Source organism: Heterodontus francisci, chromosome 27 (assembly GCF_036365525.1).
Source record: "Heterodontus francisci isolate sHetFra1 chromosome 27, sHetFra1.hap1, whole genome shotgun sequence".
NCBI lineage: Eukaryota > Metazoa > Chordata > Chondrichthyes > Heterodontiformes > Heterodontidae > Heterodontus > Heterodontus francisci.
This window is the reverse complement of record NC_090397.1, coordinates 24,414,834-24,536,729: the sequence shown is the minus strand read 5'-3', so window position 1 is coordinate 24,536,729 and position 121,896 is coordinate 24,414,834. Positions and strand designations below refer to the sequence as shown.

General features: G+C 43.6%; 1 long non-coding RNA gene across 1 annotated transcript; it reads left to right on the top strand.

The window, feature by feature from the left end:
- The first annotated feature begins 1,483 nt into the window (after window positions 1-1,483).
- LOC137384986 (uncharacterized) lies at window positions 1,484-97,628 on the top strand. The gene is made up of 4 exons (XR_010977713.1): window positions 1,484-1,560; window positions 7,881-8,017; window positions 89,089-89,157; window positions 97,560-97,628. It is a non-coding gene; the product is annotated as an uncharacterized lncRNA (long non-coding RNA).
- The last annotated feature ends 24,268 nt before the right edge of the window (window positions 97,629-121,896 follow it).

Here is a 121,896-nt window from a genome sequence, read left to right as displayed (position 1 = left end):
GGTGCCATCTTTGACATGCATTATCAAACTGTGACTTCTATGTCAATGTTCAGGTGGTTGTGAAAGGTCTGATGGCACAATTCCAAATAGAACATGAAATACTCCTGGTATCCTGGCCAACACTCCCCTCTCACCACAACTACCAAACACATATTTGGGCCAGTTTTTTGAATATGCAGAACAAAATGGTGATGTGCCTACAATTTCCCAATATGTGCTCTCAATCGCCGAGACTGTCTGCTGGAAACATACATTTGGAAAATTAAACTTACTAACTGGTCATTCATCTGAACTGATGATTCTGGAACCTTTCTATGTGCAAATTCACTGTAATGTTTTCCTACATAATACTGCAGTTCAAAACTAAGTAAAAGGATTTATTAATGTGCAGTTATTTCCCACCAGTCTAACTACGGCTTTCAGTTGGATCCCCATTCGATCATTACCTTATTTCTAATTGTATTGGCCTTTTATTTGACACTTTCACTGGAGAAATCTACCTTGTTTTCCCTAACAGCACTGTGGGTGTACCTACACCACATGGACTGCAGCAGTTCAAGAAGGCAGCTCACCACAACCTCCTTGGGGGCAATTAGGGATGGACAATAAATGTTGGCTTTGCCAGTGATGCTCACGTCCCATGAATGAATAAAAAAAGCATTCAAAGTAACATATTCTTATAGGTTAAATGATCAAATCATGTACTCCATTATTAGTCTACCCTTGGTAGAAATTTAATTTTGAGCATTGAGGCTAATCAGTAAGAAATGAAATTTTAGTCATGTCTCCCCACTGGCCTTTTGTTACCTGAAACTGGCTTGTATATTGGCCATCAATATCTCTGATATGTATAATTTAACAGCATTTGGCACTTACATTTTTCATACAACATTGAAAAGCCTGCATTTCTAAAATTGAACATACCAGACAATAGAAGAGATAACTATTGCAATGAGTCTTCTAAAATCAAGTGATATAGAATGATATGGATCACGTTTTGCTCCTTGTCATTCATATATTAATCAGGGCACAAGCATTACCAAGGCCAGGCAATATTTTTACAATTGTTAATTGGAGAAGATAAATTTAAAGTAAATTATTAATTTTTCTCATTGTTGAAAATTAGCACCCCTGACACAGAGCTTTGCAGGATGGGAATTCAGATTAGACATTCAGATTCAGAGGTCAGTGCATCTGATTGGCGGCTCACTGGCTTTTGCGGTTGCTGATTTTTATGGATTGTGCACAGTATTAATCAGGCACATTGACCTCCATCCTGAATTCTTGATCTGTGATCAGAGGCATTGATTCATAACAGTTATTTTCCAAGATACTTTAAGAAAGAAATGAGAATCAAATACAAATTATTAAGTGTAATTGAGCAGAAGAAGATTCATTCTTGTATCTCATGCTTTCTATTTTTCCCAAATTTCAGGTAACATGGACAAAAAGGAACCGTGAATTTAAGATCCGCAGCCTGAGTGAACATTATCTCACTCCGGAATGATAAGAGAAGTTCGTATTGGAGATCAGTTGACCACAGAAAGCAACTGTTATCAGGTAATGCATGAGGGCTAAATAAATTGACACTTAACCACTGGGTTTGTGTTACTGGGATGTTCCTAGAATAATGGATTGCATTACTGCAAAATTAACAAGAATCAGGACCAACAGAGTCCATGTCCTTTCAGGAGAGTAACTTTGGCATATACTCAAGATTGTCTATGTTAAAGTATTTTCACTGCTGTAGGAGGGAATTAGATTTGCTTATATTATCAGGCAAACTAATTTTTGTCAGGAAAATATTCCATCAGTTTTATTCTCGCTATACCTTCTCCACTTTTGAGAGTGTCGCCTGAAGCACTCTGCAGGGTTGATAATATGGAGCTGGGCAATGCCACTGGTGCTAGGGCTGTTCAGGTGCTCTGAGAGCCTGTGCAAGAATGAGTGGACCTCTGATAAACAATAAGCAAGCAGGAATGGTGAGAGTGTTGCGGGTGAGCGACACTCCAAATTTCAGGTGCCAGCAGTTAAGGTATGCTAGGTGGCTGTGGATGGATTTTCTGTTGTGTGGAGAGTGGCAAAGGGAATGAGGACAAGGATAGTGAGCATGGCACCAGGAAGGGGATTTTATATTTTTAATATTGATGCATCTGCTTTAGCAGCCAAATGCATTTGTTGCAGCGAGAGAGAGAGAGAGCTACTTGGATGCTCCAATCACATCATTGAGAGGAACTGCAACTCATATATTTTTGGATGAGGGTAATTTCATTGAAATTGTTCATTGGAATTTTTAAAAGGCACTAAACAAAATTCCTCAGTTAAGTTGATTGAAAAAGCTCAAAGAATAGTTGATGGATTGAGGAATACTTTGGTAAAAGCAGAGTGTTGATCTCTGGTCATAGGAGCAAAGTACACAAGATTGGAACAAAATTCGAACAAGGTTAGAGAAAAAACAGTAATATTGTAAGAATAAAGTTCAACCGTTTAGTGTCCTTAAAATAAAGGACAAACAGGCAATGTGAAGGAAATCCATGAATGAATAATCAGACATGGACTGTGTTGGGCCGAATGGCCTTTTCTCACTCCACAATTTGTCATGTTCTTATCTAAAAATGCACCATTCCATGTAATGTGTTTGTTCATTCAGACATGACCAGATCACAAAGAAAGAAAAATTCCCATTGCTATAAAAACGCTGCGCAGTTCAGTTTTTTTCTAAACCACAATTCTTCATCTGCTGCACTAACAGCCAAGCACAAGTGTCTACTGAAAAATAGGAGAACTTAACATATAGACCCGAACAAAACACACTCTGTGACATCCATAGCAAACCTCATGCTTTCAGCAGAAGGTGTAATTAGGTGGCTGACAGCCCATTGCTGAGGAAACTATCAAACCTAGTAATACAGTGCATGTCATTAGATTGAGATAAATTATTCCTGTTTTTATGAAGAGATAATTAACACATTCTGAGGCTTTTGTTAAGTGACTGTGGACGTTAACTGGTACACAGAACAGGACAAAGGGAACCACTTTACTGAAATCATTGTTTGCAACTGAGCCTGCGTGTTGATGTGAGGAATTCAATTCCCATTATTCAAATGTAAACTTGTTTTATTTGTATTTATGAATACTTATTATGAAACCAGCTTGTGTGATATTATTATAAAAAATTAATAGACAATTCTTCCGCATGCTATTTTAATGGAGGGTGTAAACCAAATCAATAGATTAATGCTGAAATATCGGACAAACAAATTTCACACAAACAAGTTAACATTTCAGCCCTATTGTTTACAGTTAGTTGAGGACAGTGAATACAGAAAGAAGGAATTTGTATAGCCTTAGGATGTCTCAAAGCACTTTTCAGCCAATGAGGCACTTTTAAAGTGCTGTCACTGTTATAAGAAATGTGGCAGCTAATTTGCACACAGGAAGATTCCACAAACAGTACTGCGAAAATGACCAGATAATTTGTTTTAAGTGATGCTGATTGAGGGACAAATATTGGGCAGGAGAACCCTCCTATTCGCTTTTGAAATAGTGGCACTAAATTTTTTCTTAACATTCACATATATGGGCAGGCCAAGCCTTTGTTTAACATCTCATCTGAAAGTTGGCACTTCTGACAGTACTGACGTTTGAGCTGATATAATGTGCTGAAGCCTCTGGAGTGGCACATGTAGCCATGACCTTCTAACTCAGTGGAGAGTTATTCACACAGATCCAAGGCTGACCCTATCACTGATTTTACAATGACAGTGTATCTGGAAACATAAGTGTAAAAACTTCTGTGAGTTCACATGTTTGATACTGAGTGGGATAGAATAATTAATGTTCAAACAATACTTTCAGATTAACCAGGGCAGCAGAGGACACAGAGTACTATTGTGAAGGGGAATTTAGAATAGACGTCAGGAAGTATCTCTTTACAGAGAGGGTGATCAACCTGTGGAACAGGTTGCCAGGGCCAGTGGTTGGAACCTGGATGCTGGACTTATTTAAGCATCAACTAAATTCTAAAATTGGACATATTGGCCTTTATATTCTTAAAGGATAGAATCAAACATGATTGGGGATGGTTCTTCTGCAGACTGAGTCTTGTGAAATCATAAAGACATTCTTAGAAATGTATTTATGTTTTTGCTATGCAATAACATTGTTGAAGCCCTTTGTTTTAGCTCTCAAACTGATCCTGCAGCATGTTAAAACTGACAAGACAGTTTGGCTTTGCAATTGAAACTCGGCACAATTGTCGGCTGTTTTGGCGATACCCCCGCCAATGTTATTTCAGGAGTCTGCTGGATTTTGGGGGCCATGAGAAAGATTGTCAGACTCCAGTTAAAAATCATCTGGGAGAGCCAAGGGATCCCTGAATACTTTGCAATCCGGGTGACACTGCATTGCTGTCACATTCTTTACAGTGTTAAGCCCAAGATACGTGAGACTACCTGCCCCAGGGAGTCTTAAGTGCTTCTCTTCACAGTCAGATTAGGTTCCGACTTTGGATTAATACGGCAACTTTAGCATCATTGTGAAATGGAAACTATTTCACAACAATGCTTATGCTGTAGTGTAAATGCACCTTTAGAAATGGTTTTGTTTAAAACAATTGTTTGCAATTCAAGCCAAAAGGAAAACTGTCAAGTCAAATGGTGACTGATCAATGACCACAGTGAATCAACTGGTCGTAGAATCATACAATCATATAGAACAGAGGAGGTAATTTGGCTCATTGTACCTGTACTGGCTCCTTGAAAGAACCATCTAATTAGTCCCTCTCCCACACTGCACCCCGCCCCCCCCCTCCCCCGTCTCTTTCCCCATAGCCCTGCAGATTTCTTATTTTCAAGTATAGTGTTGCTGCTGTCACTGATAACTTGAGATATGTGTTGGCTGGTAAACTGACGGTGTGTACCAATGTAACAATCAGTGATTTTAATCTTGAAACATCAGTCCCGAATCATTACAGCTGGCACATGGAGGAATTCATTGTCTAAAAATTGATATAAGATATTAAATTGAGAGTTACTGTTTCTGTAAGTTGCTGTTTTATTCCTGCGTGTGGTAGGGGTGTAGGCCCATGCAGTCGAATGTAAATCCCATAATTAAGGTAGAGTAGAAGATGCCCTATTCCGTATTTGCCATAATCAGCTTAATGCTAACAGTGTTGCTTGAAGTACCACTGACATCTCTCACCTTTAATGACCCAAATATGTGTCAGTTGTTCCATCACAGAATCATAGTTGATATATTTTACGATGTTTCCTTAATTGGCTGGATCAAGGGAAACATTATGCTCATCAAAACCTATTACTATTTTAGATTTTAAATTGCATCACGATTGCACTGTACAATTGTTTCATCTGCTTTGCTGAGTTGGTGACACTCTTCTCTCTCAGTCAGAATGTTGTGGATTGAAGTCACACTCCAGGAATTGAATGCATAATCGAGGCTGACACTTCAGTGCGGTACTGAGGGAGTACTGCTTTGTCAAAGGTGCCGTTTTGGGATGCAAGATTAACCTGTGACCTCCATCTTGATGTTCCATAAAGAACATGGAGTTCTCCCGGTATCCTGGCCAAAGTTCCTCTCTCACCACGACTATTAAGAGCATATTAGGGCCTGGGGATGCACCTGCAGTTTCCCAATATACACTCCGAGCGGGCGAGGCTTCATGCTGTGAACACATGTTTGGAAATTCAGCCTGACTGGTTGATCTTATCTACTGATTGTGGAACTTTTCTATGTGCAAATTGGAGCCATGTTTGCATATGTAATACAACTGACTGCAGTTCAACACTAATGAATTGGTTGTGTCATGCTAGGCCCCCACCTGCCAAGAATGAGACACATCAATTTTGTCATGAACATTAATTTTTAACTGTTGTTGGAGTGAGGAAATAACTTGTTAAACAGATCAGCCATGGCTGGAAAAAAACATTTACATGCTAACAGACATTGAAGGTGAGGAAGTGCATTCCAGGGCCTGCTAAGGAGGATACAATCCACAAGGGCCAGGACTAGTTAGACCAGCTGGTCACATGACTAACTGGCTGTTCCAAGGTTTTATTTTAAACTAGCCACCGAGAGTTTGAACTCAAAGAATGTTTACTCCTGGACTGAGAAGATCTCTCTCCTGTCTGCTCCCATCTCTTTCTCGCAAGCCTCTGAATCCACTGAAGACACGTGAACCCCAAGAGAGAAAAGTCTCCTACAGTGAAAAAGGTTTAAGTAAAATACTGGGCCCCAATGAAAAGCAAGATCTACCTACAATCAAGGACTCTACAGTGAGCTCGAAGATCTGTAATGAAAAATCCTCTTCAGAGATTGCCTCAAGCTTCTGCACTTTATTTTTTTCTTCTACTCTTTTCTGTCTCTATTTGCATGTGTGTATCGCATATGCATGCTAGCGTGGGAGCGTCGTGTATCCGTAGTCGTCAACCGAATTGGTGTTTAAGTTTAATAAATTTCAACTTTTCTTCTTTAAACCTAAGAAAACTTGTTTGTGCTGGTTTCTTTGTCTTATAATTAAAAAGTGGTGAACAAAGATTCACCAAGGGGGTGCTTAAAACCTAGTGTGTTTAAAAATGAAAGCCGGTTACAGTAAGACCAGGTGAAGGCTGAGAGGGACCCCTAGACATCTTTCTCGCCTGGTTGTAACAGTTGTGACACATTTTGGAAATCTTGTAGATTTAATAATTCTTTCCTATCTAGCCTAAGTACAGTTTTCAATTCAATGCCCCTTTCGATAATTGATTTTAATTCCAATTTATTGGTCTTTTATTCTGATACCTTCATTGGAGAAATTTACCTTGCCTTGCATGCATTCAAAGTAGCATTCTTATAGGTTAAATGATCAAATAACTTCACTATTTGTCTACACTTGGTGGAAATTTAATTGAGGATTGAGGCTAATCAGTAAGAAATGAAATTTTAGCCATGTCTCCCCACTGGCCTTTTGCTACCTGAAACTTGCTTGTTATTGGCCATCAACATTTCTGATATGTATAATTTAACAGCATTTGGCATCTGCCCATTTTTAATACATCATTGAGAAGCCTGCATTTCTGAAATTGAACTTACCAGACTATGGAAGGGCCAACTATTGCATTGAGTCTTCCAAAAATTAAGTGATAAGGAACAAGTTTTGCCCCTGTTTTGTTCATGGTCACTTGTATGTTAATCAGAAGCACAAGTATAAACAAGACCGGCAAATATTAGAATCATAGAATGGTCACAGCACACAAGGAGTCCATTGGGCCCGTCATGTCTATAGCAACTGTCTGCAGGAGCAACTCACCTAATCCCACTCCACTGCCTTTTCCCCATAGCCCTGCCAATTTCATCTCTTCAGAAAGTTATCCAGTTCTCTGCTGAAGGTCTTGATTGAATCTGCCTCCACCACACTCTCAGGCAGTACATTCCAGATCCTAACAACTCGCTGCATAAAAAAGGTTTTCTTCATGTCGCTGTTGCTTCTTTTGCCAATTGTTGTCCTCTGGTTCTGGATCCTTCGGCCAATGGGAACAGTTTTTCCCGATCTGCTGTGTCCAGACTCCTCATGATTTTGAACAATAGTTAATGAGAAGACTATTTAAAGTCAATTATTAATATTTTACCATATTGCTGGAAATTAGCATTTCTAGCACAGAGCTTTGTATGATGGGAGCTTGGGCACATTGATCTCCAGGCCCTGAATTCCTGGTCTGTGATCATGCCGTGGACTGTTCTATACTGGAGGCACTAATTGATAGTATTTATTTTCCAAGCTATTTTAGGAAAGAAATGAGAACCAAGTACAAATTATTACTTAGAAGTGGGAAGAGGAAGATTCATTAGTATATTTTACAGTTTGTAATTTTCCTGAATTTCAGGTACCATGGACAATTAGGAAGAGAAAAAGGACCGTGAATCGAAGATCCATAGACTTACTGAACACCATCTGAACCCTGGAACGATAAGAGAAGTTCTTACTGGAGATCACTTTACCACAAAAAGCCACTGTCATCAGGTAATGCAAGAGGGTGAAATGATTTGACACTTAACAATGGGGTTTGTGATACTGGGATGCTCCTAGAACAATGGATTTCACTCCTGCAAAATTAACAAGAATCAGGGCTACAGGGAAGGTCACCTTAGGGAGAGTGAATTTGCTGTATATTCAATACAGTAAGTATTTTCAAGTATTTTCATTGCTGTAGAAGAGAATTAGATTTGACTATGTTATCAGGCAAACGGATCATGTATTGTAAGTGTAATACATTTGTGGAAGTTTTTGTTGGGGAAATTTTTCATCCATTTTGTTCTCAATCTGCATATAACTTCGCCACTTTGGAGGCTGTTATCCAATGTACTCTGCAGGGTTGATAATACGGAGCTGAGAAATGCTGTGCTCCACGGCTATTCACATGCTCTAGAGCCTATGCAAGAATGAACTGACCTCAGTCGATAATGTGATAAACATGGCACACCAGGCAGGAATAAGAAGCATTGTTGCAGGTGAGAATAATGGTGGTGGTGGTGAGCTGGCTCCTAAACTTCAGGTATTCGCACTCACTGTGTTCTGGCTGCTTTTGGAGTGTTGGGCAGATTTTCTGGTGTGTGGAGAAGGGCATAGGATCAGGGGAGAAGGCTGCAGGTGAGCGAAGCATTGGGCAGAGGATTTTGCACTTCATAAATATGGGCCTCTGCTTCAGCAACCATTCCAAATGTGTTTTGTTCCATTATAGAGAAGTGCTGGGGTGTGCCAGTCACATTCTTGAGGGAACCCCCAACTAACATGTTTTTGGATGAGGCTAATTGAATTGACAAATATACTTGAATTTTCTAAAGGACTTTGGCAAACTCGTCATGCAAGGCTTGTATGGTAACTCACAGAATAGTTGAAAAATTGGCTAAATGGATTGTGAACTGCTTTGGCTAAAGAAGGATGTGGATGATTGAACACAGGTACAACATATACAATATTCCTGGGGAAGGATAGAGAAAAAAAGAGTAATATTGTAAGAACAACATTCAACTGTTTAGTGTCAAAATAGGATATCAACAGATGGTGTGAAGGAAATCCATGAAAAAATAATCAGATATAGTCTCTGGATGGAGTGGGCTGAATGGCCTTTTTCCATTCCAGAATTTTTCATGTTTTTATCTAAACATAGAACATTTCATGTAGTGTATTGGTTACATGATCAGATGACAAAGAAGGAAAAAGTGCTGCACAATTCAGTGTAAAAAAAACACAATTCTTCATCTGCTGCACTAACAGCCAAGCACAAGTGTCTACTAAAAAACAGGAAAGCTTAACATATAGAACCAAACAAAACGCACTCTGTGACATCCATAGCAAACCTCCTGCTTTCAGCAGAAGGTGTAATTAGATGGCTGACAGCACATCACTGAGTAAACTTGCAAGCCCAGCAATACAGTGCATGTCACTAGATCAAGATAAACTATCCCTGTTTTTATGAAGAGGTAATTAACACATTCTGAGGCTTTTGTTAAGTGACTGTGGGTATTACTAGGACACAAACAATACAGGACAAAGGGAGTCACTTTACTTAAAATACTGTTTGCCACCGAACCTGTATGTTGATGCCAAGAATTCAGTGCAATAGGACTGGGAAGGAAAATCCTCATTATTCAAACATTCATTTGTTTTATTTGTTCTTATAGATACTTATTGTGAAATCAACTTTGTGTCAAACACCTTAATACAAAATTCTTTTGTGTGCTATTTTAAGGAGGTTTTAGAACAAATCAATAGATTAATGTCTCAGTAAAAATATTGGACAAAGAAATTTCACAAAAACAAGTCGATTTTTCAGTTCCATTCTTTACAGTTGGATTAGCACAGGACAGCACAGGACAGACATGCATTCCCATAATGAAAGAAGGGCGGCACAGTGGCGCAGTGGTTAGCACTGCAGCCTCACAGCTCCAGGGACCCAGGTTCGATTCTGGGTACTGCCTGTGTGGAGTTTGCAAGTTCTCCCTGTGTCTGCGTGGGTTTTCTCCGGGTGCTCCGGTTTCCTCCCACAAGCCAAAAGATTTGCAGGTTGGTAGGTAAATTGACCATTATAAATTGTCACTAGTATAGGTAGGTGGTAGGGAAATATAGGGACAGGTGGGGATGTTTGGTAGGAATATGGGATTAGTGTAGGATTAGTATAAATGGGTGGTTGATGGTCGGCACAGACTTGGTGGGCCGAAGGGCCTGTTTCAGTGCTGTATCTCTAATCTAATCTAAACTTGCACAACCTCAGGACATTGTAATGCTCTTTACAGCTAATGAAGTACTTTTGAGTTTTTCTTCAGCTGGTGAGACCATGAACATGCACTTTACCTACAAACATGAGCAAACCATGCAATCATTGGGACATGACCAAAGTGCCCAGCAAAGTCTGGGAGTTACTGTAAAGACGTCAAGCTGCCGCATCTGCACTGTAGACCATCACTGGCTGGTCCAGTTGCTGCTGTAATGAAGGAAGCGTGACAGCCAATTTGCACACAGCAAGGTCCAACTAACAGCAATGGGATAAATGACTAGTGTTACGACCAAGTGAGAAGGGGTCTAGGGGGTTCCCTCTCAGCATTTGCCTGGTTTAACCCTAACAGGGTTTAATTTGAAAGCACCATGTTTTTAGCTCCCCCCTCAGTGAATCCTTGTTCACTGCTCCAATTGTAAGGCAAAGAAATCAAATAGGTTTCCTTAGATTTAAACAAGAAAGATAGAAGTTTATTCATCTTAAACTCGAAACTGGTTAACGACTATGAATATGCGATGCGACCACGCTAGCATGCATATGCGATAAACACAAACGCAGTTCGAGACAGAAAAGGTAGAAGGAATAAAGGGGAAAAGTTTGGGGCAATATCTGGTAGTTACAGTCCTTTTAAGTTCGATGTGGAATCTTTGGTTGCCGATAAGTCTTGCAATTCGTTGGGGCCCAGTTCACGCTTCAACTTGTTCCAATGTAGGAATCTTTTCTCTCTTGAAGTTTATGTGTCTTCCGTGGGTCCGGTGGCTTGGGAGAAAGCGAGAGAGAGAGGCTTCCTTGTTACAGCTTCCGTTGCACACTGCCTTCTGAATTCAATGTCCTGTGGCTAGTTCAAAATCCTAGACCAGCCAGTTAGTCATCTGACCAGCTGGTTTAACCAGTCCTGGCTCTGTGGATTGTATCATCTTAGCAGGGCCTGGAATGCGCTTCCTTACACCTTCAATGTCTGGTGATCAAAATCCATTTGGGTTAATTGGAGCAGGGAATAGCCCTTTGTCTCCACAAGCAGAATCCCTTAGTGAGGGAGGCCACCTACTGAAATGTATCAAACTGTGTGTGGAAAGACTGGCTAAAACCAGTTTGATCTAGAGACCAGCAAAGCATGCTCTGAAGGAAGGATCCCTCTCTCTTAGCAGAAAAACAACATTAATCCACAGGCTGTGTTTTGCCTGGAGAGGAAAAAAAGCCCTGGAAAAGAAATCATTGTATTGTTGGAGGTGGTAAATTCCTTTTTACTTTCAAACTCTAAGAAGTTTCTGCTTTAGGAGTGACTCTCTGTTGCCTGTTTGTGTTTGCTGGAATTCTCACTAAAGTTTCTACTGAAGGATTACCAATTTTTAAAATCCAAATAGACCTATTTCTATACTCCTTGTTGAAAGAACTGTGTGACGCCTGCTGCAACTAAAGTGCTTTGAATACCTATCCATTAAAAGCTATTCATCGAATTCCCCTTGGGACATCGAGTGGCATCTGACTGTTCGGCTCTGGGACACCTTACCAAACTGGGAACATAACCAACAAAGACTGACAACTGAGTGATTTATTTATTCCTAAGAAACAACTCTAATTTTATTGAAACCACTTGACCATTGGTTTTTGAATGTATGTGTGTGTGTATGAAGGTTAAGATAAAAAAGAAGTTAAAAGGTCTTTTAGACATAGGTTTATCTCAATAGTGTTTAAGATTTGGTTTATTAATAAATAGTTAATTTGTTATTGTTTAAAGATACCTGGTTTGGTCTGGTTTATTCTGGGGGGTAATAAAGTGTTTAATTTGGCTAATTTCCGGTAGGTGGGAAAACTTTAATAATATGCTATGACCTGTGGAGTAATGGGACTGAATTGACAGTCCATTGCTCCCACCTCTGTCGTAACACAACTCACTAACAGAAACTTCCAGAGTGGTTGTGTCTGTCTTGGTGTCCTCCCAGGATGAAAATATCTGCTGGTGATAGTCACTGTATGAATCAGTAATACAAAGTGCTGTGAGGTGCTGGAGATAGTGTGGACATGGATTTCTGGGATCTCTTCCTCCTAGACCAAGGGAAGTATCAAAGTCCTGGACAGCCAGAGGATAAATGGAAGTGCATATGTTCGTAGCAGGATGTTCCTTCAAACAGAATGCATCAGGTTATTAGGGGAGGTATTGTGTGGTAATGTAAAATGAGTGTTGGGGAATTGGCACCTTATACATCTCTTCCGATATTTATTTCCAAAGACATCCCAGTAGTATTTGAAGGATTAGGTTGAGGTCTCATGACGTGCATCCATTTAGCAGGCTCATGGTCCATCTGGGGCACATTACCTGCCCCCCCCACCCCACCACACCAATAAAAAGTGAGAAAGTCTGCACAAAAACATATAGGCTTGTGGGGATTGGGGAGTGGGAGGAATGGTTGGCAGAACCTTATGCTTAGGGAAGGGGAGAGAAGCTGGGGAGGGGATGCACAAGATTTCCTTGCAGAGCTCTGAGGAGCAATCCTGCTCCCCCTGGTCCACAAGGAAGCTCAATATATTTAAAATGTACTTTTCTCTGCCTCATCTGACCTTTTTGACTCCTCTATGACAGCAGGTTTGTCTGGGAGGCTCATCATGGCCTTTTGTAAAAATTGTGTGACAAAAACCACACCTGCCAAAAGGAGACATATTAATTTCGTCATATAGAACATTATTTTTGAACTGTTACTGGACTTGAAATAACTTGTTTAAAAAGACCACAACAGTGGCTTCACATTTGCATTCGACAAGAAAGTTGCCTGAAGAAGACAATGGGAGTGCTTCCCTGGTTCAATTAACCTGATGGATTTTGATCAAGAGACGTTGAATGTACAAGCCAGCATTCCACCCCTGCACTGAGAGTGTTCTGTAAGCTTGGGGGAAATCCATAAACCTCGCCGAAGAGGTTGTCTCAAATAAGGAGTTGTCACATGACTAACCTGCTGGCCAATTGGAGTTAATTGAATTGTGTTCACATAACAGTTTGGGAAGAGACTGCAATTTGAAGGCAAAAGAGAAGGAAGGTCCCTCCCAGTCTCTCTCTCTCTCTCTCTCTCTCTCTCTATCTCTATCTCTCTCTCTCTCTCTCTCTCTCTCTCAAGCAAAGCTCCAGGGACCCACGAAAGTAACTTAAGTCCCAAGACTGAAGATCAGCAAACAAATTTGAAAGTGTGCACTGGGCCCCAATGAGAACTGCAAGTCTTAACTTCAATCAAAGACTTTATACCCAACTCAAGACCAGTAACTGAACTCCAGCTATTACCTCAAACCTTTCCCCTTCTTTCTCCTCCTCTGTCTCTATTTCATCTTTGGCCTCCTTGCCTCTGGAGACAATGGGTAAACGCCTGCAGGTGGTCAGTGGTTTGTGGAGCAGCGCCTGGAGTGGCTATAAAGGCCAATACTAGAGTGACAGACTCTTCCACAGCTGCTGCAGATAAAATTGTTTGTCAGGGCTGTTTCGCAGTTGTCTCTCCCCTTGCGCTTCTGTCTTTTTTCCTGCCAACTGCTAAGTCTCTTCGACTCGTCACACTTTAGCCCCGCCTTCATGGCTGTCCGCCAGCTCTGGCGATCGCTGGCAACTGACTCCCACGACTTGTGATCAATGTCACAGGACTTCATGTCGCGTTTGCAGACGTCTTTAAAGCGGAGACATGGACAGCCGGTAGGTCTGATACCAGTGGCGAGCTCGCTGTACAATGTGTCCTTGGGGATCCTGCCATCTTCCATGCGGCTCACATGGCCAAGCCATCTCAAGCGCCGCTGACTCAGTAGGGTGTATAAGCTGGGGATGTTGGCCGCCTCGAGGACTTCTGTTTTGGAGATACGGTGCTGCCACCTGATGCCAAGGATTCTCCGGAGGCAGCGAAGATGGAATGAATTGAGACGTCGCTCTTGGCTGACATACGTTGTCCAGGCCTCGCTGCCGTAGAGCAATGTACTGAGGACACAGGCTTGATACACTTGGACTTTTGTGTTCCGTGTCAGTGCGCCATTTTCCCACTCTTGGCCAGTCTTGACATAGCAGTGGAAGTCTTTCCCATGTGTTTGTTGATTTCTGCTTCGAGAGACAGGTTACTGGTGATAGTTGAGCCTAGGTAGGTGAACTCTTGAACCACTTCCAGAGCGTGGTCGCCGATATTGATGGATGGAGCATTACTGACGTCCTGTCCCATGATGTTCGTTTTCTTGAGGTTGATGGTTAGGCCAAATTCGTTGCAGGCAGCCGCAAACCTGTCGATGAGATTCTGCAGACACTCTTCATTGTGAGATGTTAATGCAGCATCGTCAGCAAAGAGAGGTTCCCTGCATGTGTGTTTATCACGTATGCATGCTAGCCTGTCGCGTTGCATATTTTTAGTCATTTTAACTGAATTAGAGTTTTCAGGTTAATAAACTTACACCTTTCTTGTTTAAATCTGAGAAAACCTGTCTTGGTGATTTCTTTGCTATTACAATTAGAGAGCAGTGAGCAAGGACTGAGTGGGAAGCTAAAACACAGTGTTTTAAAAATTAAACCCTGTTATGGCCAAACCAAGAAAAGGCAGAGAGGGAACACCTGGACCCCTTCCTCACCTGGTTGTAGCAGAAATTTTTGGGCTAGCATCCTGGATTGGACCCACAGACAAATGAGAAATTAGAAGTGGGAAGTCAAATTGATCCCAATCAAAAAGAGTAAAGATTTCAACACAGGTTTTCTTGTAGTTGTGTGTGTTGGAATACTAACATGCCTGTGAGTGAAGCCAGTAACTCCCCAAGCCAGGGTGAAGTAACTTGGGATAAGTTAAAAGCGCTCACTATGAAGGAGTTGTGAAATATGGCTTGGCAGTGTGGGATCACTTTCCGTGCCAAGGCTTGGAAATTGGAGCTCCTAAGACTACTGGCCAACCATTTTTTCCTCGAACCTGAAGAATCAGAAACAGGGTTAGAAATAGACTCCAACAGGGTATTGTTAGCAAAGATACAATTGGAACAAAGGAAACTTGAATTAGAAGACAGGGAAAAATAGAGAAAGGGAGAGACAGGAGAAAGAAAAAGAGAGCGATGAGAGAGAGAAAGAAAGACAGGAGAGAGAGAAAGAAAGAATCTTCCGGAAGGAACACGAGGAAGGAGAGCTGAGGCGGCTTGAGTTATCTAGGGGGCGACATAGTAACCCCAGTGAAAGCATGACTAATATGGAGAATAGTAATGCGGGGCTGTGTACAAAATTGTTAAAAATTTTCCCAATTGATTCCAAAATTCAATGAGGGAGACGTGGAAGCATTTTTTGTATCTTTTGAAAAGCTTGCAAGGCAGTTAAAAGTGGCCGGCTGAGACCTGGACTCTTCTGCTGCAAAGTAAACTCTCAGGAAAAGCCCACGAGGTTTATACCCTGTTGCCAGAAAAGAGTTCAGCCAATTATGAACTGACAAAAAATGCTATCCTCGGGGCATATGAGCTAGTACTGGAAGCCTACTGCCAGAAGTTTTGAACCCTCACGAAACAGACTGAACAAATTTACTTGGAGTTTGAGAGAAGTAAGCAGCTGGCTTTTGACCAGTGGTTGAGGGCTCTCAAAGTGCAGCCCAGCTATGAAAACTTCAAAGAGGTAATTCTGCTGGAGGAATTTAAAAACTCTCTCCCACTCTCCATAAAGACTCATATAGAGGAACAAAAAGTTCATAGAGCAAGGCAAGCCACAGTTCTGGCTAATGAGTTTGCTCTAATATACAAGTCGGTTCCCCAGGGGAAAACCTTTCCAAGTCACACCCACAAATCCGAAAAGGATAAAGAATGGGAAGGTGATAGAAGCCCAAGCAGACCTGGGAGAGAGAGAAAAGCAGGAGACACAGGGGGCCCTCCAGCCAAAAAGGAAGGTGCTGTAATTAGGAGGGAGACCAGGAGACCTGTGTGCTTCCATTGTAATAAAGCAGGTCATCTAAGAGCTGACTGCTGTAAACTACAAGGAAAACCTATAGGGTTAATCAGGGCACACCCGCTCAGTGAAGGAGAAAGGACCCTGATGGAAAGCATGGCTGAACAAGCTGTGGCTTTAAATGCAGCAGTAGTAAGGCCCATAAAACCTACTGCTGTAGGTGGAGGAAAATTTAATAGGACTCCTGAAGGTTATCAGGATTTTGTATCTGAAGGGAGAGTAACCCCATATCCCTTGAGTGGAGAAAGCAAGCCCATAGTAATCCTCGGGGACACAGGGACCACTAGATCCCTTTTATTGGGAAAGGCCTGACCTTTCCCCCAGAGAGGGCAGTAAATACCAGAATGGTGGTGAATGATATTGGAGGGCAGTGTATCTCTGTACCTTTACACTGGGTGCACTTGGAGTGCGACCTAGTTTCGGGACCGGTGGCCGTAGGGATTGTCCCTAGTTTACCTCTGGACAGGATTGACCTGTTCCGAGGTAATGATCTGGCGGGGGCGAAGGTGGTAGCTTCCCCAGTAGTGAAAGAGAGACCGAAGGAGGTCAGAGAGACAGGGCAGTGGAAGGAGACGGTCCCCTGCAGTTCCTGTACATGTGTAGTGAATCGTGCCATGATCAAACCATCTCCCCCAGAGGAGACTGACTTGGCACTGCAGGCAGATGACCATGAGGTCTGTCTGTCTGAAACTTTCTTTGGAAATCCAGGGAATAGATTAAATGGATCTTCTCTAGTTGAGGCTCAGCGAGCTGACCCAGTACTGAGAGAGTAAGCACAGGCTGCCCAGTCTGAAACTGAAGCAGAGGGAGTCCCTGACTTAAGAATGGGGTACTGATGAGGAAGTGAAGTTCTCCTCACAGACCTGAGGACAAAGAGTGGACTGTGGCTCACTAGTTAGTGGTGCCACAGAGATACCGGAGAAAAATATTAAGAATGGCCCATGAGATTACAATGACTGTACATGTTGGTATACGAAAAACCAAAGCCCGCTTAACACAGCAGTTTGATTGGTCAAAGCTCCACAAAAATGTCGTGGAGTACTGTAGGAGTTGCCACATGTCCCAGTTTGAGGGAAAACCCCAGCCTGCAGTGAAATCTGCGCCCCTAATTCCTGTATCGGCTTTTGGGAAATCCTCCAGCAGCAGGCTGGTGAATTGTAAGGGACCACTGCCGTGAACAAAAGGGGACAGGCAGACACGGGGCTGGTGAAAAGTTAGAGAGGAAAGGAGAAAAAGGGAGAAAGAAGACAGGCTAAATGAGATCTGAGCAGATTCGCAAATGAAAACCCCTACTGTCCGATCAGCCAATCCCAAAATGTTCAAAAAATTAGACCGCACATCCTCCTATGTAAATGCAGACACTAGAATCACCCCACCAGAGTGGCTAGCAGCATTTACAGGCACCTGCAGAGACAAAGAAAGTCCTCAAGAGGGAAGAGAAACCGTGAGGGTGATCCCTCATCTATTCGAAGTGCCGCAGGGAAGTGCAGTAGAATTTGGACAAATACCTGCAAGCAGGAATGACCCAAAGGACAAAGGGAAGATTAGCAAAGAATCCACCCCCACAATCAGGAGAAAAGTGAACTAACCATAGCCTAAGGTGAAAAGCCCTTGCATGACTCATCAAAGCACTGAAAGAGAGGTCAGAGTGGATCTGCGCCCACTGCCAACTCTCATGAGCAGAACTCCAAACCAGGGCTAATTAAATCTAACCCTCCCGCTGCAGACCTCAACAGAAACAATGGCACGCTAGGCAGTCATGGAAATATGAAAACTAAGGGATCCCCAAAAATCACAAATTTATTGGGACCCCCCATCCCCAATGTATTGCAGGCTGATAGTGAAGAAACTTCAAACCCCTTTGGGCAACACATAACAATCTCAGACCCACTTCAAGGGAAACGGGGCAGTTTAAAACATCACTGCTACAAAGGAAAGACGCTGTAACAATTTTAAGATTATTGAATGAATGAGAGAAATGCATGTGTGTTTTCTTGTTCTTTCTCTTCTCACTATTTTTATAATGAAATGGTCTCCTGATATCGCATTTCATTCCACTGGATGTGGAGGTGTGATCAAAACCACACCTGCCAAAATGAGACATATTAATTGCATCATATAGAACATTATTTTTGAACTGTTACTGAACTTGAAACAACTTGTTTAAAAAGACCACAACAGTGGCTGAAAACATGGCTGCACATTTGCATTCTAAAAGATAGTTGTCTGAATAAGACAATGGGAGTGCCTCCCTGATTCAATTAGCCAGGTGGATTTTGATCAAGAGACATTGAATGTGTACAAGCCAGCATTCCACCTCTGCACTAAGAGTGTCTAGTAAGCTTGGGGGGAATCCACAAACCTCGCCGAAGAGTTATCTCAAATAAGGAGTTGTCACGTGACTAACCTGCTGGCCAACTTGGAGTTAATTGAATTGTGCTCACAGAGCAGTTTGGGAAGAGACTGCAATTTGAAGGTAAAAGAGAAGGAAGGTCCCTCCCTGTCTCTTTCTCTCTCTCTCAAGCAAAGCTCCAGAGACCCATGAAAGTAATTTACGCCTTGAGACTGAAGATCAGCAGTTTGAAAGTGTGCACTGGACCCCAGCAAGAACTGCGAGTCTTAACTTCAATCAAAGACTTTACATTCAGCTCAAGACCAGTAACTGAACTCCAGCTATAACTTCAGACCTTACTCCTTCTTTCTCCTGCTCTGTCTCTATTTGCATGTGTGGTTGTGTTGCATATTTTTAGTCGTTCTAACTGAATTCGAGTTTTAAGGTTAACAAACTTACACCTTTCTTATTTAAATCTGAGAAAACCTGTCTGGTTGATTTATTTTCCATTACAATTAGAGAGCAGTGAGCAAGGACTCACTGAGAGGGAAGCTTAAAACAGTGTTTTAAAAATTAAACCCTGTTACGGCCAAACCAGGAAAAGACTGAGAGGGAACCCCTAGACCCCTTTCTCACCTGGTCATAACAATTGTAATTGGTCCCCAATAACATGATTGGAGCAGGGACCTAGCTACCTTTCCATTAGTATCCAAACTCGTCTGCTGAAAAAGCAGGTTAGCATTCCAACACAGGGGAAAGCAGCGGGTTTGCACTACCTACATTTCTGTGGCTATTTTAACTTCCTGCTCACACAGTCTCCCACAGGAAATGTACCCAGGTACGCTTTCCCTCTGTGCCTCCTCTGATTCCATTCCAATACCTCTTTTTAGTCCCATGACACCTGTATTCCATTATCCTGCCCAGCTCTCCTCCTATGCCAGATAATCCCCTGGCGCCTGGAACTGTGCACCTACTCAAGCAAGACCAGCTGTGCCCCTGCAGCTGAATGCCTAAGCTGCACTGGTAACATTATCAGTTCCTACATGTTTTGTGCCTAGCGTTACGAGACTTGAATGTTAAAGTTATCTGCTTGTTGGAGAGGAACTCCATATGAATTTGTGTTTGGTATACAAATTTTTTTTTTACTGTTTTTAATTTCCTTCAGTTATACTTCTGTCAGATGGCTTGTCATTGTACATTACACAAACAGTGTACACCAGCGAACGTATTAGTTTACGCAGAAGCAGAATGAAGTGCAGCCCATCTGCATAGGCTTTCCTTCCTTGATAATGAAGTGGATAAATGCATAGTAATTCAACCCTGAGCATTGTGACGTAGGGAGATATCAGGCAAGCCTTGCAGTCAGCAGAAATAAATCCCACCAGAGATCAAATTACAAGCAATCAACAAGCATTTATTATTTGGGCCATATTTATTTCAAAAAGAGAATTAACAGAAAGGCACAGATGTATTAAGTTATTTAAATTATCTTCCTATTTGTAAATATTTCAGTAGTCGTGTATTGCATTTCTGGCTGAGTATCTAGAACATAAAATGGCTTGTATGTTGCAGGTCTCGCAATTATTATCACTTGCTTTCAGCTTTGTTGTAATTGCCTTGCTTGGCTGACACTGGTAGATTCTTTCAATTTTATTAATTTTCTTTGCAAATGTCATTTTTTTCTCTTAAATATTTTCCCTCACCCCTGTAATTTTGAATTTAAAATCAGGTACACATACACCCCTACGTGTCTTGATTCTTGCTCATCTCACTTGATCCCCAGCTTCAGAGACTCCCACCACTGATCCCCTCAAGGTGACTACAATACTAAGAACAATGGATTTGTTTGGAGGAAATACAATGGCTGCCGATGTGCGGGAGCTGAATTAACCATTAGTAATTTTTAATCCCACATGCTTCAGTGATTTTGTTTTTCCGACTGTGTTTATTCATTAATTCAGCTTTTCCGCACTTCAAAACTCCCCAAAGCTATTACCTTAAATGATGTCACCAGCACTCACTGTTTAAACAAATATATTCAAAACAAACCTACATTTATAGAGTAAGGTTTAAAAAAGGAAGAGGTAAGTACTGACAATGGGATTCCTCTTTAAAGTGAAAATAACTCAGATTTGTGACCTATGAAACACAAGTGAGACCTCTGTGTTTCACCATTAAACATTCAGTGAGAACATTTAGGAAGCAAAATGTACATGAATCAGGCATGGCACTTACTCACCAGGGCATGTGTGATGATATTTCACTGTGCATAAAGGATTCTGGACAGCTGTCAGGAAGTAACAGGACAGTAATCCCATTGATGAGTTCCAAAGGCATCATAAACTTTGAGAATGAAGTAGATTGCTGTCCTAATAACAGCCATCTGGTACTGTCTCTGGTACTGTGAGGATGGAAATGCTCGGACTTAATATTTTTTGTTTCTATCAGGTATTCCAACTCTGTCTATTTGTAATTGTCTAACCAACAATTATCTCCCCTTTCTAATTGGTTATTTTCTACTTTTGTTATTGATGATTCATATTACACAATTTTTGTTTCCCATTTCTAGTTTCTCCCTAATCGTATATCAGTTAAGGAATTCTTCACAATGCCATAACAGTTTCACACCCGTTCCACTATGTACCCCAAACGTAGAACTTAATCGCATAATAGACATGTAAAAATTTACAATAAATTGCAAATTCACCCACTAACTTGGGTTGAATCAAGCCCTCTCCTTCCACGAGTAGCACAAATCTCTGAACAGCCTCATCGTTGAGCGTACCGTCACCACTATATTTCTTGATCCCCACCAAACCGACCTCCTACCCATACTTGGGGGCCTTCAATACTAAATTCCAGTCCTGATCCACATCATATTCCATTGGATATCTCTCAAGGAGACGACATTATTCTGGAGACAGCACATGACTGGGCTCCAGAATGAAACTCATTTTACATGAAAAAAATTGGCCCAAGCATCACTTAAGATAATGGGACATTGCTCACCACTGTTTCCAGTTCTTAATATTAATTTTATATTTTGATAGTGCTTGTTTTGAAACTTTAAAAAAAAGCATTTATATTGGAGAATGAACTGTTGATATTTTCACGATGAGCAGATGGTACACGTAATGCACATTTCTATTGGAGATCCAACTGAATGCACCATCTTAGACCACCATGCAGTTTAAGCATTGCATGCGGTTGGCTATCCCATCACGCAGTAAACAAATGTTGATCCCAGTATCATCAATATGCATCATTTCAGACCTGGTAACACCAACACCTCTGATTTCTGATGTGTTGATGCCCATATAGCAACAACAACAACAATTTGTATTTCTGTAGCATCTTTAATGTAATAAAACTTCCCAAGGTCCTTCATAGGAGCATTAGAAAGTAAAATTTAATACCGAGCTGCGTAAGGAGATATAATGGCAGATGACCAAAAGCTTGGTCAAAGGGGTAGGTTTTAAGGAGTGTCTTAAAGGAAGAAAGAAGTAGAGAGGCAGAGAGGTGTAGGGAGGGAATTCCAGAGCTTAGAGCCTGGCAGCTGAATTGGGGGAAATTTCTGCTCATCCAATACTGGATGTTGGATGAGCAGTCTGATAAATTAGAAAACAGTGGAGGAGTTGAGAGAGGTGGTAGTGAGGGAGAGCTGGGTGTCATCAGCATACGTGTGAAAACTAACATTGTGTCATTGGATGATGTCATTGACAGGCAGCTAGTAGATGGGAAATGGGAGGGGGCCAAGGATAGATCTTGGGGGACACCTGAGATAACGGTGCGGGAGCAGGAAGAGAAGCCATTTCAGTGATTCTCTGGCTATGATTAGATAGATAAGAATGGAACCAGGCAAGTGCAGTCCCATCCAGCTGCAAGATAGTGGAGAGATGTTGGAGAAGGATGTTGTAGTCAACTGTGTCAAAGGCTACAGAGAGGCTGAGAAGGACAAGGAGAGATAGTTTACCTTTGTCACAATTGCTTTGGGTGTCATTTGTAACTTTGATAACAGCCGTTTCAGTATTGGAAACCTGATTGGGAGGATTGAAGCATGGAGCTGCAGGAAAGATGGGCAGGATTTGGGAGACTGCATGTTCAAGGGCTTGGAGAGAAAACGGAGGTTGGAGGTGGGGTGGTAGTTTACAAGGACGGTGGGATCAAGGGTTTTTTTTTAGGAGAGGGGAGATGATGGCAGATTTGAAGGAGAAAGGGACAGAATATGAAGAGAAGGAACCATTAACAATATCGGGTAACATGGGAACCAGGAGGGGTAGTTGGGTAGTCGGTAGTTTAGTGGGAATAGGGTCAAGGGAGCAGGAGGTGGCTCTATTGGACAAGATGAGCTCAGAGCGGGCATGAGGGGAGATAGGAGAGAAACTAGAGAATGATGTGAGTTCAGGGCTAGGGTGGGGGGAGCTTTGGAGGAAGTTTGGCCCGGTGGGCTAGGGAAAAGGAGGGAAGTGGCAGAGGCAGCTGATCGGATGGTCTCAATGTTAGTGCCAAGGAAGTCCATCAGCTCCTCGCACTTGTTGGAGGTAAGGGTGGAGGAGATAGGAGAGAATAGAAGCTGGGAGTTATCTTTGCATTCCAAGATAATTGTGCAATAGTGAGTAATTTTGGCAGAGGAGTGTAGGACCCAGTAGTGTTTTATGTGGTCCAGCAAGATCTGGCGGTGATTGGCTAAACCAGTTATCCATCATATCTGTTCACGTCTGCATTTCTTGAACTTAAGGGAGCGGAGTTGAGGGTCGTTCTGGGAGAGTGGTCGGGGTAAGAGAGAGTAATGGCTTTAGTGGGGACTATGACATCAAAGGTCGAAGTGAGAATGTAGTTGAACAAATCAGTAGCTGCAGAAATGTTGTGGTGAACAGAGGGCCAAAGGCTAGAGAGGATTTTGAAAGTGCAGTTGTAAGTAAATTCAAGATGAGCTTTTTTTCCAGGGGTGAACACAAAAGGAAGCAAGGTTGGGATGAGGAAGGGGGACGTGGCTGGAGAGTGATACAAGGAAATGATCAGAGATGGTCTTATCTATGATCATTACAATGGGAACAGTGAGGCCACATATGATGACAAGGTCAAGGGGGTGGCCATGAATCTGGGTTAGGAAGTTGTTACGACCAGGTGCGAAAGGTGTTTTGGGGTCTGTTACTTTCTTCATCGGATCTTATTGTAACAGGGTTTAATTTTAAACACACTGTGTTTTGAACTCCCCTTTTGTGAATCCTTGTTCACAACTTTCCAATTATAAGGCAAAGAAATGAACACAAACAGACTATCTTTGGTTTAAAGAAGAAAGATGAAATTTATAAAACCTTAAACTTAAACTCGAATACGGTTAACACCTATGGATAAATGACGCGCCCACGCTAACATGCACACGCAATACACACATGCAAATAGGGACAGAAAAGAGCAGAAGAAAAGATAAGTAGAACAGTTTGAGGCAATATCTTGTTACTGTTTCTCGAGCTCGCTGTAATCCTTGATTGAAGATATGGTCTTGTGTTTCGTTGGGGCCCAGTATTCTTCGTAAACCTTGTTCACGTAGGAGATTTTGCTCTCTCTGAGTTTATGTGTCTTCAATGGCTTCAGTTCCCTGAGAGATGAGCAGGCAGGAGAGGAGAGGTCTTCTCAAACCAGGAGCTTTCTGCCCTCAAGTACTGCTTTCTCCAATTTAAAACTCTCCGTTCCAAACTCTGCAACAGCCAGTTAGTCTTGTGACTAAAACTGGTCTGACCACTTCTGTGTATTGGGGAAGCAACTACTGGGGTCCCATTGTTTCAACATTCTTCCAGTCAGGACTTGCAATTTTACGTTTTTGCTCATGTGGCAAAATAATGTGTGCCTCAGCATTGGCAGGTGGGGGGTTTGCCTGACAAAGTTTACATGGAGTTAGACCTTAACGGATGACAAGGATGACAAAGTCTATGGGCTCTGACAATATCCCAGCTACAGTCCTGAAGACTTGAGCTCCAGAACTATCTGCATCCCTAGCCAAGCAGTTCCAGTACAGCTACACTGGCATCTACCCAACAATATGGAAGATTGCCCTAGTATATTCTGTCCACAGAAAGCAGAGCAAATTCAATCGAGCCAATTACTGCCCATCAGTCTACTGTGAATCATGAGCAAATCGGTGGAAGATGTCATTGACAGTACTACCAAGTGGCATTTACACGGCAGTAACCTTGTCGCCGATGCTCAGTTTGGATTCTGCCAGGGACACTCAGCTCCAGACCTCATTACAGTCTTAGTCCAAACATGGACAAAGGAGCTGAATTCCAAGTGAGATGACAGTGACTTCCCTTGACATCAAGGCAGCATTTGACCGAGTGTAGTATCAAGGAGCCCTAGCAAAATTGAAGTCAATGGGAATCGAGAGAAAACTCTGCACTGGTTGGAGTCATAAGAAACACAAAGGAAGTTGCCTATGCTCATTGGTGGTCAATCATCTCGGTTCCAAGACATTGCTGCAGGAGTTCCTCAGAGTAGAGTCCTCAGCCTAACCATCTTCAGCTGCTTCATCAATGACCTTTCATCCATCATAAGGTCTGAAGTGGGATGTTTGCTGATGATTGCACAGTGCTCAGTACTATTTGTGACTCCCCAGATATTGAAGCAGTCCGTGCCCGCATGCAGTAAGATCTGGACAACATTTAGGCTTGGCTGATAAGTGGCAAGTAATGTTTGCCCCACACAAGTGCCAGACAATGACCACCTCCAACAAGAGAGAATCTAACCATCTGCCCTTGATGTTCAATGGTATCTCCATCACTGAATCCCCCACCATCAACATCCTACGGGTTGCCATTGGCTAGAAACTTAACTGGGCCAGCCATATAGATATTGTGGCTACAAAGGCAGGTCAGAACCTGGGAATTCTGTGGCACATAACTCACCTCCTGACTCTCCGAAGGCTGTCCAACACCTACCTACAAGGCACCAAGTCAGGAGTGTAATGGAATACTCTCCACTTGCTTGGATGAGTGCAGCTCCAACAGCACTTAAGAAGCTTGACACTATCCAGGACAAAGCAGCTCACTTGAAAGACACCCCATCCACCACCTTAAACATTCACTCCCTCTGTCACTGATGCACAGTGGCAGTAGTGCAGGTGCAGTGAATCAACCCACCAAGCCTCCTTCGACAGCACCTTTCAAACCTATGACCTCTACCACTTAGAAGAACAACGGCAAAACAACACCACCACCTGGAAGAGCCCCTCCAAGTCACACTGTCCTGACTTAGAACGATATCGCCACTCCTTCACTATTGCTGGGTCAAAAACCTTGACCTCCCTTCCCAGCAGCACTGTGGGTGTACCTACCCCACATGGACTGCAGTGGTTCAAGAAGGTGCTCAACACCAGCTTCTCAGAGAAATTAGGAATGGGCAGCAAATGCTGGCCTTGCCAGTGACTATCACATCCCAGGAATGAATAAAAAGAAAGAGGGAGTGAATTCAGGAAAGAGCATCATGAGTGCAGCATGGAAGCAAGTAATCTTTGTTACACTATTTTGATCCAATATTTTATGTTTTAAGCAATATTATAATTTAATTGACTGACAGCATGCTCAGGGGCTGAATGGCCTACTCCTGTGCCTAATATTCCTGTATTCCTATGAGTCTCAGGCCATAAGAGTAGTGTGCTCCATGCTGTTTGCCATTAACCATCACCAAGTGTTGTCCAGGTAAGTTTAGATTGCTTGGAGGAAGGGGAGTTTTTTCCAGTGGTAAAGATGTTTGGCAGCATCTCTAAGTGGTTAACCCCCAGAACCAGTATTGTGTGAAACCCAATTGCAGCACGATTTTGCATGCAGAAGAGCAGCAAGAATTTATCAGATTGTTAGTGAACTAACAGGACTGAGTGAGAGTGAATGATACCAAAGCAGCTCATACGTTAGAGTCACCACCACCAGCAGCAACACATTCAGTTTGGGCAGCAGGCAGTCCTGACCAATGAACCACAGAAGTTACTGCTTAAATTGTTAGTCTGTAGTGGGGATGAAGAGACGGTGAACATGTACTTGAAGAACTGTTGAACCAGTTGCCAGTAATGACCTGGAACGTGACTTTTGTAACTGTGGGACTAGAGGCTGAAGACTGAGGAGGTTGTGTCTTAACGTCCAGTCATGACAAGGTGGGCTTGTGTTGGTGGAAAGGTGTATTTTATGTTCGACTTCCTCCTATTTCTCATCTATATGCTGCCCCTCAGTGAAATAATCTGAAACCACATCAGTTTCCACATGTACAATAATTACACCTGGCTCTACCTCATCTTGACCTCCTTAAGACTTGCTTTTTTGACCTAGGTTTTGGTCACCTGTCCTAATTTTTCCTTCTTTGGCTCAGTGTCAATTTTTGGCTGATTGTGCTCCTGCGAAATGCCGTGGGACATTTTAATATGTTAAAGGTACTATATAAATGCTAATTGTAGTTGTGTTAGTGGAAGGGATACCAGTTGAGTGTTGTTGGGGTGTTGTTGGTTTATTGGAGGGGGTATCTGTTTGGTTGGGGAGCACCCATGCAAGACAGTGGCAGGAAAGGGGTAAATTGAGGCAGTGATAGTCATGATGGGGAGAGGTCCAGATCAGCCACTGTGTTGGGCTCCAGTTGCAGTGAGAGGTGATAGTATCACTGACCTATAGACACAACTTTAACAGATTCAAGGCAAGTGAAAGCACCACAGCACCACCTATTGTGGAGATAAAGGTCAGCACTGTGCCACACTGCCACCTGCCTGGAGTGCTGGAGGGTTTCATCAGAGGTAAGTAAAAATGGGCAAAATTAATTATGACGGAAAAAAGGTTATAATGTGATAAAAAGCATGACAGAAATAGGAATGGCAACAATGTGCTATAGCAAGTAAGTGTGACATTTGCAGGAAGTGGCTGCATATATGAGACTTAATATATTACAAGCAGATCTTCTGCAGTATTACTTATGATGAATTGGAAGATATGCTGCATTGTATAACTGTGATGGAAGAAGTATTACAGGAAATAAGTGTGACAGTTCCAGAGATTGCACACTGAATGAAAACCTATTAATACATTCTAGACAGATAAGGAAGAGACAAATTGGGAAAATGACAGCTTTTATCAGTGAAAGAAACATTCTGGTACCCCAGGTATGAAAACAACAGTGAATTGGCAGTTGAACTACACAGTACCCTTCTGGTGTTTTCATGATTTCCAGTCCATATCGACAATGCTATAACAGTTTCCATTGCATCTTGGAATAATTACGAATACTGGAAAGTTTGCTTTGGCATATCTTAACAATCGTGTACCACAATATTAGCTTAGTATCACATCTATGCTGGCAGTGCTTCTAGTTAGACTGACAAGTACCATTGGATATTCTTAACTCAGGACTATTAATTTCTTATTTACTTTGTAATTTGGTGTATTTCTGTTTAAAGAAAAAACGTCTATTTAGTTTGGGACATGAGCTGGATTTCTCTGTTTGAAATTACAATACTGTGGATTGTGCTGAACAGCTAATGTCTGACTAAGAAAGTTTCTCTAAATTTCTACTAGCCATAATCTTCATAGCTGGATTTGAAATCAAGTCTGAGCTCCAAATTTATTCACAAGCTCATCTATTATAAATCTCCTCTTCCAGGGTTCCTGAACCATGCAGGTTGACTTAGTTTTTGAAGCTACTTTCTAAAATGATACTGAAAGCACACAAAAAATTATTTTTGATGGGACTTGTAAATAATTATGACACTTTGTTGCTGTATATTTTATAGTCACTGTGTATTACTATGTTCATAGTATGTTCCTCTGTCATAGATAAAGATGTGACTTGTGGACATTGTGTGTGGGTGTGTAGCTGTGTATGCCTGTAGGTGTGTGTGAATGTGTAGGTGGGTATGCGTAGGTGTGTGGGTGCATGTGTAAGTGTGTGCAGATATATGTGTGCATGTGCAGATGTGTGTAAGTGGGTGCGTGTAGGTGTATGTGTGTAAGTGTGTAGTTATGAGTGGATGTATGTGCAAGTATGTGTATAGGTACCTATATATGCAGATGTGTGTATGTAAATGTGTGCATGTGGGTAGATGTAGGTATATATACATAAGAACATAAGAAATAAGTGCAGGAGTAGACCAAACGAACAGTCAAGTCTGCTCTGCCATTCAATACAATCATGGCTGATCCTCTGCCTCAATCCATTTTTTCACTAGCCTCCCCATATCCCTTGATTCCCTGAGAGACCAAACATCTGTCACAGTCTTAACAATGCTCAATGATGGAGCATCCACAACCCTCTAGAATATGAATTCCAAAGATTTACAACCCTTAGAATGAAAACATTTCTTCTCACCTCAGTCCTAAATGATTGACCCCTTATCCTGAGACTGTTCCCCTGTGTTCCAGATTCCCCAGCCAGGGGAAATAACCTCTCAGTGTCTACCCTGTCAAGCCCCTTCAGAATCTTGTACGTTTCAATGAGATCACCTCTCATTCTTCTATAGGCCCAATTTACTCAGCCTTTCATCATTAGACAACTCATTCCAAAAACCAATCTACTGAACCTTTGCTGTGCTGCCTCCAGTACAAGTATATCCTTCCTTAAATATGGAGACCAAAACTGTGCACAGTCCTCCATGTATGGTCTCACCAAAACTCTACACAATTGTAGCAAGAGTTCCTTATTTTAGTATTCCAGACATGAATTCAAATCCTATCATATTAACTAGGGAATTTAAAGGCAATTAATTAGGTTTTGCATCAGCTGTGACTCAGTGGGTAGCAGTCTTGCCTCTGAGTCAGAAAGTTGTGGGTTCAAGTCCACACAATATGTGGGGTGTCACTCCCACTACAGGACTGAGGGAGTGCTGCTCTGTTGAAAGTGCTGTTTTTCATTAGCTGATGATACAAGGACAAGGAGATGTAGATTTAAGGTTTTGGGTGAGAGATACAGGGTGGATATGAGGAAAAACTTTTTTATGCAGCAAGTGGTTCTGACCTGGAATTAACTGTCTATGAGGGTGGTGGAAGCGGAGACATTCAGTGATTTCAAAAGGAAATTGGATAGGCACTTGAGGTAAATAAACTTGCAGAGCTACGAGGATAGAGCGGGGGAGTGGGACTGACTGGATGGCTCTACAGAGAGTCGGCATGGACTTGATGAGCCGAATGGCCTCTTTCTATGTCATAATGACTAAATGACTCTGTGAGTACACGCAAGTCTCTTTCTCTTCATCAATATTTAGAAGTTTCACGCCTTTAAAAAATATTCTGTTTTCTATTCTTACTACCAAAATGAATAACCTCACATTTCCCCTCATTACACTCCATCTGCCACCTTGTTGCTCACTGACTTAACCTGCCTATATCTTTTTACAGCCACTCTGTATCCTCCTCACTGCTTACATTCCCACCTAGCTTTGTATTGTCAGAAAACCTGGATACATTACTCTTGGTCACTGTGTCTAAGTCATTAATATAGATTGTAAATAGTTGAAGCCCCAGCACTGATCCTTGCAGCACACCACTAGTTACAGCCTGCCAACTTGAAAATGCACTGTTTATTCCTACTCTCTGCTTCCTGTCCATTCACCAATTCTCTGTCCCTTCTAATATATTATCTCCAACTCCTTCTTCTTATCTTGCATATTAACCTTTTGTGTGGCACCTTATGTATGTAGGTGTGTAGGTATGTGTGAGTGTATGTGCAAGTATATTTGTATAGTTACGTGTATATCTGCAGGCGTATGTACATGTAGGTGTGTGTGCTTGTGTGTGTGTGTGTAAATGCATGTGTGCTGGTGTATGTTAATCTGTGTATGTTTTCTGGCTATGGTGTGCTGGTGCATGTATGCTGGTCTGTGTATGGGTACTGAGAGTGTGTGTGTTAGGTTTGTATGTGTTTACCTTAAAGAAGAGAAGCACTGAAGTGACTCCCAAAATGGCTTTTGAACATGTTCATCCATTTTATTTTGCCAATAACCCATGAAAGTTGTAATAAAAATAAAGGTATGAATTTCTGTCAGATTTCTTCTACTCATGCCCCATTGATTCAGAGGAAGAGCCCTGGAATCCCTTGAAAATGACAAAAGCCATTTACACTGTATCTCCAGGATTTTTGTGGTTCTTCCACTGAGGTTATAGTGAATGGGTGAGAGAACCTGACAGGAATTCGCCCTCCAAATTTCTAACATAATAAATCTATGAAAGGATAAATAGTGCCAGTAAATCATTAAACTTACCCATACAATTACTTTCTCTAAATTTGAAATCTCTCCCACAGTGATTCCCTCCAGGGATTGCCCATCATACAATCCCTGAGACTTGAGTTAATAAGGCTTCCCACAGCTATCACTATGCCAACTATCTACTACTCTTCATAATTTGACTAAATATAGAATACTACAATTCCTCAAGTACCCCAGAGTCCTGTGGTGCAAGCATCGTGTGATCACAACTCCCAGAATTTAATTAAGTCTGCCTCCCTTCTGATTAATAAGGAATAGTACCATATTTTGGAGTGGGATGAATATAACATGTCAAGGTTTTTTTAATGAAAGATAGCAAGACTGGCATTTACAGAACATGCTAATACTTGCGGTTTATAATTCTATCCTCCCCACCCCACAGACACAATGACAACACCAAGATTTTGACAGTAACTATGTCCAATCCCTGTCCACTCCAACTGCTTCAATTTGGGCCTCATACCACGTTGCATCTCTGGTTTTGCTCAGGTCTAGTGTCCCAGTCCATCTGTGGAACTATAAATATTTGCAGCACAGAAGGAGGCCATTTGGCCCATCGTATATGTTCCATTTCTTTGCTAGAGCAATTCAAAAGCTATCCTACTGCATTGCTGTCTCCCATAGCGATTAACAGGAGAGGGTTTGGAGCACAGGAAGTGGGCAAGGCAATTAAGTGGAGAATATAACCTGAGGATAGGGAACAGAGCAGTTTGTTACGACTTCAGTGAGACAGTTAATGTTAAAATACGAGATATAAACTCCCAGACTAATTTAAAGAATTACACAAGATTTCACATTTTAAGACTTATTATAACTAAACTAAAAGAAATCCCCGTTAAGTAAATAGTACTTTGTAAGTAGCTGATACCCCAAATTACAAAAAAAAAGTGGTTTGTTTACTTAATAAAATACTTGGAAACGCATGCCACACTTATACGTTACACAGTCCTCTTTGATGGCAAAATATTTGAGTTAAAAGTCCCAAATCCTCCCAGTTGCGATGGGTTGGATATCCCAGACCTTTTCAAAATCAGTGTCATCTTTGCTCACTTCTCCGAGCATTTTTTACCTGGATGTCTGTGAATAAGGCAATTCCTGGTGATCCTGTTGGGCTTTTACTCCTCCGTGAACTTCAACTTTCAAAACAGGTTCCAGTTTTCGCAGGCCTTTGCTGTATCAGGCTTCCGAGAGCAGGTGCTCCCTCTCTGCATCTTAAGGCTCCCACCACTGCTTGTCTTCCTTACAGCCTTCTCTGAGGCTGCAACCGCTGTGTTCTCTTCTTACACCCTGCCTGCCTTCCGAAAATCTGTGCCTGATACTGTGCCAAGTGATCTCTTCTGGTGTCTTCCACCAGTGCAGACATCCACCCAATGAAATCCTCTCCCTCCATGGTCCCAGAAGAACATTATGGAACTGAAGAAGCACTGTCACATCTTATAAGAGCACTAGTGCAGATACTCTCACCTCGGTGGGTCCTGGCGCATTTAAATAGAGTGGGATAAATAGGGTGGCACTGGGTGAGGATAACAGCATTAGTGGGCATGTAGGGGTGATAGAGGCAGCAGTGGGCAGTTCCCTTAGAAGAAGGGAGGACAGACACAGCCCTGCTCAGCTGGGCACAGATGCAGGGCTTCAGGATTCACTGGAAAGGAGGGTCTACCAAGACCAGCAGCAAGAGATGTGCTTCCACATGTCAGAGGCAGTGTGGGAACTTGGGTAGAGGATGGAGGAGTCCATCCAGCTCATGTGCGCCGCAATGGCTCAGAGCTATGAGCGCATGAACTCATCCATAGAGAGAGTGGCCAACCTCATGGAGTGGCCAACCATATGTGGCAGCAGTTGGAGTGCGTGCAGGAAATGCACACTGACGGCCAATCGGATGCATGCCATACCGTGTAGCCTGGAGCGGTCATTGGCGCCGGTGGCACAGAGATGTTTGCAGTGGATGCCAGTTGCATCTCAGCTAGTGTCCCCCTCCAGCCAACTGGTGCGCTCACCAAGGGCTGAGGCTGTCACGGAGGAGGATAAGGGTGTCACCTCTGACTGTGACAGCCTCTGTGCAGCACGGCCAAGTGACGGAGGCTGCCCCTGCAATACTGCAGATGCAGCAGCATCTGGAGAAGCTCCCACAAGCACGTCTACGACGAGGACACGGCCACATGCATCTCAGCCACAGGCAGAGACCAGTAAGCAACAGCCTTCACTTCCTCCGAGACACAAGGGGAGCACTGTGTAGGAGTGGCTGAATACAGAGGCCACAATGTTGCTTGGAGCACTGAGTGGGTCAGTAGGGTGTCTTCTTATTGTCTCTGTGCACTGTTTTCCTTTCTTATCACTATAAATAATGACATTTCAAGCCACACGTCAGAGATTCCTTGTATTGCAGGCGTGACAAAAAAAGTCATCTGAGGAAGTGAAGGTCAATAGTTCATAAACATTTTTACACAGCAAGTGGAAATGACCTAGAATTAACTGCCTATGATGGTGGTGCAAGAGGAGATGATCAATGATTTCAAAAGGAAATTGGATAAGCACTTGAGGGAAATAAACTTACAGAGCTACGGGAATAGAGTGGAGGAATGGGATTGACTGGATTGCTTTACATAGAGCTGGCATGAACTCGATGGGCAAAATGGCCTCCTCCTGTGCTGTAATGACTCTGTGACTCGTGAACAACAATCCAGTAGTTCCATGGTCACCATTACTGATACTATCTTTTTATTCCAGATTTATTTAATTAACTGAATTTAAATTCCCCAGTTGCTGTCGTGGGATTTTAACTCATGTCTCTGAATTATTATTCCAGGCCTTGGGATTGCTAGTTCAGTAACATAACCACCATGCTAGTGTATGACAGACAGTTAACAGGCAGGTGTGACGGTTAGGCAGTTTTGATCACTCTATGCAACAATAGCAGAGAGCATGTTTGCTTAGGTTTGAAGTTGCAAGACAATCAGAATATGGAATAGCTGCTGTATGGAACAGTAGAGAAATGTTTTTACTGCCTCCGAGAGCCTTAATCTGAACTCAGTAGGGGTAATTCTGACTTTGTGCTACAGTGTAAAACGTGCGATATAGCTTCAGCCACCCGCTTTACGTCTCTCCCGAATTTTATTTCAATTCAAGAAAGTTGGGAGCAATGTAAAATGGGCAGCTGAATTGATAGCACCCATTTTACACTATCGCACAAAATCACTCTCAATTTGAGTGAGACAGCAAGTTCGTCGTAGAGCTGCTATAGATAGACTTTATTTATTGTTTCCTAAATTACATTGTATATCTCAGGTGCAATACACGAACAAATTAATTTCCAAATTTTCCTGGTAACTTGAACATCCTGTTGGTGGAACGTAACGTATGCAATGGACAATAGGTAAATCTAGGACATATTTGCTAGGCGCTGTGTCTGAGCTAATCCTGGCATTTGTCCTGTCCCAGATGTGTGTTAATGCCAGGCTGATTCATGGTGAGAAATCAGCAAGTTTACACTGGCAGCAAAGGCAGGATTTAGTTAGATGTCAGTCCATGGTTGCCAGTTCAAACAGAGTAAAAGTAAAAGACACGTTGTAACTATAAACCACACTCCAGCCTTTTTTATGAACTGACACTAATCTAACTTGTTCCAGCTTTTCAATCAATGACAGCAACAGGCCAGATGCAGGATAGAACAGACAGTCTCGATTCTAAACCTTTTGGCTGATCTGAACTGTAACTATAGATTTCTGTCATTTTTCTGTAAATGGCTGAACTGTTTGCCCAAAATTCTGCTGATCCCCTATTTGATCAGAAAAATGTGTCCAATTGCACCAGTACATCTTTTCATTTCATAAACAACATTCTTTTTGAACTCTTATGCTTGTTATATATACTATGGTTTCAACATGGTGCCCATGTGCAATCATAACACCATGGGAACAGGAGTAAGCCTTTCAGCCCCTCGAGCCTGTGTCGCCATTCAGTTAAATCATGGCTGCTCTGTACCTTAACTCCATCAACCCACCTTGATTCCATAACCCTTGCCTAAAAAAATCTAGCAATCTCATTTTTGAAATTTTGAATTGACCCAGTCTCCTAGTTTGGGGAGAGACAGTTCCAGATTTCCACCACCCTTTGTGTGAAGAAGTGCTTTCTGACATCACCCCTGAATGGCCTAGCTCTAATTTTTAGGGTTACGCCCCCTTGTTCAGACCTGCTGTACCAGAGAAAATAATTTCTTTCTATCAACCTTATCAAATCCTTTAATCATCTTAAACACTGCAATTAGATCACTGTGATTTTGTACATTTAAAGGAAATACTGCAGATTTGTTTTTATTGAGAAACCAAAGTGAAAGGCCAAAGTTCATAGTGCAGAACATCATCAAGTTTGACAAGAGGTTAAGAAATGAGGTAAATTAGGAAATAGTGATTCGGTGAAACCATGCTTGCGTTATAAAAGCCTCTAGATTGTAAGGGGAAGTAGAGTGTGAGGGATGCAAACAGTTCCACAATTTGAGATCCTGGAAAGGGTGAGTTACAGTAGCAGATTGTACCATGAGTTTTGATTTGAATACACTGGAGATGTAAAGAGGATGAGGAGTGTGTTGGGTGACATCTTTGCACTTTAGGAGAGACAAGACTGAAATTTAAGACCAACACTGATCATAGAACTATCAATGAAATCTGTCTCTCTCTATGGAGCATCCTTTTTGTCCATGGGTTGTTAATCATGGCTTATACCACAATATTACTATGTGGCAAGGTGGGGAGGGCTCTAAGAACTACCTCAGCCAGTATGGGGATTGAACCCATGCTGTTGGTATCAGTTTACACCACAGTCTAGTGAACTGTGCTAATCAACCCCATTACTGAAAGTGAAGACAAAAAAATGGTTGCAAGGGAGAAGATGGTGTAGAGCAGTAGACCATCAGGCCAATTAGGCTGCAGTCCTTTCACTGGACCCCATTAAGATTAGTAGTCAATAACTGGAGTAATGCAGACTTCAGTATATAATCTGGATCTACACTGAATTACTGACTCATGTCCAACCAGTCAGGCTAGTTTCCTGTTAAGTAAAATTAAATGCGCATACATGAAAGACATTCCTTTCTGTAAAATGTGAAGTGTCAGTACGTACATGCAGTCCTGTAAGCACGATGCAAGTTATAATGCCAGTCAGAATATAGACTTAATGTTGTTTAATATGTTCACTCATGTTAATCAACAAAGGATCAATGAATCACTAACTAAGTGATAATTATAGTGTAAAACGAAAGCAAAATACTGTGGATGCTGGAACTCTGGAGATATTCAGCATGTCAAGCAACATCTTTGGAGAGAGAAAAACAGAGCTAACATTTCAAGTCAATTATCTTTCATCAGAACTGGAATTATGCCGTATTGTTTCAGTTGGAGGGATCATACGTTTGTGTGAAATCTTCTACAAAGTTTTTCTTATTTCATGAATAATATGTGCTTTCAGATCTTCTAAGCAGATTTCCACTGTTTACTAAAACTATGTGTAGAAAAAGTTTGCTGTCCTTAAATGCAAGAGGTGAGAATTGGCATGATCTGTTGGCACTGTGCCTTGCAGTAGCAGTGGGCACTGCACAAGCCATGGACCCCCACTGCTCCTCTCCTATACTGCTGAGCCAAATTATTGAAGATGAGCTCAGGGCATCCTGTCAGGGTGGGGATGGGGAAAGAAAATCTGAAAGTAGCATTACTACACTATATTCACATCATTTATTACAACTGCAGGTCTTCTTCCCAAGAGAAATAGAGAAAGAAAAGCTAGGTGTGCTCGTACAAGGAACAAAGAAAGTTAGCATGCAGGTACAGCAAACAATTAGGAAGGTAAATGATGTGTTGGCCTTTATTGCAAGGGGATTGGAGTACAAGAATATAAAGAAGTCTTGCTACAATTGTACAAGGCTTCGGTGAAACCATACCTGGAGTACTGTGTGCAGTTTTGGTCTCTCATATTTAAGGAAGGATATACTTGCATTGGAGGCAGTACAGCGAATGTTCACTAGATTGGTCCCTGGAATGAGAGGGTGATGAGATGCTGATTAAATTGGGCCTATATTCTCTGGAGTTTAGAAGAATGGGAGGTGATCTCATTGAAGCATAGAAGATGCTGAACTGGCTTAACAAGGTGGACACTGAGAGGTTGTTTCCCTTGGCTGGGGAATCTAGAAGGGGCACAGTCTCAGGATAAGGGGCCGATATAGGACTGAAATGAGGAGAAATTTCTTCACTCTTCTACCAGAGAGGGTAGTGGATGATACATAGTTGAATATATTTAAGACTGAGATAGACAGATTTTTGGTTTCTCAGGGAATCAAGGGATATGGGGAGGGGTGGGGGGGACGTGGAATTGAAGCCGAGGATCAGGTGGGGCAGGTTCAATGGGCCATGTGGTCTACTTTTGTTCCTATTTCTTATGTTCTTTCTTATGCTTCTATGATCGAAAAATAGAAAGGAGATAGAATGCCCAAAAAAGACAGTAAACTGAGTTGTAAATGTGACATATAGTTAATTTTTTCTCTGCATGTAATGATCTTTTCTGTGTTACTTTAATGGTTTTGTAACCACATAACTGGTACAAACTATCACAAATCTAAATTGTTTGGAAAAGCTAAGGTGAATGGTCAAGGCGGGTGTGGATTAGCACTGAAGTTGAAAAGAATAGGAGTGAAGACTGGGTGAGTAAGAAGTAGTCTTCAGTGACATCAATCTTGTGTTTCGTTTTGTAAATTGTCAGAAGAAAGGAAGATTAAAGAAGACAAAGATCTCCATGGTTTTGAAATGCAGTGAAAAAAAAAATGAAATGCCCTAATTTCAATGCAATGAAGATGTAGGGAATTGGAAGAGAATATTGGATAGTATATTTAGAACTTAGCAGAAACCAGAGTCATGTGATTAGAGGAGCACTGGTTATGGCAGTATTCATTAAGTAGAGACAAGAAATAAAGAAAAATCTTTCATTTAAAGATTATCTTCTCACGTTTCTCAGAAACATCCTGAAGTGCTTCATATTCAATTAATTATTTTGAAGTGCGGTAATTGTTATGTAGGCAAGCTTTTTAAGTACAGGACGCACTGAAATTCTGGAAGGGGCCTTGAGCCCACAAGGTTTAGACTCAGGGGTGGCAGTGAGCCAAAAAACCTGAACCCAAAAACTGAGGCAAGGAACTTTGCGACTGTGAAAGAGAAGGTGCAGTTAGAGGAAATGGATGAATCATTCATCTAATATAAAGCTTTTCCTTGAATCTTTTCCAAGAGCATGAAGGTTAGAAGTGTTATAAGAGTCTCCCCATTTGAGAGAAGTATTCAAATCTCTGACAGACTTGCGCTTTGCGTAGAGTTAAGATTTGGTCAGAAGAAATGTTTTAGCACAAAAGAGGAAATCATGCTGACTTGCAAGCAGCTTTCATAATGGAGGAGATGTGCGACTCCCATTTGAGATCAGAGACAATAAAGAGGATGATTTTCCTGATCTTTGGTCTTCAGTGTGCCCATTCTACCAGACACGAAGTCCGGGAAAAAGGATCCATGCGCTGCTTTGCCAAGTCTTCACTTCCTTTTATGTTGCGCTGAAATTTCTGGAATTTCCTGACGCACTAGGGTTGGGAGCAGTGGTCCTACACCTTCAGCTGCTACAGGCCCATCACAGCTGCTTTAATGAGGCAGGAGGCAGGCAATTCCAGCCTTATTTTTCTCGAAACCTCCTTCACCATCCATCCCATGAGCAAAACCCAGTCAGTAGCTGCTACTATTTTCATGTACATCGATTCCATACATTTCATGTGCCAGCCAACTCTCAAGAAGGTTTCACCATCAGCAGAGCTCCCTGTTCTCTTAATACTTGTGATTAGGTGTGTCCCAGCAATCTTATTTCTATTAACCTGTAAGTAAGAATGCAACAAATGAGAAAATTACTATTTGTTCATATAGTATATTATATAATATTCTTTATTCCTACTGCTTTTTTCAATGATGCAACATTGCTCAAGATGGTAGAATAATTTGTTAGTATGTTATACCAGCTCACTGAATTACCTTTTGTCATGATCAGTGTCTCGCCCTATTTGTTTCAATCATCACTCAGTAATTTTGAATATCATTTAAATATTAAAAATGCATTTTGATGCTCTGCGGCATTAATTCTTACAGAACAGTGAAAAATATCAAACTTATTGAAACAAATGGGCAAATTGTAATATTATGAATGAAGACTTCTCTCAGTAACCTTGAAGCATGAAAAGAACTGAAGAATGCTGGAAGATGTGCACTGCATAGCAACACGCAGACTGCAGAGTGTACCCACTCAACTCAAAAACTGATCTGCAATTGCAGTGGTGTGTGTATGTATGTGTATGCCTGAATGCTTCTCTGTTTTTGCTTCTGTCTTTCTGTGTGTCTATCTGTTATTTGCACTTTCTACATTTATAATCCACAACACAATGCTTGGCTTCCATTAAACATATAGGGCTGGATTTCATAGAGGCCTCAACGTCGGGATCCATAGCAGGGGGGGCATGAAGATTGCCCCGGGTGAGGTCCGCCACGGACCTCGACGCCAGCAGGCCCTGTCCCGATATTGCCGGTGGCGGTGAGGCCTCGTGGCGGCACCCCCCCGCCACTCAGTGACAGGTTTGGTGGTCAGAATTTAAGATGGAATCAGGATGGGTCCATGTAAACTGCAGTATTTTGAGCCCCAAGGGGCATCTCCTGCCTGACCAACTTATATTGGGACCTCAGTCTGCACACATAGCTGGCGTGCATTCCCAAGCTACCCAAGGTATACCAATAAATGCATTTCCGATAGGCTCACTGCCAAAAGCAGATGCAGGGCTCTGTTCTGGGCTTAAAGTAGCCCAGAGTTAAAAGGTAAACAGCATTCAAACCCAGAAGAACTGATTGCTGTTAGGAGAAGGCCCTGCTAGTGCACAGAAGGGTGCTGCTTTGATATTATGCTGCCTCTGCAGGGTGGGCAGTCTGTTGTACTGTTGCAAGAAATTAAGGTGGTGAGGGTGATGCCGCAGTTTCTCAGTAGATATATTAATGAGATTATATTCTGCCTGTATATAACCAGGCTGGGCTCATTCCACCCAATATAATCCCTCTCATGCTATTAACATATATGATGGGAAAGCCTCCTCCCACCTCATGAACAAAGCTGCTGTATGTTCTGTCCAACCGCACTTCTAGCACCTTGGAATTTTGACCCCATAAAGACAGAATTTTACACAGCCTGACTGTATAAATGAGTCCCCTTGAATACTGTCGTCCTGTCTGAGGCTGGGACAATTTGGTCATATGTGACACACAGAACGGTCATATACGGAGTGCACCATAAACAGAGAGTAAAAGTTGGTAATTTGGTGAGATGGGAATTTGGTGCAGAGGGAAGAGGATGTGTGGCTTTTTACCTTTGATACTTGTAGTCGATCGTGTTGCAGGCAAATATTTAATTTAATCTGCCTATAATTTAAACTAGATCAAGTAATTAGTTAAAAAACTAAAAATATAGTCTAAGTTGATTAAATACATAAACTTTAATGAACTAAGCAAATAAAACAGGGTTGGACAGACATGCCACAACTGCAGCATGTGGGAGTTTGTGAAGAGCATTGCAATCCTGGAGAACTACAACTGCAGTAACTGCCTACATCTTGAGGAATTTCAGTTTAGAGCTGTTGAGCTCCAGTCCAAGCTGTAGACATTGCAGAGCATTAGGGAGAGGGGAATTACCTGGACACTTTGATGCAGGAGCCAGTCACACCCTTATGTTAGGTAATGGTCAGGGATAGGAGGGTATGACTGTTATTCAGGCAGTTAGAGGAATCTCAGGTGCAATGCTGGAGGAGCCTTGGCCTTTGCCCTTGTCCAACAGGTACGAGGTTCTTGCTGCCTGTGTACTTGAGGGAAAAGTCTGCAGGGTGGGTGGGCAAACTGACTACAGCTCTGTGGTACAGGCAGCTATTCAAATGGGAGGAGTGAAAAGGAATGCGATAAAGGTAGGGCATAATATAGTCAGGAGAATAGATACTGCTCTCTGCAGCTGTGACTGGTAGTTCCAAAGGTTGTGCTGTCTGCTTAGTGTCAAGTCTAAGGGCATCTCCTCATGTCTGGAGAAGTACTTGGAGTGGGAGGGGGAGGGTGTAGTTGTTGTGGTCCACTTAGAAACCAACAACATAGGTAAGAACAATGAGGTTCTGCTGATGGAGTTTGAGGAGCTAGGATAAAATTTAATAAGCAGAACTTCAAAGGTATTAATCTCTGTATTACTGTCTGAGGCATGAGCAAATTGGCATAGGGTCAAACAGATCAGAGAGTTGAATGCATGACTCACAGGGCTGGATTTTACAGCCCCCTGACGTCAGGTTGTGGCAGCGGCGTGGGTCCGGAAAATGCCTCCAGCAGAGGCCCGTCCCAGGCTTCGACGCCAGGAAGGCCCGTATCGATATTAGCGGCGGCGAGGCCTCTTGGCAGCTCCCAATCCACCACTCAGTCACCACCCCCCCCACCCCGCCCCAGCTTGGCGACGGAAGCAGAATTTAAATATGTAAAACAATGCAAATAATGAATCACTTACCTGCTCTCGCCGGCTGTCCCACTCCAATATTGGTGACGGTGGCCAGTACTCCCGCGCCTTTGGATCTTCGTCCGGAGATCCGATACAGGACACTGGTGGGGACAGAGGAGCGGGTAAGTATTTCAGTGTGAGGAATGGAGGAGAGCAGGGTCAGCCTATTCTGATTGGTCTAGGGGATGGTGGGAAGGGATTGAAGTTAACTTTGGTGGGGGGGGAAGGTCAGGTACACAAGGTAAGTATTTGGGGGGGGGGAAGAGGGCAAAGAATGAACTATATGGTTATTGGAGGGGAGGGGACAGGGGCTACAAACATTTCTTTTTTAAAAATTAAATTTAAAATGCCTATTTCTTTAAATATGTAAACTGAATAGAAGGACTGGAAGCCCTTTAAAAATGGCATCAGCGCCTGAGCAATGGTGCCTGACGCTGTTGTTGGGAATGGACTACCCACCCCCTCCATGCCATTGGGGGGGGGGGTGGGGGAGTGCGATCCTCCCCGGCCATTTAAATGAGCCGCCCTCTTTAATATCGCAGCAGCTCCGCGACGAGCGGTCTGCACAGGCGGACTGCCATAGTTTACCATGTAAAACAGCCCACATTGTGGAAGACAGGGTTTTCGATTCATGGGGCACTACTGGGGAAAGAGGGAGCTGTTCTGTTTGGACAGGCTCCACTTAAACTGGACCGGAACCAGTGTCTGGCAAATTGAATAACTAAGGCTGTAGATTGGGTGTTAAACTAAGAAGGTTGTGGGCGCAGTTCAGGCGAGGGAAAATTTATAAATTTGAAGAGAAAAGTATAGGCCATAGAGCAGTGCAACAATTTGGGTAAAGATAAACAGAGTGCCAGAAAGGGACAAGGTGTTTAACGGTCATAGTGCAATAGTGAATAAGGGAATCAGGAAAAAATGAGTTTAAATCAGTTAAAATTAAAGGTCCTTAATCTGAATGCATGAAGCATTCATAACAAGACAGACAAATTAATGGCACAAATAGAGATAAATGGGTTTGATCTAATAGCCATTACAGAAATGTGGTTGCATGGTGACCAACATTGGATACTAAATATCCCAGGGTACTTGACATTTTGAAAAGACAGACAATATAAAATAAGGGTGGGGTTTGGGGCGGGGGAGTAGTGGAGGGCCTGATAATAAAGGATAACATAAGTCAGTAGTGAGGAAGGATTTTGACCAGGAAGATCAGGAAGTAGAATCAGTCTCGGTGGAATTTAGAAATAACAAGGGACAGAAAACACTGGTGGCAGTAGCTTATAGGCTCCCTAACAGTAGCTATACTGTTGGACAAAGTCTCAATGAAGAAATAGGAGGAGATTGTGACAGAGGTGTTATGACCAAGGTGGGAGGAGTGCACTGTCTTTTCTAGTTCTAAACGCGGCATTTTGCAGATACAACAGGAAGGAGGCAAGCTGGGTGTTTCTTTCTTGGCAGGTTGATCTCCAGCTGCTTTCAAACACAGTCCACACCCCAACTGAACCAAAACAATATCTCAGAAGCTAATCCAAGCAGTAAGTCAGAACCTCCTGACGCTCATAAATTGTGACATGTCATTTCTCTGTAAACATCTCCCCCAAGTGACCAAGGTTTCTGTTGTTTATTGAGCTAAGGCATGTGACTTCCAGGAAAGTTTGTTTCAAACAAGACTTCAAGTGTCCTTCTGGCTACCTCTTTTAAAAAACAACATCCAACATTTATGGAATTAGTTCAGTTCTCCAATGAATGCATCTCCATGATTCTAACACATGAATCCTCAGAATTTTTTTTTTTTAAGTAGAAGCACCTTCATAACAAAGGCAATACTATAACCATGGGGTCTTTAATCTTAATATAGACTGAATAAATCAAATTGACAAAAGTAGTTTGGAAGATGAGTTCATGGAATGCATTTGAGACAGTTTCCTAGGACAATATGTTGTGGAACCAACCAGGGAAGAGGCTATTTTAGATCTTGTCTTGTGTAATAAGACAGGATTAATTAGTAATCTCATAGTAAGGGATCCTCTGCATAAAGTGATCATAATATGGTCGAATATCACATTGAGTTTGCGAGTGATGTACATATAACTATGCAGAGTATTAACCTTAAATAAAGCCAATGGCTTAGGTATGAGATGTAAGTTGGCTCAGGAAGATTGGGAAATTACATTAATAGGTATGATAGTAGTTAAGCAATGGCAAACATTTAAAGAAATATTTCAGAATTCTCAACCAATATACATTCCATTCAAAAGTAAAAACTGATGGGAAAAGTGATCCATTCATGACTAACTAAAGAGATTGCAGTTAGTATTAGATTAAAAGAAGAGGCTTATAATATTATAATAGTAAGCCTAAGGAGCTTCAGAAACCAGCAAAGGCTGACCAAAAATTTGGTAAAGCGAGAGAAAATAACATACAAGATTAAACACACAAAAAATATGAACAGATTGTAAAAGCTTCTACAAGTATGTAAAAAGGAAGAAGACATGATCCCATAGAGGTTGAGGAAGGAAATAGTATAATGGGGAATAAGGAAATGGCAGAGACGTTAAACAAATGTTTTGTGTCTATCTTCATGGTAGAAGACATAAAAATCATACTGGCAATAGTGGGGAATGAAGAGTTTAATGAGAGTGAGGAACTTAAAATAATTAACATTAGTAAAGTACTGGAGAATTAATGGGACTAAAAGCTGACAGATTCCCTGGACCCGATGGTCTATATCCTATGGTTTTAAAAGAGATTGCTGCAGAAATAGTGGGATGCATTGGTTGTGATCTTCCAAACTTCCCTAGATTCTGGAACACTCCCAGTGGATTGGAAGGCAGCAAATGTAACACAGCTATTCAAGAAAGGAGAGAAAACAGGGATCTACAGGCCAGTTAGCCTGACATCAGTTGTTGGGAAAATGCTGGAATCCATTATTAAAGAGAATGGTAATAGGACACTTCGAGAAACATAATATGATTCGGTAGAGTTAACATGGTTTCATGAAAGGGAAATGATGTTTGACAAATCCGCTGCAGTTTTTTTCAGGATCTAATTAGCAGGGTAAATAAAGTGGATATAACATATTTGGATTTTCAAAAGGCATTCAACAAGGTGCCACATGAAAGGGTGATACACAAGATAAGGGCACATTGGGTTTGGGGGTAATATATCAACATAGATAGAGGATTGGTTAAAGGACAGAAAGTAAGAATAGACAGGTCATTTTCAGGTTGACAGGCTATTTCTAGTGGGGTGCTGCAAGAACCAGTACTGGGGCCACAGCTATTTACCAGCTATATTAATGACTTAGAGGAAGGAATGGAGTGAAATGTATCCAAATTTGTTGATGATACAAAGCTAGGTGGGAAAATAAGCTGTGAGGAGGGCACAAAGAATCTGCAAAGGGATATAGATAGGTTAAGTGAGTGGGTAAGAAGTTGTCAGATGGAATATGATGTAGGGAAATATGAGGTTATTGAATTTGGTAGGAAAAATAGAAAAACAATTTTTTAAATAGTGAGAAACTATTAAATGTTGATGTTCAGAGAGATTATGGTGACCTTGCATGCGAAACACAAAGTTAAAATCAGCTACTACAAGCAATTAGGAAGGCAAATAGTATGTCAGCCTTCGTTGTAGGGCTTAGAGTACAAGAGTAAGGACATTTTGCTGCAATTTTACAGGGCTTTGTTGAGATCACACCTGGAGTATGTGTACAGTTTTGTCTCTGTACTTAAGGAAGGATGTACTTGTTTTAGAGGGGTTGCAATGAAGTTTCACGAGATTGATTCCTGGGATGAGAAGGATGTCCTGTAAGGAGAGATTGAGTAGAATGGGCCTATACCCTCTGGAGTTTAGAAGAATGAGAGGTGACCTTATTGAACCATAAAAGATTCTGTGAGAACATGATATGGTACATGCTGAGAGACTGTTTCCCTGGCTGTTGAGTCTAGTACTAGGGGGCATAGTCTCAGGATAAGGGATCAGCTATTTAGGACTGAGAGGAGGAGAAATTTCTTCACTCAGAGGGTTGTGAATCTTTGGAATTCTGTACTCCAGAGAGATGTAGATGCTCAGTATATTCAAGGCTGAGATTGTTAGATTTTTGAACTCGAAGGGAACTAAGGGGTATGGGGATCAGGTGGAAAAGTGGAGTTGAGGTCCAAGATAAGCCATGATCTTATTGAATGATGAAACAGGCTCGAGGGGCTGTATGGCTGACTCCTGCTCCTTTTTTTTATTCATTCATGAGATGTGGGCATTGCTGGCCAGGCCAGCATTTATTGCCCATCCCTAATTGCCCTTGAGAAGGTGGTGGTGAGCTGCCTTCTGGAACCGCTGCAGTCCATGTGGAGTAGGTACATCCACAGTGCTGTTAGGAAGGGAGTTCCAGGATTTTGACCCAGCGACAGTGAAGGAACGGCGATATAGTTCCAAGTCAGGATGGTGTGTGACTTGGAGGGGAGCTTGAAGGTGGTGGTGTTCCCATGCATCTGCTGCCCTTGTCCTTCTAGTTGGTAGAGGTCGCGGGTTTGGAAGGTGCTGTCTAAGAAGCCTTGGTGCATTGCTGCAGTGCATCTTGTAGATGGTACACACTGCTGTCACTGTGCGCCGGTGGCGGAGGGAATGAATGTTTGTGGATGTGGTGCCAATCAAGCAGACCGCTTTGCCCTGGATGGTGTCGAGCTTCTTGAGTGTTGTTGGAGCTGCACCCATCCAAACAAGTGGAGAGTATTCCATCACACTCTTGACTTGTGCCTTGTAGATGGTGGACAGATTTTGGGGAGTCAGGAGATGAGTTACTCACTGCAGGATTCCTAGCCTCTGACCTGCTCTTGTAGCCACAGTATTTATATGGCTACTGCAGTTCAGTTTCTGGTCAATGGTAGCCCCTGGGATGTTGATAGTGGGGGATTCAGCAACGGTAATCCCATTGAATGGCAAGGGGAGATGGTTAGATTCTCTCTTTTTGGAGATGGTCATTGCCTGGCAGTTGTGTGATGCAAATGTTATTTGCCACTTATCAGCCCAAGCCTGGATATTGTCCAGGTCTTGCTGCATTTCTACATGGACTGCTTTTGTATCTGAGGAGTCGCGAATGGTACTGAACATTGTGCAATCATCAGCGATCATCCCCACTTCTGACCTTATGATTGAAGGAAGGTCATTGATGAAGCAGCTGAAGATGGTTGGGCCTAGGACACTACCCTGAGGAACTCCTGCAATGATGTCCTGGAGCTGAGATGAATGACTTCCAACAACCACGGCACAGTGGTGCGGTGGTTAGCACCGCAGCCTCACAGCTCCAGCGACCCTGGTTCAGTTCTGGGTACTGCCTGTGCGGAGTTTGCAAATTCTCCCTGTGACCGCGTGGGCTTCCGCCGGGTGCTCCAGTTTCCTCCCACAGCCAAAGACTTGCAGGTTGATAGGTAAATTGGCCATTGTAAATTGCCCCTAGTGTAGGTAGGTGGTAGGAGAATGGTGGGGATGTGGTAGGGAATATGGGGTTAATGTAGGATTAGTATAATTGGGTGGCTGTTGGTCAGCACAGACTTGGTGGGCTGAAGGGCCTGTTTCAGTGCTGTATCTAAAAATTGACCACCACCATTCACAACTGGATGTGGCACGACTGCAGAGCTTAGATCTGATCCGTTGGTTATGGAATCGCTTAGCTCTGTCTATTGCATGCTGCTTACGCAGTTTGGCACGCAAGTAGTCCCCTGTTGTAGCTTCACCAGACTGACACCTCATTTTGAGGTATGCTGCTCCTGGCATGCCCTCCTGCACTCTTCATTGAACCAGGGTTGGCTTGATGGTAATGCTGGAGTGGGGGATATGCTGGGCCATGAGGTTATAGATTGTGATTGAGTACAATTCTGCTGCTGCTGATGGTCCATAGCGCCTCATGGATGCCCAGTTTTGCATTGCTAGATCTGTTCGAATTCTATCCCATTTTGCCACACAACACGATAGACTGTATCCTCAATGTGAAGGCAGAAATTCGTCTCCACACGGACTGTGCAGTGGCCACTCCTTCCAATACTGTCATGAACAGAAGCATCTGTGGCAGGCAGATTGGTGAGGATGAGGTTAAGTGTGATTTTCCCTCTTGTTGGTTCCCTCACCGCCTGCCGCAGACCCAGTACAGCAGCTATGTCCTTTAGGACTCCGCCAGCTCGGTCAGTAGTGGTGCTATTGAGCCACTCTTGGTGATGGATATTGAAGTACCCCACCCAGAGTACATTCTGCACCTTTGCCACCCTCAGTGCTTCCTCCAAGTGGTGTTCAACATGGAGGTGCACTGACTCATTAGCTGAGGGGGTGCTGGTCGGTGGTAATCAGCAGGAGGTTTCCTTGCCCATGTTTGACCTGTTGCCATGAGACTTCATGGGGTCTGGAGTGGATGTTGAGGACTCCCAGGGCAACTCCCTCCCGACTGTATACCATTGTGCCGCCACCTCTGCTGGGTCTGTCCTGCCGGTGGGACAGGACATACCGGGGGATAGTGATGGCAGTGTCTGGGACATTGTCTGTCAGGTATGACTCCATGAGTATGACTTTGTCAGGCTGTTGCTTGACTAGTCTGTGGGACAGCTCTCCCAACTTTGGCACAAGTCCCCAGATGTTAGTAAGGAGGACTTTGCAGGGTCGACAGGGCTGGGTTTGCCATTGTTGTTCCTAGGTCGATGCCTTGTGGTCCGTCCAGTTTCATTCCTTTTTATTGACTTCGTAGCAGTTAGATACAACTGAGTGGCTTGCTAGGCCATTTCAGAGGGCTTGTCAGAGTCAACCACATTGTCGTGAGTCTGGAGTCACATGTAGGCCAGACCAGGTAAGGACAGCAGGTTTTCTTCCCTAAAGGACATTAGTGAACCAGATGGGTTTTTGCAACAATTGACAATGGTTTCATGGCCATCTTTAGACGAGCTTTTTAATTCCAGATTTATTAATTGAATTCAAATTCCACCTTCTGCTGTGGTGGGATTCAAACCCATGTCCCCAGAGCAATACCCTGGGTCTCTGGGTTACTAGTCCAGTGACAATACCACTACGCCACCACCTCCCCATTTCTTGCATTCTTTTGTTATAACTTGCATGATGGGATCTATCAACCCAAGGAGGCAGACTCATGCTGGTAGATGGATATAAACAACTCCAAAGAGCAAGATGACATTGTAGTGAGTGCTTTTTTTTATGAGGGGTATTGGAGTGGATATATTATGGCATTTGCAGGCCACCACTTTGGATAGGCCACAGCGGAGGTGATGCAGTGAGAGCCATTTTGTACTTGGTGTGTGTATAATGGAGATTTTGTGCTGTTGCAAGTACAAATGCAGCTCACAATCTTCATATAAAAACAGTGTAAAATTTCAGCTCATCACTGACATGAACCTATTGATTGGGCTACAGCTTTATTCTGGCAGGTCTCCTCCGAGAGTGAAGTGGGTTCTTTGTACAGTAGTTTGATGATTTGTCTGGCAGGATGATTGCAATCTCATTTCAAAGAAAGAAAAGGAGCCATGGAAAAATTACTGATAATGCAGAAAGAACTCCAATCACAATACAATAGAAATGCACAGGATTTTAGGATGAGTTAATGCTGCAGATAATTTATCATGGGGCAGGCAAGGAGGAATGTGTTAAGATTTGCTTTTTATTAGCTGAATTTTTGCACATTAATTGAATGGAACTAGCTATTGTACAGCTACAGCTTCAAGGAGACTAATTGTAATGCAGCCAATCTCGTATCTGTTAGAAAAGGAAGCGTCAACTATATTTTTAATTGGCAGTGCATATTTACATTTAAAACTGCAATATTAGTATTTGTGTTGTCAAATACAGAACAATCTAAAAACCCCCTTGTTGCTGGAAATTTGAAAATCGAGTGATAACAGTTAACACAGATTAGGCTTGCAATCTGAATTTGAATTGGACAGCTGCTGCAGGATAGGCTTAAAACATACCTTTTACAATCGCAGTGCACCAGCCTTACATAAAGCTCAGATGTAATGCAGCAAGCTGTACACGTGATTGAAGTCTGCAGGTTGTACACAAGTCTGGCCAACAGATTCTGTTAAAAGCTGATTAATGAATCTTTGCTTCATCCTGATTTCAATTTAAAATAGGTTATGATTGTATGCAACCTTTAAACTGCATTAAACTATACAGTATCCAGTTCTATTGATGTTATCAAATGAAGTCTTTTATAATGAAGAAATTATAATTCATGAAACATGCTGAATTTTCAATATCTTCAGTCCTGCTCTAAAGCATGAGTTAAGATTTAATTTTTCACCCTATTCAAGACAGACATCTGCTTTACAAGATATAGCCATTGCTACTTCGTGACTGGCTGAAAAGATACTAATGAGTACAACTCCGGGAAGAACACCCATGATTTACTGTTCATTCTCCATTACAGTGATTTGTCTTCTCTAAGATGACCCAACGAAAATCAGGATATCATCACATGATGAATTACATCTTGTCATGAGGTGGTGCAATGGCTTTGTATACTAATGTGATGCATCATTGAACCAAAAATATTTATTACTGAGGAAAACATTCTATCAATGATTACAGAACCATTGCTGTTCAGTTTTAATTTTTTTGAAGTGCTTGTAATTTACTTAGTATTATTAGCAGATCTCCTGTGGCATTGCTCACAGCAAGTCAGAGTTTACATGGGTATGGGCATGGGAAAGAACATAAGGTGCACATCTTCAGGGAAAGAATTTGGAAAGAGCTTTGTAGGACATCTGTCGGAGAATGTTTTCAATTGTTTCCTGGGAACTAAATAATTAATTTCTTAAAAATTTCAGGAATCTAAATAATTAGTTAAATCATTTTTATAGGAACAATTGTTTTGATGTTCTCAATTTTTAAAAAAGGAAAAGATTAAAAAGAAAGTTGTTGTAACCAATTAGAATGCATTGCAAAGTATAAAGATTTTGCATTGTCTGTCTCTAAAAAAGACCACCTGACTCCTTCAGTCTTTCTGTTTCCATCTTTCACTGTGGCCGGAATTTTACGCCCCCCAAACGAGCAGGCTGGTGGTGGGGGGGGGGGGGGGGGGCGGGCTGCGGGAGAGTCCCCTGAAATGAAGTGGGAGCCTGGGGGTCTCTTCCCGACCCTCTCCCGCCCCTGTTGCAAAGTTACACAGGGCGGTGGCAGTGAGAAATGGCCCGCCCGCCTCAGGCCAATCAAGACCCTTAAGTGACCGATTAACTGGCACTAAAGGGATTCTGCCCGCCACCACGGGTATCTTACCCTTGGCTGGCGGGTGGCTGAGCCTCAAAAAGCCCACCTGATGAAACCAGGGGCCTTCTTGCGGGCTGAGGGGGCCCTCCTGATCGGGCAATCTGTGCCCCATGGAGAGCCGTCACTGTAGCCCCAACTGCCCCCAACGCACCACACTCCTTCCGCCCCCCCACAACGGACACCCCTGCCTTGCCAGGGCCCGACCGATTGTCTCCAACGAAGCCTAAAAACGTACCTTTTTCCTGGGGCCGTCCTTCATCTTCTTCCGGTGACTGGGTGTAGTCCCAGCAGTGGCTCCTGCTCCCGGTGGTGCTACTGGGACTAAGAGCTGCCAGCCTGATTGGCTGGCAGCTCCTTTAGGCGGGATTTCCTGCCTCAAGGAGGTGGATGTCCCGCCCAAGACCAATTAAGGGCCTGGGGATCATAAAATCCGGTCTGGCTCTCCAGGCCCGGCGGAGGCAGGCTCACCACTAACCTTTCGGCCAGTGGACGGGACCCCCCCCGCCCACCAAAAATTGAAGCCTGTCTCTCACTACCTCTGTTTGTTCCCGTTTCTTTCTCTCTCCTGAAAATAAGTCCTCGAAATCAGTTTTATTGTCTAAATTTATTGCAAAAACATTTCCAAATCATACTTTTCTTTGTTTTTCAAAACTAAACTCATAATTACTGCAATAGATGGTGTGTCCTCACACAATGAGTTGGGTTTTGATTATGTGTGAAGAATTATAGTAGCTTGCTCGTAGTTGTAGGCACTTTTACAGAAATTATAGTTGATGCTGCTTAAGTTGCCAGTAGTTGGTCTGGAAAAAATATGGGCGATGATTTTCCTGGCAGTCCTCTGTCCCAGTGCTGTGCAGGACCAGTCTCCCTAAGTACTCTAACCCTGTCTAGGTCCAGGAGCATCTACATTTCATTACATGAGCAATTATCATGGCCTGGACTCCTCGTTCTTGACAGCGTCTAGTGCCCTGAGTGGCCTACAAGGGCTGCTGACTCATAGGCCTTTCAAGGCACCAAACTTCAGTCAAAACATCTAAGTGCTGAGATGCACTTCTTGGGACATCTCCCATTGATCTTGCCAAAGGTGCGGGGTCAGAAGGAGGTCACTTCATTCTCCAGGTGATAGAGGGTTCCCACTCCGTTATGGTACCAGACAACATGGGGGGTGGGGGAGGGGTAGTGAGGGAAAACCTGGTAGAGAAATAAATGGGCAAGATTGGGAAGGTGTAACTAGCAAATCCCTTTGTAAGGAGCAACACATGTTAAAAATTGCTTTTTGTCAAGGGCCCAGAGAGACATTCTGCCCTCTACTACCAGAATAATGAAGTGACCTTCCCTGACCTTGGCAACTTTGGCAGGGGCAATGGCAGATGTTTCAGGAAGTTATGCAATTGACTCACATTTAGCATTCATAGAACCACACAATCTGCATGGTTTGGCAGCTTGCTATGCCATAGTGACTGGTCCTAAGACAGGACAGTCTGAGGGCCAGGGATGGGAGCACTCCCCAGGTCGAGCATCCCTACCCGTGATCCTATTCCTTTTACATCATTGGGCCTGTTTGGGATGGTCAGTGCTTCGCCTCCAATGTACCATCCCAGGATCATTAAAGGAAGATAATGACCTGGCATATCCAGACCCATATGAATTACTGACCTTCTGACACACTCACACTGAAGTTACAGCAGTTATAGCACTAGAAGGGTTCATTTCCAGCTGCATTGTTTTATATGTGGATACATCAGTAGATTATTTTGGTTACCAGTTTCTACCTTACATCAAGATTTCTGAGGTGATTAGAATTTTTTTTTTGACAAATGGGACATGATAATATCATGAATATTGTGAATCAATAAATTACAATCATTTAAAATCCTGAATTAAGGTCACAGCCTTACAGTCACACAAGAACACAAGAAATAGCAACAGGACTAGGTCATTCGGCCCTTCTGAGCCTGCATTGCCATTCAATAAGATCATAGAACCATAGAAAAGCTACAGCACAGAAAAAGGCTATTCAGCCCCTCGTGTCTACGCGGCTGAAAAAACTAGCTGCCCATTCTAATCCCACCTTCCAGCACCTGGTCCGTAGCCTTGCAGGTCACAGCACTTCAGGTGCAGGTCCAGATACCTTTTAAATGAGTTGAGGGTTTCTGCCTCCACCACCGATCTGGGCAGTGAATTCCAGACATCCATCACCCTCTGGGTAAAAATGTTTTTCCTCGTGTCCCCTCTGATTCTTCTACCAATCACCTTAAATCTGTGCCCCCTGATAATTGACCTCTCCACTAGGGGAAACAGGTCCTTCCTGTCTACTCTATCTGGGCCCCAAACTGGGGCCTGTAACTACTGCTGTTGTGGGTCAATTCATAATCATCTGCCATTACTGCGGCATCCATTATTTTACCAACGTTATGTTCTTCCTTGTGGGACCTTATTCCTGAAGGGACACTATTTTTAAATTCTTCCATTAGGACTACTTCCCCAAGGCTCTCAAAGTCTTGCTCAATCTTTGTTGATCTATAATAGAGTAAGACCTGATCGACGTGCTCAGATTTCTATAAATTTTAGAATAAACTAATAACACCAATAATAGCAAGTAACACTGAAACATTAAAATTGCCTGTCATGTACAACAGGCTTGTTCAAACTGAAACAAATTCATTGTCTGTTATCAACCCATTTTGTGTTTGACATTCATAATCACCATGGAGATATCAGAGAGGCCCTGCTGTGACAGGCTGTCACTTTGGGAAACGTGACTAGACGGTCCAAAAGCATAATTACATGCATTTAAGATATTGCAAACAGGGTTACCAACTGACACCTATGCTTTTGACGTTAGTTTTATTTAAAATCTCTTAACCATAAGGTATAACACAAATGTCTGGAAAGGACAGCACATGCCAGTACTGGTATGTTGTCTGTGCTATTTTATAATCATCTGACTTTCATATTATTTCCAGTAATCAACTGAGGCCTGCCACTGCTAAAGTTCTAGTAATTATGTAATATTCGTTGACTTTTTGATGTGAATGCCATCGCACATTGCACTGACTGTTACTAGGAACAGCCTAGTCTTCTGCAATGATGTGTTGGGCTCCACCATAATTAAGGATGGGGATGTTTGTGGAGCCTCCTCCTCTGTTTAGTTGTTTAATTGTTCACCACCAATCACGACTGGATATAGCAGGGCTGCAGATCTTTGATTTGTTCTGTTGGTTGTGGGATTGCTTAATCCTGTCTATCGCATGCTGCTTCCGCTGTTTAGCATGCATGTAACCTTTTATTGTAGCTTTACCAGGTTGGCACATTTTTTTTTAGGCATGCCTGTTGCTGCTCCTGGCAGGCTTTTCAGCACTTCTCATTGAACCAAGGTTGATCCCTTGGCTTGATGGTAATGGTAGTGTTATAAATATGCCAGGCCATGAGGTTACAGACGGTGGTTGAATATAATTCTGCTGCTGCTGATGGCCCACAGCACCTCATGGATGAGCTGCTAGATCTGTTCTGAATCTATCTCATTTAGCATGGTGGTAGTGCCATGCAACACTGGAGGGTATCCTCAGTGTGAAGGCAAGACATAATCACCACAAGGACTGTGCGGTGGTCACACCTACCAATACTGTCATGGACAGATGCATCTGTGACAGCTAGATTGGTGAGGGAGTGACCAAGTATGTTTTTCCTTCTTGTTGGTTCCCTCACCACCTGCCACCGTCCCAGTCTGGCAGATATGTCCTTCAGGACTCAGCCAGCTCGGTCAATAGTGGTGGTACTCTTGGTGATGGGCATCGAAGTTCCCACCCAGAGTACATTCTGTGCCCTTGCTACCCTCTGCTGCTTCCAAGTGGTTTTCAACATTGAGCAATACTGATTCCTCAGCTGAGGAAGGCTCTAGTTCTAGATTCTCCCACAAGGGAAACCTTTCTACATCCATCATTGAAGGTGGTTGTGTAGATTGAGAAAGCAGTTAATAAAGCATACAGGATCCTGGGCTTTATAAATAGAGACATAGAGTGCAAAAACAAAAAAGTTATGACGAACCTTTATAAAACGCGGGTTTGGTCGCAACTGGAGTATTGTGTCCAATTCTGGGCACCACATTTTAGGAAGGATGTGAAGGCATTAGAGAGAATGCAGAAAAGACTTACAAGATGAGGAACTTCAGTTATGTGGATAGATTGGAGAAGCTGGGGCTGTTCTTCTTGGAGAAGAGATTAACAGGACATTTGATAGCAATGTTCAAAATTGTGAGGGGTCTGGACAGAGTAGATAGGGAGAAACAGTTTCCATTGACGGAAGAGTCGAGAACCAGAGGACACTGATTCAAGGTGATTGGAAAAAGAAGCAACAGTGACAGGAGGCGAAATGTTTTTGCGCAGTGAGTGGTTAGGATCTGGAATGCACTGGCTGAGAGCAGATTCAGTCGAGGCTTACAAGAGGAAATTAGATAATTATGTGAAGAGATAAAATTTGCAGGGCTATGGGGAAAAGGTGGGGGAGTGGGACTAGATGAGATACTCTTGCAGAGAGCTGACATGGACACAATCGGCTGAATGGCCTTCTTCTGTGATGTAACTATTCTATGATTCTACACCAAAGGATGTGACAGTCACCCAGGCTCAAGTCAACTAACTCAGCATTGGTTGTGAATCAAACCATCTGCTGTATAATTCAGTCATGCACCGCCTTCCTCATTGTGGGATCAGAGACTTAGAAAGGTGAAAAAAGAATTAACAGGCGAAATAAACTAAAGGTAATTTGATTCAGGAGTTTACTGCAAATTATCTTTGGAAACCAATTTGATGCATGGTCATTTAAGAAGACTACATAAAGCTAAAGTGTAACATCAAGGCAAATTCTTATTCCAGAAAGTTCGGAGACAATCTCCTGATGCCACGGTACCACAATAAAACAAATGCAAAAAAAAATGTAATGTCTCCTTTTTCCAGTTTGCATGCTGGTTCCATTTTCTGACAAGTGAAATGTATTTTGGCAGTGTGTGAAAAACTGTAGCTAATGACATTATTGGGTGGGAAGAACCTATTTTGTGATGTACACATGCCCATTAATTTAATTAATTAATTAGCATGAAGCTCTACATTGGCAGGGCTGAAGATAAAAATTTATCTGTAGCATCATCCTTCTCCACAGATATGTGGATAAATGATTGGGAAGAAATAATCATTTATTTCCATTTTGCCATCCTTTTTCTGGCATATATCACTACACAATGACGTACATCTCAACACAGTGACGTACGTCACAACATAATGGAATACATCTCAACATAGCAGCATGCATCTCAACACAATGATGTATATCTGAACACAGTAACGTACATCTCAGCACAGTGACGCACATCTGAACTCTGACGTATATCTCAACAGAGCAACATACATCTCAACACTTCAATTTATATCTCAACATAACAACATACATCATAGCACATTAATGTACATATTAACATACTAACATACATTACAACACTGTGATGTATATCTCAACACAGTGCCATACATCGCAACACTATGGCATATTTGTCCATTCATCTCTTGACTTTGAAAAATGGCAACCAAAACATCATCTAATTTTGTACCATGAAGTTTTTAAAGACTGATGAGCCCAATTTCTGCTGGGAATGAGTGACCACAGAATTAACAGTGGATCCCAGGTTGGACACCTTGATTTTTCAGGTATTACTTCCTCAGCTGGCATTTACGTTCTGTATCAACAATAAAACGGGCCTCATAGTAGGAGGTGCCTTCTTGGATGGTTTTCCGTCATACTTTTTTATCTGGAGCAAGTTGTTCCCATTTATGGACGCCGATTTTGCATTGTTCCAGTTTCTTTTAAGAATCTTTCTATCTCTTTGGCCGTCCATCAGCAGATGGCTTTCCAGTTGTCAGTGCACGTTAAAAATCTTCTTCAGGTCTCATTCCTCATGCATTCACACCACACGACTTGAAGTGCATAGCCATGCCTTTGTGATCAGAGCTTCTATACTTAGCATGTCATCATTTTTAAGAACTTCAGCATCATAGATCATTTAATTTTCATTAGTTGTCTCAGCCCACATATGTGAAAATGATTGGTTCTTAATGTAGTTTGTATACTACCATGCCCAATAAAGACATGTCATACTCCTACTTTTAAGATCCAAACTTTATTCAATGTGGACACCTTGAAATTGACTTCTCCTTTAAAACTGTGGACAATGTGCTGCAAGGTGGCCACCGAAGGTCAGATGACCCTGGCCTGTGTATCCAAACTGTCTCATTGACTCGAAAGAATACATTCTAGACTAAGAGACATAAAGGCACTTTACCTGAATGCTCGTAGCATTCGTAACAAGTTTGATGAGTTAACAGCACAAATCATCGCGAATAAATATGATTTGGTAGCCATTACGGAGACATGGTTACAGGTTGGTCACGACTGGGAGTTAAATATCCAGGGGTACCAGACTATTCGGAAGGACAGACAGGAAGGTAAGGGAGGTGGTGTAGCTCTGATACTCAAGGACGACATCAGGGCGGTGCTGAGAGATGATACAGGTTCTATGGAGAATGAGGTTGAATCCATTTGGGTGGAAATTAGAAACTCTAAGAAGAAAAAATCATTGATAGACATAGTCTATAGGCCACCAAATAATAACATCACATTGGGGCGGGCAATAAACAAAGAAATAACTAATGCCTGTAAAAATGGTACGGCAATTATCATGGGGGATTTTAATCTACATGTAGATTGGTCAAACCAGCTCAGTCAGGGTAGCCTTGAGGAGGAATTCGTTGAGTGTATCCGTGATAGTTTTTTTGAACAGTATGTAATGGAACCAACGAGGGAGCAAGCTATCCTAGATCTAGTACAGTGTAATGAGACAGGACTAATTAATTACCTCATGGTTAGGGATCCTCTTGGAAGAAGTGATCACAGTATGGTTGAATTTAGAATACAGATGGAGAGTGTGAAGATAAAATCCAATACCAGGGTCCTGTGCTTGAACAAGGGGGACTACAATAGAATGAGGGAGGACTTGGCTAAAGTGGACTGGAAACAAAGATTTTACGGTGGGACAGTTGACGAGCAGTGGAGGACTTTCAAAGCAATTTTTTAAAGTGCTCAGCAAAAGTATATTCCAGTGAAAAGGAAGGACTGGAAGAAAAGGGGTAATCTGCCATGGGTGTCTAAGGAAATAAGGGAGGCTATCAAATTGAAAAAGAAGGCATACAAAGTGGCCAAAAGCAGCATGAAACTAGAAGATTGGGAAAACTTTAAAGGTCAACAGAAAGCTACAAAAAGAGCTATAAAGAAAAGTATGATGAAACATGAGAAAAAACTAGCACAGAATATAAAGACAGATAGCAAAAGTTTCTATAAATATATAAAACGAAAAAGAGTGGCTAAAGTAAACGTTGGTCCTTTAGAGGATGAGAAGGGGAATTTATTTATGGGATATGATGAAATGGCCGAGGCATTGAACAGGTATTTTGTATCGGTCTTCTCAGTGGAGGACATTAATAACATGCCAGTAATTGACAAAGAGACGAACGTAGGTGAGGACCTGGAAACAATCATTATTACGGAAGAGGTAGTGTTGGGCAAGCTAATGGAGCTAAGGATTGATAAGTCTTCTGGCCCTGATGGAATGCATCCCAGGGTACTAAAAGAGATGGCGGGAGAAATAGCAGGTGCACTGACGGTAATTTTCCAAAATTCGCTGGACTCTGGGGTAGTCCCAGTTGATTGGAAAACAGCAGATGTGACGCCACTGTTTAAAAAGGGAGGTAGACAAAAGATGGGGAATTATAGACTGATTAGCTTAACCTCTGTAGTGGGGAAGATGCTTGAGTCTATTATCAAGGAAGAAATAGCAGGGCATCTCGATATAAATTGTCCCGTTGGGCAGACGCAGCATGGGTTCATGAAGGGCAGGTCATGCTTGACAAATCTTTTGGAATTCTATGATGACATTACGAGCAAGGTGGACAATGGGGACCCAGTGGATGTGGTGTACCTAGATTTCCAAAAGGCCTTCGACAAGGTGCCGCACAAAAGGCTGCTGCATAAGATAAGGATGCATGGCGTCAGGGGTAAAGTATTAGCATGGATAGAGGATTGGTTGACTAACAGGAAGCAGAGAGTGGGGATAAATGAGTACTATTCTGGTTGGCAATCAGTCACTAGTGGTGTGCCTCAGGGATCGGTGTTGGGACCGCAATTATTTACAATTTATATAGATGATTTGGAGTTGGGGACCACGTGTAGGGTGTCAAAGTTTGCAGATGACACTAAGATGAGTGGCAGAGCAAAGTGTGCAGATGACTGTGAAACTTTGCAGAGGAACATAGATACATTGAGTGAGTGGGCAAAGGTCTGGCAGATGGAATACAATGTTAATAAATGTGAAGTCATTTATTTCGGTAGGAGTAACAGGAAAAAGGATTATTACTTGAATGGTAAAAAGTTGCAGCATGCTGCTATGCAGAGGGACCTGGGTGTCCTTGTGCATGAATCGCAGAAGGTTGGTCTGCAGGTACAGCAATTAATTAGGAAGGCAAATGGAATTTTGTCCTTCATTGCTAAAGGGATTGAGTTTAAAAGCAGAGAGGTTATGTTGCAGCTGTATAAGGTACTGGTGAGGCCGCACCTGGAGTACTGTGTGCAGTTTTGGTCTCCTCACTTGAGAAAGGATATACTGGCACTGGAGAGGGTGCAGAGGAGGTTCACTAGGTTGATTCCGGAGTTGAGGGGGTTGGCTTATGAGGAGAGACTGAGTAGATTGGGATTATATTCATTGGAGTTCAGAAGAATGAGGGGGATCTTATAGAAGCATATAAAATCATGAAGGGAATAGATAAGATACAAGTAGAGAGGATGTTTCCACTGGCAGGTGAAGCTAGGACAAGAGGGCATAGCCTCAAGATTAGAGGGAGCAGATTTAGGACTGAATTAAGAAGGAACTTCTTCACCCAGAGGGTTGTTAATCTATGGAATTCCTTGCCCAGTGAAGTAGTTGACGCTTCTTCAGTAAACGTTTTTAAAGCTAAGGTAGATATCTTTTTGAACAATAAAGGAATTAAGGGATACGGTGGGAGCGCGGGTAAGTGGATCTGAGTCCACGAAAAGATCAGTCATGATCTTATTGAATGGCGGAGCAGGCTCGAGGGGCCGGACGGCCTACTCCTGCTCCTAGTTCTTATGATCTTATGAAGAGGTGTCAACTACACCCATCCTGGAACCATCAAGAGACATTCCCAAATTGAATGGCTTTCTTCTGAGACAAAGAAGATGTGAAGTAGACACATCATAACAGAATGATACTCATCCAGACGTTAATAGATAGCCATGCATTCCACATCTTGGTCCATTGTGTGGTCCCACAAGCTAATGTGTTAACTAACAGAGACTCCAATTTGATGGATTTTGACCTTTAAAGGTAACCCTCTGGAGAGAACGGGAGAGGTTGCAGCAACCTCACAGAAGATAGTCCAGCTAGGGGCTGTGGAAAGATCCAGCCTAAACAAGAATAAGAAGCCTTGCTGCTAATTCTACATTTCAACTTGGTGCAGCAGAGACCTGAAAGTGACGGCCAACTTATATCTGAAATCTTAACCAACAGAAATCTACAACACCACAACAAGTGTAAGACTACAAACACCCTGGCCTGCACCTTTAAAAGAGCCTATCCTACTTTGAAGATTCAGCAGGTTTACTGTTAACCAAAAGTACCTATCACACCTTGAACTCTTACCTTTTACCTTCTATCTATCTTCTCTTGAGAGTGCCTGCGAGAGTAAATGCATGCGTGGATGATGTTTGCAAACATTTCAGGGAATGAATGTTGTTTAATAAATAAATTGTTTAATAAAATCCTCTGTTTTAAACCTACAAGAAAACCTGTCACTGTCTGTTTATTTGGCAAGTAAAACACTCAGGGGTTATCTCATCATTTTAAACAAAACACGGTTGTCAGTTGGGAGGTGAACAGTGGGAACCACCCACACCCCTTACCATGTGTCAGCAACAATACATTGTCCAATGCCCAAAGGTATTAACGCCAATTGTACCACTCTACCTACTGTTCGAGCTGAGATTAGCTAATTCAATGCAGACAGAGGAGAGTAATGTTTTTTATTGATCAATGTCATCCATATACACTTATTTCCTTGGCTCATGTTAATAGTTATAGAAAGCTGAAATGGAACTAAGAAGAAGGACTCCTTTGTCTGTCATTTCAACTAAAATGTAATTTTTTTTTAGCGTTTGCCTGCAATATTTCTGGGAATAGGAAACATGGTAGGTGCCCCTGCCATCTTTAGCGCAGGTTAATAGAAAGAATTGCAATGAATTGGCACATATTTGTAAGCAGTTTGGTTATATCGGATCAGTAAAGTTCATTTAAGTCTGTATTTCAGATTTCATCCTTATTTAAGACAACAAATACATTGAAGTTGCTTGTATTGTTACTGAGTAAATGTTGTGAAAGCCACCAAATTATCTGGTGACGATCATGACAAAATCATTGCTCTTTATTTAATCTGTTCACAGAGCTGAGAGTTAGCATCCTTCATTTATTTTTTTTAACAATCAAAGGCTGTCAGAATGTCTAAGTGAATTGCCATTTTGCATAAACCAACCAGCGAGTGAGTCGAAGCCGGTCAGCAATTGAAAATTCTGGACAGTTCAGTTTTATCAAAACTAGGACAGGAGGCAGTCTATGAGAAAACTTAAAAAGTTTTTGATCACCAGTCTCAATATCTCTTCAATAAAAGCAAAATACTGCGGATGCTGGAAATCTGAAATAAAAACAAGAAATGCTGGAACCACTCAGCAGGTCTGGCAGCATCTGTGAAAAGAGAAGCAGAGTTAACGTTTCAGGTCAGTGACCCTTCTTCGGAACTGACCCGAAACGTTAACTCTGCTTCTCTTTTCACAGATGCTGCCAGACCTGCTGAGTGGTTCCAGCATTTCTTGTTTTTATTTCAATATCTCTTCATGTGGCTCAGTGTCAAATTTTGTCTGATTTACACTCTTGTAATGCACCTTGGGACATTTTTACTACATTAAAGGCACTATAGAAATCCAAATGTCAGTTAGCTTTTGTTTTAAGTACAGATAAACTTGAACCCATGTTAAGGTTTGATAAAAATAAAATGGTCCATTACTATTGCAGGGCAAGACTTTTTAATTTGATAACAGCAGTACTGTTTACTGAGCTGCTATGTAGTTGCTACTGACAAGTTTTGTACAGTCTGCCACTGGGTAAAGTAAGTAAAATGTGAATAAAGTGCATTTCTAAGGGTATATTTTTTCCATAAGTTTAGTTTAGCAGTGGCAGTTTGCACTAAATCTGTACAATGTAAAGTGAGTGTTCAGGCGTGAACTGGCTTCAGGCTCTGTCTCATCCTTGTGTCTGTATGGGCCTTGATTCTGGATTCCAGCTGCATTTACACTATGACTGCAGCATCTTTGCACTGCTTAGCACTGTTTTGGTCCTAATGCTATCGGTGTAGGATAAATGGTAAAAAGTGGTTGTAATCATTGCAGCAAAAGGAATTGCAATTAAAGTCATTAAAGAATTATCATGCAAATCACTATTTAAGCAAAATACAAGTCAAATCATTGCTGGCAAACACTGATCTCTGGCTTGATTTACTCAAAGCACTAAAATTTCCAAGCTGCGGATTGAGGAAGTAGCGTCTGAAGCCTTTTATCAAGTATTTCGCTCGTTATTATGGCAGGCTGTAATGTAATGGGCTGGGCAAGCAATCACATCAGATTTTGTGAAGCCAGATACAATGTCTATGCAATTTGAATAAACTTGATCGTATTGCTATCAATTAACCCAGTTCCAATTGTTCTATTTTTTCCCCCCACTCAACACACTTTAAACATTTCTAACAGACTTAGGGATGCTAATAATTAATGAGCTGAATTTTAACATGATACAGATTTTATTAGGCTCCTGATTTGTTTTCCCATCACGACTTTAGTGTTTCAACTTTACAGAGTGGAGTCTTGATGTATCAAATTTTCCTCAGCGAAGAGAATTATAGTACTGGGGTTTGGAGGGCTTGAGTTATTCAGAGAGATTGGATAGGCTGGGTCTGTTTTCTCTGGAGCGAAGGAGGCTGAGAGGGGACATGATAGAGGTATATTAAATTATGAGAGGCATAGATAGGGTAGATAGCCAGAGTCTGTTTCCCATGGTAGGGGTGACTAAAACTAGAGGGCATAGATTTAAGGTGAGAGGGAGGAGGTTTAAAGGGGATCAAAGGGGTAAATTTTTCACACAAAGGATAGTGGGTATCTGGAATGAGCTGCCTGAGGAGGTGGTGGAGGCAGGAACTGTAGCAACATTTAAGAGGCATCTGGTCAGGTACTTGAATGAGCAAGGCATAGAGGGATATGGAATTAATGCAGGCAGGTGGGATTAGTATAGATAGGCATTATGGTCGGCATCGACGCGGTGGGCCGAAGGGCCTGTTTCTAAGCTGTACGACTCTATGACTGTATAAACTGTATTTAAGGAGCTCATTAGTGAGAATAACTTCTTCAGGGACAAACACTAAATAAACACTCCTTTAACTTTTAACAATGACTCCCACAAACTATCAGCTAATTTCAAACTTTGCTGCCTCAAGAGTATAGCAGGCAATGGGGAAGGTAATGTCTGATTGGTTGAAATCCTCCCCTCCAATCCACCTGGTTCTGACTGGCTTCAGTTCTAATTTCAAAGTCTGATTGATTGATGTTGGCAAGCTTCAATGCCAATGATCGAAAGCTCATTTTTCTTGTAAAGCACTAACAAACTGACACATGGGTTGAAAAACTGACAGTTAGCATGCTTGGCATTGAGAAGACATTCCTTATAATACTAACTCATCACATCCAAACACATTAACCCAGTGATTATAGGAATATAGAATAAAGTCCGGTGGGGTGATTTTCAAGTAGTACAAAGCCAGTGGGTCAGCCAATGCACCCACCCATTGGTGGTGGCATGATTTTTGATACATGCAAGAGAGGGAGAGTTAAAGATTAGCCCAGCAATAGTTAGTGTGTCCTTGGTTGATCAACAGAATGTTCCAACTGTCATAAAACAGAAAGATCACTGATGTATGCCAAATAGACAAGAAACTAAGAATTAAGCTAGAGATTACCATATAAGGCAATGTGCAATAAAAGAATCGGAGAGAAAAGGGAAAAATTAAGAAAAAATAGTGTATAAGTTTTTTCCTTTTTTCAAGTAATATAAGGAGATGAATGCATACCTTTTTCGATTTTTTAGATTTAGAGATACAGCACTGAAACAGGCCCTTTGGCCCACCGAGTCCATGCCGACCATTAACCACCCATTTATACTAATCCCATATTCCTACCACATACTCACCTGTCCCTATATTCCCCTACCACCTACCTATACTAGGGGCAATTTATAATGGCCAATTTACCTATCAACCTGCAAGTCTTTTGGCTGTGGGAGGAAACAAGAGCACCCAGAGGAAACCCACGGAGACACAGGGAGAACTTGCAAACTCCACACAGGCAGTACCCAGAATTGAACCCTGGTCGCTGGAGGTGTGAGGCGGCGGTGCTAACCACTGCGCCACTGTGCCGATTCTGCTCTATCTGCTGATAATATCTGCTGTAGATTGCTTTTTGTGTTGAAGCAAAGAATAAAACAGTTGTAAGCACCAGCTGACCTTGTAAACAATGCGAGTGAGGATTAAGCCATTGTGAGTCCTAGACTTCATTAACATGCCACAGACAAGCTGTGGATGTTAGGCACCCTGCTGCAGCTCACTGATTTTAGGAGGAAATCAGCCAGCTCCAACAATAAGTTTGTTGGCAGTTTGGACCAGGGAATGTGATCCGGGAGAGGTGGACAAATGGGGAGGAATTTCTTTGGGAGGCGTGTTGGGGGCAAGAGGAGCTGAGGTGCTTATTCTGGGCACACCAAAAGAAAATGAAAAACTTCCTGGGTCATTTAAGGATCACTGGTTAGGCCAATCAATACCTGATACATATAGGCAGAGTACATGTTGGGCCTATTGCAATTGTACCTGAAAATTGCAATAGGGTGCTACAACTAGCATTGGATCCTAATTTGCATATTTAAGCAGCCTCATGCCTGTTGCATCTTCCTTAAAATTACATTAGGTGGGTCTTGGGCATTATAGCCGAGGTGCCCGACTCAATTTTCAAATTCTGGCCTCTTGTTTTGCAAGTAAGAAATGAGTAGCCAGCAGTAGAAAATCGTGCCCTCGGTCTTATGCTGACCATTTTGACCATTGAGAACAGGGTGAGGGTAATGGGTTAGCTCTTCCCTGTATTGAGGGAGGCCACTCAATCAGTCATAGCAGGTTTAGGAACAGAGTTCAGGTATGTGCAGCAGCCTGACAGAATGGGGAACCAGGGCTGGAGAGTCTAGAGGGCAAACCAGGGCCACAACTAGAACTCTCAATGTATCAGTGTCTCAACATCAAAGTTCCTCACCAATTCTTTTGGACCTTTCTTTAGTTTTAGTTTAGTTTAGAGAAACAGGCCCTTCGGCCCACCGAGTCTGTGCCGACCATCAACCACCCATTTATACTAATCCTACACTAATTCCATATTCCTACCACATACCCACCTGTCCCTATATTTCCCTACCACCTACCTATACTAGGGGCAATTTATAATGACCAATTAACCTATTTCTATATCAAGACTCCGCTGTATGTAAAGAGATATTAATTCAAGGAAACCCAGTGATAGCTAAAGACCTCAATTAAATAGTATGTAATTAAATTATATGTCCCTTTAGAAAATCCCCTTGTGGGAGAATCTAGAACTAGTGGTCACTATTTAAAAATAAGAGGTCGCCCATTTAAAACCGAGATGAGGAGAAATGTTTTCTCTCTGAGGGTTGTGAGTCTTAGGAATTTTCTTCCTTAAAAGGCAGTGAAAGCAGAGTTTTAAATATTTTGAAGGCAGAGGCAGATAGATTCTTGATAAGCGAGGGGGTGAAAGGTTATCGGGGGTAGGTAGGAATGTGGAGTCGAGGTTTCTGCCAGGTGCTCCGGTTTCCTCATACAGCCAAAGACTTGCAGGTTGATAGGTAAATTGGCCATTGTAAATTGCCCCTAGTGTAGCTAGGAGATGTGGTAGAGAATATGGGATTCATGTAGGATTAGTATAAATGGGTGGTTGTTGGTTGGCACAGACTTGGTGGGCCAAAGGGCCTGTTTCAGTGCTGTATCTCTCTATGACTCTATAGGTTCTGGGTGCTGCACTTTAGGAAAGATGTGAAAGCATTGGAGAAAGTATAGAAGACTCATGAGAATGGTTCCAGAGATGAGGAACTTCAGTTATGAAGATACATTGCAGAAGTTGGGACTGTTTTCTTCGAAGAGAAGGCTGAGAGGAGATTTGATAGAGGTATTCAAAATATTGTGGGGTCTAGACAGAGTAAATAGGGAAAAAACTGTTCCCACTGGGGAAAAGATCAAGAATGAAAGGGTACAGATTTAAGGTGATTGGCAAAAGAGACATGAGGAAAATTTTTTTCATGCAGCGCATGGTTAACATCTGGAATGTACTGCAGGTTCAATCGAGGCCTTCAAAAGAGATATGACGATTATCTGAAAAGGAAGAATGTGCAGGGTTACGGGGGAACGACACTAGGTGGATTGCTCATTCGGAGAGCTGGTGTGGTCACCATGGGCCGAATGGTCTCCTTCTGCACTGTAACAATTTTGTGATTCTGTGATTTGCCACTCTCCAATCCTCTGGCACCTCCTCAATATATAGGGAAGTTTGGAAGATTATGGCAAGCCCTTCTGCTATCTCCATCCCCACTTTCTTTAGCAACCTAGGATGCAAGCCACCCGGACCAGGTGACTTATCTATCCTAAGCAAAGCTAGCCTTTCCTGTACCTCCTCACTTTCAATTTTTACCCTATCCATTGCCTCTACTCTCTCCACTTCTACCGTTATTTTGTCAGATTTCTCTGCCTTCGTAAACACTGATACAAAGTACTCATGAAGTATTTTAGCCTTGCCCTGTGCTTCTAAGCATATATTACCCTCTTTGTCCCTAATAGGCCCCACTCCACTATAATATTACTTATTCCTTTGATATGTGAACTATTGTAAGACACACAGGACTACAGGTAATATACAAAGAAAATGAGGGTTTTTATTATAACTTAACTAGAACATATGTACACAAACATTTACTGCATGAGCACAGCTAAATGCATCTCACTTGTCAGGCTACTCCCACATTTCCCTGGTCATGTGTGACATGACATTAGTTCCTCTAGTGACCTTCACTTGCAACTCTGAAGATGGTCCTCTCTTAAGATAGTCACTTCTTAAGGTGGTTCCACAACATCCCCTTTTTACAAAGATAAAAACATATGTACAATATACAATGATATTGCAGTTCGAACTAACTATATGTGATTAAAACAAAATGTTATAGACAAGTAAGTAAGTTTAACACTCTCTAATATGTAGAGGAGGTTTGCTTACTCATCCCGATCTTGTTATTGTAATCCTCTTCCCAGAGCTAAGCTCGTCTTGACGACTCCTCCGAGACTCTGGTTACACGGAAGGCTGATTAGCTTGTTTATCCTCTGTGCACGTAGCCACTGTACACTCACCTTCAGACTTTGTCTTTGAACATGTCTGCAATGCCACTTGATCTGTCTGCCTCACTTTAAAATCAGCAATTTGATGGTGCACACCATGTGTTTAGCCATGCCCTTGGACTTTGGATGTCACGTGACAGACTCCCCACCTAGCAATCTGTCTCTCTGCTGACCTGATGTACCTGTTGGGTTTTCATTGTGTGTTGATGTTGGTGTACCTTTTGTTGCGTTCGCCATTCTGTCTTGCAGACGTTCTCTCTGCAAGTGATCTGCCAACATTCCAGTGTGCAGTATCTGAGCTCGGTCTTCTGCACTGCCTTCCCAATGTCCTTGCATGCCACAGGCTTTGCAGAGGTCTTGGTACGACGGACAACTGCAAATTGGGTGAGTCAGGCTACATTTGCCACAAGGCTTATCAGAATTCTGAGCCTTAGTTACTGTTCCAATTGTCGTAGTTGCCCCCAACACTAGTAACTGTTGGCACCCAGCATTGATGTTTTCAAATTTCCTTTCATCATTAAGTAGTGCATCCATGGTGTGCCCTTTCTTCTTTTCTAGCAGGTCTTTTTGAAAAGCCTCTAATGAGGTAGACACAATTACTAGCCTCTATAGCCTATGCTGACAATTCAATATCTGTGAAGTCACATTCCAGAGCTTTGTCTAAGCACCTTGCAACAAACTGGTCAAAGAACGCATCTTGCCTTTGCCTGTAGCTCATAGGATCAAGTCTATGTACTCGGAAATTTATCTTTACTTTCAGTTGCTGTTCCAGGAATGTCCATAGCTTGCTAGGGTCCTTCCGATCCTCAGCTGACAATCCTGATGTATTGATCCCTTGTAGGCCCTCATTGCCCAGTGCGATCTTAACTTTGGTAGCTTGATTCTCTGGTTCCCTCACTTCTTGATCCAGAAGACATAGTTCCACTCACTATTGAAACAGTTTAAATTCAAACGCTATGTTCGACACCTTTGAATCTCAAACTGGATATCTGAAAGCCATTATCTTAATGATCCTGCTTTTTTATAATATTTGCAGGTCTTCAGAAAAGATGTATCCCAAAAGTTGCCACCATGTAATATTACTTGTTTCTTTGATATGTGTTTGGGATCTGTTTGGGATCTTGTTCTCATTGCTGTTCTCACATGCGTTCAAGTCTTCAGGAGAAGGAATTTTCCTCCACATGAGATCAGATGGCAGGTTGTTCAACCTTGCCCGTCTAAGAGCGAAGACCGAAGTACGGAAGGTCCTCATCAGGGAACTCCTCTTTGCTGACGATGCTGCAGTAACATCTCACACAGAAGAGTGTCTGCAGAGACTCATCGACAGGATTGCAGCTGCCTGCAACAAATTTGGCCTAACCATCAGCCTCAAGAAAACGAACATCATGGGACGGGACGTCAGAAATGCTCCATCCATCAATATCGGCGACCACGCTCTGGAAGTGGTTCAAGAGTTCACCTACCTAGGCTCAACTATCACTAGTAACCTGTCTCTCGATGCAGAAATCAACAAGTGCATGGGAAAGGCATCCGCTGCTATGTACAGACTGGCCAAGAGAGTGTGGGAAAATGGCACACTGACACGGAACACAAAAGTCCAAGTGTATCAAGCCTGTGTCCTCAGTACCTTGCTCTACGGCAGCGAAGCCTGGACAACGTATGTCAGCCAAGAGCGACGTCTCAATTCATTCCATCTTTGCTGCCTCCGGAGAATCCTTGGCATCAGCTGGCAGGACTGTATCTCCAGCACAGAAGTCCTCGAGGCGGTCAACATCTCCAGCATATACACCCTACTGAGCCAGCAGCGCTTGAGATGGCTTGGCCATGTGAGCCGCATGAAAGATGGCAGGATCCCCAAGGACACATTGTACAGTGAGCTCGTCACTGGTATGGGACCCACCAGCCGTCCATGTTTCCGCTTTAAAGACGTCTGCAAACGCGACATGAAGTCCTGTGACATTGATCACAAGTTGTGGGAGTCAGTTGCCAGTGATCGCCAGAGCTGGCGGGCAGCCATAAAGGTGGGGCTAAAGAGTGGCGAGTCGAAGGGACTTAGCAGTTGGCAGGAAAAAAGACAGAAGCGCAAAGAGAGAGCCAACTGCGTAACAGCCCCGACAATCAATTTTATCTGCAGCACCTGTGGAAGAGTCTGTCACTCTAGAATTGGCCTTTATAGCCACCCCAGGTGCTGCTTCACAAACCACTGACCACCTGCAGGCGCTTACCCATTGTCTCCCGAGACAAGAAGGCCAAAGAAGAAGAAGAAGAACTATTGTAAGACTCACAGGACTACAAGTAATATCCAAAGTAAACGTGAGTTTTTATTATAACTTTAACAAGAACATCTTTATACAATTAATGCTTGAGCACATCTAAACATGTCTCACTCGGTTCTGCTACACCCACAACTTTCTGGTCATGTGTGACATGACATCACTTCCTCCGGTGACCTTCACTTACAGCTCTTAAGGTGGTCCTCTCTTAAAGGGTTCCCTTCTTAAGGTGGTTCCACAATATCCACCTCTTACTAGCTGCTTACTATTTACAACGCGGTAGAAGATTTTCGGGTTCCCTTTTATGTTGACTTCAATTCTATTCTCATATTCTGTCTTTGCCAGTTTTATTTTCCTCTTCACATCCCCGCTCAACTTATTGTATTTGGCCTGGTTCTCACTTGAAGAATTCAACTGACATGCATCATACGCCCTTTTATTTTGTTTTATCATATTCTGTATCTCCCTCGTCATCAAAGGAACCCCATTTTTTGGTTCCCCTACCTTCTGCCCTTGTTGGAATGTTCCTAGCCTGTATCTGAAGCACCTGTTCCTTAAAGATAATCCATTGTTCCATTACAGTTTTTCCTGTCAGTCTTTATTTCCACTTTATCCTGGCTAGCTCCCTTCTCATCACATTGAAATTAGACCACTTCCAATCCAGCTGTTCTACCTTGTATTGTTCCTTGCACAAAAAAACTAGAATTTCAAGTATACCAATACCATGCATTATCATAGCTAAAATAATTTAATATTCTGAATGAAAAAATAATGTATTAATATAGTGCCTTTCACTGGCTCAGAACATCCCATTGCATGTTGAACTACTCTTGAAGTGGTGTTAGCTGTAGTTCCAGAGGACAAAAGGCATGTACCCCTATTAGGGAGAGATGGTTGGTAATGTATAGCTTGAGGGTCAGCACTCTGCAAGTTTGGGGCAAAGTAGGGAACCAGGCCTCCATGAACTACCACAGCTGATATGGGGATTGAACGTGTGCTGCTGGTGTTTTTTTTTGTATCCCACGCTAGCCAGCTGAGCTAACTAGCCACCTACTCTTTTGAAGTGTAGTCACTGTTCTAATGTGGGAAGCAGAGCTGCCAGTTTGAAAACAGCAAGGTCCCACAAACAACAATGTGATAATGACCAGATCATCAATTTTGGTGATGCTGGTTCAGGGATAAATATTGACTTGGACATTGAAAATAGTTCCATGGAATCTTTTTGCATCCACCTAAGTGGACAGATGGGGTCTCAGTTTAACATCTCATCCACAAGTTGACACCTCTGACAGTACAGCATGGGAATGCCAGCCTAGAGTAATAATCTGGAGGTGGTTTAAGCTCCTTTTCCAACTGCTGTTGCTGCACAGAAGAAGAATGTAATAGTTGGGAGATGTTGTTTGAATCAGGAGTTATTTAGTGGTAAGTTATGAGTTCTGGGACCAAACTTTGGATAAGGCCTGTAAATGGGCACGGGAATCACAATGTATGATTAACATCATGCTGCCTGCTCATTACTATGATAGTGGCGTGCAGCCAAACCCTAAACATATTGCTGAGTGGCTGCACATTCATTAGGGACCCAACTTGGTGTGAAGCTAGCACCAATTAAAGCTAGCCTGCACTTCTTGGCTATGGCTGCAGAAGCTCATTCAACTGGCTGGGAAAGATTTATGGAGCAGGAACAAACTGGAGTCATGGCATAGCAGGCCAGAGAGAGGGCTCCGACAGATGCAGCACCGGAGGCCTTTGATCAGTCGGCTGAAAGGAGAAGACTGGTGTTCAATCCACAGGGGGCCAAAATGCCCTCCATACAGATACTGCAAAGGCAGTGGAAGCAGATAGCCACGGAGGTCAGTGGCAGGAGTCTGGCCCCGAGGACCTGGATACAGCCTGTCTGGATCAATGATGTGCTGGATGTCTCCTCCTCTTCCTCCTCCACCACTTCCTCCTACTCTTTCTCCTCCCCTTGAAGTGGTCACCGAAGCCGGCGACAAGATCTCATGATTGCTATGTTTTGTAGAACACAGCAGACCACCACATATCAGGAGTCACGCTTTGCTGAGGATTACAGGACCTCCCTGCTGAGCAGTTCTGGCAGCGGAATCATTGCTTCAGCACCCCAATTGTCCACTCAATGTTTCACTTGGAAGCATGGCTCTCATTATATGCATGCTGGTTGGGTGGCCAAAGGGAGTCATCAGCCACGTGTACTGACGGTAGCCCTTATCTCTGAGTAGCTACCTGCTGGTTTGAAGATGGCAGAAACAGTTTACTGACACAGATGAAAGCATCGTTACTGTTGCCAAGATAGCGAGCATACACCAACATGATGTCCTGTGCGTGGTCACAAACAAACTGCAAGTTCAGGGATCTGAACCCTTTGCGATTGCAGTATATCACCCCACTGCGGTGTGGCAGCCGCAAAGCCATTTGAGTGCAGCTGCTGGCACCATGGGGAAGCTTGCTATCCTGGCAGAGCCACTCCTCTTGCTTCTCTCCTCTTAGATAGAAGGCAATGAATTCCCCTCTCCTGACGTATGGGGCCTCAGTGACAACCTGGATGCAGCAATGGATGCGAGCTGAGATATGATGATGATGTTGCCGGCTTCAGCCTGGAAAGATCTGCAGGTGTAGAAATTGAGGGCCACGGTGATCTTGATGGCCATTAGCAGTGCTGTCCTCACCCTGCTCTGTGGCTACAGGTCCAGTTCAAGGAGGTGGCACAGCTCTTGTAGGAGATGTGCTCCCTGAAGACCTTAGATGGGTAAGGTCTCCCACTGAGAGCCTTTCTCCCTCCTTTTCCCTCTGTAAGCAGCTTCTCCTTTCTGCAGTCTTCATCTTCCTGTGATGCTGCAGCCCTTGAGGAACAACAATTAAAGCCACCATGATTGGCTGCGAGTGGTGTACTCAGAGGTCTTTCAAAAACACATCACTCCTTCCAAATGTCTAACAACACTCCCTTCAAATTGGGAGAAATTTTGTCAACTCTTCCAACGCTACATTACTTTCACTAACTCTGCAGCAGCAAGTAGATAGTCAAGAATACCTCACCTGGAATAGTGCTGGCGGATGTGTGGGGGAGGGTTCATTTTTAAGAGGGGGTGTTAACAGAATCAGTGAGGTTGAAAATGACAAATCAGCATCAGACGCTGGCTAATGTCACAATCTCCCTGCTCTGTATATTTCTGGTGCATGCACAGGGCGCCCACTCTATCGTACTTCAAAATATGATGCTCAGCTGGCCCACACCAGGAGTGTTCAGAAGCAGACTGCCTGTCATTTTTATCCTGAACCATGCATACATCCATCTCCAACCTCCCTTTCCTCTCCAAAGGCTTTGAAAGTGTTGTCGCCTCCCAAATTCATGCCCATCTTTCCCGGAACTCCATGTGTGAATCCTTTCAATTAGGTTTCTGTGGCAGCCACAGTACCGAAACAGCTCTTATCAAAGTCACAAATGTGACTGTGACGGAAACCACACCTGCCAGAATGAGATATATTAATTTCGTCATATGGAACATTATTTTTGAAACATTACTGAACATTGAACAAACTTGCTTAAAAAGACTACAGAACAATGGCTGAAAACATGGCTACACATTTGCATTTGAAAAGACAGTGGCATGGAGAGACAATGGGAGTACTCCCTGATTTAGTTAGTCAGATGGGTTTTGTCAATGGTGATGATCAAGCAAAATTGAGAGTCAGTCAGCCAGCGTTCCACACACCCCCACTGAGAGTGTCTGGTAAGCTTGGAGGAATCCACAAACCTCGCAGGCGAGGCTGCTCCAAATAAAGAGCTAGTCACATTACTAACCTGCTGGCCACCCGGGGTTTTTTTGAATTGTGCCTGACACAGAGCAGTTTTTGGAAGAGACTGCAATTGAACTTCAAGAAGAGAGCACTCCCTCTCTCCATCTGTCTCTCTCTCATGCAACGTTCCAGAGACCCATGGAAGCAAATTAAGCCTCAAGAGAGAAGACCAGGGAAACAAGGTTGAAAGTATGCACTGGGCCCTAACGAGAACTGCAAGACTTAACTTCAATCGAAGACTTTACATCCAACCCAAAACCAGTAATTGAACTTCATCTTTAACTTCAAACCTTTCCCCTTTAATTCTTTCTCCTCCTCTGTCTCTATTTGCTTGTGTGTTTATCGCGTATGCATGCTAGCTTGGTCACGTTGCGTATTTTTAGGAATTTTAACTGAGTTAGAGTTTTATGGTTAATAAACTTACACCTTTCTTGTTTAAATCTGAAAAAACCTGTCTGGTTGATTTCTTTGCAATTACAATTAGAGAGCAGTGAGCAAGGACTCACTGAGGGGAAGCTAAAAATACTGTGTTTTAAAAGTTAAACTCTGTTACGGCCAAACCAGGAAAAAGGCTGAGAGGGGAATCCTAGGCCCCTTCCTCACCTGGTCGTAACAGAAATTTGGGGGCTAGCGTCCGCGATTGGGCCCAGAGACAAATGAGAAATTGGAAGTGGGAAGTCAAATTGATCCCAATTAACAGGAGAAAAGATTTCAGTACAGGTTTTCTTGTGGTTGTGTGTGCTAGAATACTAACATGTCTGCAACTGAAGCCAGTAACTACCCAAGCCAGGGTGAAGTAACTTGGGATAAGTTAAAAGCGATGACTATGAAGGAGTTGAGAAATATGGCTTGGCAGTGTGGGATCACTTTCCGTGCCAAGGCAAGGAAATCGGAACCCCTAAGACTAGTGGCCAACCATTTTTCCCTCGAACCTGAAGAATCAGAAACAGGGGTAGAAGTAGATTCCGACAGAGTATTGCTAGCAAAGATACAATTGGAACAGATGAAACCTGAATTAGAAGATAGGGAAAGAGAGAGAGAAAGGGAGAGACAGGAGAAAGAAAAAGAGAGGAGAGAGAGAATGAAAGGCAGGAGAAAGAAAAAGAGAAGAGAGAGAGAAAGACATTTCCAGAAGACGTGGAGGAAAGAGAGCTGAGGAGGCTTGAGTTAACGAGGGGGCAACAGAGAAACCCCAGTGAAAGAATGGAAAATACAAGTCCAGGGCTGTGTACAGAATTTTGAAAAATTTTCCCAATTGATTCCAAAATTCAATGAGGGAAGTGTGGAAGCATTTTTTGTATCTTTTGAGAAACTTGCAAGGCAGTTAAAGTGGCCAGCTGAAAGCTGGACTCTTCTGTTGCAAAGTAAGCTAACAGGAAAAGCCCATGAGGTTTATTCCCTATTGCCAGATGAGAGTTCATCCAATTATGAACTGACAAAAAATGCTATCTTTGGGGCACATGAGCTAGTACCAGAAGCCTACCGCCAGAGGTTTTGAATCCTCAGGAAGCAAGCTGATCAAATTTACTTTTGAGAGTTTGAGAGAAGTAAGCAGCTGGCTTTTGACAAGCGGTTCAGGGCTCTTAAAGTGCAGCCCAGCTATGAAAACCTCAGAGAGGTGATTTTGCGAGAGGAATTTAAAAACTCTCTCCCCCTCTCCATAAAGAGGAGGAACAAAAAGTGCATAGAGCGACCAAGCCGCAGTTCTGGTTGATGAGTTTGCTGTAATATATAATTCGGTTCCCCAGGGGAAAACCTTTCCTAGTCACACCCACAAATCTGAAAAGGACAAAGGGTAGAAAGATGATAGGAGCCCAAGCAGACCTGGGAGAGAAAGAAAAGCAGGATACACAGGAGGACCTTTGCCTGCCCGAAAGGAAGGTGCTGTAAGTAAGAGTGAGACCAGGAGACCTGTGTGCTTCCATTGTAATAAGGCAGGTCATCTAAGAGCTGACTGCTGAAAACTATGCGGAAAGCCTGTAGGGTTAATCCGGGCACACCCACTCAGTTCAGGAGAAGGGATCCCGATGGAAAGCGTGGCTGAACAAGCTGTGGCTTTAATTGCAGCAGTAGTGAGGCCCAGAAAACATATTGCTGTGAGTGCAGGAAAATGTAACCAGATTCCTGAAGGTTATCAGGATTTTGTGTCTGAAGGGAGATTAATCCCATACCTCTCGAGTGGGGCAAGCAAGCCCATAGTAATCCTGAGGGACACAGGGGCCACTAGATCCCTTTTACTGGGAAAAAGCCTGACCTTTCCCCAGAGAGGGCAGTAAACTCCAGAATGGTGGTAAATGGTATTGGAGGGCAGTGTACCCCTGTACCTATACACCGGGTGCACCTGGAGTGCGACCTAGTTTCGGGACCGGTGACCTTAGTGATTGTCCCTAGTTTGCCTGTGGATGGGGTTGACTTGCTCCTAGGTAATGATCTGGCGGGACTAAGGTGGTAGCTTCCTCAATGGCGATAAAGAGTCTTCAGGAGGTCAGAGAGACAGGGCAGTAGCAGGAAACAGTCCCTTCCAGTACCCCTGCATGTGTATTGAATCGGGCCATGACCAAACCAGTTTCCCCAGAGGAGACTGACTTGGCACTGCAAACAGATGACCATGAGGTCTGTCTGTCTGAAACTTTCTTTGAAAAGTTCGAGGACCCATGGAATTAATTAAATGGATCTTCCCTAGCTGAGGCTAGGCAAGCCGTCTCAATACTGAGAGAGTTAGCACAGGCTTCCCAGTCTGAAACTGAAGCAGAGGGAGTCCCTGATTGCTACTATTTAAAGAATGATGTACTGATGAGGAAGTGGAGTTTTCCTCACAGACCTGAGGACAGAGAGTGGACAGTGGTTCACCAGTTAGTGGTGCCGCAGAGGTACCAGAGAGAAATATTAAGAATTGCCCATGAGATTACAGTGGCTGTACATGTCAGTATACGAAAAACCAAAGGCCGTAGAAGACAGCAGTTTGACTGGCTAAAAGTTCACAAAGATGTGATGGAGTACTGTAGAAGTTGCCACATGTACCAGGTTGACTGGAAACCCCAACCTGCAGTGAAATCTGCACCTCTAATTCCTGTATTGGCTTTTGGGAAATTCTCCTGCCAAGAACAAAAGAGACAGACAGACACAGGGCTGGCAAAAGGTTAGAGAGGAAAGGGGAAAAAGGGACAAAGAGGACAGGTTAAAGGAGATCCGAGAGGATTGCCGAATGGAACTCCCTACTGTCCGGTCAGCCAACCCTGAAATGTTCGAAAAATTAGACACCACATCCTCCTATGTAAATGCAGGCACTAGAAGCACTCCACCAGAGTTGCTAACAGCATTTACAGAACCCTGCAAGGACAAAGAAAGTCCTCAAGAAGGCAGAGAAACTGTGAGGGTGAAGCCTCATTTAGTCGAAGTGCCGCAGGGGAGTACAATAGAATCTGGAAAAATACCTGCAAGCAGGAGTGTCCCAGAGGACAAAGGGAAGATTAGCAAGGAATCCGCCCCCACAGTCAGGAGAAAAGGCAACCAACCATACCCTAAGTTGAAAAGCCCTTGCATGACTCATCAAAGCACCAAAAGAGACATCAGAGTGGATGCACCCACTGCTGACTCTCATGAGCAGAACTCCAATCCAGGGCAAATTAACTCTAACCCTCCCCCTGCAGACCTCTAGGCAGTCATGGAAATGTGCAAACTACAAACCTCCCCAAAGATCACATGTTTATTGGGATGCCCATTCCCAAAGTATTGCAGGCTGATAGTGAAGAAACTTCAAACCCATTTGGGCAACACATAACTATCTCAGACTCACCTCAAGGGAAAAGGGGTAGTTTAGAGCAGCACTACTACAAAGGAAAGACAGGCTTTAACAATTTTAAGATTACTGAATGAATGAGAGAAATGCATGTGTTTTCCTGTAATTTCTCTTCTTTCTGTTTCTATAATTAAATGCTCCCCTAATGTCGCAATTCATTCTGTTGGATGTGGAGGTGTGATGGAAACTACGCCTGCCAAAATGAGACATATTAATTTCGTTACTGGACATTGATCAAACTTGCTTAAAAAGACCACAGAACAGTGGCTGAAAACATGGCTGCACATTTGCATTCTATAAGAAGTGGCATGGAGAGACAATGGGAATACTCCCTGATTCAATTAGCTAGATGGGTGAGCCAGCATTCCACCACAACCACCCACCCCCCAATCCTCACTGAGAATGTCTGGTAAACTTGGCGAAATCCACAAACCTCGCAGACGAGGCTGCTCCAAACAAGGAGCTAGTCACATGACTAACCTGCTGGCCAACCTGGGGTTTTTTGAAGTGTGCCTCATACAGAAGTTTTTGGAAAAGACTGCAATTGAACTTCAAGAAGAGAGCACTCCCTCTGTCTGTCTGTCTCTCAAGCAAAGTTCCAGAGACCCACAGAAGTAACTTAAGCCTCAAGACTAAAGACTAGCGAAACAAGTTTGAAAGTGTACACTGGCCCCAATGACAACTGCAAGACTTAACTTCAATCGAAGACTTTACATCCAACCCAAAACCAGTTACTGAACTTCATCTTTAACTTCAAACCTTTCCCCTTTAATTCTTTCTCCTCCTCTATCTCTATCTGTATGTGTGTTTATCGCGTATGCATGCTAGCATGGTCATGTCACGTATTTTTAGTAGTTTTAACTGAGTTAGAGTTTTAAGATTAATAGAATTACACCTTTCTTGTTTAACTCTGAAAAAACCCATCTGGTTGATTTATTTGCAATTACAGTTAGAGAGCAGTGAGCAAGGGCTCACTGAGGGGAAGCTAAATACACTGTGTTTTAAAAGTTAAACCCTGTTATGGCCAAACCAGGAAAAGCCTGAGAGGGGAACCCCAGATCCCTTCCTCACCTGGTCATAACTGGTACTGTGACAGAGATAAACTATCCCTCCTCGTCCTTCTTGACCTATCTTCAGCCTTTGGCATGGCTGACCACACCATCCTCCTCCAATACCTCTCCACTGTCATCCAGCTGAGTAGGATTGCTCTCACCTGGTTCCATTCTCATCTATTTAATTGCAGCCAGGGTATCACATGCAGTGGCTTCTCCTTTGCTGCTGCATTGTTGCCTCTTGTGTTCCTCAAGGATTTATCCTTGTACCCCTCCTATTTCTCATCTATATGCTACTCCTCGGCGACTTCATCCGAAAGCATGGCATGAGTTTCCACATGGACGCTGGTGACACCCAGCTCTACCCCGTCACCACTCTGTCAACTCCTCCACTGTTGCTAAATTATCAGACTACTTATCTGACACCCAGTACTGGAGGAGCAGAAATTTCCTCCAATGAAATATTGGAAGGACTGAAGCCATTGGGCAGGATTTTCACCCCAGGTGGCAGCATTCCTCCCTTCCCCCACCCAGGTCCATTTTTCCAGAGGCGAGATGGGGTCGGCAGGGCAACGTGCCCACAAGCGGCGGGCAGCCAGTTAAAGGGAATTGAAGGCCTATAAAGGAATTTTCCAGTTGCCCTGCGGGCCCCTGAGGCATCTGCAACTAGGCTAGCTGTCTGGAGACGGCGTTCCAGTGACAGACCAGAGGGCCTGTACTCCAGGCAGGTTTTGAGGCCTCCGCCCAATTGCCTGGTCACAGCTGCGGCCACAGGTCCCCTGTGGATTCCCCCTTTACAATGGTGGTCCAACTGTTAATTCCATTTTTAATTTAAAACTGTTAAAAGTTGGAGAGAGAGCACCTCAAGATGGAGGCACTCTCTGTCTCTCTTTCTTTCTTACCTGAACTACAGGCTGCTGCTTCTTCAGTGCTTGAGGGCCTCCTATTGGCATTAATCTCTGGCCACTAATTGGCCAGTTCAGGGAAAAATCACTGCCAGGCGACTGTCCATCACACAGTGGGCTGGGTTTTTTCTAAGCCCGACATCAGGTTTCCTGATGGGGAAGGAGTGGAGAATCAGAGCAGCCGCCATGGACCCCAATGCTGGGATTGCTGGGTCCGAACTTCCCGGGGGCGGGGTAGGCCGACAGCAGCCACTTAAGGGCCTCTTCCCACCTCCACCCCACGGGGAGAATGCCTTTCAAAGCAACTCGCCCTCCCTGTGGGCATGGTGGGGGGAGGGGAGTGCCCTCCTCCGTGGGAAATTTGTGGGCCAAGGAGGACCCCCGCTGGGAACTAATTCACCCGCGGGATCCCCCCACCACCCAGACAGAACGCTCACCTCCCCAACCCCCCTCACCGGGGCCATCCAGACTGGCCCCAGCAACCCCACCTCATCTACGTCTTCTCCGGTGTTCCATTGCTGGGCCTGGGCCTGTGTCCGAGGCCTCTGCAGTACTGGCAGTGGCCACCACTCCTGGTGATGCTGCCAATACTGCTAAGCGGCTGAGGTTTCCCCCCAAGTTTTTGGCCCGGCGCCAGGAATCCTGCTTCCTGCATAAAATCCAACCCAGTGTGGGATCGGGGCCCCCATTTGTCCTTAATGTTGGGTTCTCAACGCAAAACACAGAATCCTGCCCATTGTCTGTGATCCCCACTCTAAACTTCATTCCCTAGCTACAATCTCCATCCCTCTCCCTGGCAACTGCCTGAGGCTGGACCAGACAACCTTGGTGTCATATTTAATCCTGAGATGAGCTTCCGACTTCATATTTACGCCATCACTAAGACCACCTATTTCCATAACATCGCCCGGCTTCACTTCAACTCACTTCATCTGCTACTGAAACATTCATTCATGCCTTTGTTACCGTTAAACTTGACTATTTCAATGCATTCCTTGCTGTCCTTCCATATTCTATCCTCCATGATAGTGATCGGGGACAGTATAGATATTGTTCTCGGTAGTCGTAAGTTGTGTTGTCTGCCCGGTGCCACAGTAAGGACATCTGCTTGGAGTTGGAGACGAACCTGGAGTGGAAGGGGGAGGAACCAATTGTCCTGGACCATGTAGGAACCAATGACATAGGTAGAACTAAGAATGATGTTCTGTTGAGAAAGTTTGAAGAGTTAAATTAAAATGCAAAATCTCAAAGGTAGTCATCTGAGCCAAGTGCCAATTTTCATAGGCTTAAGCGGATTAGAGAATTAAATGCATGGCTCAAAGAGTGATGTGGGAAGAAGGGATTTCAATTCATGGGACACTGACACCAGTGCTTGGGAAAGAAGCAGCTGTTTTGTTTGGATGGGCTCCACTTAAACCAGGCTGGGATGAGTGTCCTGCCAAGCTATATTTGAAATTTAAACCAGGCAGCTTAACTCTGATTGGTCAAGGCATTGCCCTGAAGAATGAACCAGCGAATGGCTGTCACTTATTTTGTTTAGCTGAAAGCTTGGCAGTTAACTGTCAGTCACTGTAAACTGGTGCATTCTCCATGGCAACGTCTCTACCAATCAGAGTTCACTTGCCAACCAATCATAACAAGAAATGCTGGAAATACTCAGCAGGTCTGACAGCATCTGTGGAGAGAGAAGCAGAGTTAACATTTCAGGTCAGTGACCCTTCTTCGGAACTGACTCGAAATGTTAACTCTGCTTCTCTCTCCACAGATGCTGCCAGACCTGCTGCGTATTTCCAGCATTTCTTGTTTTTATTTCAGATTTCCAACATCTGCAGTATTTTGCATTGATTATGCCAACTAATCAACACTCTCTTCTCATACTGTGCAAAGTTGTTGTTTACCTTACTTTGGTATTCTTGCGGATTGTCCTGATGAGTGCAAGACGAGACAACATGTCTCTATTTTCAGCAAAATCCCAGATTTTTAAAATAGAATTCTAATGTACAGCCTGAAGGAAATCCAATCCGTTGTCCTATTTGGACTTGCCGCACCTCAATTCTCTTTGCAATGTACAATTACAGAATATTGAATATTGAAAATAAGATTTTGTATTTATGGAGCCTGTCATTTCAGTGTGAGCATACTGTTAATTAGCACTCAACCCTGGTAGTGCTTTATCATTAAGGCTGAAATTTTTCTGGGTTTCAAGGCAGTTTGTTCAAAAGCACCAAGTGTATAGTTTTATTAAAATGCCATCATGTGGCCATTTAGAGATATTACAGTTAAACTTCAAGACCCTGAAATTCCACTGATGCATAATAATATACAAATGCTTCATATGATTGTCTGGAATTTTCTCACTGTTATATTAGCAGAGGCCATTTAATAGAAGCAACTTAACATCTCTGCAAACATAGCCTAGAGAGCAATTCCAGACAACATAATAAGCATTTGTATGTTGTTTCTCAGTGTAATTTCAGATCCTGCCCAGGGATATGAGCCTTGCTGTTAATTAAATAATCCCCAGCCTGCCCAACAATATAAGCTTGACTTTAATTCAACAAAAATAAGCCCTGATCAGAGATGTAGCCATTGTATTAACATTCCTTCCCAGGGATATAAACTGGGTTTTAATTAAATAAAACAAATCATTTTCAGGGATATAAACTGGGCTTTAATATAAAAAAAAACTCAATTTAAGGACATAAACTGGGCTTTAATTTAAATTAAGATGCCAGTCTTGGCTCAGGAGTAATACTCTTGTTTCAGAGTCAAAATGATGTGCATTCAAATCACACTCCTGAGACTTGAGCATGTAATCTAGGCTGACACTCCAGTGCAGTACTGAGGGAGTGCTGCACTGTCAACATGCCATCTTTCATATGCGACCTTAAACCATGGTTCCCGACAGCCTGGGCTGCCAGTGTACGCAGAGCCCTCCTTTGGTAAGCGTCTCAGATGTGCCAGAGTATGTGGTTAATCTGGGCGCTTGGCACAGAATCGAGATAAAAAGGAGGTGACAGACTGAATACATTGAAGTGAGTCTTTATTGAGTTTACTGTGAGAAGCCATCATGGCGGTTGGAAGCAGGTAAGTATGAGATTGTCTCTTGCCTCCCTGGCCCGTCACGCAATGTGCCTGGCCTCCGGTGCATACGGTTCAAGACCCAGTGCTGCCTGCTCATTAACCTCCTCAATGTCGACCTCGTCAGTGAAGGATCGGCGATGAATCATTTCCTCTTCATGCAAGGCCTCCCTGCTCTGCATTGCCAGATTGTGCAGAGCACAGCAGACCAGCACAATTCGCGAGACCCTCACTGTGGCATACTGCAGGGCTCCACTGGATCAATCCAGGCACCGGAATTTCTTTTTCAGGGCATTGGACACCTTATTGATGCTGTGGTGGGGTGCTGCCTGGGAGGTCCCATACATATAAATCCCTGGAAAGATTCAGCTGTGTAAACATTGAGTGCCACTGTGATCTTCAGGGCCACTGGCATTGGGTGACCACCGAATCACATAGGTCGCAACTCCTCCTACAGCATGGTGCATAAATTGGTGAACTCTGGAGAGCCATAGTCTTTGCTGAGACTGCTGCTCAGGCATTTGGAGTTAGCTGAGTTGGGTCTGGTACACTCTTTTATGCATGTGGGCCCTTCTTGGTATAGGCAGCTGCTGTCGTTCTCCTCTGGGAGCTTCACAGGCAGGTGCAGCTGCCTCCTGTCCCTCCCTCCTGCAGAGGCACTGCATCTTGCCATAGAGGTCCACAAAGACTGAGATCCATGCCAGCTGGTCGGTAGGCCTCTAGAGTGCTGTCCTTGCAGAAATGAACTTGCCTTGGCACCTTTGCCTTTGCTACTCCCCTTGGCTTATGTGCCAATGGCCCTCAGTGCCCACCCTTGCTGAGAGCCAACCCAGCACCCAATAGTATGGCCACCCAACCCTTTCACCCAGTACGATGGCCACTGAACCCTTTCACTCAAGACCACACCCACCTGGCACTGCCACCCAAGACCAAGCCCGCCCGGTACTGCCACCCAAGACCAAGCCCACCCATGCAGAGTGCACAGCACTGCAGGCTGACAATGGCCTCCGTGCCCCTCTCTTCTATCCACTCTCGTCGGGGCTGCATTCCCGTCGCGGCACTGAGGCCTTGACTCGGTGCCACCACTTTTCAATGGTGGGGATCCAAAGGCACATGAAGCTCGCTGTTCACTTAATTTCAAGCCCCCCATTGAATCGCAGTCAATTGCATGCTAATGTATTACAGCAACCTCTTCAACAATTCAAATGGCAGTCCCGTCCCATCGGGGCAGGATGCCTCCTTGGAGCTTTCTCCCGGCTGACTAAATCCGGAACTGATGTCTGGATGTCAGTTTTCCAGGCAGACACCTCCATCACTATTCTCCGGCCCCTCACACCTTCATTCCCACTCCTAATGGCCTCAATAAATTCCGCCTACTGTGTCAGCAGGTAGGTGTAGTTCGATTTTCTTAATGCATCAGAACTTAAGACCTCCAACATACTGTAGGTCTCCTCCTGAAGTCCCCAGCATCACAGATGCCAGTCTTCAGCCAATTCGATTCACTCCTTGTGATATCAAGAAATGGCTGAACGCACTGGATACCGCAAAGGCTATGCGCCCTGACAACATTCTGGTAAAAGTACTGAAGACCTGTGCTCCAGAACTTGTTGTGCCCCTAGCCAAGCTGTTCCAGTACAGCTACAACACTGGCATCTACCTGGAAATGTGGAAAATTGCTTAGGTATGACTTGTCCACAAAAAGGACAAGTCCAACCTGGCCAATTACCGCCCCATCAGTCTACTCTCAATCATCAGTAAAGTGATGGAAGGTGTGGTCAACAGTGCTATCAAGGAGTACTTGCTTAGCAATAACCTGGCCAGTGACGCTCAGTTTGAATTCCACCAGGCCCACTCAGCTCCTGACCTCATTACAGCCTTAGTTCAAACATGGACAAAAGAACTGAACTGAAGAGGTGAAATGAGAGTGGCTGCCCTTGCCATCAAGGCAGCATTTGACAGTGTATGGCATCAAAGAGCCCTAGCAAAATTGGAGTCAATGGGAATGAGGGGGAAAACTCTCCGCTGGTTGGAGTCGTACCTAGCGCAAAGGAAGATGGTTGTGGTTGTTGGAGGTCAATCATCTCAGTCTCAGAACATCACTGCAGGAGTTTCTCAGGGTAGTGTCCTAGGCCCAACCATCTTCAGCTGCTTCATCAATGACCTTCCTTCAATCATAAGGTCAGAAGTGGGGATGTTCGCTGATGATTGCACAATGTTCAGCACAATTCGCAACTCCTCAGATACTGAGGCAGTCCGTGTAGAAATGCAGCAAGGCCTGGACAATATCCAGGCTTGGGCTGATAAGTGGCAAGTAACATTCGCGCCACACAAGTGCCAGGCGATGACCATCTCCAACAAGAGAGAATCTAACCATCTCCCCTATTACTGAATTCCCCACTATCAACATCCTGGGGGTTACCATTGACCAGAAACTGGACTGGAGTAGCCATATAAATACTGTGGCTATGAGAGCATGTCAGAGGTTAGGAATTCTTTGGCGACTAACTCACCTCCTGACTCCCCAGTGCCTGTCCACCATCTACAAGGCACAAGTCAGGAGTGTGATGGAATACTCTCTACTTGCCTTGATGGGTGTAGCTCCAACAACACTCAAGAAGCTCAACACCTTCCAGGACAAAGCAGCCCGCTTGATTGGCACCCCATCCACAAATATTCACTCCCTTCACCACCGATGCATAGTGGCAGCAGTGTGTACCAACTACAAGATTCACTGCAGCAACGCACCAAGGTTCCTTAGACAGCACCTTCCAAACCCACGACCTCTACCACCTAGAAGGACAGGGGCAGCCAATGCATGGGAACACCACCACCTGCAAGTTCCCCTCCAAGCCACACACCATCCTGACTTGGAACTTTATCACCGTTCCTTCACTGTCGCTGGGTCAAAATCCTGGAACTCCCTTCCTAACAGCACTGTTGGTGTACCTATCCCACATGGACTGCAGCGGTTCAAGAAGGCAGCTTACCACCACTTTATCAAGGGTAATTAGTAATGGCAATAAATGGTGGCCTAGTCAGCGCTGCCCACATCCCATGATCAAATTTTAAAAATGGTTGTTTCATTGCTTTTTACTATCTTTGACATTGATCTTTACTTTAGCACTAGCCTACATTTTAAGTAGTGGCAGATATTTTGCACTTAAAAGAATAAAAAGTTCAATGTCTGCTCTGTTTATTGCAACCAGCAATGGTTCATTTGCTTGACTCAATGATGACTTGCATTTCAGCCATAAGGCTTTAGTTTGAAGTCTCAATCCAGGAATTGCACACATAGTCTAGGTTGATACTTCAGTGCAGCACTGAGGCAGTGGTAAGTTGTCAGAGGTGCTACCTTTGGATGAGATGTTGAAGTGGATGTAAAAGATCCCAGTGGGACTATTCAAAGAAGAGCACAGCTTTTTTCCAAAGTGCTGACCAGCATTTATTTTCCAATCAACACCACTAAAACTAATAACTCGGAAATAAGAGAGAGACGGTGAATGGGACTGACACATGTTGACAATCACCCAGATCATTTTATCTTTCATTCCAGAAATTAAAAAAAGGACTTCTATTTCTATAGCGCCTTTCCTCACCTTAGGTCCTCCCAAAGTGCTTGACTATCAAAGGAGTATTTTTTGAAGTGTAGTCACTTCTGTAATGTAGGAAATGCTGCACCTAATTTGCACAAAGCAAGGTCCCATGAACAGCAATGAGATAATGACCAGATTATCTGTTTTTAGTGATATTGGTTGAGGGATAAATGTTGGCTAGGATTTCGGGAGAACTCCCCTGCTCTTCTTCCAATAATGAACACTGAAAAGAAAGAAGAGAGCTGTGTTGGAGAGACCAGTAAAAGGAAGAAAGAGTAATGGCAAGGTACCAACAGGAGAAACCAACAGAACATTAAAGCTAGCTGGGGTATATTTTACACACTTGCGCTTCAGGTACTGGGCTTTGCGCAGTGCAAGTGTATATTGGGAATCAAAACAGGGAAAGTCCATGGGCAGAAAATTGAGCAGGACACACTGACCTCCACACTCCTGTCCCTGATATGTGCACCTGTTCCAGGATTGCTAACTCAGCAATGTGTTCCATAGAACTAATCACAAAACTTGTAATGTGGTTCTGGAGGGGAATTTCGAAAGAAAGACTGAAATTGCTACAAAAGGAAACAGAGGTAACAAAATAGAAAGAAAGATTATGAAATAAAAATTACATTTAAAAAGAGAGAATTATCTTGAATATCTGACCAATGGGAATGTTTCCACCAATATGTGTGCAGTAACCAAGAAACCTGGCATGCAGCAGCCCCTCCTCATCCTTGCTGAAAATTACTTGGGTGCAATTTTCTGATCAGGCTAAATGTCTGCATACGTTACTCTTAACAATGCAGGGTAAAAGTCTCAGCCAGCATTAGTTATACCCATTCACAATGTTTTTAACAATAAGCTATCTGTTGAAAGGAATTCTTAAAGGGCTAGTAAGTTTTCCTCTGGAGAAAATTGGCTTTGTTTGAGGAAGAAGTTAAGGGGCATTTATTTTACTTTTCTTATCGATCTGAACATATATTAAATTTTTATGTAACTGGAAAAACTACATCTAGAAAAAGACAAGCAAATTATTAAATGGCCCTCAGAACGGGATTATTTCAGGACCATTTGTACTTTAAACATTTACTAATACTTAAAACTAAAGGAGACATAACAGCCAAAAAAATTGCTGTTGGTGTTTTTTTGGGGTTAACACAAACAGTGGAATGACCAAAGGAGCAGGTGAATTAATAACCAAGTGGAGCTACGGTTAACTGCATTAAAGTGCCATTAACTGCAGCGATATTGCTGTAAAATATGATCCAAGGCTTGCTGGAGTCATTTTGATGAACAAGTGCTGGAAGTACTGGTACTAGAAATAAGGGACAGGACAGCACTGCAGAAACTGATGCAGAAACCTTCCCAGAAGCACCTATTCAATAGGCTTGACAACCAGCAGAGAGGGAGAGTGCAGTCTCCAGAACCACACTTGGAGAGTTGGGAGGAAGAAAATTACTGACATCAAGAAAGCAGCAAAAGTACAGTTTGGATTGCCACAAGTTGGCATGGAACAAAGTCTACCTTCATCCTGTAAGGGGAAGGGCCTTAGGTTCAAAACTAAATGTAGCAGTCCTGTCTAGGGTCAACTTGCTGGGTGATTCAATCAAGAGAACATGAAGGCAGGAATTCATGGGCCTCATTGCTGCCCAGTGCTTTGCTCTGGCATTGATTCCAGATTGGTCTTTTCCTCATCCATAGTTAGGCCTCTATGTTAAGCAAAGGCATGGAGCATGAAGCAGATGGTTGTGCTCTTGGGCACTATGTAGCTCTGCTGCAATGTATCCTGACACATCCAAGCATCTGAAGTGTTGCTTCAATGTGCGAATAATACTCAGTATTGATTCTAGTGGTTGGATGTGCTTCATTGGTTGACACTCATGTTCTTCCTATGGTTGCTGCAAAAGTGTCTTTTGACAGGTAAGGTAGCAGACCAGTGGTGGGTGATATTTAAACATATTCCAATCAAAAGGTTTTTTTTTATTCATTCATGGGATATGGGCGTCGCTGGCTAGACCAGCATTTATTGCCCATTCCTAATTGCCCTTGAACTGAGTGGCTTGCTAGGCCATTTCAGAGGGCATTTAAGAGTCAACCACATTGCTGTGGGTCTGGAGTCACATGTAGGCTATACCAGGTAAGGAGGGCAGACTTCCTTCCCAAAAGAACACTAGTAGTGAGGGTTATGACAATTAGGAGTAATGGGGTTATGACAAATACAGGCGTTGAGATGGAAAAATAGAGAGTTTGAAACAAGTATATATTTTTAAAAAGGGGCATTTGATAAGATGCCATGTGAAAGGCACAAACATTGAGGCTGCTGTCACCTTATGACTATCAACAGTGCGGCCCTTCTGTTTAGGTTTTACTGAGGTGGATGGCACAGCTCTATAATTGCCTCCTTGATAAACCCAGCCTCAAGAAACAATGCTGTCCAGTCATTGACGGAAAATTGTACCTGGGTCTATGGATGTGGTGGGGGGTAATTTGGGCACAGAGGTCGATCTGTCCAATTCACAACCTGCACAATCTTCAATCCATTTAGTTTGCTGCAGCTGTGATTCAGATTAACCAACCTGGGTGCCTGAATTCCTGATATCCACTCAGGTTGCATAAGGCTCTAAATTCATAAAATGTTACTTATATTTGTGTTTCCTGTCCTGGATAGATTGTTTTTGCTTTCTACCTAAAGATTGCATAGAGCAAAGGATCAGTACTAGTACCCAGTTTGTGTTTGTTTTCAGTTTGCTGATGCACTGTAAAATTGAAAAATGCTGGACTATTCAAATAAAAGTGCACGTGATATGTACATATTATACTCTGCACATTATGAACCCATGCATTTTTAAATACTTTTGGAAACAGAATTAAACATTTATGACACGTGACGAAAAAAGGAACAAGCTGTATCACTTTCCTCTGCAGATTTCCAAGCTTCCAGCTTCTCAGCCTGTTTGTATTATGTATGTGGTTTAATATTCCACTTTCATTATTTTACTGGCATCCATTGTTCCATTTCTATTGTTAATAAAGAATTGAAGATATAAGTGAGAACTTTTCAAATAGAGCTAGGAGCAGTACAAGAGGTTAGAATGTTTTCTATGATTACAAATGATTAGCCAATAAATCAGTTAACATATTTTTCCATTTGTGTTCCATAAAATTCACTCATTCATAGTGTGCGAGTCACTGCCTTCATTCATTCACAAAAATAATATTGAACAAATTGTATGTGTTTTAAATTTTAACTTGTAAATACAATCAAAATTATCAGTTAAACATTCAAAACAATAACTGATTATTGTGTGAATGATCTTTACTTTAGCCCTTCTTTATAGGTGCACAGGAAGTACTTTTCAATGGAAATTTTTCACCTCACATGTAAGAGATATCAACAACAACATTTTGTAAGTATATAGCGCCTTTAATGTTCTTAAACATACCTAGACACTTAAAAAAGGAGCACTATCAGACAAAAGAAGATATTAGGATGGGTGACCAAAAGCTTTGTCAAAGATGTAGATTTTAAGGAGCATCTTAAAGGAGGATAGAGAGGTAGCGAGGTTTTCAGTGGGAATTAGCTTAAAGCCTAGGCAACTGAGGAACAACTTCCAATCATAGGTCAAAGGAAATCAAGGATGCTGAAGAAGCCAGAGCTGGAGAAATTCAAAGTTCTTGGAGGGCTGTAGAGCTGGAGGTGGTTACACATCGAGAAAGGGGCAAGGCCACGAAAGAACTTGAATACAAGGATTTTAAATTTGAGGCGTTGCTGGACCTGGAGCCAAAGTAGGTTAGTGAGCATGGGGTTTACAGGTTAATGTGACTCGGTGCAAGTTAAGATATGGGCAGCAGAGGTGTGGATGAAGTCAAGTTTACATAGGCTGGAGGTAACAAAAGCATGGATAAGGGTTTCAGCAGCAGGTGGGCAGAGACAGGGGTGGGAACAGGTGATATAATTATCCATCCCTCAATTATCAAAGAAAGAAATTGAAGTTAATAACTAACTTCCCATGTTCCCTGCACACCTCCATAGAAATCTGCCATTTCAGCCAGTCCTCAGTTTCTCTGGATGATGCTGACATATATTCCACAGAGAATCAAAGGCTCTTTGGGGCAAAGACTAAGGCCTCAAAATTGTGCTCCGCAGCTCCTTTAGTTTCGGCACTATGGGTGCTGTTATGGTACCAAAATGTGCTGCTGATGCTGCACTTGCACCAAACAGCATCTTGGTGAGGACATTAGCATGGGCATTACAAACATTTTCTGGAAGTATGCAGAGTAGGCAGATCATGACGCAAGGCAGTGCGTAACACTGACTTAACATCAGTGTTGTCATTTTGGACCTTGCCGCTCTCTTAAACATGCACAGCTGAACATTCTGGGCCAGCCCACTATTCCAACAATCTTACAGCCACCACGGCAAACCAGAGGGCTGACGTGCTATCCACTCTATGCCTGGCTCATGACTCCACTCTGCAACCCAACCAGCATACATATAATGAGAGCCATGCTGCCATGAGAAACATCATCGATCAGACGATTGGGATGCTGAAGCAATGGTTCCACTGTCTTGACTGCTCTGGAGGAACCCTGTTGTACTTGCTGGAGCAGGTGTCCCGATTCATGGTTGTCCCCTACATCCTTCACAGCCTGGCCATCATGAGGGAACAGCCCTTGCCACCACAGTTTCAGCAACCACCGGAGGAAGAGGAAGGGAGGAGGCAGCTGGCACCTCCACGTTTCAGAAGGGCTGTCAGTGAGCTCCTCATTTGACTCTGGATACTGTGACTACAACCCCAGATCCCCATTGTACAACAGTCTCACATTTTACCATCTCTCTGTTATGGACCATCACAGCATCCTCGGCCAAAATCCTGAAATAAAAGCAACCACAAAATAACTATTCCATCCCAACTTTAGCCTTTAAAATATCCAATATTCCACACAAAACTCAACTATCACCTTTGTGCATTCCCTTAGTGCCTATCATGCAGGTGCCCTTGCCTAGCCTATTGCCCCTACACAGGGCTACTTCCAGTGCTGCTGGAAGGCTGTTGACTTTCAATGGGGGAGACTGTAGATGACTTGCAGAACATCGTCGAGCAGCTCTGGGAATTGAAGGCGTGGCTCTGGACTGCATCACCTTGACATGAACGATAGCAGGCTTGGATGAGTGGGAGCATGAATGCTGTCATCCTGAGAGAGGACAGCAGGTTTGAGCACTCGGAGCCACTGCCACTCAATACAGAGAAGCACCTCAACAGTCTAAGTTATCTGCTGCAGCACAAATTGCTGGACTACTGTGAGATCCTGAATGCCCCTTTGAGCCCTTGTATCTGCAGCCATGGTGGCAGCAGTCTGAGCCTGCACGACACCAAGCTGAGATTTCACCACCTTTCTCAGCTTCCACTGTAGCATTCAGATGTTGTGTGACTTCTGCTTGTGCTACAAGGGAAACTGAGACATCGACCATCAGATGCTGCACCATGGTCGCACACATCATCCTGACTTGGAACTATATCGCCGTTCCTGCACTGTTGCTGGATCAAAATCCTGGAACTCCCTTCCTAACAATATTGTGGGTGTACCTGCCCCACACGGATTGCAGCGGTTCAGGAAGGCAGCTCACCACCACCTTCTCAAGGGCAATTAGAGATGTGTAATAAATGCTGTCCTCGTCATGAACAAATAAAAAAAAAAGTATTCTGATGTTGGCCACGATTTCCAAGCTGGAAAGGATGGGCGCCAAGCTCTGTGTGAAGCTCTGTGCCAAGTTGGTGCCTGTGCACATTGACAGTGGCAGCAGCAGGTTTTTGGACAGGTATTTCTGTGTGCATGCCCGTCAGCTTTTATCTATGCACCACCCTATCGAAATCCTCATCTGAGTCATCTGCAGTAGAATTCAGTGTGTGATGAGCTTGAAGTGGGATGTGAGAAGGGTAGGAACATACCTTTATCTTCAGCCTCACCACAAGCCATGGCATCAGTCGTGGTCGCACCAATAATGGCAAGCAGCATCTCCTCCATGGGGGTGAGGATCCACAGCCCTGCCTGTCACCCACCGGTTAGGTGTTGCTGCCCCTAGTATGCGCTACCTTGTCTTGCAAGAGAGAGGGAGTATGTCAGGTCATGTGGTGCAATGTGTTTGGATGATGTACCTATCATAGTTTAAAAGCTGGCAGTGTGTGCAAGCTGAGAGATGTGAGTGTGAGACTTGCAGCAGTACTAAGTGTGTGAAGGTAAGGTATAGCTATGAAAGTTAGTTATGAATCATGCTTGATAGAGAATGTTGGTAGGTGATTGAAGGCAGGGTGGTGAACGGAAAAGTTTGTCAGGCTCGTGGCTCATTTGTAAGGATATGGCATTTAAAAATGCATTCGCTGACCTTGACTACGTGTATGAGGTTATTGAACTTTTCCCGGCACTGCATTCAGGTCCTTGGAGCTTGACTACTGGCATTGACCATGACAACTATCTGCTCCTACTGCCTTCGTAATGTCTATCAGGAGTGCCTCCTTGCCCCTGAAGGAAGATGACCTTTCTCCTCCTCTGCACCTCCTCTACAAAGGCCTCCCAGTGTGAGAGCCTTGGGGCTCTGATGAAAGGTTACTGACCTGAAACATTAACTCTGCTTCTCTCTCCACAGATGCTGCCGGACCTGCTGAGTATTTCTGGCATTTCTTGTTTTTGCTTCAATATAGATTGTGATTTTGCTGCAGCTACTTAGCTTGATCATTAGATTTGAGTACAAAAATATCACGTGATTGTAGAGCTATAATTAAATCTAATTCTGTTTAAGATTCCCCAAAATATTCCTGAGAACAGACAATAGCAACAATCAGGATGGTCCCAAGAACATCTCCCTTGCCCATTCCTTTAACTATCTTTCCAGCACTGCATTACATTTGTCCATAGTGTCTGCTTCCCTGGGAATAAGGATTACCACCACTGCAAGATTACTCTGGAATTTCCAGAAATCGAAGATTAATCTCCAGGACATTGTTGTGAGCAGCCCAAGAGAAAAATTATGGGGGCATAAAAAATGGTGCTTTTTTCATTTTCCTTGAACATTTTTATTTGTTAGTTGGAGCAACATTAGAGATGGTGAAGAAAGGCTGTTTGAATGGATATGACGGTTGGAGGCAAGAGATCATGCGATGAAACTTCCAACCAGATATGTCCAGTCAGAGTTGGGATCCTGACTGGGCAGTCCATTCCATACCTTCACCCACCCTCGATGTAACGTAATTAAACCTACACTTTTGGTGACCCTTCCTTCTTATAAGTTTGTGTCCTTGTCACCTGGTTCTCGAGTTTTGGCAATCTCAAACACATTATCCGGAAAGAACACATTGACATTATCATCGAGACAGAGCAGCCAGACAAAACCCCAGCCAAGTTCAAAATCAGTTAAGTCCTGACAATTTTCTCCTTTTAAAATCACAATGGCAAGCAATTCTGACAACCCTGCAAGTTTAACCTCGCAGTGTCAGGGCATTTTCTTTGTACAGCACAGTTATTGCACTTTGAAAGCAATTAGTTCTGTGAAGCTCTTTGAGACACTTTAACAATGTTAGAAAAATTCTATACATGTAAATATTTCATTCCCTATTGTGAAATGGAGCCATGTGATAATGTGTCCTTGACTTGTGAGAGTGGGTGTGTGGCGGGCGAGCCAGCAGAGCACGGTGTACGCACTGGATGAGTGGGACATCTGTCTAATTTACTACACATGGCTGTTTCTGCCTGAACTTTCAGATTCAGCTCTCATTTAACATCCTGAACCAAACTGGGACTAGTATCCTGGCAAATCGTATAACTAGGGCTGTAGAGAGGGCTTTAAACTAAATAGTGGGGGTGGGGGGGGAGAGTTCTGGTGAAGAAAAATTTAGAAAGTGAACGACAAAGGACAAGACAATAGTGCAGGGTAGTGATACGGGTAATGATAACCAAAGTGTGACAGGAAGGGACAGAATGTACAAACATAAGAGTGCATCAGCAAATGAGGCCAGAATAAGAAAAAAATGGCTAAATGAATTAAAGGCTCTTTATCTGAATGCATGCAGCATTCGTAACAAGGTGGATGATTTGATAGCACAAATAGAAATAAATGGGTATGATGTCATGGTCAATAGAGCGATGTGGTTGCGAAGTGACCAATTTTTTTTAAATTCATTCATGGGATGTGGGAGATGCTGGCCAGGCCAGCATTTATTGCCTATCCCTAATTGCCCTTGAGAAGGTGGTGGTGAGCTGCCATCTTGAACCGCTGCAGTCCATTTGGGGTAGGTATATCCACAGTGCTGTTAGGAAAGGAGTTCCAGGATTTTGACCCAGCGACAGTGAAGGAACGGCGATATAGTTCCAAGTCAGGATGGTGTGTGACTTGGAGGGGAACTTGCAGGTGGTGGTGTTCCCATGTATGTGCTGCCCTTGTCCTTCGAGTTGGTAGAGGTCGCGGGTTTGGAAGGTGCTGTCTAAGGACCCTTGATGCATTGCTGCAGTGCATCTTGTAGATGGTACACACTGCTGCCACTGTGCGTCGATGGTGGAGGGAGTGAATGTTTGTAGATGGGGTGCCAATCAAGCGGGCTGCTTTGTCCTGGATGGTGTCGAGCTTCTTGAGTGTTGTTGGAGCTGCACCCATCCAGGCAAGTGGAGAGTATTCCATCACATTCATGACTTGTGCATTGTAGATGGTGGACAGGCTTTGGGGAATCAGGAGGTGAGTCACTCACCACAGGATTCCTAACCTCTGACCTGCTCTTGTAGCCACGGTATTTATATGGCTACTCCAGTTCAGTTTCTGGTCAATGGTAACCTGTAGGATGTTGATAGTGGGGGATTCAGCGATGGTAGTGCTGTTGAATGTCAAGGGGAGATGGTTAGATTCTCTCTTGTTGGAGATGTTCATTGCCTGGCACTTGTATGGCGCGAATGTTACTTGCCACTTATCAGCCCAAGCCTGGTTATTGTCCAGGTCTTGCTGCATTTCTACACGGACTGCTTCAGTGTCTGAGGAGTTATGAATGGTGCTGAACATTGTGCAATCATCCACGAACATCCCCACTTCTGACCTTATGTTTGAAGGAAGGTCATTGATGAAGCAGCTGAAGAGGTTGGGCCCAGGACACTACCCTGAGGAACTCCTGCAGTGATGTCCTGGTGCTCAGATGATTGACCTCCAACAAACATCTTCCTTTGCGCTAGGTATGACTCCAGCCAGCGAAGGGTTTTCCCCCTGATTCCCATTGACCTCAGTTTTGCTGGGGCTCCTTGATTCCATACTCAGTCAAATGCTGCCTTGATGTCAAGGGCAGTCACTCTCACCTCACCTCTTGGATTCAACTCTTTTGTCCATGTTTGAACCAAGGCTGTAATGAGGTCAGGAGCTGAGTGGCCCTGGCAGAACCCAAAGTGAGCATTACTGAGCAGGTTATTGCTAAGCAAGTGCTGCTTGATGGCACTGTTGATGACACCTTCCATCACTTTACTGATGATAGAGAAAAGGCTGATGGGGCAGTAATTGGCCGGGTTGGATTTGTCCTGCTTTTTGTGTACAGGACATACCTGGGCAATTTTCCACATTGCAGGGTAGATGCCAGTGTTGTAGCTGTACTGGAACAGCTTGGCTAGGGGCGCGGCAAGTTCTGGAGCACAGGTCTTCAGTACTATTGCCGGAAATTGTCAGGGCCCATAGCTTTTGCAGTATCCAGTGCCTTCAGTCGTTTCTTGATATCACGCGGAGTGAATCGAATTGGCTGAAGTCTGGCATCTGTGATGCTCGGGACTTCAGGAGGAGGCCGAAATGGATCATCAACTCTGCACTTCTGGCTGGGAACTAAATATTCAAGGATATTTGACATTTCGGCAGGATAGGAAAAGGAGGCGGGATAGCTCTGTTAACAACGAATGAGGTTGGTACAGTAGTGAGAAATGATCTTGGCTCAGAAGATCAAGGTGTAGAATCAGTTTGGGTGGAGATATGAAATAGCAAAGGAAAGAAGTCACTGCTGCGAGTAGTTTATATGCCCCCTAACAGTAGTGTTACGACCAGGTGAGAAAGGGGTCTAGGATTCCCTCTCAAACGTCACCTGGTCTTACCATAACAGGGCTTAATTTTAAACACACCGTTTTTTTTCTCCTTTAGTGAATCCTTGTTCACTAACTTCCAATTATAAGGCAAAGAAACTAGCCAAACAGGTTTTATTTGGTTTAAAGAAAAACGGTCGAACTTTATTGAACTTAAACTCTAATTCAGTTAATGCCTATGGATACGCAACACGCCCACACTAGCATGCATACACAAAACACACATGCAGATAGAGACAGAAAACAGCAGAAGAAATAAAGTGGAAAAGTTTGAGACAATATCTAAAGATGGTTTTGGTTACTATTTTTCGAGCTAGCTGTAAAGTCCTTGATTGTAGGTAGGTCTTGCTTTTCGTTGGGGCTCAGTATTCTTCTTAAACCTTGTTCGATGTAGGAGACGTTTCTCTCTTGAAATTCATGTGACCTCAGTGGGTCCCGAGGCTTGTGAGAAAGAGATGGGAGCAGACAGAAGAGGTCTTCTCACTCCAGGAGCAAACAGTCCTTTCTGAGTTCAAAAACTCTGTAGTTAGCCATGTGACCGGCTGGTTTAACCAGTCCTGGCTTTTGTGGATTGTATCACCATAGCAGTCTCTGGAATGCTCTTCCTTGCAGCTTCAATGTCTGGTGATCAACATCCATTGTGGGTTGAATGTATCAGGGAATGGTCCTTTTGCCTCCACAAGCACTGTCTGTTAGTATGCACATGTTTTTCAGCTACGTGTCTGGGAGCCCTTGTAACAGGCCTTCTCTTCTTCCCAGAAAGTTTAAAATCAATGTTCGTATGACAAAATTAATATGCCTCATTCTTGGCAGGTGAGGCCTGCATGACAGGAGCTACACTGTAGGACAGAATATAAATCAATAAATAATCGGGGCTTATAGGAAAGATGCTGCAATAATTGTGGGCAGTTTTAATCTTCATATAGATTGGACTAATCAAATTGGCAAAGGCAGCCTGGAAGATGAGTTCATAGAGTGTATTAGGGACAGTTTCTTAGAATACATCCTGGAACCAACCTGGGAGTAGGCTATTTTAGACCTGGTAATGTGTAATGAGACAGGATTAATAAATGACCTCAAAGTAAAGGATCCTGTCGGCAAGAGTGAACATGACATGATAGAATTTCACATTCAGTTTGAGGGTGAGAGGTTTGGGTCTAAAACTAGTGTCTTAAACTTAAATAAAAGCAATTACAAAAGTAAGAAGACAGAGGGCTGAATTTTATCAGCGCGCCGTGCTCCGCAGCGGTGTGCTGTGAAAGCAACGGCCTTCCGATATGGAAGTGCCACCACACAGCCCCCATGGTATTACATTCAAGGCCTGATTTAAATACAGGAGGCGGAACGGCCACCCCCGATGACGTAGAGGAGGCGGCCACTGCGTCCCCAGCAACTGGGTACGGCGCAAGCGCCCGCCCCATTTTTAAAGAGCTTCAAATCCTCAGGAAAGATTTAAATTTTTAAAGGTATATTAGACTGAATTTTTCAAAAATAAATAATTGGGAGATGGAGGCCCTTTCCCAATGACCTCCAATGGTCTCTTCATTGCCATATAGTCACAAAACGTATTTTATTCCTGACCTGAACTTGCCCCCCCAACCTTCTAACATTTGCCCTTCAACTCCTTCCCACTATCCCCACAGCCAATAAAAAGTTTTTTCCCCACTCCCCCACCCCTCCTGCCCTGATAATTTTGTTCCTTTCCCCTCCCCACCAGTGTCTCGCCTCGGAACTCCAACTAAGCTCTGAAGGTGCAAGAGGCCCGCCCAGTGGAGAGTAAAGTCGGCATGGGACGGCCGCCGTCGGCACGTGAGTTAATTTGCATTCCTTTAATGCTCATTTAACTATTTAGATGAATGCCCCGCCACTTGGCGGTGGGGGAGCTGCACTGAGGCCTCACCACCACCACTAATATCTGGTGGGGCCTACTCGTCGGCAGGGGTTGAGGCGGACCACTCCCAGCAGAATCTTACGGGCCCCCTCCGCCACGATGCCCAACATCGAAGGGGTCGTACAATTCAACCCAGAGTTGGCTAAAGTGGACTGGGAAAATAAGTTAAAAGGTAAGACAGTAGAGAAGCAGTGACAGGTATTTAAGGAGATATTTCATAGCTCTCAACAACGATATATTCCATTAAGGAAGAAAAGATTTATGAGAAGAATGCACCATTCCTGGTGAAGTAAGGAAGTTATAGATAGTATCAAATTGATAGAAAAGGCGTACAGTGCTGCAAAGATTAATGGTAGGCCAGAAGATTGGGAAGAAAGCAGCAGAGAATGACTAAAAAATTAATAAAGAGGGACAAATTAGAGTATGAGAGTAAATTAACAAGAAATACAAAAACACAGTAAAAGCTTCTACAAGTATATAAAAAGGAAGAGAGTAGCTAAAGTAAGTGTTGATCCCTTTGAGGATGAGACTGGGGAATTTGTAATGGAAAACTAGGAAATGGCAGAGTCTTTGAACGAGTATTTTGTATCTGTCTTCACAGTAGAAGACACAAAAAGCATCCCAAGAATAGCAGAAAATAAAGAGGCAAAATGGAGGGAAGAATTAAAAGAACCACTATTACTAGAGAAAAAGTACGAGGAAAATTAATGGGACTAAAGGCTAACAAGTCCCCTGGACCTGATGGCTTGAATCCTAGGGTATTAAAAGAAGTGGCTGCAGAGATAGTGGATGCATTGGTTGTAATATTCCAAAATTCCCTGGATTCTGGAAAGGTCCCAGCCGATTGGAAAACTGCAAATGTAATACCTTTATTCAAGAAAGTAGGTGGGGAAAGGTGCAACAGAAAGCAGGAAACTATAGGCCAGTTAGCCTAATAGCTGTCATTGAGGAAATGCTAGAATCCAATATTAAGGAAGTAGTAACAAGACATTTAGAAAATCATAATGCAATCAGGCTGAGTCAACATGGTTTTAGGAAAGGGAAATAATGTTCACCAAATTTGTTAGAGTTCTTTGAGGAGGTAACAAGCAGGGTGAATGAGGGGAACTGGTAGATGTAGTGTATTTGGATTTCCAAAAGACATTCAATGAGGTACCACATAAAGGTTACTACACAAGATAAGAGCTCATGGTGTTCGGGGTAATATATTAGCATGGATAGAGTATTGGCTAACTAACAGGAAACAGAGAGTCAGGATAACTGGGACATCTTCAGGCTGGCAAACTGCAACTAGTGAAGTGCCACAGGGAACAGTGCTGGGATCTCAACTATTTACCATCTATATTAAGGACTTGGACAAAGGGGCAGAGTGTATTGTAGTTAAATTTGTGGACGATACAAAGATAGGTAAGAAAGCAAATTGTGAGGACAGTTCTGTTTCTCTGTTTCTGAAACTCTGTTTCTGTCTCCACAGATGCTGGCAGACCTGCTGAGCATTTGCAGCACTTTCTGTTTTTATTCCAGACTTCCAACATCCGCAGTATTTTGCTTTTATCCTAGAGTACCGCGTACAGTTTTGGTCACCATTCTTAAGGAGGGATATACTTGCATTGGAAATAGTTTAGAGAAGGTTCACGAGGCTGATTCCTGGGATGAAGGGGTTGTCTTATGAGGAAAGGTTGAGCAGGTTGGGCCTATTCTCATTGGAGTTTAGAAGAATGAAAGCTGATCTTGTTGAAATATATAAGATTCTGAGGGGGCTTGACAGGGTAGATGCTGAGAGGATGTTTCCCCTCATAGGGAAATCTAGAACTAGGGAGCATGGTTTCACAATTAGGGGTCTCCTTTTTAAGATGGCGATGAGGAGGAATTTCTTCTCTCAGAGGGTCGTTAATCTTTGGAATTTTCTTCCCCAGAGAGCAGTGGAGGCTGTGTCATTGAATATATTCAAGGCTGAGCTGGACATATTTTTGATGTACAAGGGAGTCAAGGGTTATGGGACAGGTAGGAAAGTGGAGTTAAGGCCACAATCAGACCATCCGTGATCTTATTAAATGGCGGAGCAGGCTCGAGGGGTTGAATGACCTACTCCTGCTCCTATTTATATTCTTATGTTCTTATCCATTGAAGCTCCAACCACACAGTGGCTGGCTTCATTCTGCCACTGCTTCTCTGCTGAAACAGAACCTGCCAAGACAGATTTCATTAATCTGGGTCAAGAGGCATGGCTGTATGGGTGAGGGTAAGGAAGATGAACCCACCACTGTTGTACTCAAACCTGCCTGTTTTCCTTCCTTTCACCCTCTCCTCCCTCTTCCAAATGACACTAAAAAAGGAGAGCCCTTATTTGAATTCCCATCTTCAGAATTTTGATTGTAGCAATGATAAAGTGAGCTGCAAAATCCTGGTCAAAAGCCTTCAATATTAAACACAATGGGGGAAAACATCAAACCATTCTTCTGACACAAATCAAAGTTCAAGTTCACTTTTACATGTTTCGAATAAGTTGGTGTTCCTTTAAACAGACGCTTCCTCAGTCTCAAACATACCTAACTTTTCCCATCCATTTTAGTTGGGTAATCTGAGCACACAGCTCGAAATTGGGAAACTGGACTAATTTCTATCTCACTCATTTTCATACTGAAAAGGGACTCTCATCCACTTTGGGGGAACCTAAAGCCTTGTTCAGAAGCTACTGGTCCACAATCAGCAGAGATTGAGCGAGAGTCTGATTTCCATAAATTCCTTGTTCCATTCTGGACTTTGGGTGAGGACATCAACAGGCTTAGCTATAATGCCCACTGAAGTCATACCATCCACTGACACTCAAAGGCAAAGCTCACATATGATTAACAGTGAGTGAGGTGTCTTTGGGCAACTGATGCCCCTCTTAAACAGCCACAGTCTGCTGGAGAGAATGTGATGGGCAACAATAAAAACAATACATTAAAAGGAAGCTTCTTCAACTTTTCTCACCCTCCATCCCGAGAATGTGTATTGGAAGTGAATTGATCAAGTTTCTGATATGTCGCTAGCTGGTCAAGATCACTGATTGGGGATGTGAATTTGGAAAATGGCCCCTTTTGTTCACACTGGAATTGTGCTGCTACTTTACAAATGAAACTATCAGTCCCACAATGCTTTCTCAAACTGAATGCTGCAGTAACTTTTGTGCACCAATGCACATCAACAACTTTTGCCAGCCAGAATCATTTATAAAATGAAATGTATTGTGGCCCATTTGCTGGGAGACAGGCATGAGATTCATGTCTTCTATCAGATTAATATTCACCACTGGCTAATCTGGCAAAAACTATCATGCAGAGTGCATGAAGTATTTACATTTGTTACGACCAGGTAAGAAAGGTGTCTAGGGGACTTTTACTGTCTTTACCTGGTCTTATTGTAACAGGGTTTAATTTTAAATGCACTGTGTTTTCAGCACCCACTTTGTGAATCCTTGTTCACAGCTTTCCAATTATAAGGCAAAGAAATGAGCACACCAGGTTTTCTTTAGGTTTAAAGAAGAAAAGTGAAATTTATTAAACCTTAAACTTAAACACTAATATGGTTAATGCCTACGGATATACGACGTGCCCATGTTAGCATGTACACGTGATACACACATGCAAATAGGGACAGAAAAAGGCAGAAGAAAAATAAAATGGAGAGGTTTGAGGCAATCTCTGAAGAGGATTTTTTTTTACTGTGCTTCGAGCTCGCTGTAGGATCCTTGATTGGAGGTAGTCTTGCTTTTCGTTGGGGCCCAGTATTTTTCTTAAACCTTTTTCACTGTAGGAGACTTTTCTCTCTTGGGGTTCATATGTCTTCAATGGTTTCCGAAGCTGGTGAGAGCGAGATGAGAGCAGACAGGAGAGAGGTCTTCTCAGTCCAGCAGAAAACAGTCTTCTGATTTCAAATTCCCTGTTGGAAGCTTAAATTCAAAAAACTCCAACAGTCAGTCAGTCAGTCATGTGACCAAACTGGCACGAATACATCTGTTTGTGTATTCGACCATTTTAGTAGTTAATCTGGACTGCTTCAATGTCTGGTAATCAAAAGTCCATTGTGGATTAAACTGGAGCAGGGAATAGCTCCTTTGTCCTTTGAAGTACTTGTCTGTTGATATGCTAATGCCGCTCTCCAGCCAAAGTCTCCAATTATTTTTTAAAGCAAGTTTTTTCTTCACCATCAGCAGTTTAAAATCAATGTTCATGTGGCAAAATTAATTTTCCTCATTCTTGGCAGGTGGGGCTTGCCTGACACATTATGTTTTTTTCCCAAGTTGAATTGATCTGAAGGAGTAAAATATGTTTATGTTAAAATAATTCCCCCATTTACAAAATGGGTGATCTTATTCTTGGTTTAAAGATTCATGTACATTGGTATTTCACACTGATTTGCTCTGGGTGTATTTAATTCCATGGCTTGTTTTAGTTCATTAATTGTCCAACAATGCATCAGAGAAGATTTCAACATCTGATGCAGCAGAAAGGCCCCTTGGGACATAGTGACTTCAGATGTCAGACAAGAACAAAGAACTACCTTAAAAAAGAAGGAAAGGGCAAATTGTTTCTAATTATAAGTTAGACTGTCAGCTGTGTAGTGTAGATGGACCTGAGGCTGCTGTTGGGATTATGGCATTACACCAGCAGCAAATGTGTGGCAATGCTCAGTTATTTCAGGAGTTCTGAAGTTTGCTTTCTACCTACATCTTACCCACTGAGCATCAATCATAAATATACTATAGGGTTTTTCTGTGGTCAGGAAGCTTTACCACACAGACTGTCCAGTAAGGTTCTATGGTATGCAGACCCAGTCATTATTGGCAATTAAAAATGGAGAGTATAAATTTTTGTCTTCATACATTGTGTCGTCTTTCTGATGAGGCATTAAACTGAGGCCTTGACTGTCCTCTCAGGTGGATGTAAAAGATCCCATAGCACAATGTCAAAGAGAATCATAGAAATAGAAATTTATAGCACAGCAGGAGACCATTTGGGGCATCATGTCTCTGCTGGCTACAAAAGAGCTATCCAGCTTAATACAGCTCTTGGACTGTAGCTTTGTAGGTTACAACACTTCAAGTGCATATATCCAAGGACTTTTAAATGCAATGAGGGTTTCTGCCTCTAACCCCCTACAGGCAGTGCGTTCCAGATCTCCACAACTCTTTGGGTGAAAAGATTTCTCCTCAACTCCCCTCTTATCCTTTTACCAATTGCATTAAATAAATGGCCCTTGGTTATTGACCTTTCTTTTCTTTTCAATCCACTTTGTCCAAGCCCCTTACAATTTTATTCAACTCAATTAAATCTCCCCTCAGCCTCCTATGTTCCATAGGAAACTACCCCAGCCTATTCATTTTTCCTCATAGCTAAAATTCTCCAGTAATGACAACATCATTGTAAATCTCTTGTGTACCCTCTCTTATGCAATCACAACCTTTCTGTAATGTGGTGACCAGAACTGTAAGCAGTACTTTAGCTGTGGCCTAACTAGTGTTTTATGCAGTCCTAGCATTATCTCCCTGCTCTTATATTCTATGACTTGGCTACTATGGGGAAGTGTCCTGTATGCCTTCTTAACCACCTTATCTACCTGTCCTGCTACCTTCAGGAATCTGTGGACATGAACTCCAAGGTCACTCTGTTCTTCAACACTTCTCAGTATCATCCTATTTGTTGTGTATTCCCTTGCCTTGTTTGCCCTTCCCAAATTAATTACTTAGGGAAGGGAGTGCAGATAGTCTCAGTCATCTCATTATCAAAAAGGAGGAGGTGTTGGGTGTCTTGCAAAGCATTAAGGTAGATAAGTCCCCAGGGCCTGATGGGATCTACCCTAAAATACTGAGGGAGGCAAGGGAAGAAATTGCTGGGGCCTTGACAGAAATCTTTGCATCCTCATTGGCTACAGGTGAGGTCCCAGAGGACTGGAGAATAGCCAATGTTGTTCCTTTGTTTAAGAAGGGTGGTAAGGATAATCCAGGAAATTATAGGCCTTACGTCAGTGGTAGGGAAACTATTAGAGAGGATTCTTCGGGACAGGATTTACTCCCATTTGGAAACAAACAAACTTATTAGCGAGAGGCAGCATGGTTTTGTGAAGGGGAGGTCGTGTCTCACTAATTTGATTGAGTTTTTTCAGGAATTGACAAAGATGATTGATGAAGGAAGGGCAGTGGATGTTGTCTATATGGACTTTAGTAAAGCCTTTGACAAGGTCCCGCATGGCAGACTGGTGCAAAAGGTGCAGTCACACGGGATCAGAGGTGAGCTGGCAAGATGGATATAGAACTGGCTCAGTCACAGAAGACAGAGGGTAACAGTGGATGGGTGTTTTTCTGAATGGAGGGATGTGACTAGTGGTGTTCCGCAGGGATTAGTGCTGGGACCTTTGCTGTTTGTAGTATATATAAATGATTTGGAGGAAAGTGTAGCTGGTCTGATTAGTAAGTTTGCGGACGACACAAAGGTTGGTGGAGTTGAGGATAATGATGAGGATTGTCAGAGGATACAGCAGGATATAGATCGGTTGGAGACTTGGGCGGAGAAATGGCAGATGGAGTTTAATCCGGACAAATGTGAGGTAATGCATTTTGGAAGGTCTAATGCAGGTGGGAGGTATACAGTAAATGGCAGAACCCTTCGGAGTATTGACAGGCAGAGAGATCTGGGCGTACAGGTCCACAGGTCACTGAAAGTGGCAATGCAGGTGGATAAGGTAGTCAAGAAGGCATACGGCATGCTTGCCTTCATCGGTCGGGGCATAGAGTATAAAAATTGGCAAGTCATGTTGCAGCTGTACAGAACCTTAGTTCGGCCACACTTAGAATATTGCGTGCAATTCTGGTCGCCACACTACCAGAAGGACGTGGAGGCTTTGGAGAGGGTACAGAGGAGGTTTACCAGGATGTTGCCTGGTCTGGAGGGCATTAGCTATGAGGAGAGGTTGGAAAAACTCGGATTGTTTTCACTGGAACAACGGAGGTGGAGGGGCGACATGATAGAGGTTTACAAAGTTATGAGCGGCATGGACAGAGTGGATAGCTTTTTCCCAGGGTGGAAGAGTCAGTTGCTAGGAGACATAGGTTTAAGGTGCAAAGGACAAAGTTTAGAGTGGATGTGCGAGGCAAGTTTTTTTACAGAAAGGGTGGTGAGTGCCTGGAAGTTGCTGCCAGGGGAGGTGGTGGAAGCAGATACGATAGCGACGTTTAAGAGACATCTTGACAAATATATGAATAGGAAGGGAATAGAGGGATAAGGGCCCCGGAAGTGCAGAAGGTGTTAGTTTCGTCAGGCATCAAGATCGGCGCAGGCTTGGAGGGCCGAATGGCCTGTTCCTGTGCTGTACTGTTCTTTGTTCTTGTTCACATTTCTCTGGATTAAATTCTATTTGCCACTTTTCTGCTTACCCAACCAGTCAATTGATACCTTCTTGCTGTCTACAGCTTTCTTCCTCACTATCAACCAAACCAAGATCAGGAGTGCTCTCCCCAGTATCCTGGACAATATTTGTCCCTCAACCAACATCACTAAAAACAGATTAACAGCAATATTAGAATACTTAATGAGTACTTTGTATCGGCATTTACTAAGGAAGAGGATGCTGAGAAAATATCAGTAGAAGCAGAGATGGTGGAGGTAATGGATGGGGTGAAAATTGATGGGCAGGATGAACTGGAAAGGCTGACTATGCTTAGAGTGGATCAGTGGCCTGGTCCAGGTAGTTTGCATCTCAGGTTGCTAAGGGAAGTGAATGTGAAGATAGCGGAAGTGCTTTCAATAAACTTCCAGTCTTCCCTATATAAGGGGAAGGTTCCAGCGGATTGGAAAATGGCAGATGTGACACCTTTATTCAAGAAAGGGTATAAAGACATTCCTAATAACTACAGGCTGTTCAGTTTAACATCAGTGGTGAGTAAGGTTTCAGAAGCAATAATCAGGGAAAAAATTAGCAGACACTTAGAGAGATTTGAATTAATTAAGGATAGCCAGCACAGATCTGTAAAAGGCAGATCATGTTTGACTAATCTAATTGAATTTTTTGGTGAAGTAGCAGAGAAGGTTGATGAAGAGAATACAGTGGATGTTGTCTATATTGATTTTAAGTGTTTGATAAAGTACCACATAAAAGGCTGGTTAACAAAATTGAGTCTCATGGAAAAGGAGGGTCAGTGTCAGCTTGGATAAAAAAAATTGGTTTAAGGACAGAAAACAACGGGTCGTGGTAAATTCTTATTTTTCAGACTGGAGGATGGTAGACAGTGTTGTTCCCCGAGGTTCAGTGTTAGAACCACTGCTTTTTTGATATATATACTTGGTTGGCATCCTTCCATCTACGAAAGTTGATGGATATGAAGCAAACAATCCATTTAGGTGGGGTATCTTCTCCTGGTACACCTTTGCTGATGGCTGTGAAGGCCCGTCCTTGAGAGGCAAGTTCTGCCACAAGTGCCTCATGTGAAGTTGTCAAGTGACGCTGTGATTTGTTGTTTTTGACTTTGGCACCTATTGCCAAGCTGCTGCAACAACTGGTCATCATGGTAGTGCACACCAGTCCACAGGATGTGTCGCCATTTCCTTCTTTCGCCAGCTAGTGACTCCCAGGTGCGATAGTCGACATTTAGCACTTCATGTCACGCTTGCAAGCACCCTTGAAGCAGAGCTTTGGGCGCCCCACAGGTCATCTGGCCCCAGCTATCTCACCATACAGAAGGTTCTTGGGTACGTGACCATCTTCCATTCCTGCAAACTTCACCAAAGCTGCCTCTGTTTGATTAGTGCCAACACACTTAGGAGCTTTGCCTTTGAGAGGACTGCTGCATTTGTGATTTTGTCCTGCCAGGATATACCCATAATGCGCCACAGACAGTGAAGATGGAAATTATTGAGCTTCTTTTTCTGGTAGCTGTAGGTTGCCATGTTTCACAGCTAAATAGCAAGTTGTTGAAAGCACAGGCCTTATAAACCATCGGCTTGCTCCTAAACGTCAGCTTGATGTTATCCCATACACGTTTCACGAATCAGCCAAAGGTGGTAGCTGTTGGAAAAAGCTGGGGTTATTCTCCTTGGAGCGAAGGAGGTTGAGGGGAGATTTGATGGAGGTATACAAGATTATGGCAGGTTTAGATAAGGTAAACAAAGAAAAGCTGTTCCCATTAGCTGATGGTACAAGGACCAGGGAACACAGATTTAAGGCTTTGGGCAAAAGATACATGGGGGGATGTGAGGAAGAACTTTTTTACTCAGTGAGTGGTAATGACCAGGAATTCACTGCCTACGAGGGTGGTGGAAGTGGAAACAATCAATGGTTTCAAGAGGAAATTAGATAGGCGCTTGAGGGAAATAAAGTTGCAAGGCTGCAGGAATAACGGAATGACTCGAAGGGCCGAATGGCCTCCTTCTTTGCCTTAATGACTCTATGAGATTATCTGGTCGTTATGAAGTTTGTGGGAGCTTGTTGAATACAAATTAGCTGTCATGTTTCCTACATTACAACAATGATGACACTCAAATGTACTTCATTGGCTGAATAAAGGTTTGGGACATCCTGTGGTTATGAAAGATGCTATTTTTTCTTTTTTGTTTAGAGATACAGCATTGAAACAGGCCCTTTGGCCCACTGAGTCTGTGCCAACCATCAACCACCCACTTATACTAATCCTACACTAATCCCATATTCCTACCACATCCCCACCTGTCCCTATATTTTCCCGACCACCGACCGATACTAGGGGCAATTTCTAATGGCCAATTTACCTATCAACCTGCAAGTCTTTGGCATGTGGGAGGAAACCGGAGCACCTGGAGGAAACCCACGCAGACACAGGGAGAACTTGCAAACTCCACACAGGCAGCACCCAGAATTGAACCCGGGTCGCTGGAGCTGTGAGGCTGCAGTGCTAACCACTGTGCCGCAAAATGCAAACTTTTTGTTTAATGCAAACTTTTTGTTTTCTTTATTATGCTTGCTGTGTGCTTTTCTTGTTCATACAAAACAATTATTACAGCTCAGACAGATTCTCATATGTTGGGAATCCAAACCTAACCACAGCAATGGCATTTGTTTTTTGCTGGCAGGCAGTTCACAACAATGGGGATTGCTTTCAGTGCTGCCTTGTCACCTGATTAACTAAAGTCTGATAATGAGGAACAGAGAAGGGGTAACAGAGATGTGAGATAGTGCCAGAAGCATGTTGTCAGCACCTGCTACTACACCACCCATTGTATCTGGTTTTGCAGCAAGACAGTTACAAAGATGTTTCATTTGTTTCAAAGTGGCAGCCAATCTTCAACATAGGGATGGCACTCAAGAAGACAACTGCTATAAATCTGTATGCTTCCAGTCAATTTGCTGCCCATCAATGCATCAAGCAGGTCACTGATGCTTCCTTCAGGAGAGTGAACACTTAATTTGCATTCCCACTGAACAGCAACAGCAGCATGACAGGGCTGGCCAATTTCATGATTTGCTAGATTTCCCAAAGTAAAGGGAGTGAATGACAGCATGCATGTGGCTACCTAAATCCTGAGGTACAAATACATGTTCTTCATGAGCAGAAAAATAGGCTGTACTCCACCAATGTGCATCTGATCATCAACTTTTAACTCTATATCAAGCAGTTCAGCGCCTGTATCCCAGGCATAATCCACAGTGCTTTCATTTTACTATGGGCCATGGCAAGCTTATTTCAGGAAGAAGGGCAGTTGAAGGTGACTCCTAGGAGAACAAGAAAACTGTCTTCAGAAATGGCTGATGACATCTTTGTGCCAGAGTAGAGTGTAGATACAATAAAGTTCATGCAACCACCAGAATTATTATTGGCAGTGTCTTAGATACATGGATGGATCACTGAGTACAGTTTCCCCCACGGTTTCCAAGGTAATGGTTACCTGCTGGATACTTCACAACTTTAGTCTTTTCCATAGGGACGAGTAATGCCTTAATAGAATCATGGCCAGAATAGGAAGCAGATATTGACCAGTAGGATGGAGCTGCAGAATATCATTGTGGTCAGAAAAACTGATTCCACAAATGACCTAGCTTTGTCTGCTACTGCTGTGACTGGCTGGTCCTATCCAACGTTGGGAACATCTCAGGTCAAGTTGCTGGGATATTGGATTTGTTGGATATAGTGCTGCCCTAGCAGTTTCGTCTGACAATTCTAGCCATGGCCTAAGTTTCTGGGTTATCCCTCAACATGTTTGCTGATTTAAATGGGAACAGACTTGAGCAATGCAATTCAAGAATTTTTGTCTCAAACTTCTCTCTTTCCGATGGCTTTGAATATTAAAGGCCATAAGAGAACCTCTTCCGGATTGGAGTCAATGCAGTGGAGTAATGTGAATATTCATGTATATAGAGGGAATCTAATGGGAATATGCAAGACACTTAACAGGATAGAGAAGTGAACCTAAACAATACTTTTACATACTCCAGGACAGCTAGACAAGTGAGCAAACGGTGAGAACTGTGAATGGAAGGGGAAGTTTAGGACAGATGTATATTTCTTTACACAGAGGGTAATCAGCAGCTAGAATGATTTGGCTGGAAGGATGGCTGAGGGCCAGGCATTCGACTGATTATAGACATGGCTAGATGTTATAGTGGGAAGGTGGTAGGCTTCGTATCCCAGAAAAAAGAGGTCAAATAGATCAAACTGTTTTCTTCGTCTGAATCTATCAGCGATCTGTATTGCTAGTCACAAGGGAAGTGTTGGACCACCTTTGTTTTGCAGGGATCTTTCCTTTGTGAATTGATGCCAGTATTGAATTGTGCTCAAATTGACATCCAGTTTTCTGGACGCCTAGGCTACACTTCTCTACCGGACAAAATTGCAATGTACAGCTGGTGATACTCTGATCTTCTATCCTGTTGTCTTCATCGTCCAGAGCGTCCGCGGCCGCGGCGTGCGGTAAGTCCAGTGCAGAGAGGAAGGAGCAGCGGAACCCTAGGGTAATAGGACCTAGTACAGAGGGGAAGCATTGACAAAAACCCCGAACACGTAAAAAGCCATGACCCGGCCCCAGTTGACTCCATCGCGGAACGGCTCCTTGGCCACAACTTCAAAGAGCCCGTGGGAGATGTGCGGCTCGTAGCGCATCTGCAGTGCAATGTTGGCAAATTCTTGCTGGTACTGGCGGCCGAAACTGTCGCCCACCTCGCGGAGGACGCGGATGAGCTTTCCCGGTGTCGATGGTGGGAACTGATGAAATATTTTATTACCTGCACCCCCTTCCCCCCACCCCCCCCGCTTCCCCTTCCCAGCTCCCCCCCCCCCCCCCCCAGCTCACCCCCCCCCCCGCACCATCTTCCCCTTGCACCCCCTTCCCCTGTACCCCCCCACCCCTGTACAGCCCCCTTCCCAGCTCTCCCTCGCACCCCCTTCCCTCCACCCCTCCCCCTCGCACCCCCTCCTCCCACCAGCATCCACCTATCCCTGAGCAGGGGCCCTAACAACCCCACTGCCTTGTGGGCGTCTCGGGAGAGTCCAAGGCTAAGGGAGTAAACCCTAACAGAAAATCCGGAGTGGAACCCCGTAGGCGGTCATGTGTCACCTTTGGCATGTTTCCGGTAGTTCCTGCAGCCATACCGGTGCCAAACATCATGCTCTGCACTCCTTTGGACCCCACCAGAAAGGCCGAGAGGGGGGTTTTGACACTTGGGCAACTCACAACCTCCATACATTCGCCCAGGCAGGCGCCATGGAGAGGTCACTCCATAGTCGCCTCACAGCGACCGAAACAACACGGAAGGCAGCAGTTACGGGTTATAAGTCCAAGTCAATTGGCTTAGAGATTGGGCACCACGGGTTGCCTTTGTCGGTGGGAGAGGTCATCGCACCTCACTGGACAGCTACCGCCCGCCTCAAACCGGGCATCCCCGGTCAATAAGGTTCTGTCCTGCCACAGTCCACCTGCTTCAATGGGTGCTTGGAGCTCAGGGTCATTGCCCGAAAAATGGACTGCAACACCGCACCAAACAGCACGAAAAAAGGAAAGAAGGTACCAGCCCTTCGTTTTGCAAGCTGGAACATCAGAACTATGTGTCCTGGCCTGTCGGAAGACCTTACACAAATCAACGATTCTCGGAAGACCGCCATCATTAACAACGAGCTCAGTAGACTCAATGTGGACATTGCAGCACTTCAGGAGACACGCCTCCCCGCGAGTGGATCTCTAAGAGAGCAAGACTACACCTTCTACAGGCAGGGTAGGGATCCAGAAGAACCAAGACAGCATGGATTGGGCTTCGCCATCAGAAACTCTTTGCTCAGCATGATAGAGCCACCTTCAAATGGCTCAGAACGCATACTGTCCATCCGACTGCTCACCGCCTCTGGTCCAGTACACCTACTCAACATCTATACTCCAACACTCTGCTCCCCACCTGAAGATAAAGACCAGTTCCACGAGGATCTCCATAATATCATTAGTAGCATCCCCATTACCGAACATCTGTTCCTGCTGGGGGACTTTAATGCCAGGGCTGGGGCCGACCATGACTCATAGCCCTCCTGCCTTGGGCGCTATGGCATTGGAAGGATGAATGAGAATGGACAGAGACTGCTGGAGTTGTGTACCTATCATAACCTCTGCATCACCAACTCGTTCTTTCACACTAAACCCTGTCACCAGGTTTCTTGGAGGCACCCAAGATAACGTCGTTGGCACTAACTGGAGCTCATCGTCACAAGGTGAGCTTCCTTAAACTGTGTTCAAATCACACGCAGCTTCCACGGTGCGGACTGCGACACCGACCACTCCCTGGTGTGCAGCAAGGTTGGACTCAAAGCAAAGAAGCTGCATCACTCCAAGCAGAAGGGCCACCCGCGCATCAACACGAGCAGAATTTCTTATCCACAGCTGTTACAAAAATTTCTAAATTCACTTGAAAAAGCCCTTCAAAACACTCCCACTGGGGATGCAGAGACCAAGTGGGCCCACATCAGAGACGCCATCTATGAGTCAGCTATGACCACCTATGGCAAACGTGTGAAGCGGAATGCAGACTGGCTTCAATCTCATTTTGAAGAGCTGGAACCTGTCATAGCCGCTAAGCGCATTGCACTGCAGAACTGCAAAAAAGCCCCCAGCGAGTTAACATCCGTAGCACTTAAAACAGCCAGAAGCACTGCACAAAAAACAGCCAGGCGCTGCGCAAATGACTACTGGCAACACCGATGCAGTCATATTTAGCTGGCCTCAGACACCGGAAACATCAGAGGAATGTATGATGGCAATAAGAGAGCTTTTGGGCCAACCATCAAGAAGATCGCCCCCTTCAAATCTAAATCAGGGGACACAATCACTGACCAACGCAAGCAAATGGGCCGCTGGGTTGAGCACTACCTAGAACTGTACTCCAGGGAGAATGTTGTCACTGAGACTGCCCTCAATGCAGCCCAGTCTCTGCCAGTCATGGATGAGCTGGACGTACAGCCAACAAAATCGGAACTCAGTGATGCCATTGATTCTCTAGCCAGCGGAAAAGCCCCTGGGAAGGACGGCATTACCCCTGAAATAATCCAGAGTGCCAAGCCTGCTATACTTACAGCACTCTACGAACTGCTTTGCCTCTGCTGGGACGAGGGAGCAGTACCACAGGACATGCGTGATGCCAATATCATCACCCTCTATAAAAACAAAGGTGACCACGGTGACTGCAACAACTACCGTGGAATCTCCCTGCTCAGCATAGTGGGGAAAGTCTTCGCTCGAGTCGCTTTAAACAGGCTCCAGAAGCTGGCCGAGCGTGTCTACCCTGAGGCACAGTGTGGCTTTCGAGCAGAGAGATCGACCATTGACATGCTGTTCTCCCTTCGTCAGCTACAGGAGAAATGCCGCGAACAACAGATGCCCCTCTACGTTGCTTTCATTGATCTCACCAAAGCCTTTGACCTCGTCAGCAGACGTGGTCTCTTCAGACTACTAGAAAAGATCGGATGTCCACCAAAGCTACTAAGTATCATCACCTCATTCCATGACAATATGAAAGGCACAATTCAGCATAGCGGCGCATCATTAGACCCCTTTCCTATCCTGAGTGGCGTGAAACAGGGCTGTGTTTTTGCACCTACACTGTTTGGGATTTTCTTCTCCCTGCTGTTCTCACACGCTGTCAAGTCTTCAGAAGAAAGAATTTTCCTCCACACAAGATCAAGTGGCAGGTTGTTCAACCTTGCCCGCTTAAGAGTGAAGACCAAAGTACGGAAAGTCCTCATCAGGGAACTCCTCTTTGCTGACGATGCTGCATTAACATCTCACACTGACGAGTGTCTGCAGAGTTTCATCGACAGGTTTGCAGCTGCCTGCAACAAATTTGGCCTAACCATCAGCCTCAAGAAAATGAACATCATGGGACAGGACGTCAGAAATGCTCCATCCATCAATATCGGCGACCAAGCTCTGGAAGTGGTTCAAGATTTCACCTACCTAGGCTCAACTATTACCAGTAACCTGTCTCTCGATGCAGAAATCAACAAGCGCATGGGAAATGCTTCCACTGCCATGTCCAGACTGGCCAAGAGAGTGTGGGAAAATGGCGCACTGACACGGAACACAAAAGTCCAAGTGTATCAAGCCTGTGTCCTCAGTACCTTGCTCTACGGCAGCGAGGCCTGCACAACGTATGTCATCCAAAGCGACGTCTCAATTCATTCCATCTTCGCTGCCTCTGGAGAATCCTTGGCATCAGGTGGCAGGACCGCATCTCCAACACAGTAGTCCTCGAGGCGGCCAACATCCCCAGCTTATACACACTACTGAGTCAGCGGTGCTTGAAATGGCTTGGCCATGTGCGCTGCATGGAACATGGCAGGATCCCCAAGGACACGTTGTACATCGAGCTCGCCACTGGTATCAGACCTACCGGCCGTCCATGTCTCTGCTTTAAAGACGTCTGCAAACGCGACATGAAGTCCTGTGACATTGACCACAAGTCATGGGAGTCAGTTGCCAGTGATCGCCAGAGCTGGCGGGCAGCCGTAAAGGTGGGGCTAAAGTGTGGCGAGTCGAAGAGACTTAGCAGTTGGCAGGAAAAAAGACAGAAGCGCAAGGGGAGAGCCAACTGTGTAACAGCCCCGACAACCAATTTTTTCTGCAGCACCTGTGGAAGAGTCTGTCACTCTAGTATTGGCTTTTATAGCCACTCCAGGCGCTGCTCCACAAACCACTGACCACCTGCAGGCGCTTACCCATTGTCTCCCGAGACAAGGAGGCCAAAGAAGAAGAAGAATTGTCCTCAGCAACAGAGACACTCGTTGCCTAAGGACATTGCAGCAAGCTACAACATCTGATGAAAGTGATTAGTGTGGAACATCAGAAGACAGCAGCTGAGTGCAGAAGCTGCCATTAGGCAATATCCTTTGCACTGTGATCCTCTTTTGTCATTTTTACAGAACTGTAACTCCCCTGAGGAGATCCAACAGGCAGTGATGAAAAGTGATTGGTGTCATGCCACTTCATTTCAGTCAGCTTTAAGATTCTTTTGCCAAACAACCTAATGCGTATCCTTGATCATGATCTCTAGTTTTTGCACTTGCTTAAACTATTTTGAAGTTAATAATAATTAAATGGTTAGCATTGATATCTTCAGAATCATTAGTAATATTTGACCCCCAATCATGATGAGTTGGACCTATATTGAAATAAAGCTTTAATTTCAAAATATTTATACAAATTCTCAATGCTGCTCCCTCTTCCTCACCAGGTGTCAGATTTTCCAGTGGCATGAGGCAGGCTAGTGCTGGGGATGTAGCTGTGGTTCCTCACTCAAAGGCTACAGCAAGTTTGCAAAGACACTTTATTTAAAGGAACAATGCACTGTCTCTCACCATCAGGGCATGCATAGACTCATGAGGGAAAGTATCTATACCACGGTCATGCCCTTATTGTTGTCTTCTCCTGCAAAGTAAAAGAACTATAATCAGTGTCAAAGAAATACAAATGACAATGAACAGTGGCATTAAAAACCCCGAGGACACATATGAACAGAAGGCATTGCAAATCTCGGGTAGACAGAGAGGCAGCGGATGATGTTGATGACAAGGTGGTGAGAGAAGACTGGTAAAAACTTAGATGCTCATCATAGGTCATGCCAGCTTTGTGCTTTCTCAAAATATGCCCTTACACTCAGGAATTATTTCTTCAAGGGGGATTGTGACTCTGTGCACAGCTAACCAAACTCTTGTATCTATTGTCATCAAACCTGCAGACAAGGCTGTATTGCGTACCGACCTCTACCTTGTAGAGGCTTAGCGCCAACTCTCAGACACTCCTTCCTACTTCCTCCTGGACCATGACCCCACCACCGAACATCAAGCGACTGTCCACAAGACTGTCACGGACCTCATCTCCTCTGGAGGTCTTCCCTCTACAGCTTCCAACCTCATAGTCCCACAACCCTGGACAACCCACTTCTACCTCCTTCCCAAAATCCACAAACAGGACTGTTCTGGAAGACCCATTGTTTCAGCCTGTTCCTGCCCCACTGAACGTATTTCTTCCTATCTTGACTCTATCTTTTCTCCACTGGTCCAGTCTCTTCCCACCTAGGTCCATGACTCTTCTGACACCCTACGTCATTTTGACAATTTCCAGTTTCCTGGCCCCAACTGCCTCCTTTTCACTATGGACGTCCACTTTCTCTACACCTCCATCACCCACCAGGACGGTTTGAGGGCTTTCCGTTTCTTCCTTGAGCACAGGCCCAACCGGTCCCCATCCACTGCCACCCTCCTCCGCCTGGCTGAACTTGTTCTCACATTGAACAATTTCTCCTTCAACTCTGCTCACTTCCTTCAAGTAAAAGTTGTTGCTATGGGTACCCGCATTGGCTCAATTTATGCCTGTATTTTTGTGGGATATGTCGAACATTCCTTGTTCCAGGCCTACTCAGGCCCCCTCCCCCAACTCATTTATTGATGACTGTATCGGTGTCATTTCCTGCTCCCGCCCTGAACTGGAAAACTTTATCAACTTTGCTTCTAATTTCCACACTTCTCTCACCTTTACATGGTCCATCTCCGACACATCCCTCCCCTTCCTCGACTTCTCTGTCTGCATCTCTGGGGATAGGCAGTCGACTAATATTCATTATAAGCCCACCGAATCTGACAGCTACCTCAACTACACTTCTTCAGACCCTGCCTCCTGTAAGCACTGCATTCCATCCTCCCAGTTTCTCCATCTCCGACGCATCTACTCTAATGATGCTTCCTTCCATGACAGTGCTTCTGATATGTCTTCCTGTTTCCTCAACTGTGGATTCCCCCTGACTGTGGGTGACAGGGCCCTCAACCGTGTCCGGCCCATTTCCTGCACCTCTACCCTTACCCTTTCCCCTCCCTCCCAGAAACGCAACAGGGTTCCCCTTGTCCTCACTTTCCATCCCATCAGCCTCCATATCCAAAGGATCATCCTCCGCCATTTCCGCCACTTCCAGCGTGATGCCACTACCAAAGGCATCTTCCCCTCCCCTCCCCTATCAGCATTCCGAAGGGATCGGTCCCTCCGTGACACCCTGGTCCACTCCTCCATTACCCCCACTACTTCGTACCCTTCTCACGGCACCTTCCCCGCAATCGCAGGAGGTGTAATACCTGCCCATTTACCTCCTCTCTCCTCACTATCCAAGGCCCCAAACACTCCTTTCAGGTGAAGCAGCGATTTACTTGTACTTCTTTCAATTTAATATACTGAATTCGCTGCTCACAATGTTGCCTCCTCTACATTGAGGAGACCAAACGCAGACTGGGTAACTGCTTTGCGGAACACCTCCGCTCAGTCTGAAAGCATGACCCCGAGCTTCCGGTTGCTTGCCATTTCAGCACTCTCCCCTGCTCTCATGCTCACATCTCTGTCCTGGGATTGCTGCAGTGTTCCTGTGAACATCAACGCAAGCTCAAGGAACAGCATCTCATTTACCGATTAGGCACACTACAGCCTGCCGGACTGAAGATTGAGTTCAACAATTTCAGAGCATGATGGGCCCCCATTTTACTTTTATTTTTAGTTTTAAAACATGTTTTGTGTTTTTTTATTTTAGTTTGTTTCTACTGTGTTTAGCCACTGTTTTGTTTTTCATATGCTTGTGGCTGTTCAGTTTTCAGTCCATTAACACCCTATCTGTACTAATGCTTTGTCTTTCAGCACACAATTAACATACTGTTTGCCTTTGCTCCATGACTTTCTGGTCAGCTATTTTGTGACCTTGTCCGAGCAACACCTCTTTTGTTATCTCTTGCCCCACCTCCGCTTTGCTTGCTTAAAATCTTTTGCATTTCTTATATCTGCCAGTTCTGAAGGGTCACTGACCTGAAACATTAACTCTGCTTCTCTCTCCACAGATGCTGCCAGACCTGCTGAGTATTTCCAGTGTTTCTTATTTTTATTTCAGATTTCCAGCATCTGCAGTATTTTGCTTTTATCTTGTATCTTTCATGTGATGGAGGTGCCTTGCAGGAAGAGTCTGGCTATGATGGTAACCAAGTCAGTCACTCCCATTAGGCAATTACCTACCAGAACTGCTGCCACTTCCTCACCAACTGCAACATGATATCTTACCTACGCAAGCACCAGTGCAGACATTTCTGGGTAAACTTTGACCTTCACAGGGCAGAATGGATCACCCACTTATTATGCAACTTGCTGCATTTTAATTCAATTGATTTCAATGGACTATCAGGTGGGTTCTCTAAGGGGAAGATGATTTGCTGTGCCAGATTACTGCCTAGGCAGTGAAGCCAAAATCTGCCCCATGCATTCAGGAAGAAGTGGCTGGGGAGTCTGTAGGGCTGTCAATGTGTGAAGCACTGAGCACTATTGAGAATGAGTACCTAGAATTAAAGACTTGAAATGAAAGATCTGTATTTATAAAGTGCCTCTCATGACCTCAGGGCATTCCAAAGTCACTGAAGTACCTTTAGAAAGAACAGTCAAATTTGTAATGTGGGAAATGTGACAGCCAGATTGTGCCACAGCAGGTTCCCACAAACAGCAATGTTAAACTGACCTCCTGATCCATCTCAGCCTATCAGCAGCCTTTGACACGGTTGACCATCCCCTTTCCACAATCATCCAGCTGGGTGGGACTGCACATGCCTGGTCCTATGCTTATCTTTTTAATCCATACTCAGAGAATCTTTTACAATGGCTTCTCTTCCCGCTCTTGCAGCATTACCTATGGAGCTCCCCCAAAGAGCTATCCTTGGCCCCCTCTTAATTATCTTCTTCATGCTGCCCCTCGGCAATGTTATCCAAAAACACAATGTCAGGTTCCACCTCACCACCACCTCTCTCAACCCCTTCACTGTCTCTAAATTGTCAGACTGTTTGCCCGACATCCAGTACAGGATGAGCAGAAATTTCCACAAACTAACTATTGGTAACTCTGAAGCCATAATCTTCAATCCCTCCCACAAACTCCATTCCAGAGCAACCAGCTCCATCCCTCCCATTCGCAACAGGGTGAGGCTGAAGCAGACCATTTGCAGCCTCGGTGTTATATTTTATCCCAAGATGAGTTTCCATCCACAAATCCACACCATCACCAAGACTGTCTACTTCTACCTCCGTAACATCACCTGTGTTTATCCCTGCTTCAGCTCATCTGCTGATGAAATCTCATCCATGCCTTTGTTACCTCTAGACTTGACTATTCTAATGCTGTCTTGGCTGGCCTCCTTCCATCCTCTGTAAACTTAAGCTCATTCAAAATTCTGCTGCCTAGTATCCTCACTCGCATCAAGTTCCATTCACCCATCACCACTGTATTACATTCGCTCCCAATCTGACAATGCCTCAGTTTTAAAGTTTGCATCTTTGTTTTCAAATCCCTCCTTATCTCTGTAACCTCCTCCACCCCCACAACCCTCCAAGATACTTGCACATCCACTATTTTAATCACTCCGCCATTGGTGGCCATGCCTTCAGTTGTATGCTTGGTTAGTCTGCCACTGTTTGTATATTTGGTTTGTCTAGCTAGGAGAGCTTACGAGTCTAGTACTTTTAACATTAACTCATTTATTACATTTTAACTATATACAGCTTTACCTAGGTCTATGTTACTCCTCTGAAGACATGCTGCTTCTCCCTTCAGTCGCTCTCACATTTGATCTCTTACATCATCATGGTGGTAGGTATTCCTCACTGTCTCAAACATTAACCCTTTCAAACCCTTGTACTACACCTTCAGCTGTCTCAGCCCTAAGCTCTGGAATTCCCTCCCTAAGCCTCTCTGCCTATCTCTCTCCTCCTTTAAAATGCTCCTTAAAACTTATCTCTTTGACTCAGTTTTTGGTCACCTGTTGTATCTCCTTATGTGGCTTGGTGTCATATTTTGTTTGATATGTTCCTGTGAAGCACCTTGGGACATTTTCCTACATTAAAGGTGCTATACAAATGCAAGTTGTTGTTGTTGAACAAATATCTGTTTTAGCGGTGTTGGTTGAGGGATCAGAGGAACTAAGGAGCAATTTAAAAACAAAATACTGCAGATGCTGGGAATCTGAAATAAAAACAGAAAGTGCTGGCAATACTCAGCAGGTCTGGCAGCATCTGTGGAGAGAGATGCAGAGTTAACGTTTCAGGTCTGTGACCTTTCATCAGAACTCATCAGAAACTCTAAGGAAAAATTTAATTGAGGTGTATAAAATTATGATGGGCCTAGATAGAATGGATAAGAAGGACCTATTTCCATTAGCAGAGAGGTCAATAACCCTGGAGACATTGATTTAAAGAAATTGATAGAGGGATTAGAGGGAAATTGAGGAGTCATTTTTTCACTCAGGGGCTGGTGGAGGTCTGGAATTCACTGCCTGAAAGGATAGTAGAAGCAGAAACCCTCATCGCATTTATAAAACACTTGGATATGCACTTTTGAGGTATCCTAAACCTAAAAGACTACAGACAAAAGCTGGAAAGTGGTATTAAGCTGAATAATTCTGTTTCGGCCGACATGGACACTAAGGGCAAATGACATTCTTTTGTAAATTTTTTAATGTTTCTATAGCCTGCTCATTGGGGGTGGCTTCCCTGCTTCTTTTCAAAATAGTGCCATGGGATCTTTTCCACCTGAGGGAGAGCTGATGGAGCCTTGGTTTTACATCAAAAGACAGATGGAGATGGAAGAGAAGAACCTCCAGGGGGTGAAGAAACAACTGCTGTTATTTGAGGAGCTGAGGGACGCAGATCTCTGGTGCCCATCCGACTAAAAGGCATGATTAGGGAGCATGGATCTCACAGGCAGCCAATGGAGGCTGTTTCCACACATATGGTTGCAATGGTGGACAAACGAGAGGAGCCCGCCACCATCATCTGCAATACATTGTGGGAAATGTCCCATAGTCTGCAAAACACCCAGGAAACCATGACAACCTCGGAGATTTCTGCAGGATTAAGAGACCAAAAACAACTTCGGTGAACAATGTTGGCTTCTGGAATGACAGCCAGCAGTGCTGCAATAGATTCTTTGAACAAGACACTTTGGCAAGCTTTCTAAAACCTGGTTGAAACAGGTCTGTACTGACGGTGACTGCGCTTAGCACCAGGCTGCAAGGAATAGTCACAGATGTCACTGTCTGTCTGGAGAATGGCATTGAACCTGCTGCCTTAACATTTTCCTCTAATGCCTCTGTCTGAGAGAACTTCAAATAAGAGCTTGCACCTCATTGGCACAAGCCACAAGCTAATCCCTCTGGGGCACCTGATTTCCTGAGGGAGAGTCACTCCAGGCTTCTAATGCTCCAGGTAGATCATCTCAGCTCAGGGAGAACATTGTGGAAGTCAAATTGGCGAACAAAAAAAGTAGTTTAGCTGGCACTAAGTGTAGATATGATGGGAGGAACTTGGGTTGGGATGATGGCATGAAATTCTATGTTATGAAAGAACTTGGGAATAGTCTTTAGCAATGAGAGGCTTAGTGATAATGTCAGGGGAGAATAGCCAGGCATGAAATGACTATTTTGGCGAGTAAATCTGTGTCTCCTTAGTTCCCTGAAAGCTGACTGTCCTGTCAAGATATTAATATTACCTCATCAATGAATGAACTTCAGCATTATTGGGCAGCACAGTGGCGCAATGGTTAGCACCGCAGCCTCACAGCTCCAGCAACCCGGGTTCGGTTCTGGGTATTGCCTGTGTGGAGTTTGCAAGTTCTCCCTGTAACCGCGTGGGTTTCCGCCGGGTGCTCTGGTTTCCTCCCACAGCCCAAGACTTGTAGGTTGTTAGGTAAATTGGCCATTGTAAATTGCCCCTAGTGTAGGTAGGTGGTAGGAGAATTGTGTGGATGTGGTAGGGGATATGGGATTAATGTAGGATTAGTATAAATGGGTGGTTGTTGGTTGGCACAGACTCAGTGGGCCGAAGGGCCTGTTTCAGTGCTGTATCTGTCTATGACTCTATTGTCATCTCACCATTAAGATTACCGTACCATTAATATCACATCATCCATTCATCTTCCCTGACTGATTGGTATACCATCCAACATCTATTATCACCAAACTATTGCTTTCCCCTTTAAGCAGTGTTAGTGAATGAAACCCTGCTTGATTTCCTTCCCACTCAGAGGCAAACTCTCTATGAGGACTGCCATTTGTACTGGAACCCACTCTGAATACATAACGAAACCCCAGCCCAGGAAAATGGGACGGGATCACAGTGACATTGGAGTGGAAGCTGGAGGTCACAGACTGTCTCACCTCCTGGTGAGAATCCGAGGACAAGGAAAATGACGTTCATGTGTTTGAGGCTGGGAAACTTATCTAAAGACATTTTCGACTCAAAATCAACTCTTCCCATTCTATCACAGAGTAAAACCTAAATCAAGTGTTCATGAGCATGTTATAGTTGCAAAATTGTGGAGACCAATTCCCAAATTCCTGATATGAGCTCCTGGCAGGTGAGGTTGAATGCTGGGGGCAGGGTTTCATAAAATTAGCTCTTATATTTCAATAATAAAAAAAATTAAAAGAGGATTGTTTTTGATTAAAACCTGTTATGAAGTTCTTTGGCATCAAACTATTGTAAAAACTGTGATTTAAATATTCAAGATTCAAATATATTATTCCAGACATACTGAGGAAGTAATTTGCTGTACCATACTGTGAATGGATCAGGATTCATGCTGTGATGCCCTACACTCAAAATTTCAGTCTCACTAG